The 144,179-nt window shown below is 44.9% G+C and overlaps 3 long non-coding RNA genes across 3 annotated transcripts; 1 reads left to right on the forward strand and 2 right to left on the reverse strand.

Annotated features, from left to right (window-relative positions):
* Positions 1–11,198: 11,198 nt before the first annotated feature.
* Positions 11,199–37,448, reverse strand: LOC140487674 (uncharacterized). Its single transcript, XR_011962859.1, has 4 exons — positions 37,383–37,448; positions 32,300–32,414; positions 23,063–23,196; positions 11,199–11,457 (listed from the first exon to the last, which is right to left on the reverse strand). It is a non-coding gene; the product is annotated as an uncharacterized lncRNA (long non-coding RNA).
* Positions 37,449–48,981: 11,533 nt separating this feature from the next.
* On the reverse strand, positions 48,982–72,892 carry LOC140487675 (uncharacterized). The gene is made up of 3 exons (XR_011962860.1): positions 72,754–72,892; positions 71,687–71,803; positions 48,982–49,095 (listed from the first exon to the last, which is right to left on the reverse strand). It is a non-coding gene; the product is annotated as an uncharacterized lncRNA (long non-coding RNA).
* Positions 72,893–73,052: 160 nt separating this feature from the next.
* Positions 73,053–100,866, forward strand: LOC140487676 (uncharacterized). Its single transcript, XR_011962861.1, has 4 exons — positions 73,053–73,137; positions 81,610–81,703; positions 94,458–94,566; positions 100,792–100,866. It is a non-coding gene; the product is annotated as an uncharacterized lncRNA (long non-coding RNA).
* The last annotated feature ends 43,313 nt before the right edge of the window (positions 100,867–144,179 follow it).

Genomic DNA, 144,179 nt, shown 5'->3' on the forward strand with positions numbered 1-144,179 from the left:
GAGAGGAGGCAGGGACAGGGTTCAGGTGAAAGGAGCTTTCCAAATCCATATAGAAAACATGAAGCATCGGAACAGCATGGAATGTGGCTGAAAACAAGCAGAAAGGAAAAGGAAGGGACAGAGTTTAACTAAAACTGTACATCAGTGAATTAGGCTGTGACAAGAAATTCTGGGAAAAAGTCAATTACAATGTTCTTTCTTTGGAATGAACAAAGTCTCTGCAATAAGGTAATGGACTTGTGACACAGAGATAAATAATATTTAGTCACCAGAAAGATGTGGTGACAGGAGAAACAAAAGGTGGAACATAAATATTCAATTCCACACATCCTAGAGGGGTCTCGGGAAATGCAGGATGGGTAACCCTGACAGTAATGGGTAACAAAGGCATTACAGAGAAAGCATTTGGCCTCCAATTATGCAGCTGAATCAGCCTGAATGCAAATTCTGGGCAACACGTGTCAAAACCACAAGCAGGAGAATGTTTCTCAGGCTGCCTGACAACATTTCATTGTTCAACACTGTCACACATTCAAATGAATTCCTGTATAATGCAAAGGCACTGCGATAATTTTGGGAGACTTCAGTCTTTGTCAAAAGTGATTTCTCCAAACTCATCTTGGAATGTTTTTGTTAGTATTTCTTTCAATAACACATTGTATAATCGGCCAGGGACGTGACTATCTCAGATCGACCTTTGGGTGATGACGCTGAGTGAAGGAGTAATGTCACAATGAGATATCCTCTGGGAAATTGTCGTATAGTGGAAGTCAGCGAGATGATGGATTTTTAAAGTGACCATAAAGCACCCCCTACAATCACAACCAAAGCCATTTATATGTGTTTGAGAGGAGAGCTGACCAAGGTAAACAGGGGAAAACAGTGAAGTGTATGGCTGGTAATGGACAGTGGAAAACACTTATAGTCAGAGAGATGTACAGCACAGAAACAGAGCCTTCGGTCCAACTCTTCCACGCCACCCACATATCCTAACATAATCTTGTCTTATTTGCCAGCACTTGGCCCAAATCCCTCTCAATCCTTCCTGTTTGTATACCCATCCAGATACCTTTTAAATGCGATAATTGTACCAGCCTCCACCACTTCCTCTAGCAGTTCATTCCATACACACATCACCCTCTGCCTGAAAACATTGTCCCTAAGGTTCCTTTTATATCTTTCCCCTCTCATCCTGAACCTAGGCTATCCGCTTCTGGACTCCACTACCTCAGGAAAAAAGACTTTTTCTGTTAAACCTATCCATACCGCTCTTATAAACCTCTATATGGTCTCCCCTCAGCCTCAAATAGCCGCAGTCCATTCAACCTCTCCAAGTAGCTCAAATCTTCCAATCCTGGCAACATCCCTGTAAATCTTTTCTGAACTCTTTCTATTTACACAACATCCTTGCGATAGGGAGGAGACAAGAATTGCATGCAATATTCCAAAAGTGGTTTATCCAATGTCCTGTACAGCGAGAACATGACCTCCCAACTCCTCTCCTCAATGCTTTGATCAGTAAATGCAAGCATACCAAACACCTCCTTCACTATTCTATCTACCTGCAACTCCACTTTCAAGGAGCTATGAAACTGTACTCCAAAGGTTCTTTGTTCAGCAACCCTCCCTAGAAATATACCATTAAGTGTGTAGGTCCTGCTGAGATTCGCTTTCCCAAAACGCAGCACCTCACATTTATCTAAATTAAACTCTATCTGCCACACCTCAGACCATTGGCCCATCTAATCCAGATTCCATTGTAATCTGAGGTAACATTCTTCGATATCCACTCCACCTCCAATTTTGGTGTCATCTGCAAACTTACTAACTACACCTCTTATGTTCACATCCAAATCATTTATGTAAATAACAAAAATAGTGGATCCGCCACCGATCTTGTGGCACTCCACTGGGCACAGGCCTCCAGTCTGAAAAACAACCCTCCACCACCACCCTCTGTCTTCCAACTTTGAGTCAGTTTTGTATCCAAATGGCTGGTTTTCCCTGTATTTCATGAGATTTAACCTTGCTCACCAACCTCCCATGTCCCATCAGGCCTCGTGTGTTGAAATAAATGCACGTTAAACCAGTAGTCTTTTCCCTCCCTTGACTGTGGCCCAGGATATCCAGAACAGGAAACTTGTTCTCGGTGGCTGACGTATTTTACACTGACTGGTCGATGGTACCTCTCTTACTCAGAGTCCCTGCCAACCTAGTTTAAACCCTCCCCAGGTAACACTAACAAATCTCCCTCGCAGTGATCCTGGTGCCCCTCCGTTTTAAGTCAAACCTGCTCCCCCTTGTACAGGTCACCTCTAACCCAGAAGAGATCTCAACAATCCAAACATTACCCCATCCCCCAGCTCCTCAGCCACACATCTATCTGGCCTATCTTTCAACTTTAGTCCTCAACGGGGCAGGTGGCACTGGGAATAATCTGTAGATCACTTCCCTTGAGGTCATCCTTTTAAACCTCTCACCTAACTCCTGATACTCATTTCACAGGACCCCATCCCATTGTCCACCACTGTCATGTGGACTGATGTGCACAATGACCAATGGCTAATAACCCTCCCCTTCAGAATGTTCATTAGCCGCACAGAGACATTCTTGACCCTGGTACCCGGAAGGCAGCACACTATCCTGGGATGTCTTCTGCAGCCAAAGAATCTCCTGTCTGCCCCCCTCACAACTGAGTCTCCTATCAGTATCACGCTCAATAGAGAGGATCTGGCAAACGTGGACTGGGAGGACTATCTGCAGTTGGGTCTATATTTGGAAAGTGGGAGTATGTTAAAGTGATACAGTGAGAATTCAGGGCCAATATGTTCCTGACGAGCGAATAGTAAAGGCAGAAAGTCCAGCGAATACTGATCAAGCGATATCGTGAGATTGATAAAGAAAATACAGTGTAGTAAAACCAGGCGAAGCCATCCAAAAGTTTAGGGACTGCAAGGGGGTCTTTAAAAATGAGGGGAAAACAATGTCCATAAAATATCCTTGTCAGATACTATAAAGGAAAAGCCACGCGGTATTTTATCAGTTTAGTTAGAATAAAGGGATTACTGGGGAAAGAGTGAGGCGTGGTAGAAACCAAAGGGACAATCCGTGCATGGACCCAGAGGAAGTAGGTGAAGTCTTCAAAGAATACTTCCCATCTGTATTCACACAGGAGAAAGACTTTGTAGCTGGGGATTTCAGTTGGGATGTTGAGGCTCTAGAACATATTAGGATCGATAAAGGGGCGATAATATATGTTTTCACAGGCTGGCCACAGGTGAAGTGTCAAATGAGTGGAGGATATCTCATGTGGGTCCTTTGTTCAAGAATGGCAGCAGGGGGGGCGAGAGGGGAAGGACGCGTGGTGGTGGGTTTTGATTGCATGAAACATCACAGCAAAACTAACAGAGGACATTCCTGTGGGATCACCCACTGTGTTGGAGGAACTGTGAAATAAGAATGGGTTATTACTTTGATACGACTGTACTGACCCTGAATAATCCATGGCAGACTGAGGAACAAAGATGTCGGGAGATCTCAAATATCAATCATAATAATAAGACTGTTATGGTAGGGTTTTTTAAACATTCCAAATCTAGATTGGCATTGCCACTATTCAATGTTAGGAACAGAGAAATTTCGTAATTGTGTTCCAGAAAACTCCCAAACAGTATGTAAATGACCCAACAGGAGAAAGGTGCAAATCCTGACCTCCCCTTGGGAAACAAGGTAGGGAAAGGCACTGAGGTTTCATATTATATTAGATTACATTACATTACAGTGTGGAAACAGGCCCTTCAGCCCAACAAGTCCACACCGACCCGCCAAAGCGCAACCCACCCATACGCCTACATTTACGCCTTATCTAACACTACGGGCAATTTAGCATAGCCAATTCACCTTATTTGCACATCTTTGGACTGTGGGAGGAAACCGGAGCACCTGGAAGAAACCCACGCACATACGGAGAGAACGTGCAAACTCCACACAGACAGTCGCCTAAGGCAGGAATTGAGCCCGGGTCTCTGGCGCTGTGAGGCAGCAGTGCTAACCACTGTGCCACTGTGCCGCCCAAAGGGGGAACGCATTTTGTTAAAGTGACCACAATCCTATTAGTTTTGAAAACAGCAATGGAAAAGGACAGGCCTGGTCCACAAGTTCAAGTTATAAAGTGGGGCCAGCCCAATTTTGGTCGTATCAGCCAGGAACTTTCAAAAGGTGATTAGGGGGTCTATTTGCAGGGAAAGAAAAGTCTGGCAAGTGAGAATACTTTAAAAGTGAGAACAATTGAGCGATCAGTGCCAGCATGTTCCTGTTTGTGTGCAGGTCAATGCTGACAGCATTCGAAAACACTGACTGTCTGTTGAGGGTCTGGTCAAGGAAAAGGGGCCACATGTCAGGTATAGCCAGCTGGATCAAGTGAATCCCTGAGGATGACAGGGGCTGTAGGAGTATACTTTGGGTGGAAATCAGGAATGCAGAAAGGGGATATGAAATAACTTTAACAGAGAAGGATAAGGAGAATCCAAAAGTGAGTGTATAAATATATTAAGAGCAAAAGAGTAACTCGAGACGAAATGGGGGCCCTTAAAGATCAATGAGGCTATCAATGTGTGGAACTGCAGAATATGGCTAAGACCCTAAACACATTTTGCACTCAAAAACTTACTGTGGACAAAGACTGGGCAACTCGGGGAACAAGAGTAATACGTTAGACCACAATTGGAGTATTCTGCAATTCCAGTCTCCCTGCTATAGGAATCATGTTGTGAAACTTGAAAGGGCTCAGAAAAGATTTACAAGATGTTGCCAGGGTTGTTGCTGAATAAGCTGGGGTTATTTTCCCTGGAGCATCAGAGACTGATGACCCTCCAGAGGTTTATATAAACATGAGGGGCATGGATTGGGTAAACATTCAAGGTCTTTTCCTATGGGTTGGGAAATCGAGAGGGCATAGATTTGAGATTAGAGGAGAAAGGTTTAAAAGGGACCGAAGGGATAACTTTTTCATGCGTACGGGGATGTGGGTATGGAACAAGCGGAGGGAGAAAGTAAAAGAGACTGATACTATCACAACACTTAAAAGGTATCTGGATGGGTATATGAATAGTCAGAGTTTAGCGGTATATGGGTCAAATGCTGATTAATGGGATGGATTTGTTTAGGTCTTCTGGTCAGCCTAGACGAGTTGGGGACTGAAGGGTCTGTTTCTATGCTGTACTTCATTACGACTTGAAAAGAGTGCATGTTATAGAAGAGGTGGTGCTGGAGGTTTTAAAACACAAAGGTATGGAAGGCCCCAGGACCTGATTAAGTGTATCACAGGACATTGTGCGATGCTAGGGAAGAAATTGTGGAGCCCCGAGCAAAAGTATTTGTACCATTGACCGCCATATGTGATTGGCTGGAAGGCTGGAGGTTGGAATCATGGACAGTGAAGGAGGTTTATTGAGATTACAAAGGGATCTTGATGAAATGGGTGAATGGGCTGAAAAACTGCAGTTGGAATTCAATCTGAATAAATGCGAGGTAATGCATTTGGTTAAACAAACAAGGGTAGAGCTTATACAATTAATGTTAGGGCCTCAGTTAGTGTTTAGAGCAGAGGGACCTCTGGGTTCAAGTACATAATTCTTGAAGTTTGCATCACAGGATGGAATAGACGGTGCTTGGAAAGCCTGACTATTGCTCAGTCCATTGCGTGGAGGGTTTGGGACGTCATGTTGAGATTGTACAGATACTAGTGAGGCCTGTTCTGCAATACTCTGTCCAGTTCTGGTCGCCCAGTTATAGGGAGGATATTATTAAGCTGAGGGGGTTCAGAAGAGATTTACCAGGATGTTGCTGGGTATGGAAGGCTTGAGTTCTGAAAAATGGCTGGATAGGCCGAGTGTTTTTTCACTGGAAACTGGAGAATGACCTTATGGAAGTTTATGAAAAAGATGAGGGATATAGATAGAGTTAATGGCATTTGCTTTTCCCAGAATGGGGGAGTCTCAAGAAGAGGGGACACATTTTTAAGGCAAGAGGACAGAGATGTTCCAAACAAAATGTTCCAAATAAGAGGCACATTATTATGCAGAGGGTGGTTTGTGCGTGGAATGAACTTCCTGAGGAAGGGGTGGATGTAGATACAGTTTCAACGTTTAAAATACATTTGGATAAGTACATGAATAGGAAAGGTTTGGAGGGATATGGGCTAGCAACAGGCAGCTGGAACGAGTTTACTTTGAGATTATGGTTTGTTTCAACTGAAGAGTCAGTTTCCACGCTGTACGACTATGACAAGAATATAGTTTTGTTCAATTATTTAAGAAAGGCTGTGATGGAAAGCCATGGAACAAAAGACCAATTAGCCCAATATCAGTGGTGGGTAAGTTGTGGAAGTGACTCTGCCAGACAGGAGTCACATGCATTTAAAAAGGCAAGGATTGATGAAAGATAGTCAGCACGGCTTTGTGCAGGCAAAGTCAGGTTTCACTAACTTGATTGTTGTTAAAGTGGTGACCATACATTATCTACACAAAAAAAACAGGACCTTTGACAGGATTTAGCATGATAAACTGGTTTGTAAGGTTAGATCACATGGGATCAGGGAGAGCTAGCCGTCTGTACACAAAATTGGCTTGACAGTAGGAGACAGGGTGATGGGAGAGGGTTGTTGTTCAGACTGGAGGCCTGTGACCAGCGGTGTGCTATAATGATCAGGGCTTGGTCCACTAATGTGTATCATCTAAATAAACGATTTGGTTGAGAATATAAGAGTCGTTGTTCCTAAGTTTGTAGATGATCAAATTAATTTTATAGTGGGCAGCGAATATGGTTACCAAAGGGGATCTTGACCAACTGCGCCAGTAGACCAATGAACAAAACGTAGAGTTTAAAATCAGGTGTTGGATCTGGTTAAGACAAACCAGGGAGAATGATCACGGTTAATGGTAGAGCCCTGGGCAGTGTTGTCAAACAGAGAGAGTCCAAGGGGTGCAGTTACACTATTCCTTGGAAGTGGGATCACAGATGGACAGGATGGGGAAGGCGGCATTTGGCACACTTACCTTTATGGATCAGAGCATTGAGTACATAAGTTGGAGACCTTTGTAACATTGTCCTCAATATTTCCCTTGGGCAGAGGTTGATCTTATAAAGGTTTATATAACCATGCGGTCCATGAGGAAGGTGAATAGCCAGGGCCACATGGAAGAAACAAGAACAATTACAACATGGAAAAGACATTTGGGCAGGAACATGGAGAGGAGAAGGTTTGAAGGGATATGGGCCACATGCAGGCAAATGAGTCTCGTTCAGTTTGGGAAACCTGGTCAGCATGGACTAGTCAGACTGAGGTTCTGTTTCCATGTTGCATGACTCTGTATCAAGTTACTGGAAGAGGAGACAATCTAGGTAAGGCATGTTTTAGACACTGAAGCAAGTTACAGCGATAGGGATGGTAGTCTGGAATGCAGTTCATTTCAAATATGGGGAGGGACTATACGGAAGGGAGGAGGTTCAAGAGATGGGAACTAATGTAGGAGTTACAAATTATTGAAGAGACTGGTCCATCATACATGCCTCAGGCGACTGACTGTGTGAAGTTTGCACATTCTCCCCGTGTCTGCGTTTTCTCTGGGTGCTCTGGTTTCCTCCCACAATCCAAAGATGTGCAGGTCAGGTGAATTGGCCATGCTAAACTGCCCGTAGTGTTAGGTGAAGGGGTAAGGGTGGGTTGCACTTCGTGGGTCGGTGTGGACTTGTTGGGCCGAAGGGCCCGTTTCCACACTGTAAGTAATCTAATCTTATCTAATGCCATAGACACAGTGTTGGAGAGGGAACACAGAACTGAAAGATCTCAGGCAGCATTCCCACCCTCTTGTGGGACGTCTGCTTTCCCCTCTGTTGTACCAATGCTCACTAAGACAGCACAGGCCTCGATTGATAACTCTGAATTCCCGATGCTGTCTCAGTGCAAAGAAAGTTAAAGTAGGAGCAGTGATTGAGCCTGGGAGCTGGGAAGTCTATTGCGTCAGGAACTTCCCAAGTAGCAACTGGAGACAGGGAAATAGTCAGAATGGGAAATTAGACTGATGCAGTGAGTGTTACACATGGAGAATGGCCCTGAGTCCCACACAGATCTGGAAAATCCAAGTCTACATCCCTGGCCTGTGCTGCCTCGTCTCTCTGGAGTGGAGAGTTATGTTGGCTCAGGACCTGGAGTAGCTGCAAAGGCTCTGCACCTCCGCATTTCAATACCTCAGCAGGGAGACCGTCTGCTCCAGCAGCCTTGTTGTTCTTGAACTGGCATTAAATCCTAATGGAAAATATTTGTTCAGTATCTCCCCCATCAGCAGTGATTCCACACAGACAGCCTCATTGACCTTTCAGCGGCCCGATTCTCTCCCGAGCTAATTCTTAGCCCTTGTTGAATCTTGTCAAAATGCTTCTGAAATTTCAAATATCCCTCTAGTGCTACTAGCCTCCCCCAGATTTAATTATTCTACGATTTATGGTCACACCAAATTATAGAATGCAACAAATTTAAAAATATTCCCCTTTTATAAAATCATGCCTCTCCCATTGTTTCTAAGCGTCCAGTTATCATTTTTTTGCCATATCCTTTATAACACATTCCAGCACGTTCCCGACTTACCTTCAGGCTAACACCGTTTGGTTTCAGACTGACTGCACAAAGGATTTTGGGAATCCTTGTGGAGCATTCTGTAAAAGGTAGTTTACAGTGTCAGCAGGTAATAGAGATGGCAGATCAAATGCTGCCATTTATTACAGAGGAAATGGAGTCTAAATATAGGGAGGTCGATTTAAAACGATGCAAGGTACAAGTCAAACCACACCTAGATTGTAATGAACAGTATGCGTGCCCTAAGAAAAGATATTATTGTATTGGAGGCAGGCCAGGGAAAGTTCTTTCGGCTCATCCTGGAGATGGCGGGATTGTCCAATGAGAAGAGGTGGAGTAGATTCACCTTGAACCTAATGGGGTTTTGAAGAATGGGAGATAAATTGAATGAAACATCCAGGATTCAGAGGGGCTTTGACAAGGTAGATGCCGTGAAGTTAGAAACTCGAACAGTACAGTAGAGTAATAGGCACTTCGGCCCACCATGACTGTGCTGACCATTGTGCTATTCTAAACTAATCCCTTCTGCCTGCACATGGGCGATATCCCTCTATTCTCTGCCTGTTCATGTTTCTGTCTAAATGCCACTTCAAAACTTTGCTCTCATTGCCACCTCTCCCACCTCCTGAGCAGCTTCCACCCTCTCGGTAAAGACAACTGGCCTCATTCATCTCACTTAAAACTTCTCACTCTCACCTTAAACCGAGGTGCCCTAGTATTTGAGATTTCAACATTGGAAGAAGGATTCCAATTATCCACACTATCCATTTTTTTTATTTCAAAATATACTTTATTCATGTAAATAAATCTTTGGTACTTGTACAATTTTCCATGTCGTTCATAGTTATATACATTGCATGTCTTAACATTACAAAGAACAGATTGAATTAATCAAATTCACAGTTATCCTATTAACAGTTACCTTTATTAACTATCCAGTCTCTTGGAACCCACCCACTGAGTGGGTGCCCTGTTATATGAAGCAAATGAAACTTCTTTAACTCCCAGTTTATGGGGTTACCATTGTCCATTTGACTGTCCTGTCTCTGGGGTAGCTTGTCTACATCCCCATGGTAAGCACGAACTGCTGGACCTTCGCTGGGCTCAGGTAGCTATCCAGCTCCTCATTGGGGTCATTTACCCACTCTGGTGTCATTGAGCCAAGGCAAGGGTCCTCACTGTCTAGTTCTGTGTCTGACAATGGGACTGTCAGAGGATCACAGCTCTGGGTTGCCTGTAGTTGTGGGGCAGTGGGTACCCCCTGGTTCTCACTGGGTGGAGGGTGGACTTCGGGGGTTGGAAGGAAATGCCCTCCTCTTTACCGATGGCGCTCTGTCTCTTCTTCTGGTGGTGATGGCCTTCTTTGCGTCCATCTTCCCCCTCCAAAGAGCTGGCCATCCCTCCCTCGTGTAGCTGTCTTTTCCCCTTTTGGTGGGAGGCTTCGGGGACCTGGCAAGATTTCCTCTTCCTGTTTTTTTTCTTATTTTTCTCTTTCTTTTTTCTCTCTTTTTTTTTCCTTTTTTTTTAAACACCCGAGTGGCCAGTGACAAGCACTGCCCTTTACATCAAAAATCCCATGTTTATTTTTCTTTTCTTTTCTTTTTTTTCCACACTACCGCCTAAGTGCGGTAGTGCTTATTTTTTCCCCAGCACCCATGGTGTGTGTGTGCAGGTGTCAGACACAGTGAAAGACACAAAATGCACCAATCTTTATTCAATTTCCACCAGCAGGAACTCTTCCTGTTTTTAACAGGTATCCACTCCTCCGCCTGCTTGATTACCTCCTCCTCCATTTCTTCCATCTGCCCGGCTAGAGCTAGGATCAGCTGCTGTGTCTCTCCGCTGGCTGCCGCCTCCTCCACTCCAGCCTGTTCTTCTTTCTGGGTGCCACCAGACTCCGTTTCCCTGCTGTCCGGGTGGACCTTACTGGTCTTTGGGGGTCCACGTCTCACATTGCTACCTCCCGCCATCAGTGCGTAAGTGGGACCCCCCCCCCGCCCCCGCCCCCGCCCCCGCCTTGGGCAGGTCTTATACATGCGGCCCGCCTCTCCGCACAGGTTGCAGCTCTTTTCTTCCTGACAGTCCTTAGACAATCCGCCGCAATGTGTCCCGACTTCCCGCAGGTTCGGCACACTTTCGACTGCCCTGCATATGTCAGGTAGCCTCTGCTCCCTCCAATTGCGAAGCTCGAGGGTGGGTGGAGGATGTTCCCACTATCATCGGCCCTCAGAGTTACCCTGACCTGCCGCTTACTGCTCCAGATCCCAAAGGGGTCGATCACATCAATGGCTTCTCCCTCAACTTGGACGTACCTTCCCAGGAAGGTCAGGACATCAGCCGCTGGAACCTAGGGGTTGTACATATGGATTGTAACAACCCGATTCCTCTGTGCAGGAAGCACACACAATGGGGTCGTCGACAAGATGGAAAACAGCGGCTCCCCTTCCTTCTCCTCAAAGACCTTCACGCTTCTGAAGGTCACATCAAAGTAGCCTGCCCCAGGGAAATCCTGCAGGCAGTACACGTCCGCTGCGACGAACCCACAGCATCCCACCAGTACCTTTTCAATAAATAGGGTGCGGTCGAGTGGTGTACGATCCTCAATCTTCTTCACAGTCACCCTGACTGTTTCGAACCCCCTGCCCAGGGCTGCGGGCAGCTGTTGTGGCCGTAGCTGTGAGGTTGGCTGGTCCCTGAATTGGCGTTAGGCTGAAGCCAGCATGAAGATCCACCAAGAGCAGGACAGCACAACCAAACGATCCTCCAACGTCCAATCACGATCCAGCGATGATCTCTGCACTCTGACTCGCAACTCGACACCAGTCCTGATAAGAACAGATAATCAAAGCACAGACTTCAGGTCATCAAACTCTGCTCCAGAGTTCGTCCACTATCCATGCCTCTCCTAATGCTATATATCTGTACCAGGTCACCCCTCAGCCGCCGATACTCTCGCAAGACAATCCAACTGTGTCCAAACTCCTTACAGTAAACACATTCTCATCCAGGCAACATTCTGGTAACCCTCTGTTGCATGCTCCCCAAAGCCTCCACATCCTTCTATAGTGTGGCGATGAGACCTACACACAACATACCAAATATGGCCGAATGAAGTTTCATTCAGTCACAACATGACATGCAAACGTCTGTACTCAATACTGTGACCAATGACAGGAAGCAAGCCATACGCCTCCTTTGCAACCACATTCTGCTGTGTTGTTATTTTCAGGGAGCTACGGATTTGCATCCAATGTCGCCTGTTTTATCAATGTTTCCAATTAGTCAATTAGTGTACTTCTCTCTTCCATTTGACTTCGTACATGTATCACTTCACACCTGTCCCGATGAAATTCGATTTGCCACATCTCTGCCCAGCGTTCCAGCTGATCTACACACCGCTGCAACCTTTAACAGTCTTCCTCACTATCCACAATTCCCCTAACTATCCCTAATCATTACATGCCTTTCCAAATGTTAGTCTGCAAAATTACTAATCAAACTGCTGACCTTTTTCATCTTATTCACAGAGATAAATTACACACAGATATTGCAGCACTGATCCTTGTGAAACATCATTGGCCACAGACATCCAATGAAAAATTCACTACTGCACATGCCTCTGTCTACTATCACCAAGAAAATATTGTATCCAACTTACCAATGACCATTGATTCCATGGATTGTGATTTGATCTTCCAGATTTTCCTTGCTATTTGAAAGTTGTCCATTCAACATGACTCTATATTTTGATTCCCAGATTAAATTGGCTGTCTCACTAATCCACTGACTGCGTCCTTTCTTCACAACAAAACAGGACCTTGTTTGGTTTTTTTTTACTGATCCTGCCTAAATCCCTACAATCCCTCAATAATCACATTACTGTCATGGTCATTCTGCAGCCACATCTCGACAATAACAGTTCGATCATATCTGTCCCCTTCAGTTAATGCTGTCATTCCATCTGCCTTGTTGCAAGTGCATGGCGCATGTCACCGAGAGAGGGCCTTTAAGGGATGGATAGAGGTCACAAGAGCTGGAGAGATGTTTGGGAGTACAACGATGTTGCAGGGTTAAGCAGAGTTGCAAACGTTCAAGGAGAAAACATTTTATTGTTTGAAGGAAGTTAGAGAGATAAAGTGTCTTTGATTAGAATCCAGAGATAGGGACGTGTATAGGGTTGTGGATCGTTACATGGACTACACTGATCAGGGTGTAGAAACATTCGCATGATTCCAGGATGTGGTACTTTTAGTAACAGTTGTGGGATCTGGAGAATATCACAGTGATAGGGAGGATGGTATGGACTGGAAAATATTACAGGGAAAGGGAGGGTGGTATGGACTGGAGAATGTTGCAAGTACATGGAAGATGGTATAGACTGGAGAATGTTGCAGGGATAGGGAGGAAGTTGTGGACTGAATAAACTTGAAAGGAGAGATGATTTTATGCTCTGGTATGTATTTCAGAGAGAGTGAGTACTGTGCATGCTGCAAGTTACGACAGGGATAGGGAAGCTTGTAAAGACTGGATGAGAGAGTCATAGAGAGGCTTGTGAGAGACCAGATTCACTTATGAGCATAGGATGTGCTACAGCGAGCAGAGCCTTTTGAAGATATAAATGAGAATACAATGGCCACAAAGCAGTCAAACCAATACATAGGTATATAGGAACTGAAGGAATTGAAGAGATTACACAACTGGGAGTGTTGTATGCAGTGGAGTAGATTAAACTGATAGGGATGGCTTTAGAGACTCAACAACGTTAGGAAATAATGGGGGTTGCAATGGTGAGAGCAGGTTTCAGCACGTTGGAAGATATAGACCTGAAGGAGATTTCACAGATAGCGATGGCTTTCAGGTCTGGTGGGGGCTGCAAAGTAAAGGGGATTGTAAAGACTGGAGGTATTTACATAGAGAGGGAGAGTATTAGTGATTGGCAGAATTCACAAAAACGCGTCTGCAGGACACGACAGAAATCAGAAGGATTGGATCAACTTGATGGTGTACACAGGCAGGAAAGCCTGTGGGGGGTTGGAGCAGCTCACCATGATGGGGAGGGGCATGGAGACTGGAGATGTTGCAGAAAGATTAATATGTTTAGTGCTTTAGAACTCCACATAAGTCTGTCCTGGTTCCTTCTTTATGTTTCTGAACAACTGTCGTTACACTTCTGGTACTAATCCATAAGCACATAAAATAGCCTGTTTGACATGTGCATAATCTCTTGACCACTCATGAGACAGCGCTGCAAATACCTCACTGGCTCTGCCTAATAGCTTAGACTGAACTAGTTTTACCCACAAGACCTCAGGCTACTCCATCGGTTGATCCAATTTTTCAAATGAAATACAGAGGTCCTTGAAAGTAGAGTCACAGGTCGATAGGAGAGCAAAGAAGGCACTTGGTATGCATTCCTTTATTGGTCAGAGTATTGAGCACAGGAGTTGGGAGGTCATATTGCGGCTGTACAGGACATTGTTAGGCTACTTTTGGAATACCGTGTACAATTCTGGTCTCCTTCCTATCGGAAGGATGTTGTGAAACTTGAATGGGTTCAGAAAAGATTTAAAAGGATTTTGCCATGGGTGGAGGATTTGAGCTACAGGGAGAGGCTGAACGGTGTGGGGCTGCTTTCCCTGGAGCATCAGAGGTTGAGAGGTGACCTTATAGAGGTTTATAAAATCATGAGGGGCATGGATAGGGTAAATAGGCAAAGTATTTTCCCTGGGATTGGGTATCCAGAACTAGAGGACATAGGTTTAGGGTGAGAGGGGAAAGATATAAAATAGACCAAAGGAGCAACTTTTTCACACAGGGGGTGGTACGTGTTTGGAATGAGCTGCCAGAAGAAGTGGTGGAGGCTGGTACAATTACAACACTTAAAAGGCATCTGGATGGGCACATGAATAGGAAGGGTTTAGATGGACATGGTGCTGATTGGTGCGATTGGATTGTCAAGGACGAGTTGGACCGAAGGGCCTGTTTCCATGTTGTACATCTCTATGATTCTCTGGCTTTAATTGCCAAAGTTTCAAATCACTGTAGGCAGTTAGAGACTGAGATAGAATTGTAAGGTCTTTTGGAGGTTCCACAGTTCGGGAGGATTGCAGGGACTTGCTGCTGTTTTACATGGAAGTAGAGTTATAGGGACTGAAGCTGGGAACAGAGATAGAGAGATGCGCAGGTGATTACAGAGATATAGTGACCAGTGGTCTCTGGTGGAAGTTCCATGTAGAGAGATGGTTTTTGGAACTGTTGGACTTTAGAAAGATAGGTAGATTTGGAGGGGCTTGAGGGGGTAACAGATGCATGGAGAAATGTAGTGACTGGAGCATACGGAGATGGTGAGGGCTGGAGGAGATGCAATAATTTGGCTGGATTGTAGAAGCTGGAGGGGTTCTCACAGACAAGGAGGATTGTAGGAATGTGGGGAGTTTACGGAGATAGAGGGTGAAAGAATTCTCAGTAATTAGTGGTTTGGAGCACTGTCCAGACTGGGGGAGGCTTCAGAATTATGGTGGGACAGAGCAAAAGGTATAGAACGCAAAAATTATAGAACATAAACATGCCACTTCAGTGCTGTGCCACTGAGGGTCATCAGGAGGACATTCTTCCTCAATAAAATGTACAGATCCTCAGGGGAATGGACAGGTGGATGCTGAAAGGATGCTTCCTTCTCCTTATGGGAGAGAGGCAGACAACAAGACTCTGTTTGTCAAAGATGGAGAAGAGGGAGTTGTCTTTTTCTCCCAATGGCCCAAACCTACTTCAGGTTTGTTCCCACACAGCTCAAAGGAAAGCAATACGATAACAAAGAGCAAGGTTGTATGTGACTGCAGGAGATATGAGACGAAGGCCAGGTTTGGAAGGGAGGGAGTGAGAGAGAAGGGAGATGTTGAACAGCTGGAAGGGTTTACAGGGAGTGGACATTGTCAGGACTGGAGAACATGTCACGCTCACTCATGAGAGGGAGATAACGATATGGCACAAGGTCAAACACAGCAGGAGGATCCCAAGCTCCGTACCTGTCATTTATTCAGGGAGCTGCTCTCACCCAGTCTGTTGCCAAGCTCCACATGCAAACAGCATGAGGTTTCCCAGTTCCTGGTGCTCAGGGCCCAGTGCACTCACCCCTGAACCAGTCAGTGAAGTATTTACACAGTTTTACATTTCCAGAAACATTGTGTCCTAGCCGACATAAACTGATAAATGCACACTCTACCAGGCAAAAACCATCTGCACTCAGATTCCCTGGTGATACAATCCTCTGAGTGATAGTCTGCAGAGAACAACAGAATCCACGAATCCCTATTGCATGGGTCAGGGTCAATGACATAAGTTTCATTCTTTCAAATATGACAACTCCTCAATTCCTGCATCTCACAAAACTGCCATTTAAAAATGTTAAAATAAAGAACAATCCAAATGAAGGCTTTGATGAGGTGAGCTCTGGTCAGTAACATAAATCTGGATGTTACGGAGAGTGCTTTCTACCAGAGCACCACCAGGTCAGTATCAGACACACAGACAGAACGGGCAAATAGATTCACTACGGAATTCACATCTCACAGCCTGGCAATTTGAAGCTGTGCTCACCCATTCCGGTAAAGATCTCGAGAAACAGGACATCAGAACCAGGAGACTGGAGGTTGGCTATCGTGTTGCTACTATTTAAGGAAGGCAGTAAAGAAAATCCAGGAAACTTTGGACTGTTGAGCCTGACATCGGTGGGCAAGTTGTTGGAGGGAATCGTAAGGGACAGGATATACATGTATTTGGAAAGACAAGGACTGATTAGGGATAGTCACCATTGCTTTGTGAGTGAGAAATCATGTCTCTCAAACTTGATTGAGATTTTTGAAGAAGTAACATAGAGGATTGATGAGAGCAGAGCAGTGGATGTGATCCATATGGACTTCAGTCATGCGTTCAACAAGGTTCCCCATGGGAGACTGGTTAGCAAGGTTAGATCTCACGGAATACAGGGAGAACTAGCCAATTGGTACAGAACTGGCTGAAAGGTAGAAGACAGAGGGTGGTGGGGGAGGGTTGGTTTTCAAACTGAAGGCCTGTGACCAGTGGAATGCCACAAGGATCGGTGCTGGGTCCAATACTTTGCATTGTTTACATCAATGATTTGGATGTGAGCATAAGAGGTATTGTTTGTAACTGTTCAGTTGACAACACAATTGGAGGTGTAGTTTTCAGTGAAAGGGGTTACATCCAATTACAATGGGATCTTGATCAGATGGGCCAATTGGCTGAGAAATGGCAGGTGGAGATTAATTCAGATAAATGCGAGGTGCTGCATTTTGCAAAAGCAAACCTTTGCTGGACTTATTCACTTAATTGTAAGGCCTGACAGAGTGTTGCTGAACACAGGGAAATTGGAGTGCAGGTTCATAGCTCCTTGAAAGCAGAGTCGCAGATAGGTAGGATAGTGAAGGCGGCGTTTGGTATGCTTTCCCTTATTGGTCAGGGTATTGAGTACAGGAGTTGGGAGATCATGTTGTGGCTGTACAGGACATTGGTTAGGTCGCTTTTGGAATATTGTGTGCAATTCTGGTGACCTTCCTATCGGAAGGATGTTGTGAAACTTGAAAGCGTTCAGAAAAGATTTACAAGGATGTTGCCAGGATTGGAGGGGTTGAGCTATAGAGAGAGGTTGAACAGGCTGCGGCTGTTTTGCCCGGAGCCTCGAAGCTGAGGGGTGATCTTATAGAGGTTTACAAAGTTATGAGGGGTGACCTTATAGCGGTTTATAAAATCATGAGGGGCATGGAGAGGGTAAAGAGACAAAGTCTTTACCCTTCAATGTGGCAGTCCAGAACTGGAGGCCAGAGGTTTATGGTTAGAGGGGAAAGATATAAAAAAAGACTTACGGAGCATTCTTTTTCCCGCAGAGGGTGCTACGTGTATGGAATGAGCTGCCAGAGGAAGTGGTGGAGGCTGATACAAAGGCATCTGGATGGGTATATGAATAGGAAGGGTTTGCAAGAATATGGGCCAGATGCTGGTAGGTGGGACTAGATTGGGTTGGGATATCTGGTCAACATGAATGGGTTGGACTGAAGGGTCTGTTTCCATGCTGTACATCTCTTTGACTCAGAGGGGCTGAATGGTCCAATCAAAAATGATCTGTGGTTCAAATCATAACATCCACCAGTTTCCATAATCCATCCTTAGTTCCATCTTGCAGGATCTATGAATCCCACTCCCTCTACACTCCTACAGGACCCACGTCCCTTCCCATGTTTGTACCATCATCCAGGTTCTGCAGCCCTTCCTACCTCTGTAACATGGCCCGGGCTCTACAACTCTTCCTTCCTCTGCAATGTCCCCCAGAAGGGCACTGGAGGCCTGTGGCATCTACAGAGTTAGTGAGGGATATAGGGCCTGAAGCATTTTGCAGGTATTAGGAATACAGGGACTTGAGGAGGTTTCACAGTTTATGAGTGTTGTAGGGACTGAAGGAAGTTACAAAGATAGGGTTGGTTTCAGGTTGGAGGATTCTGCAGAAAAAACAACTTTTCATGGTTAAAGGCAGTGTGCACGAACAGTGTGTCCCTGAAGTTACGACTCAAGTTGAGAGGGTGTTAAGAAGGCGTATGGTGTGTTGGCTTTCATTAGCGGGGGTTTGAGTTTAAGAGATCCAGGGTTTTGCTGCAGCTCTATAGAGCCCCAGTTACACCAGACTTGGAATACTGTGAACAGTTCTGTTCACCTCATTAAAGCTTCCACATCCTTCCTATAATGACAGGACAGAGGATACTTAGAAAGATGCTGCCTGGACTGGAGGGCATGCCCATTGAAGGTAGGTGTGGAAGCTCGGATTTTCAGATCGGAGTGAACAAGGAAGAATGGCGACATGATAGATGTATACAAGGTAATGAGAGGCATCGATCGCATGGATAACCAGAGACAACTTCCCATGGCAAAATGGCGATCACAAGGGGACATATTTTTAATTTAATTGGCGAAAGATTTAGCTTAGATATCAGAGGTACGTTATTTACACAGAGTGTGGTGGGTGCGTGGAATGGACTGCCAGCCGTAGTAGTCGATTCAGACACATTACGGACATCTAAGCAACTTTTGCATAGGCACAGCGATTATAGCAAAATGTAGGGTATGTAGGTTAGTTTAGTCTTCAGAGCAGGATAAAAGGTCAGCACAATATCAAGGGCGAAGGGCTTGTACTGGGCTGCCCTACTCTAAGATCTAAATAGCGAGGGTTATGATGGCAGGAAGAGGTTTCGGGAAGCTGGAGAGGATGGGGTCTGAATGAAGAGACACAAAGAGGAAGCGTTGCTAAGGTTGTATGAGGTAACAGAGACAGAGGTTTGTGGGGACTGGTGGTGGTTTCACAGGGAGGAGCATAGAGCCATAGGAGGTTACAGAAATGTGGAGAGCTGTAGGGCCTACAGGGGTTTCATGGAGCTGGGGAGGTTGGGAGGGATGGATCAGTTTACAAGGATAAGAACATTGGTAGGATGGGGTGTTTTACACAGACAGGAATGTTCAGGTGAATGGAGCAGATTACAGAGATAAAATGGGTTGTACAGACCCACAAACAGACATATGAAGGGTAGTCGTGATTGAAGATGTTTATAGATACAGGAAGGCTTAGGTTCTGCAGGTTATTTAGATAAAGAGGGTGTGGAATCAGACAGATTCTCCAAGTGATAAAGACAGCAATTTTGGTTGGAGACAGTTTCACAGATTAGGGAGCATTAGTAACCTCCTCCAGTTTGGTCAAAGTGGGAAGAGTTGTAGGGGAGGGTGATGTTTACACATTCAAGAGCTGGAGAATATTATGTGAATAAGTAGATTTTTGGAGACACTGGAGGAGCTTACATTAACAGGGTGGGTGCTGGCAACGGGAAGATATCACATAGATTGAGGGTCTTGTAGGAACTGGATCGGAAGAGTCACAGGCATTAGAATGACTCTGCAGATTGGGAGTATTACAGAGACTGAGAGGATTGTGGGGTCTCCATAGATTGATCAAGTCTTTAAGAATAGAAGAGTTTATGTAGATACTGAAAGCTTAAACCCAATGCATGTAGTCTTCCTTTCAAGACCAGAGCCTTATTATCCCTCATCAGCCAAGGATCCCTAACCCTGCCAGCTTTTCCCTTCACCCCAATGGGGCATACTGGTCCTGGATTCTTGATATCACACTTTGAACAGCCTCCCATTTGCCAGTTGTTCCTTTTCCTTCAAACAGACTCACCCAATCGATTAGAATCATAATATGGAGGTGCCGGTGTTGGACTGGGGACGTACAAAGTTAAAAATCACCCAACACTCGGTTCCAGTCCAACCGGTTTATTTGAAAGCACTAGCTTTCAGAACACTGTTTCTTCATCAGGTGGTTGTGGAGCACAATCCTAAGGTACAGAATTTATAGCAACAGGATGGCAGTGTCATGGAATATAATATCAAACAAATTTAGTTTCAGCCTTTCATCTGTTACAGTGATCACTAGTGCTTCCAAAGCGAGTTGGATTATAACTGGGCGTTGTGCAATTTTAAATTCACAGCATTGACGCTGGCCAGATCCTGCCTACTGGCCCCAAACCTGGCACTGTTCCAGTATTCCTCTTCAATCTGTGGACCTGCTGATCTTTTTTCCATAACTATGTTAAAATGAAGACAGTTGTGGGCACTGGACCCAAAGTGCTCTCTGAATGACAGTTCAGTCACTTGCCCGACCACGTTTTCTGAGGGGAGGTCCAGTATTGCACCCGCCTGAGTAGAGTAGGGCCCTCTGCATATTGATTTAGGAACCTTCCTTGGACACATTTGAAAAATTGCCCTCCTTCCAGGTCTTTTATACTCTGGCTGGTCCAGTCAATTCAGGGAATATTAAGATCTCCAGCCTGCACTCCTCTATTATTCCTATAGTTATCTGCAATCTCTCTATACATCTGCTCCTCTGGTATCTGTTGGATCTACAACAGTCTACAATACAGTCCCAACAAATACGTCACCCCCCCCCCGCCTTCAATCTAACTTCTAATCATGTGACCTCATTTGATGACCACTTAAGAGTATCCTCTCTGAACACTGTGGCTATGTCTTCCCTTATCAAAAGGACAAATTTTTCTCTTCACCCCCTCACATACTTGCCCTTCTATCACTCCTGTAGTTTCTTTATCCTGGAACACTGACCTGCCAGTCCTGCTCTTCTCTCAGCCATGTTTCTGATATGGCTATAATATCCCAGTCCCCAGAGCTAATCCATGCTCTGAGCCCATCTGCCTTACCAGTCAGGCCTCGTGAGTTGAAATAAATGTCCTTTAAACCAGAAGTCTTTTCCCTGCCTTGACTGTGTCCCTGGATATCCTGAATAGGAAACTTGTTCTTGATGGCTGATGTATTTTCCCCTGACAAGTCGATGGTCCCTCTCTTATTCAGAGTCCCTACCCCCTGCCAAACTAGTTTACACCCTCCCGGGTAACGTGAACAAATCACCCCACAGGGATGCTGGTGCCCCTCTGCTTCAAGTTCAACCTGACACCTCTACCCCAGAAGAGGTCCCAATGATCGAAGAACTCACAAGCCTGCCCACTACAGCAGCTCCTCAATCACATATCCATCTGGCCTATCTTTCTATTTCTATCCTCACTGGCACACGGTATTGGGAGTAATCGGGAGATCCCTCCCCCTGAGGTCTTGCTTTTTAACTTCTTACCAAACAGCGTGGGATTCCTCCGGGTGCTCCGGTTTCCTCCCAAAATCCAAAGATGAACAGGTTAGGTGAATTGCCCACGCAAAATTGCCCATAGTTTCAGATGCGTTAGTCACGGGTAAATATAGGGGAGGTCTTCAATGAATACTTCCCATCTGTATTCACACAGGAGAAAGACATTGTAGCCGGGGATTTAAGTGGAATGGTGTGGTCCCAGAACATGTTAAGGTCAATAAGAAGGAAGTATTAAATGTTTTCACAGGCATAAAAGGTAGAGAAATCCCCAGTGCCCAATGAAATGTATCTCAGGCTGCTGTGGAAGGTAAGGGAGCAGATTGCTGGGGCTCTGGCAGAGAAATTTAATACTTTACTGGCCACAGGTGAAATTCAAGAAGGGCAGCAGGGATAGGCCAGGTATTTAGAGTGTATAGCCCAACATCAGTGTGAGGGAAATTATTGGAAACAATTGTGAGGGTCAATTTGAATCAATAATTGGAAAGGTAGGGATCGATTAGGGATACTCAGTACGGATTTGTTGGAGAAGATCCTGTCTGATGAATTCAGCTAATTTTTCTTTGAAATTACAATTAAAAATATTGATGAGGGCACCGCAGATGATGTGGGTTCCATGGAGTTCATTAAGGTCTTTGACAAGGTCCCACATGGAGGGCTCATCCTGAAGGGAAGAGCCCATGGGATCCAAAGCAAGTTGGCAAATTGGATCCAAAATTGGTGGAGGATTGGTTTTGTGAAAAGCCTTTGCCCAGTGGGTGTACCACAGGGATCTGTGCAGCAACTGTTGCTGTTTATTATGTACATTAATGAGTTGGATGTGAAAGCAGAAGGTATCATTAGTAGGTTTGCAGATGACATGAAAGGTGAGGGTGTTGTCCACAGTGAGGGGGACGGTCTCAGGCTACAGTCTGAAGGTTGAGGCTGGATCAGAATTTCAAAAGAGTCATTTCAATTGACAATGCAGGGAAGAGCACAGCAGGCGATGAGGGAAAACTGATGTATTAAGCTGCATTCACTTTGATATAAAATGCCTGACAGGAAAGGCAGATGAATGCACGGCATGGATAGGAACATGGGACTGGGATATCACAGGAATTACAGAGGTACAGCTGAGGGAAGGATAGGCCAAGCAACTTAATGTTCTGGGGTACAGATGCTACAGGAAGAAGAGAAGGAGAGGCATTTGAGGAGGAGGAGGAAGAAAAGGAGTGGATGTTTTGATCAGTGAAAACATCGCTGCAGAATTGAGAGAAGATATTCCTGGCGATCACTCAGTGAAGCTGTAATAGTGCAATTGAGAAATGAGAATGTGTGGTCAGTTTGATATGACTGTACTACAGGCCCTCAGCAGTCAGCAGGAATTTGAGTAACAGATATGTGGTAAATGTCAGATATTTGGTCCACAAGATGTGACAGAGGTACAGTGTTGGAGGGACAGCACAATACAGAAAGTTCCCAGTCAGCATTAGAACCCACTCATGGGAAGCCTGCTTTCCCCTCTGTTGTACAGATGCTCGCGAAGACAGTACAGGCCTGGATTTATAACAGTGACACCCTCGGTGCCAACTTAGTACAACAAAACTTACAGTTGGGTAGTGACTGAGCCTGGGTATGTCTGTACTGTGCTCCCCCTCCGGCTCTATATCCATGTTATGTCTTGTTAGCTGATGTTTGGAGCCCTCTCATTGCTCTCTGCCCTGTGCACTCAGTGATCTTACCTCACTGCAGGATTTATTGAAGACTCCAGATCTCCCTTCCCTTTGTCTCTCTGGCTGACCGACCATCTTCAATGTGGCGATGGACGATACACCCAGCAGTTGGGAAGTCTATTGAGTCAGGAACTTCCTAGTACCTACAGGAGACAGAGAGATAGACAGAATGGGAAATTAGACTGATGAAGTCAGGGTGACATGTGGAGAATGTCACTGAGTTCCACAGAGATCTGGAAAATCCCAGTCTCCATCTATGGCTAGTGCTGCTGCGTTACTCTAGAGTGGAGAATTCTGTTGGCTCAGGATCTGTAGTAGATGCAAAAGTGAGAGGCGCTGACAGAGGCAGCAATTAGACCCTCATAGTGAGGGATACCACATGGAGAGAGACTGAGTGATAGCACTAGAGTGCAGGAAGATGGCAGGATCGCACAATTGTGTCGGAGAAACGGGTTTTGCTTCATGATGCACTGGTATAACTGGTCAGGAATGAGCAACCAGTGAGCAGGCGAAGTGATGGCCTAATGGTATTATTGCTACAGCATATATCCCAAATCTCAGCTAATGTTCAGGGGAGGCAGGTTTGAATACCACCATTTGAAATGGTGGAATTTTAAATGAATATACTTTTTTAAAAATTGGAATTAACAATCCATAAATAAGTATTGATAAAAATCCAAACACTTGACCTTCAGAGAAAGACAACAGTTGACTCTCATGTGGTCTGCACGACATACCCACAGCAAAGTGTTTGCCTCTCAATTACCCTGTGAAATGGGCGAGCCAGCTGCTTAGCTCAAGGGCAGCAAGGGATGGGCAATAAAGGCTAGTCAGCCAGAGACACCCACATCTCATACCTGATTTTTTTAAAATCCATTCAGATTGTTCCACTGGAACCGTGCTGGGACCAGTGTCCTGGCCAATCACGTCAGTCGGTTTATGAACAGGGCTTTAAACTGACAGAGAGGATGCAGGGACAGGGTTCAGGTGAAAGGAGCTCTCAAAATCCAAAGAGAAAACGTGAAGCATCAGAGCAGCATGGGAATGTGACCGAAGACAACAGGAAGGAACAGGATGGGACAAAGTTTAACTAAAACTGTAGATCAGCAAATCGATCTGTGACAGGAAATTGTGGGAAAGAGTAAATTATGTTTTATTTTAATGGACAAAGTTTCTGCATCAAGGTAGATGGATTTGTGACACAGAGATAAAAGAGATTTATCACCAGGGAATTGTGGTTACAGGGTGAACAAAAGGTGGAACATAAATATTCAATAGTTCACAACCTTGCGGAAACTCAGGCAAAATGGACGATGCTACCAATAATGGTTAAGAAAGGCATTACAGAGAAAACATTTGGTCTCAGATCATGAAGTAGAGTCAGTCTGAATGTAAATTCTGGCTATTATTTGCCAGGGACACAAGCAGCAGAACAGTTTTAAACCACCGAACAATATTTCATTGCCCATCACCGCAATAAGCAGAAATTCAATGGAATTTTTTAAAAAGGCACTGTGAAAATTTAGTGAAACGTCAGTATTCGCATAATCTGGGACAATCACACTGACAACAGTGATAATGGAAGAGGAGTACAGATAATATTTTTCAGTGTTTCTTTGATTAACACATTGTGCAACTGGCGAGGGACATAACTATTGTAGAGCAACAGTTGTGTGATGACACTTCGTGAATGAGTAATGTCACTTGGAGAGCTCCTCTGGGAAATTGTAATAAAGTGCAGTTTAAAGAAATATAAAGTTTTAAAGTGAATCACAGAAAGGACAAGCTACAACTAGAAACAAAAATAGACAATTACATGAGTTTGAGAGGAGAACTGACCAAGGTAAACAGGCTGAACAGACTGAAACATGCGCCTGTATATGAACAGTGGAAAACATTTGAAGGAACAGTGTAAAACACTCAAAAGGTCATTCCACTGAAACAGACCAAACCTCAGCAAAAAATCCCCACCCGGTCCCTCACTCAGGACAAAATGGATCATATTAGATTATCAGGCTGAGAATATCACCACAAAGTAATTAAAATCCTGAAATGAGAGTGTGTTTTAGGAGTAAGTTTTGAAGGGATTGTAAAGGGTCTGCTAGCAGGGGGAGAGCAGTGGGAAGGGGAATCATTGTCAGGGTTTCATGACACGATAGGAACAGGGAGAGGTGAAGGTGCTGGAGGTGGTGAGAGTGTTACAGAGAGTGGTCAGGGTCTGAACGGTGTTACAAAGCTAGTGAGGATTTCTGCAGCTGTGAGGTGTGTCAGAGGTAAGGAGGGACATATGTATTTTTATTTATTCTTTCATGGGATGTGGGTGTCACTGCCTGTACCAGCATTCTGTGACCCTATGCTAATTACCCAGAGATTGCTGGGGCCCTGGTGGATATATTTAATACTTGGCTGGCCACAGGTGAAGTGCTGAATGACTGGAGGATCGCTATTTTGGTTCCTTTGTTCAAGAAGGGCAGCAGGGATAGGCCAGGTAATTACACAGCAGATAGTCTGACAACAGGGAGAGGGAAATTATTGGAAACAATTGTGAGGATGAATCAACACTTGCAAACATAAGGATCAACTCGGTTTAGTCATCACGGATTTGGCAGAGGGAGATACTGTCTGACGAATTCAGTTCAGTTTTTTTTTTGAAATGGTTCTTAAGTATATTGATGAAGGCAGTGCAGATGATGTGGTTTACACGGACTTGACTAAGTCCTTAAACAAGATCCAACATGGAAGGCTGGTCCAAAAGGACTGGGTTCCAAGGCAAGTTGGCAAATTGGTTGCAAAATTGGTGGATAGAATATTTTCACCACCGGGTGTACCACAGGGATCTGTGCAGGAACCATTGAACATTAATAATAGAACATAGAACATAGAACATAGAAGAATACAGCGCAGTACAGGCCCTTCGGCCCTCGATGTTGCGCCGATCAAAGCCCACCTAACCTACACTAACCCACTATCCTCCATATACCTATCCAATGCCCGCTTAAATACCCATAAAGAGGGAGAGTCCACTACTGCTACTGGCAGGGCATTCCATGAACTTACGACTCGCTGAGTGAAGAACCTACCCCTAACATCAGTCCTATATCTACCCCCCCTTAATTTAAAGCTATGCCCCCTTGTAATAGTTGACTCCATACGTGGAAAAAGGTTCTCACTGTCAACCCTATCTAACCCCCAATCATCTTGTACACCTCTATCAAATCACCCCTAAACCTTCTTTTCTCCAATGAAAACAACCCCAAGTGCCTCAGCCTTTCATCATAGGATCTTCCTACCATACCAGGCAACATCCTGGTAAACTTCCTCTGCACCCGTTCCAGTGCCTCCACATCCTTCCTATAGTATGGCGACCAAAACTGCACACAATATTCCAGATGCGGCCGCACCAGAGTCTTATACAACTGCAGCATGACCTCAGGACTCCGGAACTCAATTCCTCTACCAATAAAAGCCAGTACGCCATATGCCTTCTTCACTGCACTATTTACCTGGGTGGCAACTTTCAGAGATCTGTGTACATGGACACCAAGATCCCTCTGCTCTTCCACACTACCAAGTATCCGACCATTAGCCTAGTAATCCATCTTTTTATTACTCTTACCAAAGTGAATCACTTCACGCTTAGCTACATTGAACTCCATTTGCCACCTTTCTGCCCAGCTCTGCAGCTTCTCTATATCCCGCTGTAACCTGCCATATCCTTCCTCACTGTCTACAACTCCTCAGACTTTCGTATCATCCGCAAACTTGCTCACCCAACCTTCTAACCCTTCCTCCAGGTGATTTATAAAAATGACAAACAGCAATGGTCCCAAAACAGATCCTTGCGGAACACCGCTAGTGACGGCACTCCAAGATGAACCTTTGCCATCAACTACTACCCTCTGTCTTCTTCCAGAGAGCCAATTCCTAATCCAAACCTCCAACTCACCCTCAATGCCATATCTCTGTATTTTCTGCAGTAGCCTACCATGGGGGACCTTATCAAACGCCTTACTAAAATCCATATATACCACATCTACCGCTTTCCCCTCATCTACCTCCTTAGTCACCTTCTCAAAGAATTCAATAAGGTTTGTGAGGCACGGCCTGCCCTTCACAAAACCATGCTGACTATCCTTGATCACATCATTCTTATCCAGATGTGCATAAATCCTATCCCTTACAATTCTCTCTAAGACTTTGCCCACAACAGAAGTGAGATTCACTGGCCTATAGTTACTAGGATTATCCCTACTCCCCTTCTTGAACAAGGGAACCACGTTTGCTAGCCTCCAGTCCTCTGGCACTACTCCTGTAGACAAAGAGGACACAAAAATCAAGGCCAATGGCTCTGCAATCTTCTCCCTTGCTTCCCAGAGAATCCTAGGATAAATGCCATCAGACCCAGGGGACTTATCTATTTTCACCCTTGCCAGAATTTCCAACACCTCTTCTCTACATATCTCAAAGCCATCCATTCTACTTATTCGTACCTCAGTATTCATATCGACAACAATGTCCTGTTCCTGAGTGAATACTGACGAAAAGTATTCATTCAGTGCCTCCCCAATCTCTTCAGCCTCCAGACATCTTAACTTGGATGTGAAAGCAGAAGGTATCATTAGTCAGTTTGCAGATGACATAAAGGTGAGGGTGTTGTTCACAGTGAGGAGGCTGGTCTCCGTCTGCAGTCCGATGTCGATTGGATGATAATCTAAGCAGTTTAGTTCTGATTGAAGTGAGGGAATCCTTTGTGGGAGGTACGATAAGTGAAGTACAGACATAATGAACGGTAGGACCATGAGTACTGGGAAATACAGGGACCTTGGTGGATAAGTCCATAGATCCCTGAAGGTGTCAGCACAGGTTGACAGGTGGGAAAGGCAGGGAACTGGAGAGAGACCCATATCCTGGTGGAGTGAATTGCTAGAGCTGTTTGAGAGGATATAACCTTGTCTGGCAGGGTGTTGGACCTTAAATAAATGTAAGGCCAGAAAGAAGATTGAGGCTGGTACACGAGTTAAAGACAGCAATTTCAGCAGACAAGGCAGGCAAGAACATAGCAGGGAATGGGGGAAAACTGATGATTAAACTGCATTTATTTCAATGCAAGGGGCCAGACAGCTAAGGAAGATGAACTCAAGGCGTGGATTGGAACATGGGACTGGGATATTATAGTTATTACAGAAACACAGCTGATGGAGGGGCAGGACTGGCATTGTTTCAAGGTGGATATGCTACAGGAAGCATCGCAGGGGAGGCAAGAGAGGACGTGTGGTGGTGGGTTTTGATTGCATGGATCATCACAGCAGTAATTAGAGAAGATATTCCTGTAGGATCGCCCAGTGAAGCTATGTTAGTGGAACAGAGAAATAAGAATGGGTCATCACTTTGATACGATCGGACTACTGACCCTGAATAATCTGTGGCAGACTGAGGAACAAATATGTCGGGACATCTTAAATATCAACCATAATAATAGGGCTGTTATGGTAGGGTTTTTAAACTTTCCAAACCTTGACTGGGACAGCCAGTGTTCAGTGTTTGCAAGGGAGGAATTTGGTAATTGTGTTCCAGAAAACTCCCAATCAATATGTAAATGACCTGAAAATAGAAAGGGGCAAAACCTGACCTCCACTTGGGAACTAAGGTAGGGAAAGGGACTGAAATGTGAGTGGGAAAGCATTTTGCCAAAGTGACCACAGTTCTAGTAGTTTGCAAACAGCTTTGGAAAAGGACAGGCCTGGTCCACAAGTGCAAGTTATAAAATGGAGCCTGACCAATCTTGATCGTATTAGCCAGGAACTTTTAAAATGTGATTGGGGAAGTGAATTATTTACAGGGAAAGGGAAGTTTGGCAAGTGAGAATATTTTAAAAGTGAGATAAACTGATCGATCAGCACCAGCATTTTCCTGTTTGTGTGCAGATCAATGCTGGCAGCATTCGGAACCACTGGCTGTCTATTGAGGGTCTGGTCAAGAAAAAGGGGGCTGCATCAAGGGAATCCCTGAGGATATACAGGGGCTGTAGGAATAGACTTTGAGTAGAAAGCAGGAATGGAGAAAGGCTAAATGAAATAGCCTCAGCAGAGATGGAAAGGGGAATCCAAAAGTGATTGTATCAGTATATTAAGAGTGCATAAGTAACTCAGGACAAAATAGTGTCCATTAAAGATCAATGAGGCCATCGATATGTGGAACTACAGGATATTTGCTAAGATCCTAAACAATTATTTCACTCCAGAACTTACTGTGGAGAAAGACTGGGGAACTCAGGGAACAAGAGTAATACATTAGACCACAATTGGAGTTCTCTGCAATTCCAGTCTCTCTGCTACAGGAAGGACGTTGTGAAACTTGAAAGGGCTCAGAAAAGATTAACAAGATATTGCCCGGGTTGTTGCTAAATAAGCTGGGGTTACTGTCACTGGAGAATCGGAGACTGAGGGATGACCTTACAGAGGTTTATATAAACATGAGCGGTATAGATAGGGTAAGCATTCAAGGCCTTTTCCCAGAAGTTGGGGAGTCCAAAACTAGAGGGCATAGGTTTAAGGTTAGAGGTGAATGGTTTCCAGAGGGACTGAAGGGACAGCTTCTTCATACACATGGTGATGTGTGTATGGAATGAGCTGAAAGAGAAAGTAACGGAGACTGATACAATTACAACATGTAAAACGTATCTGGATGGGCATCTGAATAGTAAGGGTGTAGATGCATATGGGCCAAATGCTGGAAAAGGGAATGGATTTATTTAGATCTTCTGGTATGCCTGGACGAGTTGGTGACTGAAGTGTCTGTTTCTATGCTGTACATCTCTATGACTTGAAAAGAGTGCATGTTATAAAAGAGGTGGTGCTGGAGGTTTTAAAACACAAAGCTATGGCAAGTTCCAGAACCTGATTAAGTGCATCACAGGGACACTGTGGCATGCTCGGGAAGAAATTGTGGAGCCCCTAGCAAAGGTATGTGTACTACTGACAACCATGTGTGATGGGCTGGCAGGCTGGAGGGTGGCATCATGGACAGTGAAGGATGTTTTCTGAGATTACAAAGGGATCTTGATGAAGGGAGTGAATGGGCTAAAAAACTAGAGATGGAATTCAATCTGAATAAATACGAGGTAATGCATTTTGTAAAACAGACAAGGGTAGAGCTTATCCAATTTATGTTAAGGCTTCGGTTAGTGTTTTAGAGCAGAGGGACCTCTGGGTTCAGGTACATAATCCTTGAAGTTTGCATCACAGGATGGATAAGGCATTGCTTGGCATGCCTGACTATTGCTCAGTCCATTGAGTGGAGGATTTGGGACGTCATGTTGAGATTGCACAGACATTTGTGAGGCCTGTTCTGCAATACTCTGTCCAGTTCTGGTCGCCCAGTTAACAGGGAGGATATTATTAAGCTGCAGGGCATTCAGAAGAGATTTACCAGGATATTGCTGGGTTTGGAAGGCTTGAGTTCTGAAAAATGGCTGGATAGGCTGAGTCTTTTTTCACTGGAGCCTGGAGGTTGAGATGTGATGCTATAAAGGTTTATTGAAAAAAAAGTGATTTACAGATCAATTTAATGGTAGTTGCCTTTTCCTCAGCATGGGGGAGTCTCAAGAGGAGGGGCCACATTTAAAGTTAGAGGAGAGAGATGTTCAAAAAAATGATATTTGGCAATTTGCTACACAGAAGGTGGTTTGAGTGTGGAATGAACTTCCTGAGAAAGGGGTTGATGTGGGTACAGTTACAACGTTTAAAAGATATTTGGATAAACAGGTGAATAGGGAAGGGTTGGAGTGATATGGGCCAGCAACAGGCAGCTGGGAAGAGTTTAGTTTTAGATTATGGTGAGTATCAACTGAAGGGTCAGTTTCCATGCTATATGGCTCTATGACAAGAATATGGTTTGATTCCATTATTGAAGAAAGGATCAGGGCTGGGTCCACTGATGTGCATCATCTACATAAACGATTTGGTTGAAAATATAGGAGTGATTGTGCGAAAGTTTGTTGATGATCAAATAAATGGTGGGCAGTAAATACGGTTATCAAAGGGGATCTTGACCAACTGGGCCAGTGGGCCAAGGAATGAAAGATGGAGTTTAATTCAGGTGTTGGATATTGTTAAGACAAGTCAGGGAGGACTAATACAGTTAATGGAAGGGCTCTGGCCAGGGTTGTTGAACAGAGAGAGAGAGAAAGAGAGAGAGAGAGAGAGAGAGAGAGAGACCAGGGGGTGCAAGTTACATTGTTCCTCGGAAGTGGCATCACAGGTGGACAGGGTGGGGAGAGCGACATTTGGCACATTTGCCGACATTGGCCAGCACTTTGTTACATACGTTGGAGATATTTGTAACATTGTCCTAAATATTTCCCTTGGGCAGAGGAGGCCACAGGGTGACTCTAAAAATGGTGAATAACCAAGGGTAGGTGAGTCCAAAACTAGAGGGTATAAACGGGAGGTGAGAGAGCAAGGATTTAAAGAGGGAGCTGAGGGGGATCATTATCCAGAGAGGATGGTGCATAGATGGAACAGACTGCCTCAGGCACATGGGACAAACAAGAACAATTACAGCATGGAAAAGACATTTGGGCAGGTACATGGAGAGGAGAAGGTTTGAAGAGCTAAGGGCCAAATGCAGGCAAATGAGACTCATTCAGTTTAGGTAACATGGGCAGCATTGAGGAGATGGACCACAGGTTCTGTTTCCGTGCTGTATCACTCTGTATCCAGTTAAAGAGGATTAGTGTACCAAAATAAGGCATGTTGTAGACACTGAAGCAAGATACAGTGATAGGGATGGTAGTCTGGAATGCAGGATATTTCAAATATGTGGAGGGACTATCGGGAAGGGAGGAGGTTACAGGGACAGAGACTACTGTAGGAGTTAAAAATGACTGAAGATACTGGTGCACAAGCCATGCCACAGATACAGTGTTGCAGAGTAGTGAGTCTTAGTACAGTGTTGGAGGGAGAACACAGAACAGAAAGATCCCAGGCAGCATTCACAACCTCTCGTTTAAGGCCTACTCTCCCCTCTGTTGTACTGATGCTCACTAAGACAGCACAGGACTAGATTGATAAGTATGAACTCCCGATGCTGTCTCACTGCAACATAAGTTAAAGTAGATATGGTGATTGAGCATGGGGTGTGTCTATACTGTGCTCCCCATCCAGCACTGTATCTGTGTCATGTCTTGTTCGCGATGTTTGGAGCCCTCTCATTGCTCTCTGCTCTGTGCACTATGAGTGATCTTACCTCACTGCAGGATTTATTGAAGGCTCCAGATCTCCCTTCCCTTTGTTTCTCTGGCTGACCAACCATCTTCAATGAGGTGATGGATGAGACACACAGCAGTTGGGAAGTTAACTTCCTACAGGAGTTAGAGAGATAGACAGAATGGGAAATTAGACTGATGCAGTGAGGGTTACACAAGGAGAATGGAAATGAGCCCCACAGATATCTGGAAAATCCCAAACACCATCCCTGGCCTATGCTGTTGCGTCTCTCTGGAGTGGAGAATTCTGTTAGCTCAGGATCTGGAGTAGCTGCAAGAGTGAGAGATGCTGACAGAGGCAGCAATTAGACCCACACAGTGAGGGATACCACATGGAGAGAGACTGAGTGATATCACCAGAGTGCAGGAAGACTTCAGGATCACACAATCATGTTGGAAGAATGGGTTTAGCTTCATGTGTCAGTGCTCAGGGATGAGCAACCAGTGAGCAGGTGAAGTGATGGCCTAGTTAACATTATTGTTAGGGTATTTGTCCAAAACCTCAGCTAATGTTCAGGGGAGGCAGGTTTGAATCCCATCATAAGATATGGTGGAATTTAAAATCAATAATTTTAAAAATAGCAATTTACAATCTATAAACAAATATGAAACTATTGCTGATGTACAAAAATCACAATCCCTGAGATTAGATTCCCTACAGTGTGGAAACAGGCCTTTCGACCCAACCAGTCCACACCATCCCTCCAAAGAGTAACCCACTCAGACCCATCTCCCTCGACCTAATACACCTAACATTATGGGCAATTTAGCATGGCCAATTTGCCTGACCTGCGCGTCTTTGGACTGTGGGAGGAAACCGGAGCAGTCGGAGGCAATTCACGCAGACACGGGGAGAAGGTGCAAACTCCACACAGTCGCCCACAGCTAGAATCGAACCTGGGATCCTGGTGCTGTGAGGCAGGAGTGCTAATCACTGAGCTACCGTGCCACCCAATTGCCCTTTCGACAACGAGATCGGATCATCCTCACGTGGTACCCAGATACCTCACGTGGCACGACATCCCCACAGCAAAGTGTTTGCTTCTCAATTACCCTCTAAAATGGCCAAGCAAGCTACTCAGCTCACGGGCAGCTAGGGCTGGGCAATAAAGGCTGGTCAGCCAGAGACACCCACCTCCCTTACCTGATTTATAAAAAAATCCAATAGGATGGCCCCACTAAAACCGCGCTGGGACCAGTGTCCTGGCCAATCATGTCAGTAGGTTTATGGACTGGGCTTTAAACTGACAGAGAGGATGCAGGGACAGGGTCCAGGTGAAAGGAGCTTTGCAAACTCAAAGAGAAAAGGTGAAGCATCGGAAGAGTATGGGGATGTGGCTGAAAGCGATTAACTAAAACTGTACATCAGTGAATAGGTTTGTGACAGGAAATTGTGGGAAAGAGTAAATTATGATTTTTTTTGGAATGGACGAAGTCTTATCAATAAGGCAGATGGATTTGTGACACTGAGGTAAAAGAGGTTTAGACACCAGAGATATGGTTACAGGGTGAACAGAAGGTGGACATAAATATTCAATGGATCACAACCTTTTGGAAACTCAGGCAAAATGAGTAACACTAACAATAATGGATAAGAAAGGCATCACAGAGAAAGCATTTGGCCTCAGATCATGAAGTAGAATCAGTCTGAATGTAAATTCTGGCTACTACTTGCCAAGGACACAAGCAGCAGAACAGTTTTAGCCACTGAACAGCATTCAGTTGCTCATCACTGCATTACACAGGAACTCATTGGAATTTTTTAACAAAGCCATTGTGATAATTTTGGAAAACATCAATATTCACAAAATGTGGGACAGTCACAGTGGCAAGAGTGACATTGGAAGAGGAGTTCAGAGAATTAGTTTTCAGTGTTTCTTAGAATAACACATTGTGCAACTGGCTAGGGACATAACTATCTCAGAGCGACCATTGTGTGATGAAACTTCGTGAATGAGTAATTTAACCTGGAGAGATCCTCTGTGAAATTGTGATAAAGTGCAGTTTAAAGAAATATAAAGTTTTAAACTGAATCACAGAAAGGACAAGCTACAACTAGAAACAAAAATAGCCAATTACATGAGTTTGAGAGGAGAACTGATCAAGGTAAATAGGCGAAACAGACTGAAATATGTGCCTGTCAATGAACAGTGGAAAACGTTTGAAGGAACACTGTAAAACACTCAACAAAAGGACATTCCATTGAAACAGACAAATCCTCAGCAAGAAATCCCCATCGGTCCCTCACTCAAGTAAAAAGGATCATATTAGATTATTGGGCTCAGAGGATCACCAAAAATTACTTAAAATCCAGAAGTGAGAGAATGTTTTGGGAGTAAGTTTTAAAAGGATTGCAAAGGGTCTGCTCGCAGGAGGAGGTCAGATGGAAGAGGGAATAATTGTCAAGGTTTGATGTCACAAAAGGAACCGGGAGAGCTGAAGGTGCTGGAGGTGGAGAGAGTGTTACGGAGAGGGGTCAGGGTCTGAACGATATTACAAAGCCAGTACAGATTGCTGCAGCTGGAGGGGTTTGCAGAGGTAGGGAGGGATATATGTATTTTTATTTATTCATTCATGGGATGAAGATGTCACTGATTGGACCAACATTCTTTGCCCCACTGCTAATTACCCAGAGTAACGCACAGTCAGCCATATTGCTGTGGGTCAGGAGTCACGTGCAGGCCAGACCAGGTTAGAATGTCAGATGTTCTTCTCTAAAGGACGTAACTGAACCAGATGAGTACTTCCTACTGGTCAACAATGCTTTTATGGTGGCCTCACCAATGTCCTGTACAGCCACAACATGACATCCCAACTTCTACTCTCAATGCTCTGCCCAAAGAAGGTAACCATCCCAAACTCCTGCTTCACCAGCCTGTCTACCTGTGACACCACTTACAAAGAACTGTTTACCTGCATCCCTGGGTCACTGACTGACAACACTACCCAGGGCCCGAACATTAACTGTATAGGTCCCACCCTGGTTTGTTTCACCAAAATGGAACACCTCACGTTTATCTAACTAAACTCTATCTGCCATTCTTCAGCCCACTATCCCAGCAGTACTGTTCATCCTGTTGTATCATAGATAACTTTCTTCACTGTCCACTTTTCCAACAATTTCAGTGTCACTCAAAAAACTAACTTACCACAAAATCAATATTTCCATCCAAACCATTTATCCAAATGACAAACAACAGGGGACCCACTTCACCGCTGGTCACATGTCTCCAGTCGGAAAGGCAACATGTCTCCCATCACCCTCTGTCTCCTACCATCAAGCCCAATTTTGTATCCAGTTGACTAGCTGCTCCTGAATGCCATATCCTTTTACATTGATCTGAGCTTATTACCCAGTTTACCATACAGAACGTAGAATACAGAACAGTACAGCACAAGACCCTTCGGCCATGATGCCATGCCCATCTTTTACCCGACTGTAAGATCAAACTAACTTACATAATACCCTTCACTTTGCTACCATCCATGTGCCTATCCAAGAGTCTGTTAAAATGTCCCGTTCCACCCACCCACCACTCTGTGTGTGGATAACCTACATGTGAAATCTCCCCTTACCCATTCTCCAATCACCTTACAATTATGCCCCCTTGTACCATGTATGCCATGGGATAAAGAGGTCTCTCACTGTTCACTCTATCTTTGCCTCACACCATCTTGTTCACCTCTACCAAATCACAACACAATCTTCTTCATTCCAATGAGAAAAGCCTTAGCTCCCTCAACCTTTCTTCATAAGACATGCTCTCCAGACCAGGTAGCATCCTGGTAAATCTCCTCTTTACCCTCTCTAAAGCTTCCACATCCTTCCTGTAATGAAGGGATCAAAACTGAACACAATATTCTAATTGGGATCTAAACAGGACTGTATAGAGCTGCAGCACAACATTGTGGCTTTAGACAATAGACAATAGATGCAGGAGTAGGCCATTCAGCCCTTCGAGCCTGCACCGCCATTCAATATGATCATGGCTGATCATTCCCAATCAGTATCCTGTTCCAGCCTTATCTCCATAACCCTTGCCTCCACTATCTTTAAGCGCTCTATCCAATTCTTTCTTATATGAATCCAGAGACTGGGCCTCCACTGCCCTCTGGGGCAGAGCATTCCACACAGCCACCACTCTCTGGGTGAAGTAGTTTCTCCTCATCTCTGTCCTAAATGGTCTACCCCGTATTTTTAAGTTGTGTCCTCTGGTTCGGCACTCCCCCATCAGCGGAAATATGTTCCCTCCTGCCAGAGTGTCCAGTCCTTTCATAATCCTATACGATTCAATCAGATCCCCTCTCAGTCTTCTAAACTCAAGGGTATACAAGCCCAGTCGCTTCAGTCTTTCCATGTAAGGCAATTCTGCTATTCTAGGAATTGACCTCGTGAACCTACGCTGCACTCCCTCAATAGCCAGAATGTCTTTCCTCAAATTTGGAGACCAGAACTGTACACAGTACTGCAGGTGTGGTCTCACCAGGGCCCTGTACAGCTGAAGAAGCACCTCTTTGCTTCTATACTCAATTCCTCTTGTTATGAAGGCCAGCATGCTATTAGCCTTCTTCCTGACCTGCTGTACCTGCATGCTTGCCTTCATTGACTGGTGGACAAGAACACCCAGATATCTCTGTACAGCCCCTTTACCTAATTTGATACCATTGAGGTAGTAATCTGCCTTCCTGTTCTTGCCACCAAAGTGGATAACCAGACATTTATCCACATTAAACTGCATCTGCCATGCATCTGCCCACTCACCTAACTTGTCCAGGTCACCCTGTAATCTCCTAACATCCTCATCACATTTCACCCTACCACCCAGCTTTGTATCATCAGCAAATTTGCTAACGTTATTGCTGATACCATCTTCTATATCATTTACATATATTGTAAAAAGCTGCGGTCCCAGCACGGATCCCTGCGGTACCCCACTGGTCACTGCCTGCCATTCCGAAATGGAGCCGTTAATCACTACCCTTTGTTTCCTATTAGCCAACTAATTCTCTATCCAATCTAGTACTTTGCCCCCAATACCGTGCGCCCTAATTTTACTCACTAACCTCTTGTGTGGGACTTTATCAAAAGCTTTCTGAAAGTCCAGGTACACTACATCCACTGGATCTCCCTCGTCCATCTTCCGAATTACATCCTCAAAAAATTCAAGAAGATTAGTCAAGCATGATTTCCCCTTCATAAATCCATGCTGACTCTGTCCTATCCTGTTACTATTATCCAGATGTGCCGTAATTTCATCCTTTATAATAGACTCCAGCATCTTTCCCACCACTGAGGTCAGACTAACTGGTCTATAATTTCCTGCTTTCTCCCGCCCACCCTTCTTAAAAAGTGGCACAACATGAGCCGCCCTCCAATCCTCAGGAACCGACCCCGATTCTATTGAACTCTGGAAAATAATCACCAGCGCATCCACGATTTCCCGAGCCACCTCCTTCAGTACCCTGAGATGCAGGCCATCAGGTCCCGGAGACTTATTTTTTTTTAGATTAGATTACTTACAGTGTGGAAACAGGCCCTTCGGCCCAACAAGTCCACACCGCCCCGCCAAAGCGTAACACACCCATACCCCTACATCTACATCTACATCTACCCCTTACCTAACACTACGGGCAATTTAGCATGGCCAATTCACCTGACCTGCACATCTTTGGACTGTGGGAGGAAACCGGAGCACCCGGAGGAAACCCACGCAGACACGGGGAGAACGTGCAAACTCCACACAGTCAGTCGCTTGAGGCGGGAATTGAACCTAACAGTCTCTCCAACACCAAATCCTGGCAAATATAAATTCCCTTATGTTCAGGTCCTTCAGCCACTGTTACCTCAGGGAGATTGCTTGTGTCTTCCCCAGTGAACACAGATCTGAAGTACCCATATAATTCCTCTGCCATTTCTTTGTTCCCAGTCATATATTCCCCTGTTTCTGTCTTCAAGGGCCCAATTTTTGTCCTAACCATTTTTTTGCCTTGGACATACCTAAAAAACCTTTTACTATCCTCCTTCATATTCTTGGCCAGTTTACCTTCGTACCTCATTTTTTCTCCGCGTATTTCCTTCTTACTAATCCTCTGTTGTTCTTTAAAAGCTTCCCAGTCCTCAGTTTTCCCACTTATCTTCGCTAAGTTATACTTTTTCTCTTTTAACTTTATATGTTTCTTTACTTCCCTCGTCAGCCACGGCCGCCCATGTCTCCTCCTGGGATCTTTCTTCCTTTTAGGAATGAACTGATCCTGCAACTTCTGCATTATACACTTCGGCTTTAAAACTCAATCCCCCAGCTAATGAAAGCCAATACAACATATTCTTTCTTAACACTATCAGCTTGGTGGCAAATTTGATGGATCTCTGGTCATGAAATCCAAGATCTATCTGTTCCTCCACACTATTCAGTATTCTGTCTTTACCCCTGTATTCTGCATTCAAGTCTCATCTCCCAAAATGCATCACTTCACACTTTTCCAGATTTGACTTTATCTGCCACTTCTCAGCCCAGCTCTACATCCTGTCAATGTCCCATTGCTACCTCCAGCAGACATCCACACTATTCACCACTCCACCAATCTTCGTGTCATTGGCAAACTTAATTACTCACTCTTCCACTCACACATCCAAGTCATACATAAAATCACAAAGAGCAGAGATTTTTGGCCTCTCCCTACAGAAAACCACTGGTCACTGAGCTCCAGGCTGAATGATTTCCATCTGTCATCACCCTCTGTCTTCTATGGGCCAGGAATTCTCTATCCAGACAGGCAGGTTTCCCTGTATCCCATGCTCTGTACTTTCTCAATGAGCCATAAATGTGTTTTGTCACATTCTCAAAGCATTCAATAAGATTTGTGAGGCATGACCTGTCCCTTACAAAGTCATGATGACTTTCTCTAATCAAACTATGGTTTTCCAAGGAATCATAAATCCTGTATCTCAGTCTCCAATAATCTGCACATCACAGACAGAAGACTGACAGGTCTGTGATTCCCAGGATTATCTCTATTCCCTTTCTTGAACAACGCATGGCTGATTCACCTAACCTGCACATCTTTGGGCTGTGGGTGGAAACCGGCGCACCTATCGGCAACCCACGCAGACATGGAGAGAATGTGCAAACTCCACACAGACAGTCGCCTGGGGATGGAATTGAAATCACATCCCTCGTGCTGTGAGGCAGCAGTGCTAACTACTGAGCCACCGTGCTGTCCCATGTAACTCTCTAGAGCCCTCCTTGGTTCCTCAAACTTAAGTTAGCTTCCTTCTTCCTCTTGACTAGATGTTCTACATCCCTTGGAACCTTGTCAAATGCTTTGCTGAAGTTCATGTAGTCAACGCTGAGTGCTCTGCCTTTATCTATCTCTCGGTCAACTCCTCGAAGAGTCAATCTGGTTTGTGAAATACAGTTTTCCACTCACAAAGCCATGCTGACTATCTCTAATCAGCCCTTGTCTTTCCAAATATATATAGCTCCTTTCTCTCAGAATCTCCGCCAATAACTTACCCAGTACTGGCTCACTGGGCTGTGATTTCCTGGCTTTTCCCTGCAGCCCTTAAGTGATGGAACAGCATTAGCCACCCTCCAGTCTTCTGATAACTCATTGTGTCTGTTGATAATATAAATATCTCTGTTAGGGACACTGCAATCTCTTCCCGAAATTCCCATGAATATTCAAGGATAGACCTAATGAGATACTGAGGATTGATCTACCTTTATTTGTTTTAAGATTCCAGCACTTTTTCTTCTCTGTTGAGGATTCTTTCCAAGACATCGCTATTTATTTCCCCACTTTCCCGAGCTTCCATGTCTTTCTCCACACTAAATTCCGACAACACTATTTTGTCTAATATCTCACCCACCTCCTGACAGTTAAGGGACCCTCTTCTCTACCAAGTTACTCTTTATCCCTTATTGAAACTTGTGTAAAGGTTTCTGAAAATTCAACTAAATCGTTTCCTCGGTTACAGCCACTCCTACACCCGTATCTATTCTGCCATTTGTATTCACACCAATAAAAATAAAATCCAACAGGCTCAAAAACACATTCTCTTTTTATTAAATGCATTTCTAAGGGTCCAGTTATTGTTTATTGACATATCCTTTCAAACACATTCCTGCATGCTCTTGAATTACTGTCAGGCTAACACTGTTTGGTTTCAGACTGGCAGCAGAAATGGTTTTGCGAGTTCGTGTTTATCAATCTGAAAAAGGTAGCTTACAGGTTCAACAGGTAATAGATGTTTTAGAAATAGGGAGGGTCGTGGGGACTGAAGGACATTATGGAGAAAGGGAGTGATGTGGGGACTGTATGAGATTATGGACACAGAGAGTGCAGTGGTGACTGAAGAACAATATGGAGATAGGGAGTGCTGTGGGGACTGAAAGGGGCGAAAGAGATCAGCAGGGCTGTTGGGCCTGAAGGAGGTTGTTCAAATCAGGAGGATCATGGGGATTGAAAGAGGTTACTCTGAACGGGAGGGTCGTGGGACTGGATGAGATTATGGAGATAGGGAGAGCCGTGGGGCCTTTTGGAGGTTATGGAGTTAGGGAGGTTTGTGGGGTATGATTCAGGTTACATAGATAGGAAGAGTTGTGGGGACTGAAGGAGTTTATGGAGATAGGGAGGACTGTGGGGACTGAAGGAGGTTATATAGATAGTATGTTTATAGAGAAGCACAGGAAAGAAGAGCAGGTATCAGCCATTTGACTACAGAGTCGGTCCTACCGATTCAATATGATCACGACTGATCATTTAACCCAGTGCAGTATTCCTGCTTTCACACCTTACTCTGATATTATAGTGACTACTGGCATTTAGTGATACAGCGGGCTGTAGTAACTGGGATGGGGGTGGGCGGGGGGGTGGGTACTTACAGAGATAGGGAAGGTTGTGGAAGCTGGGACAGGTGACAGAGACAGGGCGGGTTTTAGGAATGGGAGGACTCTACATAGATTTGGAGGAATGCAGGGGTGGGACATGATAACAATCACAGGGAGGGTTTTGGGAGCTCGATCTGAGACGGGTCCAGCTGAGAACAGAAGTGAGTCAAACAGTCAGGGACAGGCAGGGACAAGGTAGGATTAATAAATTAAGCTGCATTTATTTCAATGCAAGAGGCCTAACAGGGAAGGCAGATGAACTCAGGGCATGGTTAGGAACATGGGAATGGGATCTCATAGCAATTTCAGAAACATTGCTCAGGGATGGGCAGGACTGGCAGCTTAATTTTCCAGGATACAAATGCTACAGGAAGAATAGAAAGGGAGGCAAGAGAGGAGGGGGAGTGGCATTTTTGATAAGGGATAGCATTACAGCTGTGCTGAGGGATAATATTCCCAGAAATGCATCCAGGGAAGTTATTTGGGTGGAACTGAGGGATAAGAAAGTGATGATCATCTTTTTCGGATTGTATTATAAACCCTCCAATAGTCAGAGGCAAATTGAGAACCAAACTTGTAAGGAGATCTCAGCTATCTGTAAGAATAATAGGGTAGGTATAGAAGGGGATTTTAACTTTCCAAACATTGACTGGGACTGCCATAGTGTTAAAGGTTTAGATGGAGAGGAATTTCTTAAGTGTGTACAAGACAATTTTCTGATTCAGTATATGGATGTACCTACTAGAGAAGGTGCAAAACTTGACCTACTCTTGGGAAATAAGGCAGGGCAGGTGAGTGAGGTGTCAGTGGGGGAGCACTTTGGGGCCAGCGACCATAATTCTACTTGTTTTAAAATAGTGATGGAAAAGGATAGATCAGATCAAAAAGTTGATGTTCTAAATTGGAGAAAGGCCAATTTTGACGGTATTAGGCAAGAACTTTTGAAAGCTGATTGGAGGCAGATGTTCGCAGCTAAAGGTACGGCTAGAAAATGGGGAGCCTTCAGAAATGAGATAACAAGAGTCCAGAGAAAGTATATTCCTGTCAGGGTGAAAGGGGAGGCTGGTAGGTATAGGGAATTCTGAATGACTAAAGAAATTGAGTGTTTGGTTCAGAAAAAGAAGGAAACACATGTCAGGTATAGACAGGATAGATCGAGTGAATCCTTAGAAGAGTATAAAGGAAGTTGGAGTATACTTAAGAGGGAAATCAGGAGGGCAAAACGCGGACATGAGATAGGTCTGACAAATAGAATTAAGGAGAATGCAAAGGGTTTTTACAAATATATTAAGGAAAAAAAAGGGTAACTAGGGAGAGAATAGGGCCCCTCAAAGATCAGCAAGGCGGCCTTTGTGTGGTGCCACAGAAAATGGGGGAGATACTAAATGAATATTTTGCATCGGTATTTACTGTTGAAAAGGATATGGAAGATATAGACTGGAGGGAAATAGATGGTGACATCTTGCAAAACGTCCAGATTACAGAGGAGGAATTGCTGGATGTCCTGAAATGGTTAAAGGTGAATAAATCCCCAGGAACTGATCAGGTGTACCCTAGAACTCTGTGGGAAGCTAGAAAAGTGATTGCTGGGCCACTTGCTGAGATATTTGTATCATTGATAGTCACAGGTGAGATGCCGGAAGACTGTAGTTTGGCAAACGTGGTGCCACTGTTTAAGAAGGGTGGTAAAGACAAGCCAGGGAACTATAGACCAGTGAGCCTGAACTCAGTGGTGGGCAAGTTGTTGGAAGGAATCCTGAGGGACAGGATGTACATGTATGTGGAAAGGCAAGGACTGATTAGGAATAGTCGACATGGCTTTGTGCGTGGGAAAACATGTCTCACGAACTTGATTGAGTTTTTTGAAACAGTAACAAACAATATTGAGGAGGGCAGAGTGATAGATGTGATCTATATGGACTTCAGTGAGGCATTCGACAAGGTCCCCCATGGGAGACAGGTTAGCAAGGTTAGAACTCATGGAATACAGTGAGAACTAACCATTTGGATACAGAACTGGCTCAAAGGTAAAAGACAGAGTGGTGGTGGAGGGTTGTTTTTCTGACTGGAGGCCTGTGACCAGTGCAGTGCCACAAAGATCGGTGCTGGGCCCTCTACTTTTTGTCATTTACATAAATGATTTGGATGTGAGCATAAGAGGTACAGTTAGTAAGTTTACAGATGACACCAAAATTGGAGGTGTAGTGGACAGAGAAGAGGGTTACAACAGGATCTGGACCAGATGGGACAATGGGCTAACTGGCAGATGGAGTTTAATTCAAATAAATGCGATGTGCTGCATTTTGGGAAAGCAAATATTAGCAGGACTTATACACGTAATGGTTAGGTCCTAGGGAGTGTTGCTGACCAAAGAGACCTTGGAGTGCAAGTTCATAGCTCCTTGAAAGTACAGTCACAGGTAGATAGGATAGTGAAGGCGGCATTTGGTATGCTTTCCTTTATTGGTCAGAGTATTCAGTACAGGACATTGGTTTGGCCACTGTTGGAATGTTTTGTGCAAGTCCGGTCTCCTTCCTATCGGAAGAATTCTTGTGAAACTTGAAAGGGTTCACAAAAGATTTACAAGGATATTGCCAGGATTGGAGGATTTGAGCTACAGGGAGACGCTGAACAGGCTGGGGCTGTTTTCCCTGGAGCTTCGGAGGCTGAGGGGTGACCTTACAGAGGTTTACAAAATTATGAGGGGCATGGATTGGATAGGATAGGATAAATAGACAAAGTATTTTCCCTGGGGTCAGGGAGTCCAGAACTTGAGGGCATAGGTTTAGGGTGAGCGGGGAAAGATATAAAAGAGACCTAAGGGGCAACTTTTTCACGCAGAGGGTGGTACGTGTATGGAACAAGCTGACAGAGGATGTGGTGGAGGATGGTACAATTGCAACATTTAAGAGACATTTGGATGGGTATATGAATGGGAAGGGTTTTGAGGGATATGGACCGGGTGCTGGCAGGTGGATCTAGATTGGGATATCTGGTAGGCATGGACGGGTTGGACCGAAGGGTCTGTTTCCGTGCTGTACATCTGTATGACTCTATCACTCATAGAGGTGATAGAAATAAACTGTGTGGTCACATCTGGAGGAGATTAAAGGTATAAAGGTTTGTAGTAACCGAAGGAAATTACATCAATCGGGACCAGCAGAGTTTACAGAGACTGAGTGCGTTTTGGAGACAGGAAGAGTTCATAGTCATCATTAGAAATGCAGAAACTAATTTATGAGAGAAGCAGGGTCACTCTGCTTTGTGCCCAGAGACAAGGAGGAGTCTAACGGCTGGAGGAGGTTACTAAGGTACAGAGCTTTTTTGTTGTCATGACGGGAAAGGTTAGAGAGATCATGAAGGTAGTAGGAGTTCAAAAAGGTCAGAAAGACAGGGAGGTTTTTCAGGTCTGGAAAGGACTACACAGACCAGGATGGCTTGAGGAACTGACGAGTTGTTTTTCTTCAGTTAAGGAGAGAACCCGGGATTAAAGGCAAAGGCAGAAACTTGGAGAGTTTTACTGATATGAGGAGCTTACAGGGATAAGCAGGATTGTAGGGGCTGATAGAGATTGGGAAGTGGTATCGATGAAACAGACAATGGAGAAACTGACAGGCATAGGGAGGGTTCTGTGGAACAGATGAATTTACAGACAAGATGGTGATAATGAAGCCTGAGAATTTTCTCATGTTCCTTGCCCAGCATTGTTCCTACATCATGCCCTCGGGGTCTGAATTAAAGTCCACTAACTCCTCCCTGTGCTGTTTACTGTGAGTGATCTTACCGGCTGCAGGATTTACTGAAGGCTAGAGATCTCCATCTCTCTCTGGCTGACCAACTGTCTTCAATGTGGTGATGGACGAGACAGGATTTGGGAATTCTGCTGAGTCAGGGACATCAGGAATACCTACAGGAGACAGAGAAGTAGACAGAATGGGAAATTAGACTAATGCAATGAAGGTTACACATGGAGAATGGCACTGAGTCCCACAGAGATCTGGAAATTCCCAGTCTCCATCCATGGCCTGTGCAGTTGCTTCCCTCTGGAGTGGAGAATGCTGTTGACTCAGGATCTGGAGTAGCTGCAAGAGCGAGAGACACTGACAGAGGCAGCAATTAGACCCACAGTGAGGGATATCACATGGAGAGAGGCAGTGATATCAGCAGAGTGCAGGAATGTATCAGGATCACACAATGGTATCATCAGAAGTGGTTCTGACCAGTGAGCACTGCTACCAGTACTCAGGGAGGACTGACCTATTTTATTGCGATAGGCTCCTCTGGTACCAGGAGTATGCAGTGTGCTATAAATGGACACAGATGAGGATGGGGACAGGGTCTGAGGTGAATGGAAATTCCCAAGTCCAAAGAGAAAGGTTGAAATATTGGAACACCACGGAGATGTGAATGAAGACCAAAAGAAACAGTAAGGGACTGAGTTTATTTAAAATACAACATTGTCAAACAGATTTGTGACAGGAAATTATTGGTTAAAATAATTCCTCATACACCACAAGTGACATCACTTCCGCCCCTCACATCATCACTGATGTCACACACTCAGTGACTTCCACGCCCCCCCCACTGCCGTGTTTGCCACCACTTCCGCCACCACCAACGCCACTCATCTGCATTCTGCTGACACCACCCCCAAGTCCCACCGTCACAATCCCTGCCCCCAGAACCCTGAGGGGAACACCACCCCTGCTCATGACTCCATCCCCATTCCCCCTAACATCACACCCACTCCAGTTACAGGCTCCGTCGCCTCCCCCAGCTCCACACCTACGCTTGGTCCGAGCTCCCAGTCCTGCCGAGTTTTCACCATTCCACCTGACCTCCCCCTCACTGAGGACGAATGATCAGTCCTCAGCAAAGGCCTCACCTTTATCCCCCTCCGTCCACACATCAATGAATTTAATACATGCTGTGACATCGAACACTTCTTCCACCACCTCCGCCTCAGAGCTTACTTTGACAATGAAGACTCCCAGCAATTTTCTGAGGACCCCTTTGCTGGCCTCCAATACACTCCATCCACCTGGACACCCCGTGCTGGCCTATTACCGGTCTTCGATTTCTTCATTTCCAACTTCCACCGAGACATTAACCGCCTCAACCTATCTACCCCCTCCCCCACTCCAAACTCTCACCCTCACAACGTGCAGCCCTCTACTTCCTCTGCTCCAGTACCGACCTCACCATCAAACCAGCAGATAAAGGGGGTGCAGTGGTAGTCTGGTGCACTGACCTCTACACCACTGAAGCCATGATGCCAACTCAAAGACACCTCCTCCTACCACCCCCTCCACCATGACCCACCACCCATCACCAAACCATCATCTCCCAGAGCATACAGAACCTCATCACCTCAGGAGGAGATTTCCCAACCACAGCTTCCAACCTCATTGTCCGGGATCCCCCACTGCCCGGTTCTACCTCCTTCCCAAGATCCACAAGCCTGACCACCCTGGCCGACCCATTGGCTCAGCATGCTCCTACCCCACCGAACTCATGTCTACCTACCTCGACATTGTCCTATCCCCCAGTCCAGGAATTACCCACATTGGTTCGAGACACCACTCACACCCTCCAATCCTCCAAGACTTCCGTTTCCCTGGCCACCAATGCCTCATTTTCACCATGAATACCCAATCCCTCTACACCTCCATCCACCATGACCAGGACCTCCAAGCCCTCCGTTTCTTCCTCTCCCGATGTCCACAACAGTACTCTTCCACCGACACTCTCATTCGTTTGGCTGAACTTGTCCTCACCCTTAACAATTTTTCCTTCAAATCCTCCCACTTCCTCCAGACCAAAGGGGTAGCCATGGGCACCCGTATGGGCCCCAGCTCTGCATGTCTCTTTGTTAGCTACGTAGAACAGTCCATCTTCTGTAGTTACAATGGCAGCACTCCCCACGTCTTCCTCCGCTACATTGATGACTGCATTGGCACCACCTCGTGCTCCCTCGAGGAGTTTGAGCAATTCATCAACTTCACCATCACATTCCACCCTGACCTTAAATTTACCTGGACCATCTCAGACAACTCCCTCCCCTTCCTGGACCTCTCAATCCCCATTAATGACAACCGACTTGACACCGACATTTTTTTACAAACCTACCGACTCCCACAGCTGCCTAGATTACACATCTTCCCATCCTACCGCCTGCAAAATTCCCAACCCCTATTCCCAATTCTTCCACCTCCGCTGTATCTGCTCCCAGGTGGGCCAGTTCCACCACAGAACACATCAGGTAGCCTCCTTCTTTCGAGATCGGAATTTCCCTTCCCACGTGGTAAAAGATGCCCTCTAACGCATCTCGACCATATCCCACACCTTTGCCCTCAGACCCCACCCCTCCAACCATAACAAGGACAGAACGCCCCTGGTGCTCACCTTCCCCCCTTCCAACCTTCGTATAAACCAAATTATCCGTCGCCATTTCCTCCACCTCCAAACGGACCCCACCACCAGGGATATATTTCCCTCCCCACCCCTCTCCGCTTTCCCTCCATGACTATCTGGTCAGTTCCATGCCCCCCCAAAAACCCATCCTCCCTTCCTGGCACCTTCTCCTGCCACTGCAGGAATTGCAAAACCTGCGCCCACACCTCCTCCCTCACCACATCCAAGTCCCCAAAGGAGCCTTCCACATCCAAAGTTTTACCTGCACATCCACCAATATCATTTATTGTATCCGTTGCTCCCGATGCGGTCTCCTCTGCATTGGGGAGGCTGGACACCTCCTCGCAGAGCACATTCGGGAACATCTCTGGTACACCCGCACCAATCAACCCCACCGCCCTGTGACCCAACATTTCAACTCCCCCTCCCACTCTGCCGAGGACATGCAGGTCCTGGGCTTCCTCCACCGCCACTTCCCCACCACCCAGCGCCTGGAGGAAGAACGCCTCACCTTCCGCCTCAGAACACTTCAACCCCAGGGCATCAATGTGGACTTCACCAGTTTCCTCGTTTCCCCTTCCCCCATCTCACCCCACCTCCAGCCTTCCAGCTCAGCACCGCCCTCATGACCTGTCCTCATGGCCTCTCTCCCTTCCCACCTATCCATTCCACCCTCGTCTCTGACCTATCACCCCCATCCCCACCCCCATTCACCCATTGTACTCTTTGCTACCTTCCCCCATCCTCCAATCTGACCGATCACCTTCTTCCCCACCCCATTCACCTACTGTACTCTATGCTACTTTCTCTCCATCCCCACCCCCCTCTCATTTATCTCCCCACTCTGCAGGCTCCCGGCCTCTGTTCCTGATGAAGAGCTTTTGCCCGAAACGTCGATTTCCTGCTCCATGGATGCTGCCTGACCTGCCGTGCTTTTCCAGCACCACTCTAATCTAGACTCTGGTTTCCAGCATCTCCAGTCCTTGTTTTTACCTTATTGGAGGAGGAGACTACCGAGATAAGGCACGTTGTAGACACTGAAGCAGATTACAGTGATAGGGATGGTAGTCTGGAATGCAGTACGTTTCAAATATGTTGAGGGACTATCGGGAAGGGAGGATGTTACAGCGATAGGATCAGTTAAGGAATAAATAATTATAGAAGACACTGGACCACAAGACATGCCATAGATGTGTGTGTGTGTGTGTGTGTGTGTGTGTGTGTGTGTGTGTGTACTGTGCTCCCCCTCCAGCACTGTATCTATGTCACGTTGTGTTCACAGATGTTTGGAGCCCTCTCATTGTTCTTTGCTCTGTGCACTGTGGGTGACCTTACTTCACTACAGGAAGTATTGAAGGCTCCAGATCTCCTTTCCCTTTGTCACTCTCTGGCAGACCAACTGCATTCAATGAGGTGATGGACGATCCACCCCGCAGCTGGGAAGGCTATTGAGTCAGGACTTTCCTGAATACCTACAGGAGACAGAGAAATAGACAGAATGGGAAATTAAACAGATGCAGTGAAGGTTACACATGGAGAATGGCACTGAGTTCCACAGAGATATGGAAAATGGAGCGATATTAAGTAATAGTCCCAGATTGCTGGAAGATGTCAGGATCACACAATTGTGTCGGAAGAATGGGTTTAGCTTCATGATGCCCAGGTATCAGTGCTCAGGGATGAGCACCCAGTGAGCAGGTGAAATAATGGCCTAGTGGTATTATTGCGAGAGAATGTATCCCAAAACCTCAGCTAATGTTCAGGGGAGGCAGGATTGAATCCCGTCATCTGAAAAGGAGACCTTTGAAATCAATAATTTAAAAAATAATAATTAACAATCCACAAATAAGTATAAAACCATTACTGATGTACAACAAATCCAAACACTTGTCCTTTAGAGAAGGACATCTGCCCATCCTCACGTGGTCTGAACGACATCCCCACAGCAAAGTGTTTGCCTCTCAATTACCCTCTGAAATGGCCGAGCAAGCTACTCAGTTCAAGGGCAGCTAGGGCTGGGCAAGAAAGGCTGGTCAGCCAGAGACTCACACATCCCATACCTGATTTTTAAAAACATCTATTAGGATGATCCCCCTGGAACTGTGCTGGGACCAGTGTCCTGGCCAATCATGTTGGTAAGTTTATGGACAGTGCTTTAAACTAACAGAGAGGATGCAGGTGAAAGGAGCTTTCCAAATCCAAAGGGAAAACGTAAAGCAATGGAACATCATGGGAATGTGTCTGAAGACAAGCAGAAAGGATCAGGATGGGACAGAGTTTAACTAAAACTGTACATCAGCAAATAGATTTGTGACAGAAAATTGTGGAAGGGAGTATATTATGTATTTTTTTGAATGGACAAACGTTGCTGCAATAAGGTCGACGGATTTGTGACACAGATAAAAGAGATTTAGACACCAGGGAGACATGGATACAGGGTGAACAAAAATATTCAGTGGTTCGCAATCTTGTGCAAACTCAGGCAAAATGGGCAACGCTAACAATAATGGATAGCAAAGGCATTACAGAGAAAGCATTTGGCCGCAGACCATGAAGTAGAGTCAGACTGAATGTAAATTCTGGCTACTACTTGCCAAGGACACGAGCAGAACAGTTTTAGTCACCGAACAGCATTTCATTGCTCATCACTGCATTTACCAGGAACTCATTGGAATTTTTTAACAAAGGCATTATCATAATTTTGGAAAACGTCAATATTTGTATAATCTGGGACAATCACACGGACAGCATTGATATTGGAAGAGGAGTTTGGTTAATTTTTTTTTCAGTGTTTCTTTGGAAAACACATTGTGCAACTGTTAAGGGACATAACTATCGCAGAGCGACTGTGTGATGAAACTTAGTGAATGAGTAATGTCACCTGAAGAGATCCTCTGGGAAATTGTGATAAAGCGCAGTTTAAATAAATATAAAGTTTTAAAGTGAATCACAGAAAGGACAAGCTACAGCTAGAAACAAAAATAGCCAATAACATGAGTTTGAGAGGAGAACAGACCAAGGTAAACAGGCGAAACAGACTGAAATATGTGCCTGTAAATGTACAGTGGAAAACATTTGAAGGGACAATGCAAAATACTTAACAAAAGGACATTCGATTGAAACAGTAAAAACCTCAGCAAGAAATTTTCTCTGATCCCTCACTCAGGACAAAAGGAATCATGCTAGATTATGAGGCTGAGAAGATCACCAAAAAGTACTTAAAATCCTGAAGTGAGAGAGTGTTTTAGGAGTAAACGTTCACGGATTGCATTGGGTCTGCTCGCAGGAGGGCGGCTGTGGGAAGGGGAGCCACGGTCAGGGTTCATTGACACGATAGGGACAGGGAGAGGTGAAGGTGCTGGAGGTGGTGAGAGTGTTACAGAGAGTGGTCAGGGTGCTACAAAGCCAGGACGGATTGCTGCAGCTGGAGGGGTTTGCAGAGGTAGGGAGGGACATAGGTATTTTTATATATTAATTAATGGGATGTGGGTGTCACTGCCTGGAACAACGTTCTTTGACCCCTCTGTTAATTACTGAGAGGGTAGCTCAGAGTCAGCCATATTGCTGTGGGTCTGGAGTCACATGTCGGCCAGACCAGGTTAGAATATTTGATGTCCTTCACTAAAGGAGGTTAGTGAACTAGATAAGATCTTCCGACTGATCAATGTTTTTATGGTCGCCTCATCAATGTCTTTTACAGATACAACATGACATCCCAACTCTTATTCTCAATGCCCTCCCCAATGAAGGTAACCATCCCAAACGCCTGTTTCACCAGCCTGTCTACCTGTGACAGCACATTTAAAGAACTGTCTACCTGGGTCACTGGATTCTGACTGAAAACACTACCCAGGGCCCGAACATTAACTGTACAAGTCCCACCCTGGTTTGTTTCACCAAAATGGAACACTTCACATTTATCTAATTCAACTCCATCCGCTATTCTTCAGCCCACGATCCCAGCAGTACTGTTCATCCTGTTGTATCATAGATAACCGAGTTCACTCTCCACTTTACCACCAATTTCAGTGTCACCGAAAACAATTACTTACCAGGAAACCAATATTCCCATCCAAACCATTCATCCAAATGACAAACAACAGGGGACCTACTCCACCGCTGGTCACATACCTCCAGTCAGAAAAACAACATGTCTCCCATCACCCTCTGTCTACAACCATCAAGCAAATTTTGTATCCAGTTCGCTAGCTCCTCCTGAATGCCATATCCTTTTACACTGATATGAGCTTATTACCCAGTTTACCAGACAGAACACAAAACGCAGAACAGTTCAGCCCAAGGCCCCTCTGCCATGATTTCATGCCAACCTTTTATCAGACTGTAAGATCAAAGTAAACGACATACCCTTCATTTTACTATTATCCATATGTCTGTCCAAGAGTCTATTAAATGTCCCGAATATGTCTAATTTTACTACCACCATTGGCAGTGCATTCCTACCACCTACCATCTCTATCCTCTTATCCATCCTCCATTCACCATAAAATTACACCCCCTTGTAATAGCCATTTATGCCACAGGAGGAAACGTCTCTGACTATTCACTCACTCAGTGCCTCTTATCATCTTGTTCACCTCCACAAAGTCACCCCACCCCCTTCGCCAATGAGAAAAGCCTTAGCTCCCTCAACCTTTCTCCACAGGAAATGCCCTCCATTCCAGGCAGCATCCTGGTACATCTCCTGTGTCCACTCTCTAAAATTTGCACAGCCTTCCTGTGAACAGGGGACCAGAACTGAACACAATATTCCAAGTGTGATCTCACCAGGACGCTATAAAGATGCAGTAAAACCTCACGGCTCTTAGTCAATCCCCTTCTAAGGGGAGCCAACACAAGATATGCCTTTTTAACAACCCTACCAACGTGCGTGGCGATTATGAGGGATCTATGGACACGGACCCCATGATCTCTCTGTTTCTCCACACTGCCAAGTATTCTGCCTTTCACCCTGTATTCTGTATTCAAATTCGACCTTCCAAAATAAATCACTTCACACTTTTCCAGATTGGACTCCATCTGCCACTTCCAGCCCAGATCCGCGTCCTGTCAATGTTCCATTGCAACCGACAACAGCCCTCCACATTCCCCACCACTCCACCAACCTTCAGGTGATTGGCAAACTTACTAACCCACTCTCCAACATCCGCATCCAAGTCATTTACAAAAATCTCAAAAAGCAGAGTCCCAGAGCTGATTGTTACAGAACACCACTGGTCACTGAGCTCCAGGCTCAATACTGTCCATCTGCTGCCATACTCTGTCTTCTCTAGGCCATCCAATCCTGTATCCAGACAGACAGATTTCCCTGTATCCCAATCATCCTTCTTTTCTGAATGAGCCATTAACATATTCTGCCATATCCTCAAAGAATTCAATAAGGTTTGTGAGGTATGACCTGACCCCTCACAAACCCATACTGACTGTGGCTAATTTAACTATGGTTTTCCAAGTAGTCGTAAATCCTGTCTTTAGAGTCCTCGCCAATAATCTGCACACCACAGACATAAGACTAAATCTGTAATTCCCATAATTGTACCTCCGTAATATGGTCCAAACTCTACAAACCTTCTCTCCTCTGCCATGTTCCCCAGAATGATACTGAAGGGTGGAGGGAGTTACAGAGATAGGGAGGGATATCAGGACACGAGGATTTTGCAGACATTAGGAGGTTTGCAATGCCAAAATGAGGCTTCAGTAATTGTGAGGTTTCATGGTGATGAAGGCATTTGAGGAGGGAGGGAGGGAGGGAGGAAGGGAGGATTGTAGGGTAATGAGAGGTTTCACAGTTTAGGTATTTTGTTAGGGCTGCAAGTGCTTACTGAGTTGGGTAGGGTGTAAGCACTGGTGGATATTACATAAACATGTGGTTTTGGTTGCAATGGCAGGAAGATGATTCAGGAAGCTGGAGAGTATGGGGTCTGAATGAGGTTACACAAATGGGAAGAGTTGTTAGGAGTGGAGGTGTTTACAGAGACAGCAATGGTCTGATCTGGAGCAGATGACCGAGATTGGGAGGGGTGTGGGGACTGGAGGTGGTTTCACAGGGAAGGAGGACCATAGAGCCACAGGAGGTTACAGAAATGTGGAGAGCTGTAGGGCTGACAGGGGTTCATGAAGATGGGAATGTTGGGAGGGATGGAGAAGTTTACAGAGATAAAGATGTTTGTAGGCCAGGGCTGGATCACAGACAGGGACTGTTTTAGGGAGCTGAGCAGGTTACAGAGATAAAGATATTTGTATTGACTGGAAGAACAAACAGAGATATGCAGGGTAGTCGTGACTGAAGATGTTTATAGACATAGGAAGGCTTAGGTTCTGGGGGTTATGGAGGCTGTGGAATCTGGATTTGTTTTCAGAGACTGGGATAACAATTTTGGTCAGAAACAGTTTCACAGATAAGGGAGAATCGCACAAGCAGGAGAAGTTGGAGTGGAGGGTGACGTTTAAACAGATAGTGGTGTAAGAGCTGGACAAGGTTATGGAGATGGGTAGATGGTGGAGACACAGGAGGAGCTTACATTGACATGAGGGTGATAGTGACAGGAGGGTGTTAAATAGATAGTGGGTTTTGTAGGGACTGGATTGGGAGAGGCACAGGCATGGAGTGAATTCAACAGATCAGGAATACTGCAGAGACCTGAGAGGATTACGCTGATAGGGATGGTGGTCGGGTCTCCACAGACTGTTGGTGTTTAGGGGCTGGAAGAGATTTGGTAGATCGGGAGGGATGTAAGAGCTGCAGGAGCTTATGGAGAGTTGAAGAGTTGGAGCAATTTGCAGAGGTAGGTTTCTCAGAGAGGAGTAACTTACAGATAGTGAGGGTTGTGTGTTCTGAGTAAGTCAAAAAGAGGAGAGCTTTCGCGTCTGGATGAGGTTACACTGACAGGCACAGTTGAAGAGACTGAAGCAAAACTGCATGGAGAAGGTTACACAGACAGGGAGGTGAGTAGGGACTGAAGGTGAATACACAGACACGGAGGGTTGGGGGTGTAGGGTGTAGGGATTTACACAGATAGAGAAGGTTGTGTTTCTGGAGAAGGTTACACTGATACAGACAGTGTTAGGGAGTGTTTAGTCGACTACAGAGGAGCTCAGCAAGAATGTATTATGGGGAGTGGAGGAGATTACAGACAAAGAGATGGCTGTCGGTTTGAAAAGAGATTATACAGTGCTGTAAGGCTGGAGGGAGGTTATAACAGTGAGTGTTGCCAAGACTTAATTACTTCACTGATATAGAGCAGATCTCAGCATGTAACTGTCAAAGGGAAGTTGAGACAGTCCAGATGAGTTTTCAGAGATACAAATGTTTATGGGAGTTTCAAGAGGGAACAGTGATTGGGAATGCTGTACCAAATGGCAATAGTTATAGGGAGGGTTCTAAAAGCAGGAAGAGGTGACAGACATATCGATCTTTGTAAGGACTGGAGAAGGTTACGTCGCCAAGGAGTGTTTTAGAGTCTGGGTGAGATTACAGTGTTAAGGAGAATATTGGGGATAAGGTAAGGTGTAAGAGACGGGGATGGTTGACAGGGCTGGACAATAACCTGAATAGAATCGCCATCGTGTGGAACCAGGCCATTCGGCCCAACCAGTCCATTCCAAAACTCTGAAGAGCATCCTACCCAGACCCACCCCTCTACCTATACATTAAATCCTGCATTTCTCATGGTGAACTTACTTATACCACACATTCCTGAATACTACAGTCAATTTATGATGGCCAATTCACTGCTGGTGCAAATTTTGGACACACACACACACACACACACACACACACACACACAGCGAGGGAGGGACACGCGCAGACACGCAGCGAGGGAGGGACACGCGCAGACACGCAGCGAGGGAGGGACACGCGCAGACACGTAGCGAGGGAGGGACACGCGCACACACGCAGCGAGGGAGGGACACGCGCACACACGCAGCGAGGGAGGGACACGCAAACACACGCAGCGAGGGAAGGACATGCAAACACACGCAGCAAGGGAAGGACACGCAAACACACGCAACGAGGGAAGGACACGCAAACACACGCAGCGAGGGAAGGACACGCAAACACACGCAGCGAGGGAAGGACACGCAAACACACGCAGCGAGGGAAGGACACGCAAACACACGCAGTGAGGGAAGGACACGCAAACACACGCAGCGAGGGAGAGACACGCACACACGCAGCAAGGGAGAGACACGCACACACACAGCAAGGGAGAGACACGCACACACGCAGCAAAGGTGGGGCACGCACAGCGAGGGTGGGACACACACACACACACACACACACACAGTGATGGAGGGACACGGACACACGCAGCAAAGGGGGGGACATGCATCCGCACATACACGCAGACACAGCGAGGGAAGGACACGCACACACAGCGAGGGAGGGACATGCGCGCACACAGAGCGAGGGATACAAACACGAGGGAGGGACACACACACAGTGAGGGGGATACCCGCAGACACACAGCGAGGGAAGGACACACACGCAAATCAAGGGAGGGACACACACAGCGAGGAAGCGACACACACACACACACAAACACAGAGGGAGGGACACGCACACACGCAGTGAGGGTGGGACACGCACACACACAGCGAGGGGGATATGCACACACACAGTGAGGAAGGGACACTCACCCTCACACACACAGCAAGGGGGGATGTGCACACACACAGCGAGGGAGGGACACGCACAGACACACAGCGAAGGGACACACACACACACAGCAAGAAAGGGATACGCACACACAACGAGGAAGAGACATGCACACACACAGCGAGGGAGGGACATTCACATAGCGAGGGAGACACACACACACACACACACACACACACACTCAGCGAGCGAGGGACACGCAGCGAAGGGACATACACACACACACACAGTGAGGGAAGGACATCCACACACAGCGAGGGAGGGACATGCTGAGACATGCAGTGAGGGAGGGGACATGCACATACACAGCGTGGGACAGACACGCACACACACAGTGAGAGAGCGACACGCACACACACACAGTGAGGGTGGGACACGCGCACACACAGTGAGAGAGCGACACGCACACAGAGTGAGGGAGGGACAAGCACACGTGCCGCGAGGGGGAGGGCATGTGCACACAAATTGAGAGGGGGCACACACACGCACACACAGACATGGCAAGGGTGGGACACACGCAAACAGCAAGCTGGTCACACACTCATACAACGGACGGACACATACACACACACACACAAAGCGAGGGAGGGACATGCACACATACACACACAGAGCAAGGGAGGGACACATGCACACACAGTGAGGGAGGGACGTGCACAGCGAGGGAGCGATATGCAAACACACACAGAGAGGGGGTTACCCGCAGACACACAGCGAGGGAGGGACACACACACACATAGCGAGGGAGGGACACGCATACGCACAGCGAGGGAGGGATACACGCACTACACACAGCGAGGGCGGGACAAACACACACGCACATCGAGAGAGGGACACACACACAGAGTGAGGGAGGGAAGGACATGCACACACAGCGTGGGAGACATGCACACACACAAACAGAGCAAGAGGGACACACGGACACACAGCGAGGGAGGGCCACGCACACATAGACACAGCAAGACGGGCACACACACATACATACACACACAGAGCAAGTGGGGAAACTCACACATACGCAGCGAGGGAGGGACACACCCCCACACACATAGTGAGGAGGGACACACACACACACACACACACACAGCGAGGTTGGGACACACACAGCGAGGGAGAACACACACATGCACAGCGAGGAAGGGACACACACAGCGAGGGAGGGACACGCAGCGAAGGGACACACACACACAGACACAGCGAGGGAAGGACATGCACACAGAGTGAGGGAAGGACATGCACGTGCACATACACAGAGAGCGAGGGACACACATACAGTGAGAGGGGACACGCACTGACACGGCGAGGGATGGACACACGCGCACAGAGCAAGGGGGGACATGCACTCACACTGCAAGGGCGATATACACAAAGAGCAAGGGAGGGACACACACACTCCCTCACTGTGTGTGTGTGACACACACACACACACACACACACACACACACACAGCAAGGGAAGGACACACACACACACAAACAGCTGGAGGGGGACACACACTCACACAGCGTGGGAGGGACACACAGGCACAATGAAGAATTGACACGCATACATACACACACACAGCGAGGGAGGGACACTCACATACACTGCAAGAGGGGGACACACACAGCGAGAGAAGGACATGCACACACACAAGTGATGGAGGGATGTACACAAACACACAGAGTGAGAGAGGGACACTCACATAAACAGCAAGGGATGAACACGCACACACACAGGGAAGGAGGGATAAGCAGACACACGGCGAGGGGGAGGGCATATGCACAGAAATTGAGAGGGGGCACGCACACACAGCGAGAGGGTACACGCACAGACATGGCGAGGGAGGGACACACGCACACACAGCGAGGGGCGATGCGGACACACAATGGTGGGGATATGCACAAAGAGCAAGGGAGGGACACACACGCACACAAGGGACGGACACACACTCAGAGCGAGGGAGTGACATGCGCACACACAGCAAGAGGTGCACACACACACGCACAAAGTAAGGGAGGGACACGCACATCTACACACACACAGCAAGGGAGGGACACCCACACACACACTGTGGGAGTGACACGCATACACACACACACGCAAGCGAGGGAAGGACACTCACATACACTGTAAAAGGGTCACACATACTTACAGCAAGGGTGGACATGTACACACAGCGAGGGATGGACACGCTCATGCTCAAGCACACAAACACAGACACATAGCAAGAGAGGGGCATGCACACACACACATACACACACGCGCGCGCGCGTGCGCGCACAGAGCAAGAGAGGGACACGCACCCACATAGCGAGGAGATGACACATGCACAGCAAGAGGGACACGCACACACACAGCAGGGGAGTGACACGCACACACACAGCAGGGGAGTGACACGCACACACACATACACAGAGCGCGGGACACACACACAGAGCGAGGGAGGGACACGCTGAGACCTGCAGCGAGGGAGGGAGCATGGACACACACAGCGTGGGAGGGACACGCACACACACAGCAAGGGAGTGACAGTGAGTGAGGGACACACAGCGAAGGAGGGACAAGCACACCCACCGCGAAGGGGAGGGCATGTGCACACAAGTTGAGAGGAGGCACACACACGCAAAGCGAGGGACGGATGTGCACAAATACACACACACACACACACACACACACACACACACAGAGCGATGTAGCGACAAGCACATACACACATTGAGGGGGATACACGCAGACACACAGCGAGAGAGGGACACACACACAGAGGGACGGGGGCACAAACACGCAAAGCGAAGGGGGGACACACGCATGTACACACACACACACACACACACACACAAACAGAGCAAGGAAGAGACGCGCACACACAGCGAGGGAGGGACAAACACACACGCACACATACACGCAGCAAGGGAGGGACACACACACAGTGTGGGAGTAACACGAATACACACACCCACACGCAGTGAGGGAAGGACACTCACATACACTGCAAAAGGGTCACACATACCCACAGCAAGGGGACACGTACACACAGCGAGGGATGGACATGCTCATGCTCAAACACAGACACACAGCGAGAGAAGGACACGCACACACACAGCAAGTGAGGGACATTGACACACACAAACACACACACACACACACATACACACAGAGCAAGAGAGGGACACGTGCACAAACAGCGAGGGGGAGACACATGCACACACAGCGAGGGAGGGCCACACACACACAGCAAGAGTAACACACATAGACACACACAGACACACACAGGGCAGGAAACTGACACATAAACAGTGAGGGAGGGACACTCACATACACTGCAAGAGGGACACGAACACACAGGGAGGGAAGAACACGCACATGCCCAAGCACACAAACACAGTCACATTGCGAGAGAGGGGCACACACACACACAGCCAGTGAGGGACATGGAGACACACACAGCATGGGAGGGACATGCACACACAATGAGGGAGCAACATGCGCATGAGGAAGCACACAAACACACACACACACAGAGCAAGAGAGGGACACTCGCACACACAGCGAGGGAGCGACACATGCACACACACGCACAGCAAGAGGGGCACATACACACAGAGCGAGGGAGGGACACACCCACAGAGAGCGAGGGAGCGACACGTGCATGAGAAAGCACACAATCACAGACAGAGAGCAAGAGAGGGACATGCACACACACACACAGCGAGGGGGGAGACACATGCTCACACAACAAGGGAGGGCCAAGCACACACACACACACACACACACACACACACACACACACACACACACACACAGCAAGGGAGGGACATGCACACACACAGCAAGGGGTGACGCACACACACACAGCAAGGGAGAACACACACACGCACAGCGAGGAAGGGACACACACAGCGAGGGAGGGACACGCAGCGAAGGGACACACACACAGACACAGCAAGGGAAGGACATGCACACACAGTGAAGGAAGGACATGCACGCGCACATACACAGAGAGCGAGGGACACACACAGTGAGGGAGGGACATGCTGAGACACGCAGCGAGGGAGGGACACGCACACACATAACAAGAGAGGGACACACAGTGAAGGAGGGACAAGCACACACATCGCGAGGGGGAGGGCATGTGCACACAAATCGAGAGGGTGCAGACACACGCAAAGCGAGGGAGGGCCACGCACATACACACACAGTGAGGGGGATACACGCAGACACACAGCGAGGGAGGGACCCACACACTGCAAGGGACGGGGACAGACACACACACACACACACACACAAAGCGAAGGAGGGACACGCACACACACACGCAAACACAGAGCAAGGGAGAGACGCACACACACAGCGAGGGAGGGACAAACACACACATGTCGAGGGGGAGGGCATGTGCACAGAAATTGAGAGGGGGCACACACATGCAAAGCAAGGGAGGGACATGCACAAATACACACACACACACACACACAGCGAGGGAGGGATATGCACATGCGCACAGTGAGGGGGATACACGCAGACACATAGCAAGGGAGGGACACACACACTGCGAAGGACGGGGACACACACACACACACGTAAAGCGAAGGAGGGACACGCACACATACACACACAGACACACAAACACAGAGCAAGGGAGAGACGCGCACACACAGTGAGGGAGGGACACGTACATACACTGCAAGGGAGGGACACTCACACACCGCGAAGGACGGACACGCACACACATGTTGAGGGGGAGGGCATGTGCACAGAAATTGAGGGGGCACACACACACAACGAGAGAGGACACACACAGACACGGCAAGGGTGGGACACGTGCACGCAGCAAGCTGGTCACACACACACACACACACGGGATGGACACATACATTCAAAGCGAGGGAGTGACACGCACAACTACACACACATAAACATAGAGTAGGGACAGATGCGTGCACACACAGCGAGAGAGGGATATACAAACACACACAGTGAGGGGGTTACCCGCAGACACACAGCAAGGGAGGGATACACACACAACCACAAACACACAGAGCGAGGGAGGGACACACACACACACACACACACACACACACACACACACACACACACACACATACAGCGAAGGAAGGGACACACACATGTCAGGGGGAGGGCATGTGCACAGAAATTGAGAGGGGGCACACACAGACACGGCAAGGTTGGGACACACAGACACGGCAAGGTTGGGACACACAGACACGGCAAGGTTGGGACACGGACTCACACACATGGACACACAAAGCGAGGGAGGGCCACACACACATCCATACACACAGAAACGCAGAGCAAGGGAGGGACATGCACACACACACACAACACACACACACACACGGGACGTACCCACACGCAAAGCGAGGGAGGGACACGCTGAGACACACAGCGAGGGAGCGAATTGCACAGACATAGCGAGGGTGGGACACACAGTGAAGGAGGGACAAGCACACACACCGTGAGGGAGGGACACACACACGCAATGTGAAGGAGGGACACACAAACACACACAGTGAGGGGAATACACGCAGATACACAGTGAGGGAGGGACAAACACACTGCGAGGGACGGGGACACACACACAAAGCGAAGGAGGGACACACACACGCACACACACAAACACTGAGCAAGGGAGAAACGCGCACACACAGCAAGGGAGGGACAAACACACATGTCGAGGGAGAGGGCATGTGCACAGAAATTGAGAGGGGGCACACACATGCAAAGCGAAGGAACGTCATGCACAAATACACACACACGTGCAAAGCGAGGGAGGGACATGCACACGCTTGCACACACAGACACACAAGGGATGGAAACACACACGCAAAGCGAGGGAGGGACACGCACAGATACACACACACACACAAACACAGAGCAAGGGAGGGACACGTGCACACACAGTGAGCGTGGGACACACACACAGAGAGTGACACACACACAGCGAAGGAGGGGACGCACACACAAACAGACATAGCAAGGGGTGACACACACACACACACACAGTGAGGAGGGACATACACACAGCGAGGGAGGGACACACATGCACAGCGAGGGAGTGATACACACGCGCACACACACACACAGAGGGAAGAACATGCATGCACAGCGAGGAAGGGACACACACACACGCAGCGAGTGGGAGACACACACAGCGAGGGAGGGACATGCGCACACACGCATACAAACACTCAGAGCGAGGGAGGAACACGCAAACACAGCGAGGGAAGGACATGCACACACAGCAAGGGAGGAACATACACAAACACACACAGCGAAGGAGGGACACTCTCATACAAAGCAAGGGAGGGACACACACGCACACACACAGGGAAGGAGGGACAAGCACGCACACGGCAAGGGGGAGGGCATGTGTACAGGAATTGAGAGGGGACACGCACACACAGCGAGAGGGGACATGCACAGACACAGTGAGGGGAGAAGTGCACACACAGTGAGGGGGACCTGCACACTCACAGCGTGGGAGGGAGACACTCTTACACACACACACACACACACACACACAGAGGGAGGGACACGCACGTAAGCACACACACAGAGCGAGGGAGGGATACGCACACACACAGCGAGAGAGAGAAACATACACACAATGCGATGGAGTGACACACACAAACAGCGAGTGAAGGACACGCAGCGAAGGGGGGGACACACAAACACATACTGTGAGGATGTGACACATACACACAAACAGCGAGGAAGGGACACACACACACACACACACAGCGAGTGAGGGACTTGCTGAGACACACAGGAAGGAGGGACACTCACACACACAGCGAGGGAGGGACACATACACACACACCGAGGGAGGGATACGCACACACACAGGGAAGAAGGGACAAGCAGACACACGGCGGGGGGGAGGGCATGTGCACAATCAACGAAAGGGGACACACACATACAGCGAGGGAGTGACGCGCACATACAGCAAGAGGGTCACACATACACACAAAGCAAGGGAGGGACACGCACACATACACACAGTTAAGGGGATACATGCAGACACACAGCGAGGCAGGGACACACACACACACACACAGCGTGAGATGGACACACAGACCCATAGTGAGGGAGTGACATGCACACACACACAGAGCAAGGGAGGGACACTCACATACACTGCAAGAGGGACACACATACTCACAGCAAGAGGGCGACATGCACACACAGCGAGGGAGGGACACGCACACACACAGACAGCGAGGGTGGGACCACACACAAACATACACATAGCGAGGAGGCGACACATGCACACACAGCGAGGAGGGCCACGCACACATACACACAGTAAAGGGGATACACACAGACACACAGTGAGGGAGTGACACTCACATACACATCAAGAGGGACACATACTCAGAGCAAGAGGGGGACACGCGCGCACACACAGAGCAAGGGAGAGAAGGACATGCACACACAGCATGGGAGGGACACGCACTCACACACGTACAGCAAAAAGGACACACACACACACACACGCGGGGGGGGGGAAATGGACACATTCAGAGCGTGGGACACGCACACACACAGCGAGGGAGGGTCACACACATAGACAGCGAGAGTGGGACCGCACACCCACACACAGAGCGAAGGAGAGGCACATACAAACACACACAGAGCAAGGGAGGGACACAAACAGACACAGCGAGGGAAGGACACACACACACAGAGCGAGGGTGAGACATGCGCACACACACAACAAGAGAGAGAGACACATACACACAACGCGATGGAGTGACACACACAAACAGCGAGTGAGGGACACGCAGTGAAGCGAGCGACACGCACGCACACTCACAGTGAGGGAGCGACACGCACGCACACTCACAGCGAGGGAGTGAAATGCATACACACTCACAGCGAGGGAGTGAAATGCATACACACACACAGAGCAAGGGGAGGACACCCTCACAAACTGCAAGAGAGGCACATAAACTCACAGTAAGAGGGGCGCACACACACACACACAGCGCGAGGTTGAGACACACTGACACAGCAAGGGTGGGACATGTGTTCCGAAAGCAAGAGGGGACACACACACACACACACAGCGAGTGGACACACACACACAAAGTGAGGGAGGGTGACACGCAGACATACGCACACACAAACTCACACACACACACAGTGAGGGAGGGACGTTTCGTCCCCTGTCTCGGTGACTTCCTCAGGAAGCCTCCTGTGAAGCGTTTCTGTGATCTTTCCTCTGACACTGATAGGGATTTGTATCTGCCGCTTCCAGTTGTCAGTTCCAGCTGTCCGCTGCAGTGGTCGGTATATCGGGTCCAGGTCGATGTGCTCATTGATTGAATCTGTGGATGAGTGCCATGCCTCGAGGAATTCCCTGGCTGTTCTGTTTGGCTTGTCCTCTAATAGTAGTGTTGTCCCAGTCGAACTCACGTTGCTTGTCATCTGCGTGTGTGGCTACTAAGGATAGCTGGCCGTGTCGTTTCGTGGCTAGTTGGTGTTCATGGATGCGGATCGTTAGCTGTCTTCCTTTTTGTCCTATGTAGTGTTTTGTGCAGTCCTTACATGGGATTTTGTACACTACGTTTGTTTTGTTCATGTTGGGTATCGGGTCCTTCGTCCTGATGAGTTGTTGTCTGAGAGTGGCTGTTGGTTTGTGTGCTGTTATGAGTCCTAGTGGTCGCAGTAGTCTGGCTGTCAGTTCCGAAATGCTCTTGATGTACGGTAGTGTGGCTCGTCCCTTGGGTCGTGGCATGTCTTCATTCCGTTGTCTTTCCCTGAGGCATCTGTGGCTGAAATTGCGTGGAGTTTGATCCCACCCCGCGCTCACCAATAGGATAAACACACTGAGAAACGTACAAAAAAAAAACGGACAGATAACCAGGTTTGACCGACATAGAATGAAACCTGAAAGCAACAACACCCCCAGATTCTATGGACTACCTAAAGTGCACAAACCAGACATTCCACTCAGACCCATAGTATCATTACCAGGGACACCATCACACAAACTAGCTGAAGAACTACAGCAGAAACTGAAACACCTGATCAGTGGATCCAGACAATCTATACAATCGACACAGGAATTCTTGGACATCATCAGAAATATACACATAGACAAGGAAGAAACTATGGTCTCATTCGAAGTCACGGCACTGTTCACCTCTATCGACAAAACCCTAGCCAGAGAAACAGTAGCCAACCTGCTGGACATACAGAACAGACAACAGGACGGTGAACCTATCCACAAAGACGGCATACTCAAACTACTGGACCTGTGCCTCACAACACACTTCACATTCAACAACCAAATAGATGAACAAATCAACAGCACACCCATAGGCTCACCCATCTCTGGACTCATAGCAGAAGCGGTAATGCAAAGGTTAGAACAAACAGTCTTACTGCAAATTCAACCCAAACTCTGGGTCAGATATGTGGATGACACCTTTGTAATCATTACAACACAGAAATAGATAACACGCACCGGATCATCAACGCCACACTCACAGGAATCCGATTGACTAGAGAGAAAGAAAAGGACAACCAACTCCCATTCCTAGACGTGATGGTACAGACAACACCGAATGGGGAATTCACCACAAAGGTATACAGGAAAACCACACACACAGACCAAGTCACGAACTACGAAAGCAACTACTCCAACAAACACAAATGAAGTTGCATCAAGACACTGTTCAAAAGGGACACAACACACCACAGTACACCAGAACTGCAAAAAGAGGAAGAAGAAGACCTCTACAATGTATTCGCCAAAAACAGATACCCCCGCAATTTCATTCGGGATTGTCTGTGTGGATTTGATGAACGACTGTCCTCTGATATTGATGAGGGCAGTGCAGATGATGTGGTTTATATGGAGTTCATTAAAGTCTTTGACAAGGTCCCACATGGAAGGCTGGTCCAAAAGGGAAGATCCCATGGGATCCAAGGTAAGTTGGTAAATTGGCTCCACAATTGGTGGAGGGTTGGTTTTGTGATTGAAAGCCTTTGCCCAGCAGGTGTACCACAGGGATCTGTGCAGGAGCCATTGCTGTTCATTATGGACATTAATCACTCAGATGTAAAGCAGAAGGTAACATTAGTAGGTTTGCGGATAACATGAAAGGTGAGGGTGTTGTCCATAGTGAGAGGGATGGACTCAGGCTGCAGTCTGATATCGATCAGATGATAAACTGAGCAGAGTAATGGCAGACAGAGTTTACTGCTGATCACTGTGAGGTAATGCACTGTGGGAAGTCTAATAAACGAATAATATACATCATGAAAGGTCAGTCCTCCTGGAGTACTGAGGAATACAGGGACATTGGTGGGCAAGTCCCTGGATGTCTGAAGGTGACAGCACAGGTAAACAGGGTGGGGAATACACCTGAACTGGGAGCAGGAGGGGGACCCACATCCTGGTGGGGAACGTTGCTGGAGCTGCTCGAGAGGATTTAAACTCGTCTGGCGGGGCTGTGTGACCCCAAAGAGTCGTAAGGCCAGAAAGAAAGTTGAGGTTGGTACAAATGTTCAAGAGAGCAACATAAGGAGACAAGGCAGGCAAGATCATAGCAGACAATTAGGGAAAACTAGTGGATTAAACTGCAGTTATTTCAATGCAAAGGGCCAGACAGATAAGGCAAATGAACCCAGAGCATGGATGGGAACATGGCATTGGGATACCATAGGTATTACAGAAACACAGCTGAGGGAGCAACAGGACCAACAGCTCAATGTTCCGGAGACAGATGCTACAGGAACGATAGAACAGGAGTCAAAACAGGAGGAGAGCGGGTGGGTTTGATTGGGGGAAACATCCCAACAATACCTAGAGGGAGGATTCATGTAGGATCGCCCAGTTAAACGATATTAGTGGAACTGAGAAATAAAAATTGGCCATTAGTTTTCTACGGTCGGACTACAGTGATAGGCAATGGGAGATGAAGGAGCAGATATGTCAGGAGATTTCAGATATCTCTTAGAATAATAGGGTCGTAATGATAGGGGATCTTAACCGTTCCAAACCTGGACTGGGATTGCTACTAAGTTAAGCATTTGGATGGAAGGAATTTGTTAAGTGTGTTCTGAAAACTCCCAGTCATTATGTAAGTGGCCCAACTGGAGAATGGGGCTAAACCTGACCTCCCCTTGGGAAACAAGGTCAGGAACGGGACTGAGGTGTTAGTGGGGGAGCACTTTGGAAAGTTACCACAATTGTATTAGTTTGAAAATAGCGATGGAAAAGGACAGGCCTGGTCCACAAGTTAAAGTTATTCAATGGAGCAAGATAGTATGAGACATGAATTTTTAAAGTAGATCTGGGGAGGCTATTTGCAGATAAAGGGAAATCTGGCAAGTTGGAATATTTTAAAACCGAGATAAAAGGAGCGTTCAGCACCAGCGTGTTTCTGTTAGTGTGCAGCTCAATGCTGACTGAATTAGGAAACACTGGCTGAATTTCGAGACTGTGGTCAAGAAAAAAGGGTCACATGTCAGATATAACTGGCTGACTCAAGGGAATCCCTTCAGGAGCATCGGGGCTGAAGAAATACACTTAGGATGGAAATCAGGAATGTAAAAAGGGGACATGAGATCGCTTTGGCAGAGAAAGTTAAGGAGAATCCAAAGAGACTCTACAAGTGTATTAAGAGCAAAAGAAGAGCTCGGGACAAACCCGGTCTCCTTAATGATCAATGAAGGCAACGATGTGTGAACTACAAGATCCAAAACAAATATTTCATGTTGGAACTTACTGTGGATAAAAAGTGGGGCGCTCGGGGAACTAAACAGTGTGTGGCCTGACCACTATTCGAATACTGTGTGCAATTCTGGTCTCAATGCCAGCGGAAGGATGTCGTGGAACATGAAAGGTTTCAGAAGAAATGAACAAGGATGCTGCCAGGGTTAGAGGGTTTGAGATACAGGGAAAAGCCTGAATAAGCTGGGGCTGTTTTATTTGAACATGGGAGGCTGAGGAGTTACCTGATAAAGGTTTAGATTAGATTAGATTACTTACAGTGTGGAAACAGGCCCTTCGGCCCAACAAGTCCACACCGCCCCGCTGAAGCGTAACCCACCCATACCCCTACATCTACATTTATCCCTTACCTAACACTATGGGCAATTTAGCATGGCCAATTCACCTGGCCTGCACATCTTTGGACTGTGGGAGGAAACCGGAGCACCCGGAGGAAACCCACGCAGACACGGGGAGAACGTGCAAACTCCACACAGTCAGTCGCCTGAGGCGGGAATTGAACCCGGGTCTCAGGCGCTGTGAGGCAGCAGTGCTAACCACTGCGCCACCGTGCCGCCCACAAATGTCTAAAATCATGATTGTCACCGATAGGGTAAATAGACAAGGTCTTTTCCACAGGGCTGGGGGATTCCAAACTGACAGGGCATAGCTTTAAAGTGGGAGGGAAACTTTTCAAAGGGACCGAAAGGAAAACTGGTTCCGGCAGAGTCTATGGAATAAGCTGCCAAAGGAAATAGTGGAGGCTGATAGAAATACATTTAAAAGGCATGTGAATGGGTATATGAACAGGAAGGGTTTAGAGGGATACTGGCAAAGTTCTGGCAAAAGTGACTAAATACGTCATGCAGGAGTTGTTCCAAAGTTGTTTCCGTGCTTTTCATCTCTGTGACTGAATGTCTTGGAATGAGTCCACATTATCGAAGAGGAGATGCTGGAAGTTTGAAAACACAAAGGTGGATAAATCCCCAGGCCCTGATCAAATGTATCTCAGGACATTGTGGGAAGCTGGTGAAGAAACTGTCGGGCCACTAGCAGAGATATCTGTACCATGTGTGATAGGCTGTTAGACTGGAAGGTGGCATTGTGGACAGTGGAGAAGGTTTTCTGAGATTGGAAAGGGATCCTGATGAAATGTGTGAATGGCTGAAAAACTGTAGATGGAGTTCAATCTGAATAAATGCGAGGTAATGCAATTGGTACAACAAACACAGGGCTTACGTAATTAATGATAGGACCTTCGGTAGTGTTGTAGAACAGAGGGACCCCGGGATTCAGAAACATAATTCTTTGAAGTTTGCAACATGGAGAGATAGGATGGTTAAAAAAGCTGCTGGCCTCACTTGCTTTCATTGCTCAGTCCTTTGGATATAGGAGTTGGGAAGCCGCATTGAAATTATACAGACCATTGGTGAGTCCTCTTCTGGAATACTGTATCCAGTTCTGGCCGCCCAGTTTTAGGAAGGATATTATTAAGTTGGAGAGGGTTCAGATGATATTTACTGGGATGTGGCTGGTTATGGAAGATTTCAGTTATAAAGAAAGGCTGAATAGGTTGGTACTTTTTCACTGAAACCTGCATGTTGACAGATGGCCTCATAGAAGTTTATAAAATAATGAGGGGGATAGATCGAATTAATGGGAGTTGTCTTTTCCCATGGACAGGGGAGTTTCAAGACGAGGAGCTACATTTTTAAGTGGAAGAGAAGAGACATTTAAAAAAAAGACATGAGAGGCACATTGTTACACAGAGAGTGGGTTGTGTGTGGAATGAACTTCCCAAGGAAGGGGTGAACTTGGCGACAATTACAATGTTTAAAAGACATTAGGATATGATCAAGGAACAGGCAGGTGGGACGAGATCAGTTTTAGAGTATGGTTAGCGTTAACCAAGCAGTGCGGTATGACTCTCTGACTATGATTATAATGATGTATCTTTAATTAAGAAAGGCTGCAAGACCAAGCCAGGGAACTACAGACTGATGAGCCAGACATTAGGGTAGGTCAGTTATTGGAGGTCATTCTGAGAGGTAGGACTTACATGCATTTGGAAAGACAAGGACTGATTACGGCAGCCAGCACGGTTTTGTGCATGGGAAAACATGTCTCAGAAACTTGACTGGAGTTTGTTCAAGATGTGACCAAGAAGATAGATGAAGGCAGAGCAACAGACGCTGTTTCTGTCTTCAGCAACTCTTGGTCAGGGGGTAGCGTGATACATTGGTTAGTAAGGGTAAATCACAAGAGATCAGAGAGAGCTAGCCAACTAGATACAAAATGGGATGACAGTGTGAGACAGAGGTTGGTGGGAGAGGGTTGTTGTTCAGACTGGAGGCCTCTGACCAGCAGTGTGCTGTAAGGATTGGTGCTGGGACCACTGTTGTGCACCACTTACATAAACAATTTGAGTGAAAATTTAGGAGCCCCTCTTTTTATGTTTGTGGATATCAAGATTAGTGGAAGAGTGGGCAGGGAATATAGTTATCGAAGGGGATGTTAATCCACTGGGCCAATGGGCCAAGGAATGAAAGATGGAGTTTAATTCAGGTGTTGAATTTAGTTCAGACAAACCCAGGAGGACTAATACAATAATGGTAGGGCTCTGGGCGGTGTTGTCGAACAGAGAGAGACGAAGAAGTGCAGTTACATTGTTCCTTGGAAGTGGCATTACTGGTGGTCAGGGTGGGGAAAGCAGCATTTGGGACACTTGCCATCAGTGGCCAGAGCATTGAGTACATAAATTGGAGATATTTGTAACATTGTCGTCAATATTTCTCCTGGGCAGAGGAGGCCACGGGGTGACGTTATAAAGGTTTATGAAACCATGTAGGGCCAAAGTAAGGTGAATAGCCAAGGGTAGGTGAGTCCAAAGCTAGAGGCATAAACGTGAGGTGACAGAGCAAGTATTTAAAGAGGGAGCTGAGAGGCAACATTTTCCACAGAGGATGGTGCATGGATGGAATGAACTGCCAGAGGAAATGGTAAAAACAAGTACAATTACAATATGGAAAAGATACTTGGGCAGCTACATGGAGAGGAGAAGATTTGAAGGGATATGGGCCAAACACAGGCAAATGCAACTCATTCCAATTAGGAAACCGCAAACAAAGAGTCATGCAGCACAGAAACAGACTCTATGTCTCCAGTTGTTGGAGGAGCAGACTATCGAGACAAGACATATTGTAGAGACTGAAGCAAGTTACAGCAATATGGATAGTCATCTGGACTGGAGGTTTCAAATGTGACAAATAATTGGTGAGAGGGGAGGGGATGACAGAGATAGGAACTGTTATAGGAGTTAGAATGATTGAAGACACTGGTCCACAAGATGAGCCATAGATACAGTGTTGGAGAGGGAATAGGGAACAGAAAGATCCCAGGCAGCATTACTACCCTCTCATTGCAGGCCTGCATTCCTCTCTGTTATCCTCGTGCTCAATAAAACAGTAAACGTTTGGATTGAAAACTGGGAACTCCAGATGCTGTCTCAGTACAAAAAAAACTTAAAGTAGGGATGGTGATTGACCCTGAGGTGTGTCTGTACTGTGCTCCCACTCCAGCGCTATGTCTATGTCATGTCCTGTTAGCTGATGTTTGGAGCCCTCTCATTGCTCTCTGCTCTGTGCACTGTGAGTGATCTTACCTGGCGGCAGGATTTATTAAAGGCTCCCGACCTCCCTGACCTTTGTCTCTCTGGCTGACCAATCATCTTCCCAACCAGCAGTTGGCAAGTCTATTGACTCAGGAACTCCCCGAGTACCTTGAGAAGACACAGAAATAAGCAGAATGGGAATTAGACTGATGCTGTGAAGATTACAGATGTAGAATGGCACTGAGCCCACAGAGATCTGGAAAATCCCAGTCTCCAATCCTGTCCTGTACTGCCTCATCTCTCTGGAGTGGAGAATTCTGTTGGCTCAGGATCTGGAGTAGCTGCAAGAGTGAGAGACGCTGACACAGGTATCAATTAGACCCACACAGTGAGGGATACCACATACCTCTATATTGAGTGATTTCACCAGAGTTCAGGATCAAACAATTGTACAGGAAGAAAGGGTTTTGATTCATGTTGCACTGCGATATACAAACTGTGAGCAGGCAAAGTGATGGCCTAGTGGCATTATTGTGAGGCAATTTATCCAGAAACTCAGCAAATGTTCTCTGGACACAGGTTAAAGCCCATCATTGCATATGATTAAATGTGAATTAAATGCTTCAAAAAAGATGTAATTAAAAACCTGTAAGTGAGTATTAAACAATTACTGATGTTAAGAAAATTCCATCGGGTGCATTCCTGTCTTTAGTGATGTAATCTAAGATGGGACTGGGATATCACAGGTATTACAGAACAACAGCTGAGGGAGGGACAGGACAGGCAGCTCAATGTTCCAGGGGACAGATGCTGCAGGAAGGGCAGAAGGGGAGCTGAGAGAGGAGGAGAGCTGCTGGTTCTGATTGGGTGAAACATCCCAGCAGGACTGAGAGAGGATATTCCTGCAGGATCGCCCAGTGAAGCTGTGTTCGTGGAATTAATCAATAACAATGGGTCTTCCCTTTCCTCTGATTGTTCTACAGACCCGAGAGCCCCGCCCTCCTGCACCTTGACCTTCTCAAGATGGCGGCCCTGAAGCCCGCGCTCCCTCTTCCCTCAAACAAATGGCGGCCGTGACCCTGGGCCCCTTCCCTGATCAGAGACCGCCACATCCTTACCCGGGCCTGGAGGGTCTTTTTCAGGTTTTTTTTAACCTTTATCTGGGACTTGTGAAATCTCTCCGCTCCTTTCTCCAGCGAGGCTCTCGCACACCGGCTCTGAGCACCGCTCTCTGCAGCCGCTGCCGGAGAAAACAGCTCCATGTCTCTCTCTCTCTCTCTCTCTCTCTCACTGTCCTGACCAATGTGACACTGCGCATGCCCTGCATAGAAACCAAACTGCGCGTGCGTCAGAGGTTATCAGAGAGTTCATAGAGAATATTCATATCTGCAGAGACTGATGGGTAAAATATTAGTCATTAACAATTGCTTTGTCGATTTTCACTCATAGAGATGTCTAGCATGCAAATAGATTGTCTGGTCCAAATCAACCATAACGGCCAGGTATGTAAATTATCAGTCGTTCTGGGAGTTTGAAAAGAAGTTTCTTACTCGAGTTATGCAAATCGATTTGAAATATGTACGTTATCAGATTTACATTTCAACTACAGGATTTCTTAAAATCTCACAACATTTATGAGAGAGGTTTAATGCTCCACTATGTAGTGAGAATGATCAATCCTGCAAAATAGTTTGCTCTCTGACCAATCTTGAAGCATTCTCTCACCGAGAATGCTTTGGCCCCGCTCCTCACTCACTCTGGTTGGAGGACCGGCCGCTACTCGGTCCTCCTGTTCCGCCCCTTCCTCCCAATTGCAGAGTTGATTCAGGCGTGATTTAGCAGGCAAGGCACAAAGGAAGTTCAAGTCGATGTTTTGTGACGCGGTGAAAATATCCCGAATCTTGGACCGAGAGGCCTGGGTTCAATTCACAGCTTGTGCAGGTGTGTGTAACAACAACTTTTAGCAGGTTAATTAGGAAAAACAAGGGAAGTCAGGAACAGAGAAAAAAAACAATAGAAAATGCATGCAATGTGGTGGGGTTCTCAATGCTCAGATGATTTCTCTCTTTAACAAGCGTTTCAGGGTCCCAGTACAGACTGTTGCACTCCTCTTAGTGCACAGCCAGATACCACGATTGTGGGGCAAAATGTTGTGGTGGGATATAGAGGTGCTTTTCTGGAAGGCGTTCGGTTTTTGTGGTGAAAACAGTTGAGAAGGAGTGAGGATTTGTATGGAGCTACCTGTCCCCCTCCTGTTGCAGCACCTTATTATTGCCCTGACTCTATCTCGTACATAGCGAAAGTGAGGACTGCAGATGCTGGAGATCAGAGCTGAAAAACGTGTTGCTGGAAAAGCGCAGCAGGTGAGGCAGCATTCTGTACCTCGTACATGTTTGGTAGAGATCAGTGACACTTCATAAGCTCACAATACAAGATCCATCACTCTGTTTAAGATAGTAAAAATCTCTTGTAGCACAATAGCCAGAGAACAACACAGCGCAGAACAGGCCCTTCAGTCCTTGATGTTGCCCCGATCTGTGAACTATTCTCAGCTCGTCCCCCTACACTATCCCAAAATCACCCATGTGCTTATCTAAAGGATTGTTTAAATCTCACTAATGTGGCTGTGTTAACTATATTAGTAGGTAGTGCATTCCACACCCTAACCAGTCTCTGAGTAAAGTACCTGCCTCTGACATCTGTCTTAAATCTATCACCCCTCAATTTGTAGTTATGCCCCCTCATACACACTGATGTCATCTTCCTAGGAAAAAGACTTTCACTGTCTACCCTATTTAAGCCTCTGATCATCTTGCATGTCTCTATCAAATCCTCTCTTAGCTGCCTTCTTGCCAATGAGAACATGTTCAAATTGCTCAACCTTTCCTCATAAGACCTTGCCTCCAGACCACAAAACATCCTGGTAAATTTCCTCTGCACCTCTTCCAATGCTTCCACATCCTTCCCAAAATATGGGCACCAGAACTGCACACAATATTCCAAATATGGCCGCACCAGTGTTTTGTATAGTTGCAGCATGATATTGTGGTTCCAGAACTCAATCCATCTACGAATGAAACCTAACACACTGTATGCCGCCTTAACAGTACTGTACATCTGGGTGGCAACTTTCAGGCATCTATGTACGTGGACTCCAACATCCCTCTGCACATCTACATTACCAAGAATGATTCCATTGACCCAGTACTCTGCCTTCCTGTTATTCTTCACAAAGTGCATCACCTCACATTTAGCTGCATTGAACTCCATTTGCCACCCTTCAGCCCAATTCTGCAGTTTATCCAAGTCCCCCTGCAACCTGTAATATTCTTCCACACTGTCCACTACTCCACTGACTTTCATGTCGTCTGCAAATTTACCAATCCATCAACCTATGCCTGCATCTAAGACTTTTATAAAAAATTACAATCAGCAGTGGTCTCAAAACAAATCCTGGTGGCACACCACTAATAACTGCACTGGAGGCTGATAATTTTCCAATATCCACCACTCGCTGCCTTCTTTCAGGAAAGCCAGTTTCTAATCCAAACTGCTAAATTACACTCAATTCCACGTGGCTGCATTTTATCGAAGAGCCTTTCATTTGGAACCTTATCAAAGGCTTTACTGAAGTCCATGTATACCACGTCAACTGCCCTACCCTAATCTATATGCTTGGTCACCATCTCAAAAATACTCAATGAAGTTTGTGAGACACGACCTGCCCTTGACGAAACCATATTGATGATCTGAAATCATATTGTTGTTTGCCAGATGATTACAAATAGTGTCTCTTATAATCGTTTCCAAAACCTTTCCTACAACAGAAGTAAGGCTCACTGGTATATAATTACCTGGGTCATCTCGACTGTCCTTCTTGATCAAGGGCAGAACCTTTGCAATCATCCAGTCCCCTGGTACTGAACCTGTAGGCAATGACGACTCAATATCAAAGCCGAAGTATTTGCTATCTTCTCCCTCGCTTCCCAGAAAGTCCACGGATAAATCCCATCCAGCCCAGGGGACTTGTCTACTTTCAATCCTTCTAAAATTGATAACACCTGTTCGTAACTAACCTCAATCCTTTCTCGTCTAACATCTTCTACCTCATTATTGTCTGCAATATTCTCATTTTCCTGAGTGAAAACCAATGAGAAATATTCCTTTAGTACCTCTCCAATTTCCACAGTGTCCACACTCAACTTCCCACTTCTGTCTTTGATTGGCCCTATTCCTACCTTATCCTTTATTCCTCACATACCTATAGAAAGCTTTAGGGTTCTCCTTTATTCTATTCACTAAAGACTGCTCGTGTTCTCTCTTTCCTCTTCTTAACTCTCTTTAAATCCTTCCTAGCTGATCTGTAGTCTCCATCGCCTCATCTGTACCATTTGCCTCGTCAACACATAAGCCTCCTACTTCTTCTTAACAAGAGATGCAATTTCTGTGGTAAACAACAGGTCCCTTACCTTTTTGTAAGAAGGCCTATGGAGTTTGTAAGAAGGCCTATGGAGTATTATCGTTCATTAGCAGAGGGATTGAATTCAAGAGTCGTGAGGTGATGTTGCAGCTGTACAGGACTTTGGTTAGGCCACATTTGGAGTACTGTGTGCAGTTCTGGTCGCCTCACTTTAGGAAAGATGTGGAAGCTTTGGAGAGGGTGCAGAGAAGATTTACCAGGATGTTGCCTGGAATGGAGAGTAGGTCATACGAGGATAGGTTGAGAGTTCTCGGCCTTTTCTCGTTGGAACGGCGAAGGATGAGGGGTGACTTGATAGAGGTTTATAAGATGATCAGAGGAATAGATAGAGTAGACAGTCAGAAACTTTTTCCCCGGGTACAACAGAGTGTTACAAGGGGACATAAATTTAAGGTGAAGGGTGGAAGGTATAGGGGAGATGTCAGGGGTGGGTTCTTCACCCAGAGAGTGGTGGGGGCATGGAATGCGCTGCCCGTGGGAGTGGTAGAGTCAGATTCATTGGCGACCTTTAAGCGGCATTTGGATAGGTACATGGATGGGTGCTTAATCTAGGATAGAAGTTCGGCACAACATCGTGGGCCGAAGGGCCTGTTCTGTGCTGTATTGTTCTATGTTCTATGTTCTATGTTCTATCACTTCCTCCCTGCCTGACAGGGTCATACCTATCAAGGACACGCAATATCTGTTCCTTAAACCAGCTCCACATTTCCATTGTCTGCATCCACTGCATTTTGCTACCCCATTCTATGCATCCTAATTCTTGCTAAATTGCAGGATAATTGCCACTGCCCCCATCGATAATTCGTCACCTGTGGCATGTACCTATCACTTTCCATCGCTAAACTAAACATAACTGAATTGTAATCACTCTCTCCAAGGTGCACACCTACAACTAAGTCAAACACCTAGTCCGGTCATGACCAAGTGCCAGATTTGTGGGCGGCACGGTGGCATAGTGGTTAGCACTGCTGCCTCACAGCGCCAGAGACCCGGGTTCAATTCCCGCCTCAGGCGACTGACTGTGTGCAGTTTGCACATTCTCCCCGTGTCTGCGTGGGTTTCCTCCGGGTGCTCCGGTTTCCTCCCACAGTCCAAAGATGTCCAATTCAGGTGAATTGGCTATCCTAAATTGCCCGTAGTGTAAGTAAGGGGTAGATGTAGGGGTATGGGTGGGTTGGGCTTCGGCGGGGCGGTGTGGACTTGTTGGGCCGAAGGGCCTGTTTCCACACTGTAAGTAATCTAATCTAATCTAATCTAATCCAATGTGGCATCCCCTCTTGTCGGCCTTTCGACATACTGTGTCAGGAAACCCTCCTGTACACATTGGACAAAAACTGATCCATCCGACATACTAGAGTTATAGCATTTTCAGTCAATATTTGGGAAGTTAAAGTCCCCCATAATGACCACCATGTTACTTTCACTCCTACCCAGAGTAATTTTGCTAATCCTCTCTTCCCCCTCCCTCGAACTCTGCAGCAGCCTATTTTAAAAAATCCAAGCAGTGTGACCTCCCCTCTCCTGTTTCTAACCTCAGCCCACATTACTTCAGTAGAGAAGTCCTCATCAAAAGTTCTCTCAGCCACGGTTATACTATCCTTGACTAACATGACATGCATGGGCCCATTGCGGTGCTTCAAACTCCATGAGGCAGCCATACTCTCTATGACAGACAGACTCAGTCCAGAACCTCCTCTGTCCTTCAGACCTTATGCACTGCCTGCGCTCCTCGATTTCCCGTTTGCACGTTCCCTTTCCAACCCACCCCACCTGCATCATTCCACAATTGGAGCTGCAAAGGACAGAAGTCTGTGAAATACCCTCCCTAACCTTCTCTATCCTCTTTTAAGATGTATTTTAAAATCATTCTCTTTAATCAATGTTTTGATCATCCATGAAGCACCTTAGGAGATTTGCCATTGCGAAAGTTCCATACAATGCAAGTAGTTGTTGTTATTGCTCTACATTAGGAGAAACAGGAATGATGCTTTCAAAATTCTAACAAGAAAGTCACTGATAGGCGCAGTGTGTAGGCCAAATAATAACATCACGTTGGGATTGGCAATAAACAAAGATATAACTAAAGCCTGTAAAAATGGCATGTCTATTACCATGGGTGATTTGAATCTACATGTAGATTGGTCGAACCAGCTCAGTCAGGGTAGCCGTGAGGAGTTCATTAAGTGTATCCATGATAGTTTTTTTGAACAGTATGAAATAGAACTGACAAGGAGCAAGCTATCCAAGATCTGGCCCCTGTGCAATGAGACAGGAATAATTAATGACCTCAGAGTTAGGGATCCTCTTGGAAGAAGTGATCACTGCATGGTTGAAGTTAGAGTACATGTGGAGAGTGTAAAGATAAAATCTAATACCTTGGTCCTGTGCTTGAACACGGGGAACTAAAATAGAACGAGGGAGAACCTGGATAAAGTAGACTGGAAACAAAGATTTTATGGTGGGACAGTTGATGAGCAGTGAAAGATTTTCGAAGACATTTTAGGAAGTGCTCAGCAAAGGCATATTCCAGTGAAAAGGAAGGACTGTAAGAAAAGGCGGTGGACAAAAGACAGGGAATTCTACACCAGTTAGTTTATTCTCTGTAGTTGGAAAGATGCTTTGGTCTATTAGCAAGGAAGAAATAGCAGGGAATCTTGATAGAAATTGTCCCATTGGGCAGACAAAGCATGGATTCATGAAAGGCAGGTCATGCTTGACAAATCATTTGGAATTCTGTGAAGACATTTCGAGCAAGGTGGACAACGGGGACCCAGTGGATGCGGCGTGCCTGGATTTCCAAAAGGCCTTCAACAAGGTGCTGTGCAAGAGGCTGTTGCATTATATAAGGGTGCATGGGATAGAGTATTAGCATGGATAGAAAATTAGTTGACTAACAGGAAGCAAAGAGTGGGGATAAATAAGCCTTATTCTGGCTGGCAATCAGTAACTAGTAGCATGCCTCTAGGATCAGTGTTGGGACTACAATTATTTAGAATTGATACAGATGATTTGGAGTTGGGGACCACGTGTAGGGTGTCAAAGTTTGCATATGACACTAAGATGAGTAGCAGAACAAAGTGTGCGGAGGACTGGGTAAGTTTGCAGAGGAAACGAGATACATTGAGTGAGTGGGCAATGGTTTGGCAAGTGGAATATTATGTTCATAAATGTAAAGTCATACTCTTTGGTTGGGGTAATATTAGTAAAAAGATTATTACTTGAATTTTTTAAAAATGCATTATTTGCTATGCAGAGGTACCTGAACATCCTTCTGTAGGAGGGTTGGTCACCAGGTACAACAATCAATTCAGAAGGCAAATGGAATATTGTCCTTCATTGCTGAAGGGATTGTTTTTAAAAGCAGAGGTGTGCTGTAGTGGGTGCTGGTGAGCCCACAGCTGGAGTACTGCATGTAGTTTTTATCTCCTTTCTTGCTCAAGGATGTACTGGCACTAGACGGGGTGCAGAGGAGGTTAACTATGTTGAATCCAGTGGTGAGGGGTTTGGCTTAACAGAGACTGAGTAGATTGGGATTATATTCATTGGAATTCAGAAGAATGGAAAGATGTAAGATAATGAATGAAATGGATAAAATAGAAATAGATAGGATGTTTCCACTGGCAGATGAAGCTAGGACATGAGGGCATCACCTCAAGATTAGAGGCAGCAAATTTAGGACTGAATTGAGAAGGAACTTCTTGACCTCTATGGAATGCATTGCCCAGCGAAATAGTTGATGCTAGTTCAGTAAATGTTTCTAAAGCTAAGTTAGTTTTCTAAAAAAAGAAATAATTAATTAAGGAATACGGTAAGAACGTGGGTAAATGGTTCTGCGTCCACAAAATGATCAGCCGTGATCTTATTGAATGGTAAAGCAGGCTCGAAGGGCAGAATGGCCTTCTCCTTTTCCTAGATCGTTTGTTCTTGTATTATGCATGCCTCCATCACTCGTGACTTTGAGATGCTGGTGTTGGATTAGGATGGACAAAATTAAAATTCACAGAACACCAGGTTATAATCCAACAGGTTTATTTGGAAGCACGACTTTGCTGGTCCTTCATCAGGTGGTTGTGTGACTTTTAACTTTGTCCCTCACTCTTGTAACTGAGAAATAGCAACAAAAGCCACGAAGCAGTGCGCAAGCTCCAGCCAACAGTTGGTCTTGTGGACCATGAAGAAAGTTATCTCAGAATACAATGGGATATTGATCAGATGGGCCAATGGACTGAGGAGTGGCAGAGAGGATTTAATTTAGATAGATTCGGTTAGGATAGGATATCTGGTTGTCATAATCAAGTTGTACCGAAGAAGTGATTGATGTCAGCGATGGACCAATGCCTAGACAGGGGAGGAGCTGGAGGACCTGGCGGGGCAGTTGGTCCTCCAGCCAATCAGTGAATGAGGGGAGACGAGACTTTCTTGGGGCGCGGATGTTTGGAGTGTGTGTGCGCAGAGAGCTGTCGGTAAGGAAAGAAATAAACAACAGGAAGCGGGAGGGAAATGGTGTTGGTATAGGCTGAGAGGTTTTACAATCATTTGGTTCACATCGGAAAATACAAATTTGAAACTTTTGCAGCAAACGGGAAAATGCCTCGTTGAGTAATCGGCCCGAGTGAGCGCCGCCATCTTTATTCGGGGCAATGATTCACGGGACACGCGCGCGGCCGCCAGCTTTGTAGGGGGCAAAGTTCAGAGGGGTGCATGTGGAGCCTTCCCTGGTAAAAAGTTATAGGGCAGGATTTACACAGAACACATTCAAACCCAGAGAAATGGATTTTTTTTCTGGATTTGTTTCGTCATTCATATAAGTGATTTGGATGTGAATAGAGGCCATAAGTTTGCAGGTGATACCAAAATTGGAGGTATTGTGGACAATGAAGGCGGTTATCTCAGAGTACAGTGGGATATTGATCAGATGGGCCAACGGGCTGAGGAGTGGCAGATAGGATTTAATTTAGGTAGATTAGGTTAGGATATCTGGTTGGCATAGGTTGGACTGAAAAAGCCTGTTTCTGTGCTAGACATCTTTGACTGTGGGATCATAAAAGTGAACTCTGCTCTGGTTCACCTCTGGGTTCTATGATGTCCACTTGTTCATTATCTAGCTTCCTCAGTCTCTCGTGGGTGTATTTTTGCTCTGTATAGTATTTTACTATTACTTTCACAGCTGTTTGGTAAATGAATTGAAAAATGTAGAGCTGGAAAAACACAGCAGGCCAGGACGCATCCGAGGAGCTGGAGTATCGGCGTTTTTGGCATAAGCCCTTCTTCAGGAATGTAAATGAATTGTCCACTGCTGCCTGGCTCCTGACCATACGCTGTTCCATTATCAGGTTATTGTTTCCACAATATCTTTGACAGTCAAGAATTCTTTTTTCCAATAAGCGAGTGCATTTTCCTTCAATTTCTGACAGTCAAATTCTGCACCATTTTCATTCCCTGTACTTCATATTGCACTCCCTGAAACATCAACTGTGTATTTCTCCTTCCACAGAAACCAGTGATCAATGCCAAAGCCTTGTTGCCTGTGGAAAGGGTGATGTTTGACTTCCTTGTACTGCTGCAGTTTGTATGGTGAAGGTGGTTGGGTAAGAAACATTACAGATTATTCACTCAGTGATATTGAAGAGGAGAAGATATCTGTACAAATCATTATGGTTTTAATTTCACAAAAATATTATTGAGAACTTTTGACATAAGGCCACAGATGGAGAATATTGTGTCCAGTGACTAAAACCATTGCCAAATAAGCAATTTTTCAAGAATGCCTTAAAGGAAGAAAGTAGATCTTAGAGGGTTAGAGTGGGGATTCCAGACCATGTTCCCTTGGACTCCATAGAAACAGTCTCACAGATGAACTCAAAAATAAACACATCATTGAGAGTCTGAACTAAAATGAGTTATTGAGATATTTAAGGGTGTGTGGTACAGGGAGATAGGAATGATTGCAGCCAGGAATTAATTCAAAGGTGCGAAAGTAAATTGTTGTTGCTTATAAATGGGAGTCTTTTGATTGATCAGCAAGTTTTCGTACAAGTGAGCACTTCGGCAGTAGAGTTTTCAATATTCTTGAGATTATCGGGAGGGTGAATGTGGGATGCTGGCCATGAGTGGGTTTAGATAATGAAATCTAGAGTTAACAAAAGGAATGAATGAGAGTTTCAGCAAATGAGCTGAGACTGTGGTGAGGTCAGGTGATATCACTGAAATCGAAATAGTGGTCTTGGAGGGGGTCTGGCCTGTCATCCTCACCTCATTCAGCCGTTTGTCAGTTTGTGAATCAAGTCTGTAACAAGCTCAGGAAATGCGTGGCCCTGGCAGAACCCAAACTGGGCATCGCTGAGCAGGTTATTGCTGAGCAGCTGCGTGACAGCACTATCGATGACACCTTCCATCACTTCACTGCTGAGCAAGTGTGGACTGATGGACGGCAATTTGCTGAGTTGGATCTGCCCTGTATTTTTGTGTTGGAACATCCCTGAGCAATGTTCCACAAAGTCAGTAGGTGCCAGTGCTGGAGCAGTACTTGCCTTGGTGGGCAGCAGGTTCTGGACCACAGCCAACAGTATTATTGCCAGAATATTGGCAGGGCCCATACCTTTACTCTGCTTATCCATTTCTTGATCTGATTTGAAATGAGTTTTCAACCAATTTGATTCATATCTGTGATGTCAGGGACCAATGGAGAAGGCTCATCCACTTGTCACTGCTGTCTGAAAATCAATGCTAATGCTGTCCTCTTATCTGTTGCATGAATGTGTGAGACCCCTCCATCGGTAAGGGTGGGGATATCTGTGATGCTTCCTCCAGTGAGTTGTTTAATTGTCCATCACTATTCTTGACTAGGTGTGGCAGAACTGCAGAACTCAGATCTAATCTGTTGGTTATGGGATCACTTAGTTCTATTTGGTGTTGCTTTTGCTGTTTGGCATGCAGGTTTGGGAGCTGCACCAGGTTGGCACCTCATTTTTAGGTATGCCTTGTACTGCTCCTGACATGCCCTCCTGCATTCACCATTGAACCAGGGTTGATTCCCCTGGCTTGATGTTAATGGTTAAGTGGGGGATATCAGGCGATGAGATTTCAGATTGGGCTGGAGTACAGTTCTGCTGCTGTTGTTGGCCCACAGTGAGGCAGAAGTTGCAGGGTCAAGAGGGCTGATTGTGTGGTTGTATTTGCTAGTGCAGTGGTAGATGTAATGTGGTCCATCCAGTTTCATTCCTTTGTTGAGACTGTGCAGTGATTAATACAATGAGTGACTTGATGGGCCACTGTTGGGTTTCTTTCCCTCAAGGACATTGTCAATGGCAGAAAAACATCCCCGATGGTTCCATGGCAAACAGTAGATTCTTCATTCCAGTTATTTTTTTTCTTGAATTCAGAGCCACCCTCTACCGATTTGGGATTCCAACCTGAACTTCAGTTGTATATTTTAATATTCTTGATAAATGATAAATACGACAGGTTTGTTCACTTATTTTTAGAATCACTATCACAGGTTTTGTTTATTGTTTTGGAAATAAAAACACTGTCCATTATCCTGTCTCCTCCAACAACAAGAGTGAGGAGCACATGGAATTTCTCTGTCAATAACATTGAGACAATCCAATCAGCTGCCTCTGCTTCTTTCCTCCCTCTCCATTAGTCCACCGAGCCACACTTCCTCCCAAGGGTGCTCCTCATTTTAGTCCTAAACTTGCATTTCCTCGAGTCCCTTGTCAAGCCTTATTAGAGGTCATCTTGACCATTTACCCTAGTGTAGCTAAATCATGGACATTCCAAATCTCTGTCTAATCCTCCTGCTTGTCACCCCACCCCACCCCCCCCCCCCCCCCACCACCACCACCACCACCTTGCAATTCACAGATATTGTTCCATGATTTGTCTGTCTGTCTTTTTTGGTTATGTCCTTCTTTCCCATTCTGCTAAAACCTAATATTTGATCTCACCGTTGTTGGAAAATCGTGCTCCATCTCCACTCTCCCTTTCCTTTCTGAATTCATTGTATTTAGTGTCCCTCCAGGATCTATCCTTGGTTCGTCCTGTTTCTCACCTGCATACTGCCAGGAGGTAACATCGCCCAAAAGCACTGTGTTAGGTTTCACATGTACACTGACAATGCCCAGCTCTCCCTCCCCATCATCCCTCTCCATTACTCCACTATTACTCAGTTATCAAACTGCTTACCACGCTTCGATTAGCTGCAATGAAACACTGTAATTGTTAAACCCATTGCCTTCAGTTGCTATTCCAAATACATTTCTCTTACCTCTCACTGGGAAGTGTCTGAGGCAGAACTACATTCTTCACAATATTGCATTCATATCTGACCCCAAGGTGACCTTCTGATCAGACATCTACGCAATCACAAACACCACGAATTCCAATTTCTAAAACATTGTCTCCTTTTCACTCCAGCTCCATTGCTACTGAAACCCTAACCTGTGTCGGCGTTGCCTTTAACTGGACAAATCTGAAACAGAACCCTTGATTCCGCGACTGACCCAGAATCTGGTTCAAGACTCACCCATAATGGGACACATCCTCTCCATATTTACCCTGTCAAACCTTGACAGAATCCTATATGTTTCAAAGAGATCACCTCTCATTCTTCCAAAGTCCAGTGAGTATATTCCCAATTTATTCAGCCTTTGCTTACAGGATAATCCCTTCAAAACAGGAATCATCCCAATGGATCTTCTCTGAAATGCCTCCAATAAACTGCTCTATTTCATGAACTAAAGTGACCAAATCTGTTCACGTTACTCCAGATGTGGTCTCACTTGCCATTTCTTTAGTTGCCCTAAGGTATATACTCCACTCTTATTTCAAAGAGTTTGCAATATAAGGGACAGCATTCCATTCCCTTTCCTGATTCCATGTTGTAACTGTGTGCTCGCTTTCTGTGTTTCCAGCTCATTTTCCCCCAGTCCCTTTGTGGTGCAGCTTTCTACAGTTTATCCCAACTTATACTCTATTTGCCAACTTGTTGCCCAGGTTTCCTGTGAATATCTCTCTGTAAACTGTTTATAACTTTTTGGAACTTTCCTGTTGTGCCTTTTCTAGGAGATTTCCCTCCTCATTATTCGAAACATGTACTGTGAGCACTGGGCAGTGGGAAGCATGCGCAGTTGCTATCTTTCAGGGATACTCTGTTTCATGACTGGGGGAGCTTGTTGCCCATTGGTCAGAATGGAGACAACTTGCCCATCAAGGTGCATGAGCCTTTCACACCCCATGTCTTATTGAGAAGGCACAGCGGCAGAATGGAAGGAAAGAAAATGAAGCAAATCCTGCTCTCCATATCTCACTTAATCTTGGAACATTCTGTCCCATGTTCAGTCACATGAAGTCCCAAGGTGGAAACTCATAGAAACCCACGTAGATTTGCCCTTGAAGTGCCTGCTAACCTCCACCAGGGGTAATGTGTACAGTCCTCCTGGGCCAGGAGGAGGGGATTGTATGTGTTTCAAACTTGAACTGACAGTGACGGATTTTATAAACTTGTATTACAGGCAGGTATTCAGATGGTAATCTCAGTTATTGTAACGCCAAACTCTGACAGAATTACTCAATACAACAGGACCTGGATATTCATATTGTGTGAGAGTATTGTGTTCCAGATCAATACCATTTGCTGAATAAAAGTTCTCCTTTGAATCAAACCATCCTCTCAATAGATCTTCCCAAATCTTCAACATGTGTCCTGTAATCTTTGTATAATGAGCTGATGGATGTAAAGTTTATTATTATATGTGTAACTTTTGTAAACCGCTTTGTCACTGCTCCCCAAATTTCCTTTGCTACAAGGAGAATACTCTCACTTTTTCCAAACCGCTGATTCCCCAATGTCTGCTCTCAAAAAGGTACACATCAGGATTGTGTTGGAACATTCTCTACTTGCCTGCATCAGTGCATCCCCCCCCCCCCCCCCCAACAATATTAAAGAAAGTGAACATCCTCCAGGATAAAGTACTGTACCTGAGTGGTTTCCCATCCACCACCTTCAGCATTCCCTTTCCCCACCCTCGAGGCACAGTGGCATCACTGTGTAAAAGATCAAGTCAGCATTGTCCTACCCGACCATAGGACTGCTCTCTCATTAGAGAGAGATGTCTAGTAGTGGTTAACCTGAACATTACCACAGCACAGGCAAGGGGAGAGGTTGAAAAGGAGAGTCCATTAATTGTGGATGGTTATTCTTGATGTGTATTAGCAACACACATGTCACGTGAACAATTAATATTAAAAAAGCCCCACAAATTCTGCAACTAAAATCCCCCATTCCTTGAACCATCCTGGTAACTCTCCTGTGCCCCCTCTCAGGGACCCTGCCATCCTTCCCAATGCGTGGGCGATCTGTGGTTCACACTGACCTAGCTGCTCTGAACCCTGTGGGTGATAGCATAGAGCAACAGTTGCACTAAACCTCACTGTCTGGAAGAGAGTGAGAGACAGAAATCCCGAAGGCATTTAAAATCTATTTAGGAACACACTTGCAAGGCCAAGGCTGACAGGTCTATGTGTTCTGTGCTGGAAAATGGGATTAAAATAGTTAGCTGGGAGATTTCTTTACAGCATAAATCCAATGGACCACAAAACCGTTTTCTGTCATATAGACCAAAGAGGCGTAATATAGGAATATGACAAGCCACAATAGAAACCAGGTCAGAGAAGGTGATATTAGAATAGATGATACGTGATTGATTAATGTTTTTTGGAGGAAAATGTGACCGAGGTTCAGCGGGACATTGTGGAGCTCTGGGTGCAGGAATCTGAAATAAAAATGGGTTATTTTGAAGGCTGGAATTAAAGAAAGGCACATCACCGAGATTTGTGAGGGTGGACAAAATTAAAGATAGGGAGGGTGTTGAGACTGGAGGAGATTAGAGATTGGAGGATGTTGCAGAGATTGAGATGTTTTTGATGCAGAGATAGTGATTGTTCTGAGGCTAGAGAGGAATTATATAAATAAGGATGTGTGGTTAGCTTTCCCAACACTACCTCTTTACTTATAATGATTGTTTATCTGTCCTCATCTGCCATTGCCTCCATAGGCCTGTGACAATGAGACTACACAGACAGTATGTTCCTGTTAAGGCCAAGGCTGGGAGACGTCGAGAATGTTGCATGAGCTGCGAAATTGAGGCTCTGGTCAAGAAAATGAAGGAAGGATATGGCAGGTATAGACCCCACTGTGTTTTTGTGAATCCCTAGAGGACGATAAGGGAAGTAGGAGTATACTCGCTGGAAACCAGGAGGCAAAAAAGGAGACATCAGAAAGCTTTGGGAAATAGGTTTAAGGAGAATCCAAAGAGATTCTACAAATACACTAAAGACAAAAGAAAAACTAGGCAGAGAATAGCGACCCTCAATGATCAACAAGACTGTCTATGGAACAGCAGGAGGTGGGAGAGATTCTATAAGTATTTCAAGTACGTTTTTACTGAAAGGGGATATGGAACTTAGAGAAGTTGGAGAAATAAATAGTGATAACTTGGCAAGTGTACATATTACAGAGGAGGAGGTACTGGATGTCTTAAAATGCATAAAGTTGGATAAATCCCTGGAATCTGATCAGGTGTATCCCAGAATTTTGTGGGTAATTAGGGAAGCTTTTGCTGGGCCCCTCGCTGCGATATTTGTATCATTGATCGCCACAGGTGAGGTGCTGGAAGACTGGTGCCATTATTTGAGAAAGGTGGTAAGGAAAAGCCAGGGAACTATAGACCGGTGAGCCTGAAGTCAGTGGCAGAGAAGTTGTTGGAAGGGATTCTCAGGGACAGGATTTACATGTCATTGGAAAAGCAAGAAATGATTAGGGAGAGTCAGCATGGCTTTGTACATTGAAATCATCAACTTGGACTTGAGAAGACACAAGGTTTCACATAACACACTGGTTAGCAGGTTCAACACCATAGAATTCTAGCGGAACTAGCTGTTTGGATACCGAATTGGCTGGAAGGTCAAAGAGTCATAGATGGACAGCACAGAAACAGAGAACTGTCGGTCCAACCAGTACATGCTGATCAGATATCCCAATGCAATCTAGTCCCACCTGTCAGCACCCGGCCCATATCCTTCCTATTCATATACACATGAAGATGCCTTTTAAATGTTGCAATCATAATGGCCTCCACCACTTCCTCTGGCAGCTCATTCCATACACGTACCACCCTCTGTGTCAAAACGTTGCCTCTCAAGTCTCTTTAAAGTCTTTCCCCTCATACCATAAACCTATGCCCTCTAGTGCTGGGATCCCCCCCACGCCAGGGAAAAGACTTTGTCTATTTATCCTATCCATGCACCTCATGTTTTTATATACATCGATAAGATCACCTCTCAGCCTCCGATGCTGCAGGGAAAACAGCCCCAGTCTATTCAACCTCTATTCAACCCCCAGCCGAGCTCAAATCCTCCAACCCTGGCAACGTTCTTGTAAATCTTTTCTGAACCCTTTCAAGTTTCACAACATCATTCCTTTAGGAGGGAGACCAGATTTGTACGCAACATTCCAAAAGTGGCCTAACCAATGTCCTGTATAGAACATAGAACATAGAACATAGAAGAATACAGCGCAGTACAGGCCCTTCGGCCCTCGATGTTGCGCCGATCAAAGCCCACCTAACCTACACTAACCCACTATCCTCCATATACCTATCCAATGCCCGCTTAAATACCCATAAAGAGGGAGAGTCCACTACTGCTACTGGTAGGGTATTCCATGAACTTATGACTCGCTGAGTGAAGAACCTACCCCTAACATCAGTCCTATATCTACCCCCCCTTAATTTAAAGCTATGCCCCCTTGTAATAGCTGACTCCATACGTGGAAAAAGGTTCTCACTGTCAACCCTATCTAACCCTCTAATCATCTTGTACACCTCTATCAAGTCACCCCAAAACCTTCTTTTCTCCAATGAAAACAACCCCAAGTGCCTCAGCCTTTCCTCATAGGATCTTCCTACCATACCAGGCAACATCCTGGTAAACTTCCTCTGCACCCGTTCCAGTGCCTCCACATCCTTCCTATAGTATGGCGACCAAAACTGCACACAATATTCCAGATGCGGCCGCACCAGAGTCTTATACAACTGCAGCATGACCTCAGGACTCCGGAACTCAATTCCTCTACCAATAAAAGCCAGTACGCCATATGCCTTCTTCACTGCACTATTTACCTGGGTGGCAACTTTCAGAGATCTGTGTACATGGACACCAAGATCCCTCTGCTCTTCCACACTACCAAGTATCCGACCATTAGCCCAGTACCCCATAGCCGCAACATGATCTCATAACTCCCGTACTCAATACTTTGTCTGATAAATGAAAGCATACCAAATGCCTCCTTCACTATCCTATCTACCTGCACTCCAAGGTCTCTTTCTTCAGTAACATTCCTCAGGACCTTACCATTAAGTGTATAAGTTCTGCTAAAATTTGCTTTCCTAAAATGCCACTCCTCAGCCCATTCACCCATCTGATCAAGATCCCTTTATACTCTGAGGTAATCTTTTTCACTGTCCACTACACCTCCAGTTTTGGTGTCATCTCACTAACTATACCTCCTATGTTCACATCCAAGTCATTGATATAAATGACGAAAGGTAGTGCATCTAGCAGTGATCCTTGTGACACTCCACTAGTCACAGGCCTCCAGTCTGAAAAGCAACCCTCCATCACCACCCTCTGTCTTCTGCCTTTGAGCCAGTTCTGTATCCAAATGGTTAGTTCTCCCTGTATTCCATGAGCTCTAAACTTGCTGACCAGTCAGTGTCATAGTGGAGGGTGCTTTTTGGACTGGAAGCCTGTGATGAGCAATATGCTGTCAGACTGGGTGCTGGATCCACTGCTTTTTGCCATTTATATAAATGATTTCTACATGAATATAGGAGCTATGATTAGTAGGTTTACAATAGACACCAGAATCGGAAGTGCAATGGACAGCAAAGTTACCCGTGAGGGCAATGAGACTCCGATCAAATGGGCTGAGGAGTGGCAGATGCAGTTTAATTTAGATATATGTGAGGTTCTGCATTTTGGAAAAGCAAATCAGGGTGGGACTTATATACTTAATGGAATAGTGATGGGGAGTGTTGCTGAACAAAGACACCTTGGAGTGCAGTTTCATAGTTCCTTGAAAGTGGAATCATAGATAGGCAGGGTAGTGAAGAAAGTGTTTGGTGTACTTGCCTTTATTGGTCAGTGCATTGAGTACAGGAGTTGTGACGTCATTTTGCGGCTGTACAGGACATTCATTCAGCCACTTCTGGAATTCTGCTTTCGGTCCTGGTCTCCCCGCTATCGGAATGATATTGTGAAACTTGAAAGGATTCAGAAAATATGCAAAGATGTTGCCAGGGTTGAGGGATTGAGCTGTAGGCAGAGGCTGAATAGACTGAGGCTGTTTTTACTGGAGAATCGGATGCTGAGAGGTGACCATAGAGGTTGATAAAATCATGAGGGACATGGATAGGGTAAACAGCCAGGGTCTTATTCCTGTTTAAGTGAGTCCAAAACTAGAAAGCACAGGCGTGAGGGAAAAGATTGAAAAGGGATATTAGGGGCAAAGATTCAAGCTGAACGTGCTATGTGTATGGAATGAGCTGCCAGAGAAAGTGTGCAGGCTGGTACAGTTACAACGTTTAAAAGGCATCTCACTGGATATGTAACTGGGAAAGGTTTAGAAGGCTATGGGCCAAGTGCTGGCATGTGGGAGGAGATTAATTTAAGATATCTGGTCGGCATGGACAAGTTGGACTGAAGGGTCTGTTTCAGTGCTGTACATCTCTATGGCACTAATAAATTAAAATTAAGATAGGTTTCTCTTTTATGGAGAGTTAGCAGAACGTCTGACAATTCTCCTTGGAGCTGAGAAGGTGAAGCAGTGATTTCGACCAGGAGTTGATTTTTTTCCAGGGTATTTCATTTTCAGAGAGACAGAGTGAGAAATTATTAACGTCACGATTTTTAGTAACTATTTTCAGGTAACTGGCAAATAATGCAAAGAAAAATGTGAAGATTATTTTACTCACTAAGTACTGAGCATCTGGAACAGTTTGAAAGACAGCTGGATGCAGATTCAGTAGTTATTGTCAAAACAAATTTGAAATGTATCATTTTTAAGGAAGGATTTGGAGGGCTATGTCCAAATGGGAGGTGAGTTGGGACTGACTGGCACCATCTCCAGAAGGAGAGAGTACAGCCCCAATGGGCTGAATAGCCCCCAGCCCCTGTGCTCTGTGATACTGACCCATTCACTGTGAATGATGAAGCTCATCACAGGGCAGAGCCGTAGAGATGTACAGCATGAAAATAAACCCTTTGGTTAAACTGGTCCATGCTGACGAGATATCCCAACCTAATCTAGACCCATTTGCCAACACTTGGCACATATCACACTACACCCTTCCTATTCATATACCCATCCAGATGCCAAATGGTATAATTGTACCAACATCCTTCACTTCCTGACAGAAGATAACATTACACGCACCAACCTCAGTGGAGAAAAAAAATGCCCCTCAAATCCATTTTAAATTCTTCCCCTCTCATCTTAAACCTATGCCCTCTCATTCTGGACTCCCCCACCCCAGGGAAACGAACTTTTCTATTTATCCTACCCATGCCCCTCATGATTTTATAAATATCTATGAGGTCACCCCTCAGCCTCTGATGCACCTGGGAGGATCCCACCACTCAGGTCACAATGGGGCCTGGCTGATTGACACAACTTCAGAACAATAGGAGAGTTGGCGTGGTCCTCCAGCCAATGGGAGTGAATGAGGGGTGGGTCCAGCAGGCCAACACATGACCATCAGCTTTGCAGGCGCAGTGTCACTGTGAGGGGGGACTGAATGTGAAGGAGTGGGAGAGACAGCAGACACTGGGAGAGAGATGGTGTTAGTGTGGACTGGGAAGGTTGATAAACACTGTTTCAGTCTGCTGGACCTGAATTAGATACTCCGGGTAAGTTAGAACCAAAAGAACTTCGGATGCTGTAAATCACACACAACAACCAGAAGGTGCTGGAAAAGCTCAGCAGATCTGGAAGCATCTGTGAAGAGAAATCCATTCGCATTTTCAATCCAGTGACTCTTCCTCAGGAACTGATGTTACTGAGAACAAAATGTTGGGTTTTATGCAGAAGATTGGGGTTAAGGAGTAAATGATAGGTGGGGATAGAGTCCAAAGAGAGAGATAGGAGCGGTTGGACAAAGGAGAGGATAAATATCTGAGGGGGAGGATGAATAGCTGTTTATGGGGACTGTAAGTGGCTAATCATAGGTAGAGTGTAATTGCAGGCTACCTAATAACAAGGCCTGGTATATAAGGTAGAGGGAAAAGACACTAGGACGTGGGAGAGTTCAGGACCTAAATTTATTGAATTTGATGTTGAAGCCAGAGGATTGCAGGGTCCCCGAGTGGGAGATGAGGTGTTGTTCTTCCATCTTATGTTAAGGTGTGACTCTGGAAAAGCACAGCAGGTCAGAAAGCATCCAAGGAGCAGGAGAATTGACTTATTGGGCATGTCAGCACTTCATCAGAAATGTGGGTGTTGGAATACAGCTGAGAGATAAATAGGGAAGGGTTTTGGGGTTGGGGGAACGGAGCTAGGGAGGCAATAGGTGGTTGTAGATGGAGGGTAGTGGTGAGAGGGTGGAATGGATAATTGGGAAGGAAGATGGGCAGGTGGGAATGTTCAAGAGGCCTGTGTCGAGTTGGAGGGTTCAATCTGAGATAAGTTGGGGGAGAGGAGATGAGGAAACCTTGATGCCGTGTGTTTGAAAGTTCCCAAGGTGGAAGATGAGGTGTTCTTCCTCCAGGTGTCGGGTGGCTCGGATTTAGGGGTGGAGGATTGCATGTCCTTGGCAGCGTGGAGCCGGGGGGGTGGGTAGCTGAAGTGGTCGGCGGTGGGGTTGGTTGTTGCATGTATCCCAGAAATGTTCCCTGAAATATTCCACAATTTGGCGTCCGGAGAGCAAAGGACACAATAGGTGAGGTGTTTGGGTGGGCAGGGAACTCTATGCTGAATGTGGGAGGATCCTGCGGTGCCTTGGATGGAGGTGAGGGGAAGGTGTGGGCACAGGTTTTCCACCTCTTGCAGTGGCAAGCGAAGGTGCCTGGAGTGGAGGATGGGTTGATGGGGAGAGTGGATCTAACGTGGAAGTCACAGACGGTATGGTCTCTGTGGAATGCTGAAAGGGGTGGGGAGGGAAATACATCTCAGGTGGTTGGATCTGATGGTGGAAATAGCAGAAGATGATGCGTTGTATCTGGGTGAAAGGTGAGGATGGTGGGATTCCATCTTTGTTGCATTTGGAGGGGTGGGGTTCAAGGGCAGTGGTGTGCGAAGTGGAGGAGATACACTGGAGAGTATTGTTGACCACGTGAGGGGAAATTTAGTCATTGAAATAGGAAGCCATTTGGTATGTTCTGAAGTGTTCTTCCAGCTTGCATCAAGCTTCACTGGAACACTGCAGTAAGCATGAGACTGAGCTGTTGGACAGAGAACTGTCTTGTGTGTTAAAGAGCAGGCAACTGGAAGCTCGGTCTTTTTTGCAGGCACAATGTAGATCATCAGCCACCATTTCCACCACCGCCACTGAGATGCTGGAAGGTTCCTGTCTCCTCCATTAACAGCTTTCCACCTTCCCACTCCTTTATCTTTCCAAATGTTCCTGTCTCTCTTCGGGCTCTGTCCCCACCTGTTAGTTACTCTTTAACCCCTATCTCCTGCAGTCCAAAGATGTGTAGGTCAAGTGAACTAGCCCAGCTAAATTTCCCATAGTGTTCAGGGATGAGCATTAGTCCGGGGAAAAGGAGAGTAATTGGGTAGGGAATGGGTCTGGGTGGGATTAACTTCGGAGGGTGGGTGTGGAATTGTTGTGCTGAAGGGCCTGTTTCCTGAAGGGATTCTAATTTTCCCAGCAGTCATCGGTTCTGAAGAAGGGTCACTGGACCCGTGATGACCCTTGATGTGTGCAGGTGGAGGAAATGGGAAAGGGGAAAGTGGCAGCAGAAACCAGATGAAATGTATCAGTGTAGTGTTTAGTTACAGTCTGTGCAGGTCGTTAGTCTGAATTAGAAACTCTTGGTCCCACATTTGCAGCAAAGGGGAAGATGGCTTGGGCCTCAGGCAGTGAGAGGTTCTGGGTTATGGCCGCCATCTTTATTTGGGGCAAGGTACAGCAAGGAGCATGCACGTGTCCTCTTTCTGGGCGGGGACGGGGTGATTTGAAGAGGAGCAATTACACATCCAACACATACCAAGAGAAGTGTTTGCCTTCACTATTCATCTTGCACTGACTGTGAGCTTTGTTTTGTGAATTCATTTTATAGGATATTAATTGAGAATAATTGAGACTGGGATCTCAATACACAAGTTTCTACAGTCAGCAGAGTCATCAGGATCTGAATATCATTGGCATTTAACAGTGGAACGAGAAAGGTTTGTCTGTTCTGTCTGTGGGAAAATATCTTCAATATTTTTGTCAAGCCAAAAGCTGAAAGATGTTCAAGTTCATGGTTGGATCACCTTTGGGGTATGTGTTCAATTCTTGGCCCTGCAGCTGTGGAAGGAGGTATTGGCCTGAGAGAGAGCACAGATTTATCCAAATTACACCTCGTCTTTTTGCAGGAACTGTCAGATTTAGTCTCAATCATCCACTTTATAATGTTAATCTGTAAACTCCCTACTTCGAATTCTCTGCAAATTTCTCATTGAAAATCCTTGTGGACTCAAATTCCAGCACCATTTCAGGTGGAACGTTCCAGATTCTGACAACTGTCTGTTCATTCAAAAACTGCTGAAGTCCATTTTGACTCTGGGGTTACAAAGGGCTAAATTGAAAGATGTGATGCTGGTCCTGAGCTCCCATTGAGGTGTATTGGAACAGTACAGGAGGATGAGGGAAGTGTAGGTGTGAGCAGACAATGAAAATGGCAGGGCTGCACTCAGAGTGCTGCTTGGCTCAATGAGAGTGTTTTGGAGTTGGGTGTAAATAGTGAGGTGAGACAGGGAGAAGGTGAAGCTGAAACTGAGTTTTAGTTCAGGCCTTTCAGAAATTCACAGTCCCAATGAGAATACCCAATTTGTCAGTGATACCTGCGGAGTATTTACATTTTTAAAGTATGACATATTAGCTTAAGTAAAGATTTTTTTTTGTTATTATAATGGACATGAAAGGTTGCTCACTTATTTAAATTCTCTTAATGGGAGTAGCTAGATGAATGTAGAGAGATGTTGTGACCGGGCATCTCAGAGCCGTGGTGTGCTCCTCTTGCACAATGTGGGAAATAAGGGCCGCTTCCAGTGTCCCTGACGACTATTTATGCAGCAAGGGTTCCCATCTGCAGCCATTGGGAAACTGCTTTTCCGAGCTGGAGCTGAGAGTGGACTCACTGTGGAGCATCTGCAATACTGAGAATGTTATGGACAGCACGTTTAGTGAGTTAGTCACACTGCAGGTGAGGGTTACACAGGCAGAAAGGGAATGGGTGAACATCAGATCAAGTAAAAGGCTCAGGAAGTGAGTACAGGAGTCGCCCGTTGTTATCCCCTTCTCATACTGATACTGTCTATCACTTGGGATTCTGTAAGGGTGAGAATTGGTGGGGTGGCTTCTCGGGAAATCAGCAACAGCCAGGTTCATGACACCACGGAGAGCTCGGCTGCACAGAGCGGGAGGAAAGAGAGGAAACACGGCTATAGTGACAGGGGATTCAATGCTCAGGGTTAGGGCGGGCAGTGCTGTGGCCACAGACATGAATCCAGGATGGTACGTTACCTCCTGGAGCTAGGATCCGTGATATCATGGAGCGGCTGCAGGACATTCTGGAGCTGGAGGTTTAACAGTCCGTGGTCGTGCAACACACAGATACCAATGACATCGCTTAACAAAGGGATGAGGACCTGAAAGCTGGATATAGGGAGATCAGGGACGCATTAAAATGTAGCTCCTGAAATGTAATAATGCAAGACTTGCACCTAGTGCCATGTGCTAGTGAGAGCATGAATAAGAGGGCAGATCAGCTGGATATGTGGCTGGGGAAATGGTGTACCAGAGCAAGGTTTAGATTCTTCAGGCACTGGGACTGTTTCTGGGTGGGACCTGTACCAGCCTGACTGGTTACCCCTGGGTAGTGCTGGGAGAAATCCCCTGGTGGGTGCTTTTGCAGTTCCATTGGTGAGGTTGTAACTAGTCTACCAGGGGGATGAGAACTAAAGTGTAGGCTTAGATAGGTCAGATTCAGGACAGGGAATGGGAGGTAGAATATTAGTGAGGTAGTCAGCAGCTCAGAAAGCCAAAGGAAAGGAGGATTAAATGAGGATTGAGTCCCTCTTCATCCATCAGTCCTGCCATCCCAGGAATCAGAGTCAGCAAAACATGGAGCTATACAGCTCTCTGTCTCCAAGTGCTTCAGCAAAATGGTGGAAATCTGCAACAAAACCAAAACATGCTGGAGATCCTCAGCAGGTCGGGCAGCATCTGAAATGGTGACAGATGCAGGAAACATTGCAGCCTTGAAGAAGTTGTATAATGCCATCCCACACTGTCCACTGCTCCAGGGAAAATATCCTCTGCTCCTCCCTATGGTTCAAATATTTCAATACTGGCAACACCCTTGTAAATCTTTTCTGAACTCTTCCAAGTTTCCCAACATATTTCCAATAGCAGGGAGACTGGAATTGAAAGCAGTTTGGGCATTACAACAGTGGTCGAGCTAATAAACTGTACAGCCGAAACATGATCTCCCAACTCCTATACTCAATGCACTGCCCAATAACAGCTAGCATACCGCACACCACCTTCACTGACCTGTCTACCTTCAACCACACTTTCAAAGAACTATCAACCCACACTGCAAGGTCTATTTGTTCGTCAAAACTTCCCAGGAACTTGTCATTATGGGGTTGAGTCCTATTCTGGTAACATTTCTGAAGTCGGGAGACAAGATTTGAATGTAGTACTCTGAAACAGGCCTCACTAATGCCCTATACCGTCACAACATGACCTCCTACCCCCTATACTCAGTCACAGAATCCCTAAAATGTGGAAGCAGGCCATTCAGCCCATGAGACAATAACAACCATCGGAACAACATCGCACCTGAACCATGTAACCAAGCATTTCCCACAGCTAATCCACCTGACCTGCACGATTTTGGTTTGTTTGAGGAAATCAGAGCACCCAGAGGAAGCCCACAGAGACACTTAAAGGAAGAATGTGCAAACACCACACAGTGGAATTGAATACAGGTTCCTTTATTGATCAGTGCACAGACCAATAAAGGTCACTGTCCCAAATGCCACCTTCAGCACCTGATCTCCATGAAACTCTACTTTACAGGAACTGTACAGTTGTTCTGAGCCCTTCGGAGGGATTGAAGGTGAGGAGGAGAAAAAAGGAACAGGGTTGAATTGTAGATCTATAAAATAAAATAAGTGTCTGTCACCTTCCCCTTTCTGTTCTTCCTGTGTTTCTCCCGCTCACTGTTTCCCCCCTTCTCTGTTCACTCCCGCTCTCTGTTCTCCTCCCCCCCGCTCCCTGTTCTCCTCCCCCCGCTCCCTGTTCTCCTCCCCCCCGCTCCCTGTTCTCCTCCCCCCGCTCCCTGTTCTCCTCCCACCTGCTCCCTGTTCTCCTCCCCCCGCTCCCTGTTCTCCTCCCCCCGCTCCCTGTTCTCCTCCCCCCCGCTCCCTGTTCTCCTCCTCCACCGCTCCCTGTTCTTCTCCCCCCGCACCCTGTTCTCCTCCCCCCCGCTCCCTGTTCTCCTCCCCCACGTTCCCTGTTCTCCTCCCCCCCGCTCCCTGTTCTCCTCCCCCCCGCTCCCTGTTCTCTTCCCCTCCGCTCCCTGTTCTCCTCCCCCCCGCTCCCTGTTCTCCTCCCCCCCGCTCCCTGCTCTCCTCCCCCCCGCTCCCTCTTCTCCTCCCCCCCCGCTCCCTGTTCTCCTCCTCCCCGCTCCCTGTTCTCCTCCCCGCTCCCTGTTCTCCTCCCCCCCGCTCCCTGTTCTCCTCCCCCCGCTCCCTGTTCTCCCCCCCCGCTCCCTGTTCTCCTCCCCTCCGCTCCCTGTTCTCTACCCCCCTGCTTTCTGTTCTTTTACCCCCCCCACTCTCTGTTCTCCCCACCCCAGCTGTCTGTTCACCCCCGCTCTCTGTCCCCTCCTCCGGTTTTGTGTCCTCCCCCCTGCTCATTGTACCCCTCACCCCCTGCCCCGTCCTCCCCACTCCTCTGTCTGTCCCCGAGTGCCTGTCCCCCTCCTCTCTCCCCTCATCCGTTTCTGTGCCTCTCCTCTCTATCTCCATAACCCTCTCTTCACACACATGCTCTGCCCACCTCTCTCTGCCTACCTTCCCCTCCGTGTCTCCAAGTTCTGTATTCCCCAACCACAGGGGAAAGACTTCGTCTGTTTGCACTACCCATGCCCTGCCTGATTTTATAAGTCACTATAAGGTCACCCCTCAGCCTCTGACACTCCAGGGAAAACACCCTATCCAACTCTGGCAACATCCTTGTAATTCTATTCTGACCCCTTTCAAGTATGAGAACATCCTTCTGATAGGAAGGAGACCAGAATTGCATGGAATATTCCAAAAGTTTCCTAATGAATGTCCTGTACAGCCACAATAAGAGCTCCCAACCCCTATACTCAAAGCTCTAACCAATAAGGGAAAGCAGACCAACTGTCTTCCTCACTATCCTATCTACCTGCGATTCTATTTTCAGGGAAATATGAACCTGCACTCCAAGGTCTCTTTATTTTGGAACACTCCCCAGGAACTTACTATTAACTGGATAAGTCCTGCCAAGGTCTGCTTTTCCAAAATGCAGCACCTCACCTTTTTCTAAATTGAACTCCTCAGCCCATTCAAACATCTGATGCAGATCCCCTTGCAGTCTGAGGTAATTTTTTTCACTGTCGACCACACCTCCAATTTTGGTGTCATCTGCAAACTTACTGACAATACCTCTTATGTTCACATCCACATCATTGATATAAATGACGAGAAGTACAGGATCCAACACCGATCCTTGTGACACTCCACTGGTCACAGGCCTCCAGCCTGAAAAGCAAACCCTCTGACACCACCCTCTGTCTTCTATCTTTGAGGCAGTTCTGTATTTAAATGGTTAGTTCTCACTGTATTCCATGAGATTTAACCTTACTAACCAGTCTCCCATGAGGAACCTTGCGAACACCTTACTAAAGTCCATGTAGATCATGTCCACCTCTCTTCCCACATCAATTCTCTTTGTCACCTCTACAGTAAACTTAGTCCAGTTCATGAGACATGATTTTCCCCGCACAAAGCTGTTATGAATATCCAGGACTGAACTCTACATTAGGGTCTGCATAGGTGTTAATATTCTGTCTCAAGTTCACGTACACCAGCTTTGTGTTAGTGACTGTGTATTGAGTCTTGTTAATATCGCCAACACAGATGAGTTCCTTTTGAAAGGTAGTCCCTATATCCCTAACCCCGCTCCCATCTGCTCTGTCCCTTCCATCCCCACCATAGGCAGTAAGTGGGAGGAGCTCATGGAGTTTCCATATGAGTGAGATTATAACATCTTCCCTTCTTTCCACTAGCCCACCAGGATTTGATGGTAGTGTCCTTACCTCTGGACAAGGAGAATCGGGTTTAGAGTTGAATGACAGCATCTGTGAAGAGGCTGATTGGAAAACGTGCCCAAGCCACCAGCCCATACAGTCTCCCAGCTGTCCCTGCCTGAGCCTCCAAACAGAACGTTCCTGTCGTTTCTCTCCTATCAGTTTGTCCAGGATCCCCTCCTGCAGCTGTACTGATCCTGTCCCTCACTGACCTGCCCATCGCCCAATGCCCTCCACATTGGTTCATTGTTTACAATCCCACTGTCCCAATCCAGCCCCGCCCCATCCACCCTATTGGACAGCAGCTGCTGTCAATCACCCATGCTCCTGTGTGCATGTGCAGTCGGAGGGGAGACCAGTGCACAGGCGCAGTGCTGGCCAATTGTTGACGTACGTGCAGTATGGGTCAGTGCCAGGGAAGGAGGCTGTGGGTGTGTGTCAGCTCCCTCTGAGAGCAGGACACAGAGGAATGGCCCCTCTCCTGGTATCCTGACGAATTGTCAATGTATCAGTGGGGGATCATTTTTCAGAAAGTTATCAGAACTCGTGTGAATATTCAGGAATATTATGGAAAGGGATAAGGATGGGCATGCAATTAGAGTTCTAATTTGGTTCATTTTAGTTCAACCAGATATGATTTGGCCAGAGTGTGCAAGAAGCAATGTATGCAGGATGGTTCTCATCAGAGGGTGGGCTGGGGAAAATAAGTAAGAGGTTCCAGATTGTTTTTTTTTCCACAATGTGGTTCTGACCAGGAAGGAAACCCTGGGAGGTGGGGGGAGGATTATCCAATACCCAGGAGGCTCCGAGTCAGAATCATTGATTTGGTTCATAGCCTGTAGACAGGAGCTAGGAAATTGAATTCAAATAGAGGAGAGAGAGAGTGTGTGAAAACTGGGTGTGGAAGGAAGGAGTGAGGAGATTGGTTTGGATTTCAGTTCATGGAAGAAAGAAATTGACACTGACATTTAAAGCTTTGGGTGAACAAGGAAACTACAATTTAATATTACAATTACCTTACAAATCCTGTATTAACAGTGGTGACTTGTTTTCTCTGTTGTAGGGTACTGAAAGGGTGAATTTGCGGTTGAGAAATTCAGATTGAACTTCATGTTCAGATCTGATATTCAGATCGGCACCGATCAAGTAAATATCATTAGCCGTTTCATGTGGAAGGAAAGGTGCATTCTGTCCATGAGCAAATATTTCAAATATCAGTGTGACTGGAAAGGTCCATGTTCATGTGGTGAGTGTGGAGAGACAGTTCATTTGTTTGTAAAAGTCTGAAAAAAGCTTGGCACATTTCCCAGGAACAGTTAAGCCTCAGATTTATTTTGTATGAGGACAAGTTTTTAATTAGTCATGCAACCAGAAAGACACAACGATACCTGTCTCATGGAAAAACCATGAAAATGGGAATTTTGTAAAGGAGTGAATTATTGATCATTGGCTTGTCATCCATTGGCGTTGTCACGTCGGTTCCATCCTCGTGGGGAAACCCTGGAAATGTGATGAATGCAGTGTGGGTTTCAGTTATTAAGCTGTAAAAAGTGCAGAAGAACTTAAAAGGATGTTGCCAGGGCTCAGGGGTCTGAGTTATAGGGAAAGGTTGGACAAGCGTGGACATTTTTGTTTAGAGCAGAGGAAACAGAGGGGGGATCATATAGCAGTGCATAAGACCATGAAAGGCTTGGGTAAGGTGAATACACTCGGTCTTATTCCCAAGGAATCAAGGACTGGGGGCGTCAGCTTAAGGTTAGAGGAGAAAGAATACAAGAGAACCCGAGGGGCAACTGTTTTTAGAGGGTGGTACATTTATGGGATGAGGTGCCAGTGGAAGTGGTTAGGTGGCTACATTAACAACATGTGAAAGGCATTTGGACAAATACATGGATAGCAAAGAGTCAGAAGCAGATGGGCCAAGTGCAGGGAAATGGGGTTAGCGTGGATGGACATTCTAGTTGGCATGGGCCAGTTTGGGCAAAAGGCCCTGTCTCTGCTGTAGGACGCTATAACTCTAAGTATGTTTACTATTTCTCCCGCTATCTCTGGTAGCACCCTGGGATATATTCCATATGAGCAAGGAGACTGACTTGTCTACCTTTAGCTACATTTTCAAGGAGCAGATACGACGTGTCCTTGATATGTATGTACCGATCAGGCAGGAAAGAAATGGTCGTGTGAGGGAGCCTTGGTTGACGAGGGAGGTTGAATGTCTAGTAAAGAGGAAGAAGGAGGCTTACATAAGGTTGAGGAAACAAGGTTCAGACAGAGCAGTGGAGGGATACAGGATAGCGAGAAGGGACCTGAAGAAAGGGATTAGGAGAGCTAAGAGAGGGCATGAAAAATCCCTGGCGGATAGGATCAAGGATAACCCCAAGGCATTCTATGCGTATGTGAGAAACCTGAGAATGACGAGAACGAGGGTAGGTCCGATCAAGGACAGTGGTGGGAGACTGTGTATTGAGTCGGAAGAGATAGGAGAGGTCTTGAACAAGTACTTCTCTTCAGTATTTACGAACGAGAGGGACTGTATTGTTGAAGAGGAGAGTGTGAAACGGACTGATAAGCTAGAAGAGATATCTGTTAGGAAGGAAGATGTGTTGGACATTTTGAACAACTTGAGGATAGACAAGTCCCCCGGGCCTGACGGGATATATCCTAGGATTATGTGGGAAGCAAGAGAGGAAATTGCAGTACCGTTGGCAATGATCTTCTCGTCTTCACTGGCAACGGGGGTGGTACCAGGGGACTGGAGAGTAGCGAATGTTGTGCCCCTGTTCAAAAAAGGGAATAGGGATAACCCCGGGAATTACAGGCCAGTTAGTCTTACTTCTGTGGTAGGCAAAGTAATGGAAAGGGTACTGAGGGATAGGATTTACGAGTATCTGGAACGGCACTGCTTGATTAGGGACAGCCAGCACGGATTTGTGAAGGGTAGGTCTTGCCTTACAAGTCTTATTGAATTCTTCGAGGAGGTGACCAAGCATGTGGATGAGGGTAGAGCAGTGGATGTAGTGTACATGGATTTTAGTAAGGCATTTGATAAGGTTCCCCATGGTAGGCTTATGCGGAAAGTCAGGAGGCATGGGATAGAGGGAAATTTGGCCAATTGGATAGAAAACTGGCTAACCGGTCGAAGTCAGAGAGTGGTGGTAGATGGTAAATATTCAGCATGGAGTCCAGTTACAAGTGGAGTTCCGCAGGGATCAGTTCTGGGCCCTCTGCTGTTTGTAATTTTTATTAATGACTTAGATGAGGGAGTCGAAGGGTGGGTCAGTAAATTTGCAGATGATACAAAGATAGGTGGAGTTGTGGACAGTGAGGAGGGCTGTTGTCGGCTGCAGAGGGACTTAGATATGATGCAGAGCTGGGCTGAGGAGTGGCAGATGGAGTTCAACCCTGCCAAGTGTGAAGTTGTCCATTTTGGAAGAACAAATAAGAATGCGGAATACAGGGTTAATGGTAGGGTTCTTGGTCAGGTGGAGGAACAGAGGGATCTTGGGGTCTATGTACATAGATCTTTGAAGGTTGCCACTCAGGTGGATAGAGTTTGTAAGAAGGCCTATGGAGTATTATCGTTCATTAGCAGAGGGATTGAATTCAAGAGTCGTGAGGTGATGTTGCAGCTGTACAGGACTTTGGTTAGGCCACATTTGGAGTACTGTGTGCAGTTCTGGTCGCCTCACTTTAGGAAAGATGTGGAAGCTTTGGAGAGGGTGCAGAGAAGATTTACCAGGATGTTGCCTGGAATGGAGAGTAGGTCATACGAGGATAGGTTGAGAGTTCTCGGCCTTTTCTCGTTGGAACGGCGAAGGATGAGGGGTGACTTGATAGAGGTTTATAAGATGATCAGAGGAATAGATAGAGTAGACAGTCAGAAACTTTTTCCCCGGGTACAACAGAGTGTTACAAGGGGACATAAATTTAAGGTGAAGGGTGGAAGGTATAGGGGAGATGTCAGGGGTGGGTTCTTCACCCAGAGAGTGGTGGGGGCATGGAATGCGCTGCCCGTGGGAGTGGTAGAGTCAGATTCATTGGCGACCTTTAAGCGGCATTTGGATAGGTACATGGATGGGTGCTTAATCTAGGATAGAAGTTCGGCACAACATCGTGGGCCGAAGGGCCTGTTCTGTGCTGTATTGTTCTATGTTCTATGTTCTATGTACATTAGCTTGCCCAGCTCTAACGCTTTCATGATAATGATTGTTTCTTGGTACTCACCTTCCTTTGTCTCCTTATCAATTACTGGCATGTTCTTCGTATCTTCCACTGTGAAGACTGACTGCTGTGTACTCATATTCCTAAATCCTGCTGGATAGGGATAACCTCTGCTTAAAACCTGCTGCCACTTATTAACCTCCCAATCCCCCAACTGGCTGAATCTATATTCCTTATGTCGTAAATCAGGTTGTCTAAGCGGATGTCTCAGTAAATTCCAGTGACAGCCCATATGTCCCATGTGTCTGAATAGGGATCTGATACACAACATCCCTTCACCCACACTTTTCATTCACGTTCCAGAGACAGGGCTCCAGTGGCTGTATGGGGACTACAACTCCCAAATTCCGAGATAGGAACCGCATGTGTGTGGGGAAACCTGGCACTGCGCACGTGCAGAATGTGGGTGGGTTTTGGAGCTTGTGCTTTGAGGTAACTAGTGGAAAGTATTTCACTCTGGTTGTCTGGAGGAGGAACGTATTTGCTTGTAGTATTGATCTGTTGGAGGGTCAAAAGTATCAGCACACCCACATGGGACCAAGTTCCATCCCCAACTCGTCATAACACTGGAATTGACCAATGAGAAACAAGGAAGGATCTGACCCATTCTCCCAGACTGAAGGTTCCTCTTCTGTCCAGGATCTGCCACCTCCCTTTCTGTTTCCTTTTCTTTCATTCTGCTGTTACAGAATGTAGCAACTGAAGGGAAAGGAAGTGGACCCAGAAAAGGTGCAGAGTCTAACCAGGACGCAAAGTGGTGGCATGGATCGGTTTATCAATAACTCCATGAGAATGGGAGGGTGTACATTAGGGGCAACAGAGTCAGAATGGTGGGAGAGAGTACGTGGGCCGGAGGGTTACAGCTTTGGGAGAACAAAGGGGGAAAATATTCCAGAGAAACGAGAATTGTCTGTTCTAAATTTCTAATCTGTACCTATTCATTTATACAGGGTGCTAGATGGTGAAGATTTGTAGACTGAAATATCAAAATCATGTGCCAATCGTGATTGAGTTTTCCAGAATTTGACAAACCAAAGATGGGGAATTACACGGCCAAAATCCTGCAACACTCCCTCTCCCAGCATCGTCGGTCTATCTGTGCCAAATGGATTGTGAATGGTTCAAGACAGCAGCTCACTACCATCTTCTCAAGTGTAACGAGAGATGGGGAATAAATGCTGGCTGAGCCAGTGATGCCCATATCCTGGAAATGGTTTCTATCTCTAGTTGCTGAAACCCAGTTGATGTTACTGCAGGTTGATGAGGGACACTGACTGCCTCGTCCATTGAATGGTGGAGCACAATCAAAAGGCCGAATGGCCGCCTCCTGCTGCTATCTTCCAGGTACGTATATATGCCCGGGCAGGAAGGAGTAGGCAGGACAGGGATTCTCCAGGAGATTGCACGTCCACATCGGTTTTCAGTGAGGGTTGATTTGATGGATTTTATTTAACATTTGTCTTTTACATTAAAAAAACAAATTTGCTAACCTTGTGTTAAAGTTTATTCCACAATAAATAAAAGTAAAAGAATTGGAAATATCTGAATATAACAGGTTTTAAAATTTCAAATGCCCTTTAGAACAAAATCCTGTCTCTTCCCGGACACCATCACTTTCCAGTTACTCAAACTGCAGGGAAATATTCCCTCCCTCTCTGAATCTTTGTTTTGATTTAACTGCTTTTCAGTTCTCGTTCTGTGAGTTGTGAAGCAATCTGCCCCCCCCCCCCCCATTTCTCCTACCCAGACGTGTTATCACACACAGCTGAGCAACCTTCCCACCATCAAAATAATAATTACATAATTTTTCTTTATGTTAACCTATAATCATCAGCAGTAAACCATTTGACAACAAAGCCCATTATGGGCAAAGGAAACCATTGCAAGTGACAGAGTGGGAAGAGACTAAGTCAAAGTAGATTTGAGGGGAGGAGGGGGTAGCGGTGGAGATAAAGCACTGTATCCCCTGCGGTGCCCACCTCTATCTAAAGGCATCGAAAGCATTGATACACACCACATGCTCCTTCTCCAAGGATACTCTGCTGTTAAGCCTTTATCCTCAATCATAGAATAGAATCCCAACAGTGTGGAAGGAGAACATTGGCCCATCAAACCCCCGCCGACCACCTGAAGAACATCCCACCCAGAGCACTCCATCCCTGTAATACTGCATTTCCCATGGGTGATCTACCTAGTCTGCACATTCCTGGTCACTGTGGACAATTTAGCATGACGGATCCACCTAACCTGCACATATTTAGAGGAAACCTATGAGAGGAAACCAGAGCACCTGGAGAGGACACACACCATCATGGGGAGAATGCGGGAACTCCACACAGGCCGTTGACCAAGGTTGGATTCCATCCTTGTACCTGATGCTGAGAAGCAGCAGTGCTACAATCACAATTTAAATCAAGACAGATGATTCCCTGTTCATTGCGCCATGAGTCTCCACAAACAGCAATGTGACAGAGAGACACCCTGACGTTCAGAAAGTGGCAATATAAATTCAATAAACTCCAGCCCAATTAATGTGATTAACAACAACAATATCAATACCCCACAGTGTCATCATGAACAAGGTCCAGTCCTGACTCTGATGAACAGTAACTCCAGAATCAGAGTCCTGCAGTGATGTGTGAACTTTACCCCAAATGGAGCGGGTGGATGACCACTTCCCTGTGTGCACTCACTGGGCTCTCAGTCATGTTGAAGACTCAGCAAATCCCTTGTCACACAGAGAGGGAAACAGCTCCTACCCAATGTGAACCCGCTGGTGTATCAGGAGGCGGGATAAATCACTGAATCCCTTCTGACACACTGAGCATCTGAATGGCCTGTGTGGGCTCGCTGGAGTCTCAGTCGATCAGAAGACTGAGTGAATCCTTTCCTGCACATGGAGCAGGTGAATGGCCTCTCCCCCATGGGAATGCACTGGTGTCTCTGCAGGAGAAAGATTTGAATGAATCCTTTCTCTCACACAGAGCAGATCTAAGTCCTCTATGCACTCTCTGGTGCCTCAGCAGATTGCAAGAGCGAGTAAATCTCTTCCCATACTTGGGGCAGATGACCAGCCTCTCCCCAGTGTGACTGTGTCAGTGATTGTCCCACTGGGAGGGGTAAGTGAATTCCTTCTCACAGTCCCCACATTCACATAACCTCGCCCTGGTCCCGTCACATTGGTGTCTTCCCAGATCACATGACCAGTTAATCCTTAACCACATTCACAACACGAATTGTTTCTCTGGGCTGGGAATGCTGCTTTCCCCTTCCATGTTATGTATAATGTTCAGGACCTGCGGAATTGAGTGCGTTAAATGTGATGTTAAAACTGAGTTTCCCATCTGTGAACTCTCCCTCTGTAAAACAAGTTTATCTCCTTCATTACTACAGCACCCAACACCAGCTATCCCTTCAGTTCTCCTGAATTTCTAAATTTGGACTCATGCAATAATGTGGCTTTCTCTCACTTGTTTCTGAAATGAAATTCGGATGATTTTGAATAACTGGACTTTACTAGCCAAACTTGTTCCTACGCTATCCTTTGCGACTTTTAACCCATGGGAAATGTGTTACCAGCTTCGATGAGCGTTATAATGCTCTGACCACGTCGATGGCGTCGGTATAAGTCAATTCTAACAATTATCAATAGATTGTATCTAAACAGGATGCGCACGCAACAGTAGGTTCTCTGACACTCAATGCCTGTAAGTTAAGTTCTTTTTCTTAAAGCCCCGCATGTGCCCGGCAATCTGGCAATACAATTGAAGATATTTTATACAGTAATCTTACAGTGTCAATTGCCAATTCCAATCTATGAAGCAGCCAGTAACATTCCCCAGTGAATTGAATTCTAACAGCAGCTTTGTCCTGTCAGGAGATATTGAGGAGCATGAAGCTGTCTTCTCTGGAGGACGGAAATATGAAACACTTGAAATGAACAAAATTCTTCAAGAGCTCGATAGGATAGATATAGGACGATGTGCTCCCTGGCTGGTGTGTCTGGAATGAAATAAGCACTAACTGCAGTACCTTTACGCAGCATCCCCTTTAGCTGCATAAATGTTCAAGATTTATTTGCTGCTCTAATTCCACTCTCTTGTTGACTCCCATTTGTAACTGCTGTAATGTTGGTGGCCGTGCAAATTGGTAACATTTGATTCAATCTATCCTAAGACTTCTCTGTATCTGTGCCTCGATTTTGTTTACTGAGACCCTCATTCAGTCTGACGTCTTTCCAAACACTGCCCTGATATTTCCCTAGAGGGCTTTAGAGGGCTCAGAATGAAATGTTCACAGAATTGTTACGGTGCAAGAGGAGGCTGATTGGCTCATCTGCTCTCCAAATGATCACCTCACTGAATACCATTCTTCGACCTTTACCCCATAAACCTTCCCATTCGCCCTCTGCCAGTAACTGTACAATTCTGTTCTCTTCATTGTACCTGGTTCCACCACACTCTTTGGCAGTGCATTCCTGACCATAAACTTTCTCTGCTTGAAAACGTTTGTCTCATGTCACATGCGCTTATTTTTCAATCCTTTACATTGGTGCCACCTCATTATTGATTCTTTCATGCATGTGAACATTTTCTCCTGATCAACTCTCACTAGATCCCTCTTGGATGTATCTGTACTCACCATTCCCCGGGATGGTGAATATCATCTCCCCCGGTCACAGGAGACCTGTGCGAGACCATTCAGGTGCTCTCACTGTGGGACTGGGTTCAGGGCACCATCCAGTCTCGCTGTACTCCAGCGAATACACACTGTGGAGAGGTCATTCACCTGCTCTGAGTGTGGGAAGCAGTTCACTCAGATATCCAGCTTGATGAAACACCGGCGTGTTCACAAGTAACCACAGCAATTGGATTTATTTTGTTTGTTCATGGGATCATGGCATCACTTGCTGGGGCAGCATTTGTCATCCATTCTAACTGCCCAGAAGACGGTTTGGACTCAACCCGATTATTCAGGGTCTCCATTCACATGTAGGCTGGACCAGGTCAGAATTAACACAGTTTCCAAGACCCAATGACCTGAAGAGTTGATTTCTGGCCTATTATTTATGAAATGATAATGAATAATGTTTGCCTTTGAATTAAAAGTGAAAGACCAAAATGGATTTTATTCTGATTGAGTATGTCCTCCTGTTTTCTCAGTTGTTATTGACAATCTCATTGCCCTCGCACCAGAACCTCTTCCACAGAGTGTTCCAGAAAAGGTAGAATGGTCAGCTGCAGCTGGTCAGCTGACCAGTCACTGGACCCAAAGTTTCACACTCCACAGATGCTGCCACATCTGCTGACATTTTCCAGCAATGTCTGTTTTTGTTTCTGATTTCCCAGCATTTGTCGATGTTTAGTTTTTCAATATTGATTTTGTCTGTTGCACAGGAGTTTATTGATGAGTTCAGAGAGTTTTGAAAATTGTAAGTTAGGCAAAAAATCAGCCATGATCTCATTGAATGGCAGAGGATGGTTGAGGAGTTGAATGGCCTCCTCCTGTTCCAATGAAGATTGTCCATCTGCAGCTTGTGGCAACAGTTCCCTTCATTTCTCACTTTAAATCAATGTCCAACACACTTTTACTGACCGAACAAACCTGTGTTTGAACTAAACCTGCTCATGTTCTGTGTCCCTCTCTCCTGCCACCCGGGTTTAACTCTCATCATGGAATGCCGTCTCGTATTTCTGCGGGAATGCCCACAAAGGACTCAGCCTGGAGTCTATATCCCCTGGGATCCACCCTGTTTATTTCCTTCTTCCTCTTTCATTCTGGCTATTGAACTCTCGGTTTCAATACATTCTCCTGTCATGCTCTTCAACATGCCCAAGTTGGTGGACTAGAGGCAGCTGGGATTTCATGAAGGGAAGTGAGGATTAGGCAGAAGCACGAGGAGAGATGACAGTCAAGACAGTTCTCATTGTAACGGCAAGTTTCTCTGTGACTCAAGGAGTGACGAGGCACCTGAGTTTGTGGGGGAGGCAGATTCAATTGGGGATTTGGGAAAACACTCAGACACTTTGACACTGACCTGTCCATCTGATTGTTAACTCAGACAGATAGACAGAAATAAATATGCACATTTAGATTGCTCCAGGACATCAAAGGTGGTATGAGCCATGCTTGGAAACCAATAATTTAAATTCAACTCTCTGAAAACACGGGCACAAAGCTTCCTGCTTGTATCAGGTTGTCTCTCAGCTTCCTCTTTTCTTGAGAAAAGCGTTTTAAGCTGTTTAGCCATTCCTGTTGATTGTAACGTTGTAAGATGTATGACTGAATCTTTATTTTCCTGTTCCCTGTGAGCAACATTAGCAGCAGAAACAGTTCCTGACCTGTGCAGGTTTTGGTTAGAGTATTTGTATTTACAAATTCATTCTCACCCTTACGTACAGTGTGAAATTGCTGTAAAACAGAAGGAAGGGAGTGAGTGAGCACCCACAGAATGACCAAGGCAGCGTGTATACCTGAGCTGAATGAACCTGGCAAGAGGAAAACGGGACAACAATCAAAGCTAGTTAGAATCACAGAATCCTGTGGGTGCAGAACGAGGCTATTTGGCCCATCGAGTCTGCAATGACCTGCTCTCCCATCCTACCCCCACACCCCCACATTTATCACAGCTAACCCAACCCGCCGAACCTGCACACTATGTTAACATGGTCAATCCAGTGAAGCTGCATATCTGTAGGCGGATCACAGATTACATCCAAATGCACAGAATTGTGGATGAAGGTTCACAAATATTTGACTCTGACACAAATGCTCTGTTTTTCAAAATAAAATCTAGGGGAAACTGCAACCAGAATGATTTCCAATTAATTCTGAAGAAAGCGAATTCAAAACTCACGCCACCGACCCAGGGGGTGCAGTGAAGCCAGAGAGGTCTGGGAAACATCAGAAATGTAACAGGTTGTGAGGAAGGTGGGGGTGAGACAAATACAAAAAGACAGTCTGTCACATGGGGGAAGGCAGAAGAGATTAAACAGCAGAAATGGTCGTCCCTCAAGGCCACGGGGAATGGAGTTAGGGCTGGGATTGGAACAAGGAAACAAGGTTTGCAGCTGTCAAAGAAATACATTTAAAAAATAGATTATAACAACATAGAGGGCAGAGTACACAGTCTGAAATTGTTGCTCTCATCGGTGAGTACAAATGTTGTAAAGCCTAGGTAGTTCTATTGCAAACAACACATACAGGATAGGCCAAGTGACATGTGCTGTAAGTCCCTGATATTTTTTTCTGACATTCGGAGTTCAAGTCTGATGATGTTAATAAATTTTCAAATTGGACTGGAGTTTAATATTCTGGAGAAATGTCAAGTAAATCACATTGATTCCATTCTGCCGACCTTAGTCCATAACCCTGCATGTTCCAGCATTTCTGTTGCATCCATGTCCTGCTGGTGGGATAGGATATACAAGGATGGACATGGTGGTGGCTGGGACATTGTAAGGTGTGATTCTTCACGTGAAACTGTGTCAGGCCATTGCTTGACTAGTCTGCGTTCCAATTCACCCAATACGATGTTGGCTGGGTGAGAAACTAGTTGCAGCTGCTCTGCTCACCAGTTCCTTTCCTTTCTGCTTTTTAAAAAATTATTTCTCTCTCACTCACCCCCTTGCAGTCTATAACACAAATATCTGTATGCCGTGCCTCATTACTTTCTGAATAAGCCTTCCATAGGAAACCTTATCAAACACATTCCTAAAACCCATATAGACCACATACACTGCTTTTCCAAATGATCATAAATCCTGTCTCTCAGAATCATCTCCAATAATTTTCCCACAACTGATGTAAGACTGACTCATGTCGATTCCCTTTCTTGAATAAGGGATTATCGTTTGCCACCCTCCAATCATCTGGTATGACTCCAGTGGAACAGTGAAGATGCAAAGACCATCGCCAAAACACAGTAATCCCTTCCCACGCTTCCCATAACAATCTTAGTTATATCCTTTCTGGCCCTGGGGACTTGTCTATATCCATGATTTTTCAATATGTTCAGCACATTGTCCGTCTTAACATCAACCTGTTCGAGCATATCAGCGTATTTCACGCTGTCCTCACAAAGGACAAGTTCCCACTCACTCATGAATACTGAAGCAAAGTACTCGTTAAGGACCTGCTCTAACTCCTGGCACAAGTTTGCTTCACAATAAGGGGGATAAATGTGGAATTATGTCTCAGCACTGAATTAATGTAAAGATATTGCAGTGAACAATTACTCGATTACTTTAAATATGGAACTGTATTTTAACTGAGAAAACACAGTTGAATTGATTTGATTATATTTGACTTCATCATAACATTTATTGTATTTCGAACCGCAATACGTTTCCTTTATACATATATAGTACTTACTTAAATTCATCGCACGTTTATGTACAGAAAATAGAATTACCAACTGCTTGTTCCTTCCTTTTTCAATGACTGTTAATTTTGAATTTGTGCAAGTTGTATGTTGTTGAAAGGAAGGGAAATTGTCTTCAATTGAATATTCACATTGAGTGACTGATGCATTTTTAAAATCAAAGTACAATGATCACTCAGTTTTGTCAATTTGTCTTTCAAAGAATTGTCATGAGATTCCTGTTTATTTAAAACCACCATTCCTTCATTCTATCGTTACTGTAAAATATTGTTTAATTTCCAGTCCATTACACACAGAAACTAGCTAATTAATCCCCATTCAAATTACTACAATTGTTTTCATTTGTGTAACCACATTAAACATAATATTATAGTCCTGCCCGTCCTGAATGGGAATATTATGAAATGAGCTTGTGTAGCTGTGGTAGTGTCTCTATTACGAGACCCGAGGGAAGGTTTCAAATCACACCTTCAACAGAAATATATCATGAGCCGCTCTGACTGTTGACTGGAAAGTACCTAAGCACAGATTGAATTGCTTTTCAATCCAACATTAGATCTGCATCTATCTATTATATCAATAACCACAAAATATGATACTTATTTGTGACAGGTGACCAAGAAATATGTGTACAGGTATCCCCCACTTTTGGAAAGTTCGCTTAAGTCACTTTGCTTTTACAAAAGACTTACATTTGTCCCTGTTTTCTCGAACTGAAAGAAATCTGAAGAGGATTTTCACTTTTACAAAAAAAGGGGAGATGTTTCCCATATAAATTAATGCTTCTTCGTTTTACGCATTTACAGCTTATAAAAGTTTTATAATAATGCTTTATTTTTGGATAGTGGGGATACCGGTATCTAATTCTGTTGCTTATAAATTCCTGGAGAATATTCGAAAATGTTGCAGAATTAAAGATTACGATGTCTAAGTAATGAGATTGATTTTTTTTTGTTGCAAAGGGGCAAGTCCAAACAATTGAAACACATTAAACATTATTCTCTCATGCTATAAATTTGAAATAAAGTTGATATCTTCTTCAGTAAACTAACAAATGCTGCCACCTATTACATGTCAGTCAGCTGGTTACCTACTTTGTAACTAAATGTTGTGATTCATCTAAATATTACTCTGTCCTTTGTTCAAAGTGAATTTGTACTTGTTCAATTTATGAATTGTCAGAAACTTGTTTTTATTTTGCCATTCACCTGTTCATTTTGACTGGAATGTTGAAATGATTTGACAATATTGCAGTGTGTTCAGTTAAAAATAAGGTTTGCACATCTCTCACGTATCTCACTTCGTGCATTATGATTCAAGAATGTTTCCTAATGGGATGCTAGTAAATGCCAAACATTTGTTGACTTCAAATAAGATCTTTAACACCCAATCATCAATCTGTTGTTAATTTTTCAGCTATTTACATTTACATTGATTCGGAACTCATTCAGAGAGATCAACTGACAATTATAAACTATTTGCAGGATTATTGAAGTGAAAGAAAGATACAGACGTGCAAACATTTTGTGAAAGGAATTGTTGTTTCATTGAAATGTTTAGGCAGTTCAAGTATTCAGTATTGCCTTCCATTGGTTTTCTTGTCGAGAATGCAAATTTATAATTCATGTGAATATTAATGTGTTCTGTGCTTTGAGAGTTGTATCAGATTTAAGAAGAAAAGGAAGAGCAATTAACATGAGAATTTTAGTGAACAGAAAGCAAAGTAAATCAAATTGACAGATGGAACTTTTAGTATTATCTCTGAATATTCAGGTAAATATTTCTAATGTCAAGCATGTGGCACTGGAAAAGCACAGCAGGTCAGGCAGCATTCGAGGAGAAGCTGAATCTACGTTTTGGTTATAGGCCCTTCATAAGGAATCTTTTCTGATGATGGCCTAACGCCCGAAAGTTCGATATTCCTGCTCTTTGGATATGCCTGCCGTTTTCCAATGCAACACGCTTGGCTCTGATCTTCAGCTTCAGCTTTCCTCACTTTCTCCAAAGATGTTTAATGAACATGAACTGAAAAAGGTAGCATCAGCAGTTGAACAAGATCAAATTAACACTTTTTTTGCAATATTTATAGTGAAAACCGGTTTGAGAAAATGCAACAAATCAAATCGAACAATAACTCTTGCCATTATAACCCTAGGCCATTCATAATAAAGAACAACCATGCTTTGAACAACCAGTATGGTATATAACTATTGAACTGAAATACCAGAGGACAGCGGTTGCATTTAGTGAAGGGAATGACAAACAGATCCTTACTGTGATAGTGGTGATTGATCTCACAAACAATAAGAAATTTACTGTGATTATTCCACTGAACAGTAATTAGATGGTCATGAAGATCTTGGTGTGGCTTTATGTGCAGTGCTTTGTTTGAGCATTGATTTCAGTAACATTGAGATATTTTACAAGATTGACAATTGTGAGAAACAAAGCTCACTCACTTCAATAAATTCAGTCTGAGACAAGATCTGATTGAGTATTATCGTTTACTACGCTCTTGCAAGAGGGGTGCTGTGTCTACTGTCCACAAGGCAGGGACACACACACACTGAATTCAACTAGTACACGATATTTATGTAATTCATTCCTATTCCATCCTCCCACTGCTCCTCCCCTGTTTACATCTCCCACATCTCTAAGACCACTGCCCATTACTCTTGTTCATCGCTTGCCTTATCCGGCTTGTCTGTGACAAAATGTTAATTTCTGGCCTCATAAGGCCGTTTGACAACATCCTGCTGTGTTCCATTTTTAGCTATATCTTCCTTCACTACCATCTGTTTCCCTTACTTGTTATAACCTTATGACCTCATAAGTTCTTGATTGTGGTTTGTTTTTGTTTTTGCAGAAGCAGGAAATAGATGCTTATAACTACTTATTGTACAGGCATATCTAGCTTAACTCCCTCCCCTCACAGCACCTTATCTATTTGTCTGTAACATCTACCATTGTTTGCGGGCACATTTCAGTCTTGTATGCACATTTTAACTAATACAAAAACAATTATCTATTTCCTTCACGTAGTTTTCATTCTTGTTGACTCAGCTCTTGGCTGAAACAATTATACACTGGTGTGAGTTCATTTACCTTGCATAAGTAATGAGGATTACAAAAGTAACACGACTTTTATCTGTATCCCACAATTTCCCCCTCTTTTTCTTTAATTACCATTTGTTACCTTCTGCATTTTTCTTACATGTCGCTTCCAAATTGACGAGCATCTTACCAAAACCTTCATTTATTTTGGAAATCTCCCCCAGGTCACTTATTCCTTCATTGTTCAACAGGTCGAGCCCTTCTCTCCGATTGTTCTTTAGGGACATCTGTTTCATTAAAGCCGTCTCAATCAGTCTTTGGGTGAGTCCTCGTACACAGGGTATGATGCAACAGCTAATGATCACCAATACCCCGGCTACTACTATCAGGGAATAAGGATGGAGACGACCACCCCCATTCACTTTCCAAACCATGATTCAAGCCATCCCGTGAGAGATGTGTCTACTCCTGAATTCTCAGCCAGTTCCTCTGCTAAGGTAGTCAACCCCCTTACGGCCCAAGTAATTGAACCATCAGGCGCAGTGATATTAGGAATAAAGTTACAACAGCTTCATCCTATCCATGACACACACACACCTTTTTTCCGCTAAAATCGTATTAAGGGCCATTCTGTTTTCCCATACCATCCTACTTGTCACATCAAGGTGTTCTGATATTCCTTTAACCTCTTGAATAATTTATAAATCACTGTTGATTATACAAAATGTAATTTATCCAATCTACATTCTTATTAATCATTACTCACCAGAAGAGAGCTAATTCAGAGCCTGCTGCAATCTGTTTGCGAGCCTTGAACTCATCAGGTAATCACCTCGGGACTCCTACAGATAAATCCTGCCATCGAAAGAGTGTCTAACAGTGATCTCTTACACCTTCCTTTTTTCTCTATTATCTTTTCCTTCCCAAATGCCAGGGTATATGGAATTGCCAATTGTACAATTGCACATATCCCTTTCCAATCCAGAGGTAGGGTGGGTCTCAATCTTTTTCCTCCACAGTACCACCACAGATCTGCTCGGGGAAACTTTAGTGCTGAGTAGTTCCCTCCCTTGTCCGTTTCGGTAACATTCTTAATCTCTATACAGAATTACAACTCCCCCAAGTCTGTAGACTGAGTTGTACCTCATCTATGCACATGCGACATGTGATTTCCAACTGCGGCTGAAAACGTAGGGGGTGCTTTTAAGTCTTTCTTCTCTAAGGGAGGAAACGTCAGAGATAGGGAGGTACACTTCCTATCATTCTATGTGTCTCATCCTGATACAGGGCTATCATACATTTCATGGCCTTCCTGTCTCACTTCCACCCGAGTGGAAAGGGAACCACCTGGGCCACTGGCCTATCGGAGGCACATGCAGAGCAATTGCTCTTCTTCAGGTTTTTTACAGAATACTTTACCCATCAACCCAGGCATTTGCATCCGCATATCCAGTTTCTATTTTGATGCTCTGTTTAAAGTCCTTCACCTCTCTAATTTTTACTACTTTAGGGTCATCAGGAGGGGCGAAAGGTTATGTCTTATTATCCAGTAGTTCTGCTCGTTTACCTTGTCCTACGCTAATTCGAAAACAACAGCCCGGGAAATCTTTCTCGTTTGCATTCATTTCTATCCCAAATGTTTCATCTAATTATATCTGATAGGTGCCCCCCACCCTCCACCCTGAAATTGCTTCGTGCCTTGTGGTTTTCTCTATCGTTAGGTATATTGGGACTCTTTACCGGGACAATCGATAGCTGATCGGACGGTGGCCTGGTGTACTGTGACACGACCATTACACCAAGTACCATCCCCAAAGGAATTAAGATGTATCTCTGAGCTGCTGTACTGTCTCTGATTATTTGCATCCCCACAATTTACTAAGCTACATGCATCAGGTCTATTACTTGGGGATTATCAGACTCAGGAACCGTTAATAACACATACGAAAATAATGTTTGACAAAATCCCAATATTAAGGGAGCTTGTATCATAACCTTAAGCATCCACAGCATTCTAAAAATCGTGTTGAAGCACCAAAAGACTTAATATACAATCCCATAGAAATAATCCCGCGCTCGCATCGCCACTGTTTAATCAGTTACTCAAAGTCTCTTCAGGCTGAGTTTCAGTGGTTCTTGCATTGATTCGGCTGTCCAAACTTCTTCCTCAACTGGAGATTCCACTGGCCCTTTGATCCGAGTGTAGTGAGTCCAGCCTTTCTCCGCCATCCTTATCGCCGTTTCAGTAGTCAAAAGAGCCTGGTACAGCCCTTCCCAGTCCGGTTGCAATTTAGTCTCTGTCTATGATTTTACGAAGACCCAATCCCCCGTTCGAATCAGATGAACAGCGAATTCAAGGGGAGGAGTCTGTGCCAACAAACCCTGTTTCCTGAGAAAAGACAAAGAGGACAAGCCCTGTGTATACTTCTTTAACAACAGATCTTTAATTTCTGGGATTGGCAGTGGCCAGAGATAGGAGCCTCCCGAGGACGTGGGACAGTAGGTATTAAGGAATAAACAACCACATCCTGTGGATTCAGGGCTGCTTTCTTCAGATACCTCATCAGCCAGTAACGTAGCTTTCCATTTTTTGATTAACAATGAATTAATGCAGTCATGTTTTAAATTAACTATGAATCAAGATGACAGGTCATTGAGAATGTGTGAAGGGATCCTGCCAATTAATATTTATTCAGGCTAGCGCAATCGATTTATTATAAATACTAATTGCGAATTGTATATTATATAAATATAAAAATCATTATCTGTAATTCAGGGCGAAAACGTAACAAATGACCAAAACATTTTTAAAACTGTAATTACACAGTTCTGTTTGTTTACCAGTCACTTGTGACTTCTCACTCTGTTTCTATAATTGTTTTGCTCGAGCACATTCACTTTCAAGAACCTCAACAGATTTCATAGCGCTATTTTCAGTTAATTCAATACGCAATTTGGTGGCAGTATTTTGTCATGAGCGCAAAACTGATTCTTCGTGCCTCTCATCACAAAACTGTCGCCATAATCCAATTAACTCTTTCATTCCCGTTACCTTGGGCTTAATTTTTAAGGATGACCTTGCTGCCCCTATATTGACTAGGAAAACTACGGCCTTTTTATAAAGTCCCACCTTTAAATTTATGAAGGGTTCCTGGTGGGTCCCCGGGGGCAGGAACTCCTGACACCCCTATTTTTCATCAACGTTCATAAATGGTATTGCCTTTACTTCTTTTTTTTCAAATCTGGACCCCCTCTCTTAAAGTGACCTGTCTTTCCACAGTAAAACATCCCGCCTGTGGGGATTTCCACTTTGATCTTGTTCCTGTCCACCAGACCCCTTAACATCTCCTCCCCGACCATTCCAGTTTCTTTCTCCTTTTAGTTTTGACCTTTTCTTCATTACCTCACCACCCGTGGCTACCATTATTTTTGCCTTTTGTTTCTACTTCTCATGTTACGTTGCCAGATCAATTGCTGCCCCGATTTAACCAACTGAACAGCGTTAGGGCCACCTAATGGCCGTTCTTATCACCCAATGTTTTGTTTAGACCTTGAAAATTTTTTTAAAGAAATATTGCAATATTTCTTTGTCCCCATAACTTCAAATACCAATTCATCAATTTATGCTTGTCTAACTTTAAAGCCTGTTCCTAACTTGTGAATATATGTTTATATATTATAAATTCATTTATTCAGTATTCAATATTTAAAATGTAAAATGCATACAGTTCCCAACTTGGAAATCTACTATAATTATCCAGTTTTAATCCCTTAATTTAAATACAAAGTTAGTTTTCTTAAGTATTCTTGACCAATCATTGCTCAATTAAGCAGAGCTGACTTAAAAGGATTTGTCTATTCAAGTTAAAAAAAACTTCTAATGCATGAGCAATGGCCAAATCCAAGGTCACAGATATTAACCATAGGATTTTTTAAAATATTACAATCTAATGTTGAACTGAAACTTCAATTGTCCTCCATAAATCGCTTTTATAAAAGAGAATAGTTTGAAGCTGATAGTAAGGCAGTCATGACCTGTAAAAAGAACAGGAGTTAACATTTTATTATATAATCACTGTGGAATCGTTAACCTTAAAAGAAATCATGTTAAATTTCTATAATAAAAAATCAGATTCAAAACAGTCCTGGAACGCAAGCTCCAGTGAATAAAGCACAAAAATTCAATCACCAACAAACAAATGTGCATTCAAACCAAATCACAAAGGGTTAAACTTTCCATTAGCTGTCCAGCTCTTTTCTCTCTCTCTCTTTCTCTTTCTGTCTCTCTCTCTCTCTCTCTCTCACACGCACACCCTATCTCACAGACACTTTCTGAGCTTCCCGTAACAACACCTCTGGGTGCTCATCGTTTCATGCCTCTATCGTTTGAATATTTTTCTGGATGTCTGACCATGATTTAGTTACAAAGTATACCCTCAGTAGCCCTTCAGCTTCCGACTTGAAGCATAATCTGCTTCCCCCTGACTGTAAGGCTGTTTTTCATTGACATATAAATTCAAATATTTACAAACTCAGTCTTCGTCCAACCCGTACCTTAGCCAGAAGACGGCAGGACGAAGAATTGATTCCTTAGTCCATACAAAGCAACAATATTTAAGCATCCTTTTTCTACCTTTTTCCCTTGTACAAGTATTATTTTTCCAATTTCACAACATCCTGCCCAACGGACTTTCTGGAGGTATGTTGGAAGAGACCCCGCCTCCATTTCCATTGCTTTTTTTATTTTGTTTTCCTGGAGGCTTTTTCCTTACCCACAGCACAACTCATATTGAGTTCCTTCGTTAGTCCCTTATTAACTACTAAAACTCAATCCCGGCCACCAAGGCAGTACTTAAAAGTTAATTTTATTACCTTGGTTGTGCACAGAGTTGCCTGGCCCCTTTTCACCGTATTTCCAATCGCCCTCCTTTCACTGTCTGATTCAGATGTCTCTCTTGTGGGATTCGTGCCAGTCGCCCAAGAGAGTGGACCAAACCAGGACACGAGACCGCTCCTCATTCGGGAACGGGGTGCGTCTTCCCAGTGTCCAGGACCAGCCACTCCCCCAGGCGATGGAAAAATATCCCAGATGAGCCCCCAATTGTGAGAAATGAAGCTCACTCACTTCAATAAGTTCTTTCCGAGACAAGATCTGAAGCAGTAATATCGTTTATTACCCTCTTGCAAAAGGGGTGTGGTGTCTGTTTACTAAATAGTCATACATACACCGTGTTTAAAGAGTACACACTATTTATGTATTTCGTTCCTATTCCATCCTCCCATTGCACCTCCCCTGTTTATATCTCCCACCTCTCTAAGACCGGCGCCCGTTACTCTTGTTTATCTCTTGCATTATCCAACCTTGTCTGTGACAAAAAGCTTATCTCTGGCCTCACAAAGCCGTTTGACCACATCCTGCTGTGGTTCATTGTTGGGCATAGCCTCCTTCACTACCACCTGTTTCCCTTACTTGTTATGAACTTATGACCTCATGACTTCTTAATTGTGGTTTGTTCTCGTTTTCGCAGAAGCGGGAAACAGATGCTTATAACTACTGTTTGCACAGGTAGATCTTGCTTAACCCCCTCCCCTCACAGCACCTTATCTATTTGTCTGTAACATCTACCTTTGTTTGCTGGCACATTTCGTTCTTGTATGCACATTTTAGCTAATACAAAAACAATTATATATTTCCTTCACATAGTTTTCATTCTTGTTGACTCAGCTCTTGACTGAAACAATTATACACTGGTGTGTATTCATTTACCTTGCATAAGCAATTTATGATTGCAGAACTAGCACTGCTTTACCTATATTCCACATCTTCGTGTCAGCGTGGGTTTCCTCCAGGTGCTCCGGTTTCCTCCCACCGTCCAAAAATGTGCAGGTTAGATGAATTGGCCATGCTAAATTGCCTGTAGTGTTAGGTGAATGGGTAAATGTAGGGGAATGGGTCTGGGTTGGTAGCTCTCCGGAGGTCGGTGTGGACTTGTTGGGCTGAAGGGCCTGTTTTCACACTGTAAGCAATCTAATCTAATCAAAGATGAACCCACCCAAACACTTTTCCCGACCACATTCCTCTACATTTACAGCTGAAGAAGGCACACATCCCTGAACACAATGTGCAATTTAGCATGGCCAGATCACCTAACCTGCGCACCTTTGGATTGTGGGGGGAAACCAGAGCGAAGTCACATAGACATGCGGAGAACGGGCAAAGTGCAGACAGTCACCCGGGGATGGAATCAAACTGGGGTCCCTGGCACTGTTCGGCAGCATAACTAACCAATTATATGCAATAAGTAAAATCAGTGAGAGACATGCAAAGACAAATTTCAAATGAACACTCTCCGATATGGTCAAAGCATGTTAATCGAAAATTCAATGCGAAGAAGTAAATGGAAAACCAAAAAATCCTGACAATTCACGAATGAATAATCATGAGATGTTTAATTTGATTAAAAGTCATAACAATATTTAGATGACCTGCAATTTTTAATAACAACTGTAGGTAATTATCTGAGTAATGGATAATTGGAAGTGGCATATGTTTATTTTTGTAGACGAAGAAAGTGGCTTGTTTCTCCCTCTTTGTAACACTGCAGAATAACAATGTATGCGCTCGAAATATTTGAACAAAAAACTGATCACTTCCGATCACTTAGCCTTTTCACCTTTAAGACTGCAACATTCTCAAATATTTTCCAGGAATTTAGAACCAGCAGAACCAGTCAATTTCTTATTTTGGGAACCCGAAGAGAATAAACAGCAGGTACTGTGAATTAGTCAATCAGTGCGAGCATTCAACTGAAGGCAACATCCCTTCTTTCCAAGAATGTTCAAATTCCAAAAATTCAAAATTTATTGTCATTGTCGAATGAAACAATAAAGAGATGTTAGTTCTTTTCATTTGATTTTGTTGCATGAAAATCCTTAAGTCTTATTGTGATTACAATCACAGTAATTGTTAGCACTTAAGTCAAATATAATTATATTAATGCAAGGAAAAATAAACATTTATATTTACAATAATTGAGAGATTGTACACTGCAATATCTTTACAACAATTCATGTACTCCGCCGTAATTCCACATTTGCATAATGTACTGGAATGAATAATTATTAAATATTATTATATATCAGCAATAATTGAACTGTCAAAATCTATCAATGCATTAAGCAATAATGAAAAATCTCGTTTTGCTATGAAGCTGAGCAATGTCTGGAAATGAACTGGAATTAATTCAGTGAAAAGTAATTACATTTCCCTGAATTTTAAGGCTGAGATGACCGTGATCATTCAAAAGAGCAAACAGCAAATGTTGCAATGATGTTGGATGGGAAGTCATTGCTTCTGTTGTGGGAAAGTTGACCTGAACAATAAATGCATTTTCATACTGTAGCATTAGTACGAAGAAACAATGGATTAAATTTAAATGTGAATCTGACTATACTTGTTCAAAAGACTTTCTTAAATAATTGTGCCATTATTGTAATGACAATGACTTGATAACTAATGTTGGCATATTGAGAATTAAATGACTCAATATTTCAAAAGCACTTTGTGGTGATGTTGTTTGGTTATTTACTAAGATTAATAAACTGAGGAATAGAACATTGTAGCTAGCTTTTTGGATTGAACAAATAAATGAGCCATTCAGCCATTATTGAACAAAATTCTTCTTTGTATTCTCTCAAAAAAAAATATAACACAAGAACTGTGAATTTCCATCCAATGGATTCCTTTTTGAGATGTGTTACGTTGATTTCTATGATTACTATTATGATTAATCTTTAAAGATTTGTGTTAGAATCAGGAACCGAACTCGTAGATCATGAAAGTGAGCATGAAACTGAACAATGTGGTTAACAACATGTAGTATATAAAACGATTTTAATAATTTTGTCATTATTGTACAATTAAGATAAATGTTGGAAAAGAAATGACAAAACATTCAATGTGGTCAAAGCTGTTCTTTTCTTAAAATGAAACGAAAGCAATGATCATTTTGCAGCACGCATGATTTGAAAAAGCAGACTTTTATTGTGACATATACTGCACAGTGAAGACTAACGTTTTTGCAAGAAGGTAGGAATTTCACAGATTCGAAATGTAGTGTGTGTTGAATTTGCAACAAAAATTGTTATAATTTGAATCGTCTCTTGTACACACAATAAAAAAGGAGCTTAAAGATTGTTAGAATGACAAAACATTTGGTTCCAATGTTATTGTATTATGGTCAATATCCATGATAAAGTAAAATTATTTGTTTAAACAACATAAATTATCGTTAACAGCAGAACTGAAACATAAGGCATCATTGCACTTACTGCATGGAATAGCAAAACACACTGAAGAAGTCATGCAATAAATGCGATAAATGAGAAATATGCAAAGTCTATTTCCAAGTGAAGGCACGCGCATATTTTCACCGCATTTCAATCTTTTATTCAATATAAATAGGTGAGTGGAAAACTAAAAAGATCTCACACAATTCATAAACAGATCAATAACCAGAAATTGATAAATAATTGTCAGTGGCATTTGTTGATTTTACTGAAGCAGAACTGAATTTTTGTTTCTCTATTTAGAGCATTGGAATATAGGTTCTATGTGTTGTTTGAACTCAGTTCTTCAGAACAAAAGATAAACAACGAATATAATAACTTTGTATGTTTCATCTTTATGACTGCAATACTCTCAAGTATTTTCCAAGGCAGAACTCAGGGAAGTGGAAGATGTTTACTCATGCTGCAAGCAGTTAAAGCATGGATCATCCCCCCAAGGCCAATCTCAGAAGGGAGATCCATGACACACTGTACAGTAAGAAAACAGTATTTTTAAACACTTTCTGTATTACAATGGCCACATGCAATGTGGTTACAGTCCTTCCCTCCTTATAAAGAAACCCAAACCTGTAGAACACCTAATCTCAGATATACATCATTGTGGATAGCTACAGCTTCCTATTATTTCATGGTGTTTAACCGGTCTTATAATCTCCAGGCATTGGAATCTCTCTGTGCATATTATTTCTTCAGATACAAAGTTAATTGTGATACTCCTTCGGGCTTCGCACTCTGCCTTATCCACGATTCTCAAGAATCTGTAATTATAAGCTTTTTTTTAAATGTTCTGAGCAACTTTAAAATAGTAGCTATTTCTGACAAATGGACACTACTGCCCGGATAGCTGCTGTGGAAGCTAACTAGGCTGTATCCTGCAGCTTGTGTTTTTTCATTCACTGGGACAATTATTCTTTCATTAATGAAGGTCAGGGTTGGTCGTTTGTATCCTGGCATGTTCTTATCACTGTCTGCAATGCAACTCTCTGGAACTGCATACTTATGGACTTGGAGTAGGATTGAACAAATTGTTCTTTTTATAATTAAGACTGGAACAGACAGTTCGTCTTGTTTACCTCCCCTCCACCATCTAAGGCAGGTTGTGTCTTTTCGTTTGTCAGACATTTTGTATGAGCTAACATGGGTCATTCTGTTCCAGATGGATTAGGGCATCCCTACAACTGCAAGTCAGTATTAAAATAAAAATCATGTTGAAGACGCAACAAATTCCTTGTCACACAGAGTGGTAAACAATTTCTACCCAGTGTGAACCCACAGGGGCCTCAGTGGGCAGGATTAATCACTGAACCCCTTCTCACACACTGACAATCTGAATGGTCTCGCCCCCGGTGTGGGCTCGCAGGGGTCTCAGGGCGGGAGGGATGAATCACTGAATCCCTTTTCACACACTGAGCCTCTGAATGGCCTCTCCCATGTGTGGGCTCACTGGGGTCTCAGGGGGCAGGATGAATCACTGAATCCCTTTTCACGCACTGAGCTTCTGAATGGCCTCTCCGCTGTGTGTCTCACTGGGGTCTCAGCAGGAGGTACATTTGAGTGAATGTCTCCCCAGACTGGAAGCAAGTGAATGACCTTTCCCCAGAGTGAGCTCGCTGGTGTTTCAGCAGGTCAGAAGTCATAATGAATCCTTTCCCACAAACAGAGCAGGTGAATGGCCTCTCTCCGATGAGAATGCACTGATGTCTCCACAGGTGAGAGATTTGAATGAATCCTTTCTCAATCATGGAGCAGGTGAAGGATCTAAATACACTGTGCCCTCTCTGGTGCCTCAGCAGATTGCAAGATCAAGTAAGTCCCTTCACATACGTGGAGCAGGTGACCAGCTGCAGGTACCCAGTGTGACTGTGTCGGTGAGTATCCCGCTGGGAGGGGTAAATGAATTCCTTCCACAGACCACATATTTACATACCCTCACGCTGGTCCAGTCACATTGGGTCTTTCCAGATCACATGACGGTTTAAATATTAGACCACATGCATAACATAGCAATGATTTCTCTGGGCTGGGAATGCTGTTTTCCCATTCCATATTACCGATACGGATCAGGACCTGCGGAATTGGACGACTTTGCAGTTGATGTGATGTTAAAGCTGAGTTTCCCATCTGGGAACTCTCTGCGTGAAACAAGTTTTTCCCTATCATTACTACAACTCCCAACACCAGCTTTCCCTTCGGTTCTCCTGAATTTCTAAATTTGGACTAATGCAATGACCTCAGTAATGTGCCTTTCTCACACTTGTTTCTTAAAGTAAATTAGGGCCATTTTGAATAACTTTATGCACTTTACCTAAACTGTCATTTACGATGTTTAACCCATGGAAAATTTGTTACATAGAACATAGAGCAGTATAGCACAGAACAGGCCCTTCAGCCCACGATGTTGTGTGGACCATTGATCCTCACGTCTGCACCCTCAAATTTCTGTGACCATATGCATGCCCAGCAGTCTCTTAAATGTCCCCAATGAACTTGCTTCCAGAACTGCTGCTGGCAACACATTCCATGCTCTCACAACTCTGTGTAAAGAACCCGCCTCTGACATCCCCTCTATAATTACCTCCAACCTGCTTAAAACTATGATCCCTCGTGTTTGCCATTTCTGCCCTGGGAAATACTCTCTGGCTATCGACTCTATCTATGCCTCTCATTATCTTGTACATCTTGTACATTGTTCTCCAATGAACAAAGTACTAGCTCAGTCAACCTCTCTTCATAAGAAAAGGCCTCCAGTCCAGGCAGCATCCTGGTAAACCTCCTCTGAACCCTCACCAAAGCATCCACATCTTTCCTATAATAGGGCGACCAGAACTGGACGCAGTATTGCAAGTGAGGTCGAACCAAAGTTTTATAGAGCTGCAACAACAGCTCACGACTCTTAGACTCAATATCCCTGTTAATGAAAGCCAAAACACCATATGCTTTCTGAACAACCCTGTCCACTTGGGTGGCCATTTTAAGGGATCTATGTACCTGCACACCAGGTTATGTTACCTGCTCTGGTGACCGTTATAATGCTCTGACCACTTCTCTGGAGCCAGTGTAAGTCAATTCTAACAATTATCAATAGATTGTATCTAAAAGGATGCCCCCACAACAGTAGGTGCTCTGTACTCAATGCCTATCATTTACGTTTTTTTTTCTTAAAGCCCCTCATGTGTCCAGCAACCTGGCAATACAATTGAAGGTATTTTATACAATAACTTTACAGTCTCAATTGCCAATTCCAATCCATGAAGCAGTCAGTAACATGAACCAGTGAATTGAATTCTTACAGCAGCATTGCCCTTGCAGGAGAGATTGAGAATGAACCTGTCTTTTCTAAAATCCTAAAGAGATCAATATGGTAGATAAGCAAGGATGTGTTCCCTGCCTGGTGTGTCTGGAATGAAATAAGCACTAACTGGTATCTTTATACAGCATAAATGTTTAAGAATTGGTTGCTGCTCTAATTCCATTCTCTTCATCACTCCTGTTTATAACTGCAGTAATGTTGGTGGCCGTGCAAATTGATAACATTTGATTCAATCCTTCCCAAAATCTTTCTGTTTCTGTGTCTCAGTTTTGATTACCGAGACCGTCATTCAATCTGACCTCTTTACAAACCCTGCCCTCATATTTCCATAGAGGGCTCAGAATGAAATGGTCACACGATTGTTACTGCGCAAAAGGAGGCTGATTAACTCATCAGCTCTCCAAATGATCCTCACACTTGTCTGAATTAAACTCTGTCTGCAATTTATCCAGATAACTTTCCAACTGATCTCTTTCCTGCTGCACTCTTTGACAATATTCATGCCTATTCACAACTGTGAGAAACAAAGCTCACACACCTCAATAATTTCAGTCCGAGACAAGATCTGAATCAGTAGTGCCATTTATTTTACACTTGCAAGTGGGTGTGATGTCCAGTGCCTATAAGGTAGAGGACATACACACCAAATTCAATTCATACACAACATTTATATGATTTGATTTCTATTGTTTTACACTGCTCCCTCCCCTGTTTACATCCTCCACTTCCCTAAGACCGGCCCCCATTACCCCTGTTTATCTCTTGCCTTATCCGGCCTTGTCTGTGACAAAATGCTTATTTCTGGCCTCACAAGGCTGTTTGACCTCATCCTGCTGTAGGTCATTATTAGGCATATTCTTTCTTCATCATTATCTACCCCCTTCCTCTGTGCCTTTCCCGAGGCTGTTCTGATCCCTATGACCCTTTAAATTGGGGTTTGTTCCTGTGTTTTTGTAAAAGTGGGAAGCACATGTTTATATCTACTGTTTGTACAGGCGTATCTAGCTTAACTTCATCCCCTCACAACATCTCATCTACTTGCCCATAATGTCTACCTTCTGACATACAGCTTTAGCTAATACAAAAACAATTATATGTTTCCTCCACATTGTTTCCATTCTTGTTGACTCAGCTCTTGGCTAAAACAATTACACACTGGTGTGAGCTCATTTTACTTTGTAAAATGGAATTGCAGAATTGCAGAAGTAACATTAATTTACCTATATCCCACAATTTCCCCCTTTTCTTTAATTACCATTTGTTATCTTCTGCATTTTTCTTTTAGGGGCACCTGCCGAATCGAGATAGATCCTGTCATCGAAAGAAGTGTCTAACAGTAATCTCTTACCCCTTCCCTTTCTCCCTCCTATCTTTTTCTTCTCAAATGCCAGGGTAAATGGAATTGCCAATTGTACAATCCCTCTCCAATCTGGAGGTCGCGTGGGTCTCAATATTTTGCCTCCACAGTATCAGCACAGATCCACTCGGGGAACCTTTAGTGCTGAGTAGTTCCCTCCCTTTTCCGTTTCGGAAACATTCTTAATTTCTGTACATAATTTCAGATCCCCCAAATCTTTCGACCGACTTGTACCTCGTCTACACGCACGATGTGTGATTTCCAACTGCGACGGAAAATATGGGGGGGAACTTTTGCATCTTTCTTCTCCAAGGGAGGGAACATCAGAGATAGGGAGGTACAATTCCTATCATTCCACGCAGTCTCATCCTGATACAGGGCTATCATACATTTCATGCCCTTCCTGTCTCGCTTCCACCCGAGCGGAAAGGGAACCACCTGGGCCACTGGCCGACCGGAGGCACATGCATAGCAATTGCTCTTGTTCAGACTTTTCACAGTATACTTTACCCATTCAACCCAGGCATTTGCATCCCTGTACCCAGTTTCTATTTCAATGGTCTGTTTCAAGTCCTTTACCTCTATAAATTTTACTACTTTAGGATCAGCGGGAGGGGTGAAAGATTGTATCTTATTACCCAGTAGTTCTACCCGTTTTCCCCATCCTACGCTAATTTGAGAACAATAGCCCAAGAAATCCTTCATTTGCTTTCATTTCTATCCCAAACATTTCATTTCATTGTATCTCATAGGTGCCCCCCCCCCCCCCCCCCCCCACCAGGATTGTTTCGTGCCATGTGGTTTTCCTTATCGTTAGGTATATTCGGTTACACTTTTTATCGGGACAATCACGAGCTGGTCGGAAGGGGGTCCGGTGTGCTGTGACGAGACCATTATACTAAGTACCATCCCCAAGGCCATCCCCATAGGACATAAGATGTATCTCAAAGCTGCGGTACTGTCCCTGATTATCTACATCCCCACAATTTACTAAGCTGCATACATCAGCGTCTATTACTTGTGGATTATCAGATTCAGGAACCGTTAATATATGAAAATGATATTTGACGAAATCCCAATACTAAAAGGGATAGCATCATAATTCTTGCAGCATTCCCAGTATTCTAAACATCATGTGAATATACAATCTTACAGAAATAATCCCGCGCTCGCGTCGCCACTGTATAATCAGTTATTCAAAGTCTCTTTCGCCTGAGTTTCAGCGAATCTTGTGTTGATTCGGCTGTCCAGACTTCTTCCTCAACTGGAGATTCCACTGGCCCTTTGATCTGAGTGTAGTGAGTCCAGCCTTTCTCTGCTGTCCTTATCGCTGTTTCAGGGGTCAAAAGAGCCTGGTATGGCCCTTCCCAGTCCGGCTGCAATTTAGTCTCTGTCCATGATTTTACTAAGATTCAATCTCCCGGCCGGATGGGATGAATGATGCATTCAAGGGGTGGAGTCTGTGCCAATAAACCCTGTTTCCTGAGGAAAGACAAAGAGGAGGACAAGCCCAGTATATACTTCTTTAAAAACAAATCTTTAGTTTCGGGACTTGGCAATTCTCCATTCGTTCCCAAGTAAGGTAATCCAAATAAGATTTCATAGGGGGATAGTCCCAAGTCTTTCCTTGGGGCTGTTCGTACTCGCAAGAGAGCTATAGGTAAACATTTGATCCAAGGGAGTCTGGTTCCTATTATCAATTTAGAGAGCTGTCGTTTGAGTGTTTGGTTCATTCTCTCAACCTTTCCTGATGATGGCGGGTGCCATTGAGTATGGAACTCCCAGGAAATTCCCAACCCTTTCATTACCACCTGTAACACTTTAGAGGTAAAGTGAGTTCCTTGGTCGGAATCTATACGATTCACGAGCCCATATTGGGGAATTATGTGCTCCAATATTGTTTTAGACACTCCACTCGCAGTGGTGGTAGCTCGGGGGTATGCCTCAACCCAACCAGACAAATGATCTACTATGACCAGCATATATTTTAGTCTCCCTACCCTGGGGAGTTCAGTATAATCTACTTGTATACTCTGGAAAGATCTCAATTCTGGGTCTCTTCCTCCCGGGGTCTGTTTTCTCAAGACTTTCTTATTTACCTTTCTGCATATGATACATCCCTCACATATTTGTTTAGCAATTGTATATATTCCTTTACATCCATATTCCCTAAGAACCAAATCACACATTGCTTGTGCTCCCCAATGGCTGCCTTGGTGTAGGACAGCCATAATCTCTCGCATCATCATTTTGTTCAACATTCTCCTTCCATCAGGTAACATCCAATGCCCGTCTGCTGTTTTTACAGCCCCTAAATCTCTCAATTCTTTTTCTTCGCTTTCAGTAAATATAGGAGCTTCCCGAGGACCTGGGACAGTAGGTATTAGGGAATGAATCACCACTTCTTGTGGGTTCAGGCCTGCTTCCTTAGCCACTTCATCGGCTCATCTATTTCCCCTAACTTCTAGTTCATTTCCTTTCTGATGACCATTTACATGCACTACTGCTATTTCTCGGGGAAGTAATAGGGACTCCAAGACTGGTTTAATCAATTCTTCATGTACTAATTCTTTCCCTCGGCTATTGATCAGCTGTCGTTCCTGCCATATCTTACAACACCAAATGCATATTTAGAGTCAGTGTATACTGTTCCCTCTTTATTCTCTAATGCTCTAAGGGCTCTTTCCAATGCATAGAGTTCACAAGTCTGAGCTGACCACCCATTTGGCAACCATCTTGCCTCCACCACACTACTGTTTGTCCCGTCTACGACTGCATACCCATTATGTCTTTTCCCTTCAGTCACCCGGGATGATCCGTCTATAAAAAGTCTAGCCCCTGCGTGAAGTGGAACATCTCTCAGGTCCATGCGGACCTTAGTTTGGTATTCTATAATGTCAAGGCAGTCGTGCTCTGGATTCTGAGGAGATTCTCCTTCCCCTTTCCAAAGAAAGGCAGCTGTATTTGAACAATTGTACGTGACCAATACTAGATCATCCTTTTCTATTAATATTGTCTCATATTTCAGAATCTGCGAGTCTGTCAACCGTGGCCCAGCTTTTTGGTTTAGGATTGTTCTCACTTGGTGTGGAGTGCTTACTATTAGGGCTCCCCCAAATGTAAGCTTTCTGCTTTCGTCCACCAACAGTGCAGTGGCAGCCACGGCCTGCACACACTCAGGCCACCCCCGGGATACTGGATCCAGTAGCTTCGAAAGATATGCTACTGGTTGTCTCATTTCTCCCCACCTCTGGGTCAATACTCCCAAAGCCGCTCCCTTATCCACGGTAACAAAGAGGTGGAAAGGTTTATCTAGAGAAGGTAAGGCTAACACGGGGGCATGGATCAGATCTCTTTTGAGTTTCTCAACTAGTTCTTTTTCCTCATCATCCCAACTTAGACATTTTGGTTCCCCCTCTAATAGTTTGAGATATAATTTCTTAGTCTTCTGTGCATTGGAATCAATCCACAATCTGCAGTAACCCGTTAGACCCAAAAATTTGCGTAACTCCCGTTTAGTGCTGGGCAGTGGCATTCCCACTATTCCCTCTATCCGTTCCGGGCTTATCTTTCGCTTTCCCTCACTAACTAAATGTCCCAAGTATTTCACTTCTTGCTCCACATATTGTAGTTTGTTTTTAGATACCCTCAGTCCTTGCTGACCCAGGAAATTCAATAATTTGTTAGTGGCTTTCTCTTCTTTTTCCTGTTACTAAGAGGTCGTCTACATACTGCAACAGGGTAGTCCCCTTGGAGTTGCTAAATTTCTCCAATATTTGTTCTAACATCTGTCCAAATAAATCCGGGGATTCCATAAACCCCTGGGGAAGCACAGTCCACCGGTATTGCTGTTGCTGTCCTGTCTTAGGGTCTTCCCACTCAAAGGCAAACAAATTCCTACCTTCCTCTGCCAAGGGACAAGCCCAAAAGGCATCCTTTAAATCTATCACACTAAACCATTTGTGGTCATGAGGGATCTCACTTAATAACGTATAGGGGTTTGGAACCACTGGGTGCCTGATCTGTACTATTCGATTTAATGTTCTCAAATCCTGCACAAATCGATAAGTTCCATTGGATTTCCGCACTGGTAGTATTGGGGTATTATAAGGAGACATACATGGCTCCAACAGTCCATCTCTAATCAATCCTTCAATTACTGGCTGCAGTCCTCATTTACCTTCGATGGAAATGGGTTATTGTCACTCACAGACAATGTCCCCTTTCCTTTTTTTTTAAATTTACTTCAAGGGGAGGGATCCGTAGTTTTCCACAATTCCCTTCCCTAGCCCATACAATAGGGTCTATCTCTCTCTCCACATCCTCTGTCAACATTGCCTTTTGTACAACTAATTCTTTTTGCTGAATTCCAATCCCCAGTCCTAAGAGGATAATTAAATCTCTCCCTAATGAGTTACTTCCTATATCAGGGATATAAAACAGTTCCCCTGTGACCCTATCCTTAGGACTTTCTATCATCATAGGTTCAAATACTGGAACAGTAAATCCTTGCCCTTTTACCCCCGAAACAGTAATTGACCGTCTTGACATTCCTACTTTCTTTGGTCTAAAATTCAGCGATGACCGTGCTGCCCCCGTATCTACTAGGAAGACTACCTCTTCCCTATAGGGTCCCACCTTCAGGTTTATCAAGTGTTCCTGGTGGGTCCCCGGGGGCAGGGACCCCTAACACCCCTATTCTTCATCAAAATTCATAAGCGGAATTGCCCTCTCTTCCCTTTTCAGAGCAGGACACTCCCGCTTAAAGTGCCCTATCTTTCCGCAATAATAGCATCCTGCCTGTGGAGACCTCCATCTCTGCCCCTGTCGCTCGAACCCTCTATCAAACGCTCCCCCTTGTCCTCTCTGTCCGACATGCTGCCACCCACCACTCTGGTTGGTCACTATTGGTTCCATTCTTTTCTTAACTATCTCATCAACCGTTGCTACCATCATTTTCACCTTCTGTTTCTGTCTCTCATCCTCTCTCTTTACAAACACTTTCTGTGCCTCTCTTAACAATTCATCTAATGGTTTTTCACTCCACCCTTCTATTTGCTGTATCTTTCTCTGTATGTCTGGCCATGCCTTTGTCACAAAATGTACTTTCAAAAGATCCTGTGCCACTGGGTTCTCAGGGTTCATTCCAGAATATTTCCACATTGAGTCTCTTACTCTCTGCAAAAAAAAAAGCTGAAGGAGTCTCATCTTTCTCCTGTCTAACTTCAAAGACTTTAGTCAAATTCTGTGACTTCGGAACTGCCTCTCTTATTCCTTTTAGAATCAGGTCTTTCAATTCCCTCATTACTTCTTCTCTATGCTCCGGATTTGGTTTTCCCACTGGGGGTCTCTGAGGGGAAACTTCACCTCTCCCTGTCCAGCATCCCCATCTCCAATGGGGTGTTCCCTGTCCCATATTTTAATGGCTGCTCCCCGTATAAGTCCCCTTTCTTCCCCAGTAAATAGTATATTCAAAATAGACATTAGCTCAGCCCAGCTATACAGACTGGGCCCCAAAAATTGATCAGTTTGTTCAGACAACCCTACCGGATCCTCAACCAGGACCTTCATTTCTTTTTTAAATGTTCTGACCTCCCCACTGCTGAGGGGGACACTTACAAACCCAATCTCTTTGTCCCCTATTGGTACCTCCCGAAGGGGATAAGTCATTACGTTCTTCCCCTTTTTCTTTTTTTAAAGAAGTATTGCAATATTTCTAGCCCCCCATAACTTCAAACACCAATTCATCAATTCATGCTTGACTAACTTTAAAGCCTGTTCCAAACTTGTAAATATATTTATATATTTACATTCATTTATATTTAATATTCAAAATGTATACAGTTCTCAATTTTGAAATCCACTGTAATCACCCAGTTTTAGTCCCTTAATTTAAATCCAAAATTAGTTTTCTTAAGTAGTCCTGACCAATCATTGCTCAATTACAATACTATAGGTCGTGAAATAATCAGAGCTGCCTTAAAAGAATTTGTCTACTCAAGTTTAAAAAAAAACTTCTAATGCATGAACAATGGCCGAATCCAAGGTCACAGATATTAACCATAGGATCTTGTTTTTACTACAATCTAATGTTGAACTGAAACTTCAACTGTCCTCCATAAATCGCTTTCATGTAAAGATAAAAGAGATTAGTTAGAAACTGATAGTAAGGCAGTCATGACCTGTAAGAAGAACAGGAGTTATCATTCTTTTTTTTCATAATCTCTATAGAATCCTTAACCTTAAAAGAAATCATGTTAAGTTTCCATAATAAAAATCAGATTCAAAACAGTCCCGGAACTCAAGCTCCAGGAAATAAAACACAAACATTCAATCACCAACAAACAAATGTGCATTCAAACCAAATCACAAAGGGTTAAACTTTCTACCAGCTGTACAGCTCTTTTCATTCTCTCTCTCTCTCTCACTCATTGACAAATAAATTCAGATATTTACAAACCCAGTCTTTGTCCGACCTATATTTTGGCCAGAAGAGGCGGGACGAAGAATGGATTCCTTAGTCCATATGAAGCAACAATATTTAATCATCTTTTTCCCTTGTACAAGTATTATTTTGCCAATTCCACAACATCCTCCCCAAAGGACTTTCTGGAGGTATGTTGTAAGGGACCCCGCCTCCAATTCCATTGCTTTTTCCTTTTGTTTTACCGGAGGCTTTTTCCTTACCCACGGCACGACCCATATTGAGTTCCTTCGTTAGACCCTTATTAACTATTAAAACTCAATCCCGGCCACCAAGGCAATACTTAAAAGTCAGGTTTCTTACCTTGGTCTGTGCACAGAGTTGCCTGGCCCCTTTGTGCTGTATTGTCTATCAAGCTCCTATCACTGTCTGATTCAGATGTCTCTCTTGTGGGATTCGTACCAGTCGCCCAAGGGAGCAGACCAAACCGGGACACGAGACCGCTCCTCAATGGGGAACGGGACGCGTCTTCCCAGTGTCCAAGGCCAGCCACTCCCCCCGGTGATGGAAGAAAATCCCGGACAGCCCCCAATTGTGAGAAACAAAGCCCACTAACTTCAATAATTTCAGTCCGAGACAAGATCTGAATCAGTAGTGCCATTCATTTTACACTTGCAAGTGGGTGTGATGTCCAGTGCCTATAAGGTAGAGGACATACACACACCAAATTCAATTCATACGCAACATTTATATGATTTGATTTCTATTGTTTTACACTGCTCCCTCCCCTGTTTATATCCTCCACTTCCCTAAGACCGGCCCCCATTACCCCTGTTTATCTCTTGCCTTATCCGGCCTTGTCTGTGACAAAATGCTTATTTCTGGCCTCACAAGGCTGTTTGACCTCATCCTGCTGTAGGTCATTGTTAGGCATATTCTTTCTTCATCATTATCTACCCCCTTCATCTGTGCCTTTCCCGAGGCCGTTCTGATCCCTATGACCATTTTAATTGGGGTTTGTTCCTGGTTTTTGTAAAAGTGGGAAGTAGATGTTTATACCTACTGTTTGTACAGGCATATCTAGCTTAACTTCATCCCCTCACAACATCTTATCTACTTGCCCATAATGTCTACCTTCTGACATACAGTTTTAGCTAATACAAAAACAATTATATATTTCCTCCACATTGTTTCCATTCTTGTTGACTCAGCTCTTGGCTAAAACAATTACACACTGGTGTGAGTTCATTTTACTTTGTAAAATGGAATTGCAGAATTGCAGAAATAACATTAATTTACCAATATCCCACTTGTGTCATCTGCACTTGTGTCATCTGCAAACTTGTTAATTAAACATCCTGCATTTTCATGGTAATTACTTATATATATTGCAAACAACAGAGGTTCCAGCTGTGATCCTTATGGAGCAGCACTGGCCACAGGTCTCCAGCCAGCAACATGCCCCTGCACAACTGTAGCTGGGAGAAATGTCAAAGAGGAGCCTTAAGTTGTGTGTTTAGCAGCACGAGCGATCTTTATTTGTAGCTCCCTAATAATGCATGATGGGAGAGTTTCCTCTCTAGAACTCTGTGGCACCCCAAGCCGGAGGACACTTGTGTGTTTCCTTCATATGTTCCAGTAATATTTTCCTTCTAACCTGATCTCCTGGGGTTGGGGCGGGGGGAGGTGAGAGGTGGTGGGGAGGGGGTAGGGATTGGGGGCTGGGTTGGGGTTTCTCTAAAATATATCTGTTATTGTTCCCGTGGGCACCGAGTCTCAGCTGCTGTCTCTATTTTGTCCTGATTGCTTTCCTTGGCTAGCACTTTGAACAGATTCCACATGTTTGACAATAATTGACTGTATTTCTGCCTATTTCAGGCCACCCCCAGCGACGAGTCATCTGATAATGCATTTTATGCTGCCCAATATGGGATAAACTATGCTATGGTTTCAAAATATTTTATCTCGTACATTGTGGTGCCACTGCATAATCTTACATCTTCCAGACCCTATTTTTTTTCCCTCTCATTGCCCCATCCTTTCCCCATTTCTGTTTCTCTTGTTGTGGGGCAGTTTCTGAGAAGATCTTTAACCTTTCCTCTCTCGCTTCTATAATGACTGCCACTCCCTCACATGTCTGTACTGTTTCAGTAAGCGTTTTACCTGCCTTACCCATAAACCCCCTGCCCTGTTGTTGTAGAATTTATACTTTGCTGTGATCATAAATCTTAAGTTGACCTGAGTCACGAGGAAAGTTAGCTGTTTCCACCAACTCTTTACCCTATTTTTCGTGCGGTATGTGGCCGACAGACACAATGATATACCATCACCAAACCCAGGCCAACATATGGTCATGAACTGTATTAAAGGCATACCATATGTTGATTCTCTGGCCCCTGGATAATTTCAGTGTTTCTGGCAGAGCTTGGGCTGCTTGGGCAGAATACTTCTCAGATATCTCCTCTGCTATGATCAACTTTCCCTCTCCATTTATCACGACTGAAACAGTGTTCAGTGTTCCTTCGTTGCATTTCCTTGATCCATCTACATATAACTCCAACACTTCATCTCCTTCTAATGGACCCTCAGCAATCCTGACACGCACTCCATCATCAACCTCTCTCCCACCCTCCTGTTAATCTCCTTCCTTCACCATCAGTCCTGCTGAGTTTACTAAACTATCCCTGACTGCTTGAACATGTTTATTTGCAGGGAGTAACACTGACTCCCAGTTACCTAATGACTATCTGATACTGCCCTTATTTTTTTCTGTCCCAGACAGAGTCACCAAACTGTGGGCTGTGTGCATGCCGCCATGTCCCATCAGGGTAATGGGTTCGGACAGTGCGACTGATCATGTGATCCAATCCAAGGCCTGAGCTCATCAGTGTCGTTCGTCCAGAGATGTTTCTCTCTGAGCAGAATAATACACCACCAGTCTCTGCCTATCACTGTGCCTTTGGTATGTGGCTACCGTATAATATCCATTCTCATTATGGCAGAAAATATGAAAAAGCTTTGACCCGTCTGGTAGTCCTAATCCTGGGGCGAATAGCAAGGCTTGCTTTAAACTGGTAAAGGCTTCCTCTGAATGAGGGGTGCACCCTATTCTTTCTCTAGACTGTATCTCCCTCTTGACAAGGACTGTAATGGTTCTGCCAATTCTGGATAATTCTCCACAAAATGACTACCATAATAAGCATTCATAAAATTTGTCTTACCCCCTTCACGAAGTGTGAGTGGGTACATTTTTTAAAATCCTAATCTTTCAGTCGACTGGAATTGTCCCCTCTCCCTTCCTGATTTGATCTTCCCGATATGATGTCCTAGGTACGTCTCTCTCTACCTTCCCAGTTGCATGCTCTATGGGTTACTTTTAAGCCCGGCCTGGCTGACCTAACCCAATGATCTTTTTAATATCCGGATATGTTGTTTCTCATCGACTGATGTGATGAAGTGTGGGTCAGATCAATTTGACTAACTTCATCTGACTTACATCGGTGGGATATACTGGAATATTGTGCGATCCCTTAGGTAACTGTGTCACATGTACTGTTTTGCTCAGGCAGTAAATATCAGCGCTTCATAATTATTTGTAACAAACTGTAACTCTTGTTAAGCAAATAAACCTGACCTGTACTTTCTATAAACCTGGGTGTAAAAGGCAGGTAAGTGAGGAATTCAATGTACTTCTGAATTATTTTGAAATGTTTGAGGCAACTAAGGAATAGTAGGTATTGATTTTCAGCATACTACTCCAGTGAGGACCAAGTTTTCAATTCAGTCAGAAAGTTGAAGAATGTTCTGGATGTGTGGAGAATTGCAAGAGAGATAAGCCAAAGACAGATAAAGCTTGATAATTTAAAATAAGATGAATTCAGATGTACGATCAGGTTTTCATAATCGTGATGCAATGGTGCAATATAAAACTGAACAGTTCCTAAACTGAAGCACTTACCAAAATACGATTCACCTGATCACGTCTTCACCTGCCAAATATCTTCAACTTCTGCCAGTCTGTCTTCTGATTTTGCTCTTGGTTGAATACAGACAACTTTATAACCTCATTCAAAATGAGGATCTATGAGTAGAAGCACAGGAGAAATGACAGCTGTTGCACACGCCCTAATTACATAGACAAAACGACCCCAAATCCATTATCCATTCCTAAAACTGCTCAATGAAGACTTTGATGCTTGGACCTTCTGATTCTTCCCCCATTCTGAATGATGGACAATTGGATGGAACACAAAGCATTGTCTATTAAACAAAAACCTGTGAAATGCTTGAAATCTTGATTCTAATTGAAGTGATTAACATCAGTGAGATCCAAAAGCATATACAAAACAACTTTAAGGTAACATGCAATCCTTCCAGATTGTGAGATGGTTTGACATTTTACCTTGCTTAAAACCAAGGCTGAGAAATGATTAATTATTCACTTATCGATTCACTAGATTACATGGTTTAGCACTATGCCAACAGTATCTGCAACGAAGCCTCTGCTCCGTCAAATTCCAAAAGTTCTCTGCCTTTAATAGACTGTAGGCAGACAACTCAAGATCAGCGCTGTGGGAAGTCTCACAATAAACATTGGGGTTGACGTGGATTCATACAGCGGACCCAGCATTTCAGGAAGGTTAAATAATTCTCAGTTTAAAAGATGAGTGCATCAGACCTATTTGACCGAGCCAATGACCATTGCCTCTCATGGCTCCAGGCAGGAAGATTTTGATAGGTTTCTCTGCTAACACTGCCAGAGGCAAGTAATATGCCCAGAAATGTTGGTGTGGGAAATAGTGCAGTTCAAACTGAAAACACATCAGTGTAGAGTTAGAAAGGCAAAGCAAAGGAAATGCACTGTTACAAATGTGTTCTGTTAATGAAAAGCTGATTTACACATGTCCATTCTCAGTCCCTGGCAAAGTGCAAGACTTCACAAAACTGTGCACAAAGGGAAGTCAGGCTAGAAAATGAGCTTCTTGACATTGAATTGAGACCGTGGTAAAAAGTTCACATTGCAGTGTTGCAAGTCGGAGTTACTGCGAGGAGCCATCCAGTGTACACTTCAATGTCAGTGCCACAGGAAAATAGAAGTTGCCTCGTTGCAATAGAAAGAACTTGGTCTACGTGCTGGACAATCATTTTTAACCAATTCTCCTGAACCTCAAATTGCCAAGAAAAACGTTCAGATCTATCTCACTTTTCATACTTGTAGCAAGTTTTTCCCAAACTTTCAAATGTAGCCATTATTATAATATAGTCAAAAGCTGCAAACAAATTTCACACAGCAAGTTCCCACAAAGGGGATAAATGGTTCAGTAAACTTTGAACCATATTGACTCATGTAGTAGATTGACCAGGAACATGAGGGATAACTCCACTCCTCTTCAAAGTTGCACCAAATATCTTGGGGGAAAAAATTCACCCAAGGGGGGAACTGGGGCCTCACTTTGAAAACAATACTTCAGTACTGCACCAGGATTTCATGTAAGCATTTGGTTCATCCCTTCTGCTGACTGAGGAAGAGTACCACTGAGCCATGGCTAATGCTCAGAGCTATTACACTGTGACTCCAGTTTGGAGTAAAATGAGTTTCCTCAAGGATCATTGGGGAGTTCAGCACAAAATGGGGTTCCTCAGTTCCTGACATTCCTTCCATCATAAGGTCAGAAGTGCGGATGATTTCTCAACATTCAGTACCATTCATAACTTCTCAGATTAAATTGATTAGATTAGCTACAGTGAGTACACAGGCCCTTTGGCCCAACACGTCCACACCAACCCTCCGAAGAGCAACCCACCCAGACCCATTCCCCTACATTTGCCTCTGCACCTAACATTATGGGTATTTTAGCATAGCCAATTCACCTAAACTGCACATATTTGGTCTGTGGGATGAAACCCACGCAGACACGGGGAGAATGTGCAAACTCCACACAGACAGTTGCCCGAGGCGGGAATTTAACCCGGGTCCCTGGTGCTGTGAGGCCGCAGTGCTAACCACTGAGCCACCGTGCCACCCTCAGATACTGAAGCAGCAAGGTGAGAGGGGAGACATTTAAAAAGAACCTAAAGGATATTTTTTTTTCATGCTGAGGGTGGTGTGTATATGGAATGAGCTGACAGAGGAAGTGGAGGAGGCTGGCATAATCACAATATTTAAAAGGCATCTGGATGTGTATATGAATAGGAAGCGTCTAAGAGGGAAATGGGCCAAATGTTGGCAAAATGGACTAGATTTTACTCGGATAGCTGTCAGTATGGACAAGTGTCTTAGGTGTACATCTCTATGACTCGAAGAGAAAATTTAATTAATGGCCCTTGACATTCAATGGTGTTACCAACACTGAATCCTCTACTATGAACATCATGGGGGTTACCATGGACCAGAAACTCATCTGGACTCGCCATATAAATGCTGTGGGCTACAACCCAGATCAGAGGTTCGGAATACTCTGGTGTATAACTCGCTTCCAGATTCGCCAGAGCAAATCCACCAAGGAAAAAGCACAAGTCAGGAGTATGGTGGAATACACCCCACTTGCCTGGGTGGGTGCAACTCCAGTAACATGCAAAAAGCTCGACACCATTCAGGACAAAGCAGCCCTCTTGATTGGCACCACATCTGCAAGTAGCCATGCCCTCCACCATCCTCTACTCAGTAGCAGCAGTGTAGACAATCTCCAAGATGCATAGCAAAAAGTCAAAAACCTTTAGCCAGATCCTGACAAGTCTATGGCCATTCAGATCTAGAAGGACAAGAGCAGCAGAGACATGAGACTGCCACCAGCAAGTTCCCCTCTGAGCTACTCAACATCCTAACATGGAAAAATATAACTGTTTCTTCCTGGAATTCCTTCCCTTAAGGCATTGCGAGTCATTTTAAAAAAGTTCATTGAGGAGTTTAGAATTAAAATGGGGTTCCTTGGTGCTCAACGAGTTTAGAGTAAATATTTTTTTGTTGTTCATTCATGGAATGTGGGCATCACTGGCTGGTAAGTATTTATTGCCCCTTCCTAGTTGTCCTTGAGAAGATGATGCTGAGCTAGACCCATATATGTCATTAGGGAGAGACTTCCAAGAAGCCCTGACAGATTTCAAAGTCAGGATCGTGGCCATTGTTTCCAAGATGAGTCACTCACTTACTCAATTTACATATTTTAGCTCCTAGCAGCATCACACTTGCAACTTTAGTACTGACAAATAGGACAAAAGGATTACATGGAGTTATTAGCTTCAATTCGTTTAACTTCCGTGGGTTCCTTGCTCTTTTGGAGAAAGCAGAGTGAATTTGGCTTTGCTTCATCCATGGTGGTGGGCTGGCACTGGGGTCTTCAGAAAATGTCTCAGCGAAAATTTCTCTCGTCTTGTTAAATACAAGTGGGAAGAAGAAAAAGAGTAACAGAGGAAAGATTATGTTCGATTTGACCTCTGCCACGCATTCCCCCAACTGCAACGGTCAGGGTAAAATAAAAAATTCACACGAGAAATGTGTGGAGAATGGAAAGGGTCCACAGGAGCCCATGCTCCAATATTTCTTAATTGTTATAGTAATAAACACAAACTTGACTTGAGAATTTAAGAGAAGGAAACTAAGTGATTCCAACTTGAGTTGAAGGGACAGAGATGGATTTGTACTGCAGTGACAGATACAGAAGATTATTTACTGGAAGATTGAATTAAAGTTAAGAGTGAGATGAAGTAATACACAGAGTGGATAAGAAAAGCAATTAAACCTGAAATGGTAAGATCCTAAAGAGATTAGAGAAAAGGCCACGTGGTATTCAAACGTACAGGCCATTTCAGGTGATAGATATCATGTTATGCATTTCCTCAATCAGAGTTTCTATGGAGAGCTATTAACCCAAACCTTTCATCCTTAACAAAGAAAAAATAATTTTGTGTTCAAATGCAAAAGCTGGATCGCACCTCCCAAATACCTATTTTGCTCACACTCTCTACATCTTCCCTTTATTATTCCCAAGGTAGTCTGAAGGTATTTGTGTATCTCCTAGATCATGGTCAAGTTCATGCAACTTACACAGCTCCTCAGCCATTGCATGAATCATCCTTTCAAATTCGATAGCATCATGAACTACAGCAAAGTACGGTTCCTTCTGGATTTTCAGAGGCACATCATTTGGAGACTGGGCCTTCTGCACTGGCTGCTGCACTTTGCTACAGCTGACTCCTCATTCAATACTAAGAAAAACAGCAATTTCTCCATCAGTTAATTTTGTTTCATTTGTTGGTAAATTAAGATTTAACAACATGGAGTGAAATACTAGCACTTGAAGAGACAGTAGCTAATCAGGAGTAATTAACATGAATTTCTAATTAGCATACTGTGAACTATCCAACAACCTGACAAGGTTTCATTAGTAAAAGAGCGGATTGAAGGAACAGAAAGGTAAAACTTCCTCATGTGACCAAGATTGGTCGTCTACCAGGTCATCGAGCAGCTCAATTCCAACTCTGCCAGACGTGTGGCCAATTCCTCCTGCCCACTTGTACCAAACACTGGGCTGCTCTGTTGCAAAGTACATGGACTGCTGGTCAATCTAGAAACTGAAAGTCAGGAACAAAAATGATGGAATTCATTTCAAAACATTAATGAACAATGCATGGTTTTAATAAATTGTGTAATCAAAGCATGAAGCAGGGAGACAAACGCACTGAGAACCCTAATTCTATATCTCAGAGTATTACTGAAAAGTTAAATACAGGCTGGAAATCATTTCCAATTTATTCTCAGCCATGTAATAAAAGTCAAGCTTTCCATATGGAGTGAGATCCAGAACATTCAACAGTATATTTTATTCCACTCAAAATTCACTTAATGGAGTCAGGATAACTGCTTTCTACTCCGTGTTAACTGTTAAAAATTAATTGGCCCTAATGAAGGTGGTGAAAAGAATCATCGTCAAAAAATTTCAAAGTATCACAAGTTGCCTTCCTGAGATTTAAAACTAAACTTATTATGAAAAGAACACATCACACTTCTCCAGTAGGCGTGATCGATATTTCATGTGGCTCACAAAGGGAGGTATCACACTGCTGACTGTCATGGAGTGTGGGGGAGGAGACCAATTAAGCTTTTGAACAGTTTAGGGTCAGATGCATCGTGATGAAACCAGTGAATATCCTTCAAACTATGAAATCACAATAAATATGGCTAGTTATGATTAACCATATTTTAGGAACCTATTTTAGGAAACTGATACAGGCTGTTCAAATCTTTGCTGGCTCAGGGTATAAGTATGGAGGATGTCTTCATCTACTAACAGCTGTTTACTTAGGGGAATAAATTATTTCAGACTGAATGTTCTGAGCTTCAACTTTGCAAAATC

Source organism: Chiloscyllium punctatum, chromosome 17 (genome assembly GCF_047496795.1).
Source record: "Chiloscyllium punctatum isolate Juve2018m chromosome 17, sChiPun1.3, whole genome shotgun sequence".
Taxonomy (NCBI): Eukaryota; Metazoa; Chordata; class Chondrichthyes; order Orectolobiformes; family Hemiscylliidae; genus Chiloscyllium; species Chiloscyllium punctatum.